General features: G+C 36.0%; 16 protein-coding genes across 29 annotated transcripts; 10 read left to right on the top strand and 6 right to left on the bottom strand.

Moving 5' to 3' along the window:
* The first annotated feature begins 3,861 nt into the window (after positions 1 to 3,861).
* On the top strand, positions 3,862 to 4,524 carry LOC111465146. The gene has a single exon (XM_023109464.1). The coding sequence runs from the start codon at positions 3,970 to 3,972 to the stop codon at positions 4,297 to 4,299; it is 330 nt and encodes a 109-aa protein (XP_022965232.1). The 5' UTR covers positions 3,862 to 3,969; the 3' UTR covers positions 4,300 to 4,524.
* A 4,901-nt stretch (positions 4,525 to 9,425) lies between these two features.
* On the bottom strand, positions 9,426 to 9,922 carry LOC111465151 (arabinogalactan peptide 23-like). Its single transcript, XM_023109471.1, has one exon. It carries the CDS (start codon positions 9,737 to 9,739, stop codon positions 9,554 to 9,556), a length of 186 nt encoding a protein of 61 aa, XP_022965239.1. The 5' UTR covers positions 9,740 to 9,922; the 3' UTR covers positions 9,426 to 9,553.
* A 3,711-nt stretch (positions 9,923 to 13,633) lies between these two features.
* Positions 13,634 to 22,312, top strand: LOC111500254 (glutamic acid-rich protein-like). Of its 5 annotated transcripts, none has more exons than XR_002721062.1 (13): positions 13,634 to 13,803; positions 15,358 to 16,327; positions 16,411 to 16,444; positions 17,022 to 17,101; positions 17,308 to 17,367; positions 17,989 to 18,099; positions 18,719 to 18,796; positions 18,904 to 18,987; positions 20,449 to 20,896; positions 21,097 to 21,209; positions 21,512 to 21,542; positions 21,823 to 22,083; positions 22,135 to 22,312. XR_002721062.1 is itself a non-coding variant. In XM_023151957.1 (12 exons), exons 2-12 carry the CDS (start codon positions 15,422 to 15,424, stop codon positions 21,984 to 21,986), a joined length of 2,109 nt encoding a protein of 702 aa, XP_023007725.1. In that variant the 5' UTR covers positions 13,634 to 13,803; positions 15,358 to 15,421; the 3' UTR covers positions 21,987 to 22,312. The 5 variants fall into 5 exon arrangements, 3 of the variants coding, with proteins under 3 accessions (XP_023007725.1, XP_023007727.1, XP_023007726.1); XR_002721061.1 differs by having other exon boundaries at positions 21,823 to 22,089; XM_023151957.1 differs by having other exon boundaries at positions 21,823 to 22,312.
* A 608-nt stretch (positions 22,313 to 22,920) lies between these two features.
* LOC111465124 (nuclear transcription factor Y subunit B-3-like) lies at positions 22,921 to 23,847 on the top strand. The gene has a single exon (XM_023109426.1). It carries the CDS (start codon positions 23,074 to 23,076, stop codon positions 23,620 to 23,622), a length of 549 nt encoding a protein of 182 aa, XP_022965194.1. The 5' UTR covers positions 22,921 to 23,073; the 3' UTR covers positions 23,623 to 23,847.
* A 2,406-nt stretch (positions 23,848 to 26,253) lies between these two features.
* LOC111500173 (gibberellin-regulated protein 14-like) lies at positions 26,254 to 26,859 on the top strand. The gene has a single exon (XM_023151833.1). The coding sequence runs from the start codon at positions 26,254 to 26,256 to the stop codon at positions 26,857 to 26,859; it is 606 nt and encodes a 201-aa protein (XP_023007601.1).
* Positions 26,860 to 27,391: 532 nt separating this feature from the next.
* On the top strand, positions 27,392 to 30,412 carry LOC111465112 (protein TIC 20-v, chloroplastic). Its single transcript, XM_023109410.1, has 3 exons — positions 27,392 to 27,451; positions 28,493 to 28,648; positions 29,504 to 30,412. Exon 3 carries the CDS (start codon positions 29,579 to 29,581, stop codon positions 30,236 to 30,238), a length of 660 nt encoding a protein of 219 aa, XP_022965178.1. The 5' UTR covers positions 27,392 to 27,451; positions 28,493 to 28,648; positions 29,504 to 29,578; the 3' UTR covers positions 30,239 to 30,412.
* Positions 30,413 to 32,707: 2,295 nt separating this feature from the next.
* Positions 32,708 to 35,371, bottom strand: LOC111465094 (nuclear transcription factor Y subunit B-9-like). Its single transcript, XM_023109383.1, has 2 exons — positions 35,065 to 35,371; positions 32,708 to 33,410 (listed from the first exon to the last, which is right to left on the bottom strand). Exons 1-2 carry the CDS (start codon positions 35,246 to 35,248, stop codon positions 32,830 to 32,832), a joined length of 765 nt encoding a protein of 254 aa, XP_022965151.1. The 5' UTR covers positions 35,249 to 35,371; the 3' UTR covers positions 32,708 to 32,829.
* Positions 35,372 to 36,152: 781 nt separating this feature from the next.
* Positions 36,153 to 39,403, bottom strand: LOC111465089 (nicotinamide/nicotinic acid mononucleotide adenylyltransferase). 6 transcript variants are annotated; one of them, XR_002714129.1, is made up of 11 exons: positions 39,132 to 39,400; positions 38,649 to 38,796; positions 38,499 to 38,572; positions 38,237 to 38,322; positions 37,415 to 37,498; positions 37,239 to 37,323; positions 36,957 to 37,036; positions 36,766 to 36,867; positions 36,612 to 36,670; positions 36,310 to 36,523; positions 36,153 to 36,269 (listed from the first exon to the last, which is right to left on the bottom strand). XR_002714129.1 is itself a non-coding variant. In XM_023109376.1 (10 exons), the coding sequence occupies exons 2-10, from the start codon at positions 38,774 to 38,776 to the stop codon at positions 36,430 to 36,432; spliced, it is 792 nt and encodes a 263-aa protein (XP_022965144.1). In that variant the 5' UTR covers positions 38,777 to 38,784; positions 39,132 to 39,401; the 3' UTR covers positions 36,194 to 36,429. The 6 variants fall into 6 exon arrangements, 5 of the variants coding, with proteins under 5 accessions (XP_022965144.1, XP_022965143.1, XP_022965145.1 ...); XM_023109376.1 differs by having other exon boundaries at positions 36,194 to 36,523; positions 38,649 to 38,784; positions 39,132 to 39,401; XM_023109375.1 differs by having other exon boundaries at positions 36,194 to 36,523.
* Positions 39,404 to 41,963: 2,560 nt separating this feature from the next.
* Positions 41,964 to 44,200, top strand: LOC111500261 (probable L-type lectin-domain containing receptor kinase S.7). Its single transcript, XM_023151971.1, has one exon. It carries the CDS (start codon positions 42,055 to 42,057, stop codon positions 44,062 to 44,064), a length of 2,010 nt encoding a protein of 669 aa, XP_023007739.1. The 5' UTR covers positions 41,964 to 42,054; the 3' UTR covers positions 44,065 to 44,200.
* Positions 44,201 to 44,234: 34 nt separating this feature from the next.
* On the bottom strand, positions 44,235 to 48,034 carry LOC111500250 (poly(A)-specific ribonuclease PARN). Of its 2 annotated transcripts, XM_023151953.1 has the most exons (7): positions 47,618 to 48,034; positions 47,342 to 47,472; positions 46,817 to 47,145; positions 46,318 to 46,431; positions 45,828 to 45,954; positions 45,479 to 45,746; positions 44,235 to 45,171 (listed from the first exon to the last, which is right to left on the bottom strand). In XM_023151953.1, the coding sequence occupies exons 1-7, from the start codon at positions 47,989 to 47,991 to the stop codon at positions 44,382 to 44,384; spliced, it is 2,133 nt and encodes a 710-aa protein (XP_023007721.1). In that variant the 5' UTR covers positions 47,992 to 48,034; the 3' UTR covers positions 44,235 to 44,381. The 2 variants fall into 2 exon arrangements, with proteins under 2 accessions (XP_023007721.1, XP_023007722.1); XM_023151954.1 differs by lacking the exon at positions 47,618 to 48,034 and having other exon boundaries at positions 46,817 to 47,126.
* A 1,987-nt stretch (positions 48,035 to 50,021) lies between these two features.
* On the top strand, positions 50,022 to 66,714 carry LOC111500218 (E3 ubiquitin-protein ligase UPL1-like). Of its 2 annotated transcripts, none has more exons than XM_023151885.1 (17): positions 50,022 to 50,122; positions 50,269 to 50,370; positions 51,866 to 51,961; positions 52,047 to 52,253; positions 52,491 to 60,425; positions 60,510 to 60,830; positions 61,385 to 61,583; positions 61,657 to 61,937; positions 62,107 to 62,387; positions 62,795 to 63,914; positions 64,001 to 64,147; positions 64,817 to 64,897; positions 65,019 to 65,244; positions 65,331 to 65,470; positions 65,759 to 65,865; positions 66,005 to 66,387; positions 66,476 to 66,714. In XM_023151885.1, exons 2-16 carry the CDS (start codon positions 50,338 to 50,340, stop codon positions 66,105 to 66,107), a joined length of 11,277 nt encoding a protein of 3,758 aa, XP_023007653.1. In that variant the 5' UTR covers positions 50,022 to 50,122; positions 50,269 to 50,337; the 3' UTR covers positions 66,108 to 66,387; positions 66,476 to 66,714. The 2 variants fall into 2 exon arrangements, with proteins under 2 accessions (XP_023007653.1, XP_023007651.1); XM_023151883.1 differs by having other exon boundaries at positions 52,488 to 60,425.
* Positions 66,715 to 67,703: 989 nt separating this feature from the next.
* On the top strand, positions 67,704 to 69,809 carry LOC111465150 (RPM1-interacting protein 4-like). Of its 2 annotated transcripts, none has more exons than XM_023109469.1 (3): positions 67,704 to 67,869; positions 68,783 to 68,959; positions 69,487 to 69,809. In XM_023109469.1, the coding sequence occupies exons 1-3, from the start codon at positions 67,864 to 67,866 to the stop codon at positions 69,526 to 69,528; spliced, it is 225 nt and encodes a 74-aa protein (XP_022965237.1). In that variant the 5' UTR covers positions 67,704 to 67,863; the 3' UTR covers positions 69,529 to 69,809. The 2 variants fall into 2 exon arrangements, with proteins under 2 accessions (XP_022965237.1, XP_022965236.1); XM_023109468.1 differs by lacking the exon at positions 69,487 to 69,809 and adding an exon at positions 69,330 to 69,424.
* Positions 69,810 to 70,212: 403 nt separating this feature from the next.
* On the bottom strand, positions 70,213 to 71,595 carry LOC111465130 (transmembrane emp24 domain-containing protein p24beta2-like). Its single transcript, XM_023109435.1, has 4 exons — positions 71,432 to 71,595; positions 71,093 to 71,225; positions 70,590 to 70,697; positions 70,213 to 70,510 (listed from the first exon to the last, which is right to left on the bottom strand). Exons 1-4 carry the CDS (start codon positions 71,540 to 71,542, stop codon positions 70,383 to 70,385), a joined length of 480 nt encoding a protein of 159 aa, XP_022965203.1. The 5' UTR covers positions 71,543 to 71,595; the 3' UTR covers positions 70,213 to 70,382.
* Positions 71,596 to 73,896: 2,301 nt separating this feature from the next.
* LOC111500263 (WEB family protein At5g55860) lies at positions 73,897 to 77,359 on the top strand. 2 transcript variants are annotated; one of them, XM_023151975.1, is made up of 3 exons: positions 73,897 to 74,587; positions 75,072 to 75,256; positions 75,362 to 77,359. In XM_023151975.1, exons 2-3 carry the CDS (start codon positions 75,077 to 75,079, stop codon positions 77,126 to 77,128), a joined length of 1,947 nt encoding a protein of 648 aa, XP_023007743.1. In that variant the 5' UTR covers positions 73,897 to 74,587; positions 75,072 to 75,076; the 3' UTR covers positions 77,129 to 77,359. The 2 variants fall into 2 exon arrangements, with proteins under 2 accessions (XP_023007743.1, XP_023007742.1); XM_023151974.1 differs by having other exon boundaries at positions 73,899 to 74,587; positions 75,041 to 75,256.
* A 21-nt stretch (positions 77,360 to 77,380) lies between these two features.
* On the bottom strand, positions 77,381 to 83,075 carry LOC111465062 (phosphatidylinositol/phosphatidylcholine transfer protein SFH2). The gene is made up of 11 exons (XM_023109329.1): positions 82,709 to 83,075; positions 82,586 to 82,614; positions 81,656 to 81,739; positions 81,507 to 81,560; positions 80,091 to 80,168; positions 79,910 to 79,963; positions 79,596 to 79,655; positions 78,917 to 79,012; positions 78,721 to 78,822; positions 78,552 to 78,632; positions 77,381 to 77,864 (listed from the first exon to the last, which is right to left on the bottom strand). Exons 1-11 carry the CDS (start codon positions 82,761 to 82,763, stop codon positions 77,544 to 77,546), a joined length of 1,014 nt encoding a protein of 337 aa, XP_022965097.1. The 5' UTR covers positions 82,764 to 83,075; the 3' UTR covers positions 77,381 to 77,543.
* Positions 83,076 to 87,417: 4,342 nt separating this feature from the next.
* Positions 87,418 to 90,923, top strand: LOC111500247 (oligopeptide transporter 1-like). The gene is made up of 6 exons (XM_023151950.1): positions 87,418 to 88,151; positions 88,584 to 88,681; positions 88,763 to 89,335; positions 89,412 to 89,673; positions 89,973 to 90,155; positions 90,220 to 90,923. The coding sequence occupies exons 1-6, from the start codon at positions 87,654 to 87,656 to the stop codon at positions 90,838 to 90,840; spliced, it is 2,235 nt and encodes a 744-aa protein (XP_023007718.1). The 5' UTR covers positions 87,418 to 87,653; the 3' UTR covers positions 90,841 to 90,923.
* The last annotated feature ends 13,205 nt before the right edge of the window (positions 90,924 to 104,128 follow it).

Here is a 104,128-nt window from a genome sequence, read left to right as displayed (position 1 = left end):
GTTAAATATGTTTCGTTGACATCTAATGTTTTTATGGTTTTTTTAAGAAAAATCCTAAAGTTTACCTAAATTATTTACAAAAACATCTATATGTTTGGACCAATTTGAACATAACTCAAAAGATTAAAGTACATATTCTCGACCATTAAATTAAAAGTTTTGAATGATGTTGAGTTCGAACAAAAATAGACTTGGTGTTGGGGCATTTTGAGCTTTAAGGCAATATTTGGACTCTCAAATAAGCTACAAGTTTAAGGCTAAGAGCTAAAAACTAAAGCCCAGCCCATCACAATGATTGCGTAGTGAAAAACGTTTGAAAGCTACAAACACTCTTTGGTAGTAATTATTCGTGTGTATCCAGGTGTTCCTTGGCTCGTTAGTCCTCTCTTCCATGGCGTTGTAATACCTTATCTACTTGCAAAAACATGAGATTTTTCGACATTATCGTTTTTCTTAAACCCATCCTTGTCGGTGTTGTTATTACACATTCTGAAACCATACTAAACCCATTGAGCTCGCCTTCATCTTCCCAGAACAATGATCGTGTTAATCTTTTACATGTTTGCTCGTCTGTCGTTTGTTAGATCGAAGATCTCTGTTTCACCGGCGTTTATGTCCAACAAGACAAAACCATTCATCTTCCATCCTTTTCCCTCGACATTTCGTGTTTCCTTTTTCTACAAGTGAGGTCTGAGGGTTTTTAAAGTACAAGACTTCAGGTATAGTTGTGGGTTCGTTGGAGACGCGAGTTTGATATATATTAAAGCACAACAATGTAAAATCTAGGCAGTGACAAAAACAAAAAAAATATAATCATTGTTCCTCGTCTCATTTAGCTAAAAAGCAGAAAAAATTTCCGTTCTCCTTCTCCTATGCCCCGTTTAAATGAAGATTTCGTGCCTTATTCAAACGTCTCTATAAACATAAAAAAAAATTCCCTCCCTCTCTCCTATTCCTCGTTTAAACGAGGATTTCGTGCCTTATTCAGATATCTTTGTTAAACGTATAATATCATACCTATAAAACTACACAAAAAAGAACTTAACAAAACAAGATTCTTAAACTTCATGTTCAACATCAAAACAAACACATCAAAGTTCCTAAAAAAAGACAACAAACAAACAAAAACAAAGCACATCAAATGCACACAACTTTCCTTTTTCCTCTCTCTTTTTCTATTATCTCTCCCCCTCCTCCTCCTTCCATTTTAGGCCTAAAACCTTTGGCTACAAGAAAAATGCTTCATTATCACGTAACTAAAATGTCATAAATAATAATAGAAATATTTCTCGTTACTAATACAATCTATTTTGTTCTTGAAAGACGGGTTTGTATATTCTATGCTAAAAATTAAAAGTGTTATTAAAAAAAATCTTTAATTGAACTTTGAGTTTGATATGAACAATGATATGAACCAAGAGACATTAATCATACAATATGAAAAAAAATGCTCTTGAAATTATCAAAAAAAAATATTTCAATTCATACTTCATTCTAAATTTTGGGTGGATTACCATTTAGAGTTTAATATATTTTAAGACTTTTTATTAACTTTATGTAAATGATTAATTATGATCATAGAGTAGAAATGTTACTAACTCTTGAACTGTCTTTAATAGTTTAATTTTAAGACTATATAAAGTCATGTATGTTGTATTTGTAAGTAGACATGAAAATGTAGTAAAAGAAGCACTTGTGCTTTTCTTTAGCCAATGACTAAGTTTCTTTGCAATTCTATGTTGTTTACGTTGCAGGTAGAATCATTCGAGCTCAACATGATCAATCTTGCTTATGAAGTGATTCGAATCTCAAACAAATGTTCTTGTCTTAAGATATTTGATCAAGAAGAATCATTTAAGCTAGACATGATCGATCTTGTTTATGGAGTGATTCGAATCTCAAACAAATGTTCTAGTTGTCAAATTATAACTGAATAATTTGTGATTTCAAAACCGAATGAATTTTAAATAAATTTTACTATTTATTATATTATATTCTTATATAAGAAAAATTACGATGGGACAATTATGTTTTGTTATGTAACATTGGTATTAAAATACCAACGATAGAAAAAAATATTGAAGTTTCGATTTTATGAAAATGTCGACAAATCTTTTAGAAAATATTATAAAATATAAAAATTAGAATTAAATATGCTAAATATTTATTATTAATGTGAGAGCGGGAGAAAAATTTTGGAGAGAGAAAAAAAGAAGTCTAGAAACTTCGCCATGTGCACCATTGAATTGAAGTCGGTAAGATCCAATTGGATTATAAACTTATTCGAATTAAATTAAGTTCGCTTATTATTTCCACAAAGATAATTTTATGTTTTTTTTTTAATTATTTATTTTCTAACCCATCTTAAAAATAAATTTAAGGAATGTAATTTTTTAAATATATATTTAAATTGGATGGCAAACTTAATTAAATATTTAAAAATAAATAAATACATATTTTATAAATTAAAATTTTACTTTTATTAGAAATAAAATTCATAGAGCAGAGAGATTTCGAATGAGAGTTTTGAAAGCAAGATTGAAATGGGTGTTATATGTGATGCAAGCAAAAAGGCGACAACAACGACTTACAACATATAACTATTGGGTAGGGAGAAGTTGACAACTAGTCATATCCCCTATAGTACATTTTGGGGCATTTTTGCCGAAACGAGTCTACATGTGATTCTCGTGAATGGTCGTATACCCCCGTATTGAGCCAATATGAAATGGTAAATGGTTATCTAAGATGAAAGTATGAAAAAAGGGGTTTGGAACGGGCATGCAACCATAGACAACACGCCTTGGACAAGCATGACCGTGACATTCTCCCCCACTCAATTGGTTGACGTCCCTGTCAACCGACTTGAACAAGCAAGACTGGGACATATGTCATGCAGCCTTAAGCAAAATGCTTTGGACAAGCATGACTGCGACATTCTCCCTATCAACCGACTTAGACAAGCAAGATTGGGACATATGTCATGCGGCCATAGGCAACATGCTTTGGACAAGCATGACCGTGACATCCTCCCCCACTCAATTGGTTGACGTCTCTGTCAACCGACTCGAACAAGCAAAACTGCAACATCTGTCATGCTGCCATAAGCAAAATGCTTTGGACAAGCATGACCGTGACATTCTCCCTGTCAACCGACTTAGACAAGCAAGATTGAGACATATGTCATGTGGCCATACGCAATATGCTTTGGACAAGCATGACCGTGACATCCTCCCTCACTCAATTGGTTGACATCTCTGTCAACCGACTCTTTACAACTATGTGTTGTAGGCTGAGGTTGACTTTTAGGTCTCTTCAATGTGCTTCCAGTTGACTTCAATGTTGCGGAGTCTCGTTAAATCTGTAAGGAGCAGTTGAAAACTGTTTCTTGGTTCGTTGGCTCTTGACGTCTCCTCCATCAAAAAAAATTTGAATAATTGAATTTGATCTAAAAAATATTTCAACCCGACTCATCCCAACTTAACTCACGAACACTCTACCCTTAACAAATATGCTAATTTACGAAACAACGTGTTGGACGTTATTCAAGGTCACCCGATTCAAGTGGGTGGATCGAACGCTCTCTAAGATATTTTGAAATGGGAATATTATTACTTTTATTGGAAGATTCATGAAACATTTGGTGGCATAAATGAGCGTTGAAACCGGAAATAAATATCAGTGTATATCAATGGGCCGATGGGATAGTTTCATAAGGTAGCACAAAACAATGGGCTAACGTGGCTTCTCTAATACCCACTCCAAGAAAGTTCTAGCACCAAATGGCATTTAACCCACTCAATTGGTAACGATTGTTTGCCTTTTTCCGCAAGAAAATTCCATGTATTCCCATGATTCCAACGCCCTATATATATACTTGGAATTGCTCTGTTTTCTGCACAGCCAAGCCAGGTGAAACAAGAACCAAGAAGAACAAAAAGCTTTCATCTCCTTATTCTTCCCTCGAAAATGGGGTTGAAGTGGATTCTGAATTCCGCTTTCACTCAAGTTCTAGGGCTGACAGAGAAGCAACATCGCAATCAGAACGAGGCGGGAGAAGGAATCAAGAACGTGGAGCAAGTGAAGGAGGCGGAAGATTGTTTTTATGGAGGTTTGAATTTTGAAAGTGGGTTTCAAATGCCTCTCCATTATCCCAGGTACACGAAGGCGGATTATGAGAAAATGGAAGAAGGTAAATTGGATTTGCTTCTCAAACAATATGGACTCCGTTTTGAAGGTACCCTTGAGGAGAAAAGGGCATTCGCTATTGGCACGTTCTTGTGGCCTGACCAACTTTGAGTTTGCCCACCAGGTGTTTGATGAAAGTCCCCAATGAAAAAAATAGCTAACTTTTGATGTTTGCTGTTTGTATAGCTCTTTATGGATGTGATGTTTGTTTAAGATGCAGAGATATTAGTAGCTGTGTCTTTGTTTGGCTGTATGTACTGATCTTGGTGGGATTTTAGTGCATCTTGTAAAAAACTAGTTACATATAATGGTATATTAAACACCCTTTTCTACTGAGTCCATGATTTTTCTTTGCAAAACAAGTATAATCTAGTAAAAGAAACAGGGAGAATTTGGTGTGTTCTTCAACAAAACAAGGAAGAGAAGCTATGAATGTAGTGTCCATTCATAGTCTCTCACATAATTGAACAACATCTCTGATTGTTGTTATTATCTTGGCTGGGTTCCTCAGGGGCTGGATTACCAGGAGGCCCGCCCGGCCCTATCATTGGCCATGGGACAGGCTGCGGCTGTGGCTGTGGCAGCATGAACTGCCAAGGTATGGCTGCGGCGGCAGCGGTGGTTGGTGGGGGTAAGCTGTGTCAAACCAGCGAGATTGTTCATGGGAATTCTGATAAAGATGATGAATTGGATCATCTCCGTAAGGGTAATATCTTCTATCTCCAGCTTCACCATCAAATCTTATACTTTTAACCTCTGCATGTTTGCCTGACTTTTCAATCGCTTTCAGGAATGTTCTTGGATTCACTCTTCCACAGGTTCTGACTGACCCATCATCTGAATCCATTGTGATGGTGTAAATACCTGGGAATCAAAAACAATGAAGAACAATGAAGAACAATGAAGAACATGAAGAACAATGAGGTAAAGAGAGAAACCATAGATGTTCTGTAGAATCTCTTGGACTTTTGCTGTGCAACAAAGTGAAAATGTTTAGGTTTAGAAGAACAAGAAAGGCAAGGAAAAGGGTGTCTGTTTATGGAGTGAACCATTTCTGCAATTGAGTGATCCATTGAAGCTGATCAATGGAGATTGTTGAAGGGTTCTGGTCATGGAGGGGAATAAAGAGAGGGCTGTGTACTCTGTTTATCTTCCTCAAGTTGACCTGTTCACTTCAATTTCTCCTGATTTTTCTCTCTTTTCAAATATTCTTATTTGGAAACTCAAATAGAAGGATCTCGTGATCGATTGATTATGTAATTATTAGAGATGTCAGATCAGATGGGCTTTTTTCTAGAATTATAATTCAACATTTTCTAGGACTATCAGTGTGATAGTCACTGGGTCAGCTCGTTGTCGATAGCAATAGTTGAGTGACCGTTCGAGAAAACTTAAGAATTGTGTTCAACATGATCTAATTCTTTAATCAGTGTTTAGTCTCGAGTTAAATTAGAATAGTATTACATATCTCTCGACTGACATAGATATATGTTTATACATTTTTTAAGTGTCCGATGATTATTATCATTACCTAACATGACAACATGACTTCGAGTTAGAGGAGTAAATAGAGGAAGGATACCTAGCTTGATAAGTAATGTTCATTGACTGATCCTCCTCGATTTAGCTCTCAAATAGGTCAGAGATATAATAGCTCAAGCAAATATTGTCCGTTTTGGTTCATTACATATTGTTATCAGTCTCACGATTTTTAAACTCGTCTGCTATTGAGAGGGTTTACCTCTACTCCGATCATAGTTAGATACTGTTTGTAATTGCTGCTCAAGTCTACTGCTTATAGATAAGATATTGTTCGCTTTAGTTTGTTACGTATCGCCGTCAGTCTCATGATTTTAAAAACGAGGGAGAGGTTTCCAAACCCTTATAAGGAATGTTTCGTTTCCCTCTTTAATCGACGTGGGATTTCACAATCCACTCCTTTGAGGGTCTAATGTTTTTGCTGATACACTGCTCAATGTTTGACTCTGATATCATTTATAATAGCCGAAGTTTATTGTTATTTTTGGCTCATTACATATTATTGTCAAACTCACGGTTTAAAAAAATTATATACTCAAATTTAATGAAAACATTGATCTATTTACTTTTCTCTATGATTTCCATTGATCTCCTATATAGGCTCTAAAATGTTTTAAATAGGTATAATTATTTTTTTTTTCATCCATTAAAAATAATAATAATAATAAAAAAAGCCAACTTTCTTAAATTTCTCCCTTACATTTAGGCAAAATTAAAGAAATAATCTTAATAATATAATACAGATAATAAATGCAACATTATTATGGACCCATGAATTTGAACATTTTTTATAACTTGAATTTGAATACCATTAAATCTGACAATTTTTTTTATTTAATATAATTTTAGAATAGTAAAATAATCCTAACTTTAATTCATTAAAAAGGTTAAAATTTGAATTTATAATTTATATTATTAAATTTGTATCGAATTTTATAAGATTATTTATAGTTAAAATGAGTGATTGAAATGAAAATTTGGAGTATAAAATTCAAACATTTTATTATTTATTTTATTATTTTTGTTTCTTGCAAAATTAAATATCTACATATTTTATTAACGGTGCATTAAATAATGAATGGTTTTTGGACCCCACAAAAACCCCAACATAATAACGTCCAAAAGAAATCTTGTCTATTCGATTCAAACATTAAATTATAAAACACTCATAATTTTCTTTTTAAATTCTTTAAAAAAATACAATATTTATTTATAAATGCTTTACGATTATTTACAATTAATCAATTGAATAACCTATCAGTAGCAAACACGTGTTTTAGTTTTTAAAAAGAAATTAAAAAAAAAAAAAAAACAGATAAAAACCCTTTCACTCTCCCACTCGATTCAGTCGATCTTAGCCAAAAAGATATTTCCAGATTCAAGCTCAAATCCATGAGATCAACAACTGAAATTCATAAGCAGCAGAAACAAGAAACACATAGCGATTTCATCTACATACTACCAGTAATCGATCCAAAGAAAGGGGAAAAAAACAGTAGAAATGAGAAGCATGTTCATGACATTCAGATCGGCGTGAAAACGGGGGGAATCGAGTAGAAAAGCGGTATAGTAATAACCGTGTGATTAATCGGCGTCGAGGTGGTGGTCGGGGTGGCCGGCGACATAGTTGAGGAGGCCTTCGGCGGCTTTATCGGGCAGAGGAAGGGAGGTGTTGGTGAAGAGGAGGACGGCGAGGAGGAAGAGGGCGGTGGAGAGGAGGAGAGGCCAGAAGAAGGCGAGGAGGGAGAGGAATTTAGGGGCGAGGAGGAGGAGGGAGAAGAGAATTAGGCATACGATTAGGGCTGCTACAATGTGGAATCTGAACTTCGCTACATTCCTGGGAATCTCCATGGATCAAAATCAATGAACACGATGAACACCAACTCGATTTTTGCTTCTAATTCGGTTTTTTCTGATTCCCGATCAATTCTCCTTTTCTCTCTGCACAGATTCTCTGAACCTCACCCTCAAATCGCGTTTTCTTCTTTGAAATGGGAAAAAAATGGGTATCTCTCTCTCTCTCTTCTCTTTAGTCTTTATAAACTCATAATTTACAACCACGCCCCTTTTCTTTCCACTACCCACGCTACCTGAACCATTCATAATTGTATCTATTTAGTTTTTGGACTTGGCCCAAGCAGAGCCAAAGTCGAGCACAATGATTTAACTAGAGACAAGTTAGATGTGTCGCAGACGAACATGCACACGCAGACAATATGTGTGGTTGAACAATCTTGAATTTTGCGAGCGATGTTCAATTGCACGTTTAAAGGCAGGCAGCGGACTAGCGATTGTGCGGCACTCACTTTCCAACGACAAGTGAGCTAAGCCAATTTGTACTTGCGTCGCCTACGGCCAAGCGACGTATGATCAAGCCTCTAGCCTCGGTTTTAAAAGAAGGTTTTTGGAAAACGAGGGTAGAGAGAGATTTTAGAAAGAGAGATTTTTGAAAGAGACGTTATATAAGCAAACAAGAGAGAGATAACAACGGCTTAGCATATATAACCTTGGATGTATATGGTAAATTATATACATGAGACTTAATCATGCTTGCTTTTATAATCAAATAAATTAAAATAACAAGGTAAAAAATAAATATCTAAATATTTACATTATAATATGATATATATGGTAAATTGTTAAGGATATTTAGTATTGTAAAATCTGATTTTTACCATTTTAAACCCAATTTTTTTTTTTTAAATTCACATATCTAAGATTATATAAAATTTTGAATTTATAAAGTTCATTAGTTTTACGAATTTATTAGACATATTTAAATATTTAAATATTTAAATAATTTAGACATATTCTTGGTGCATGATTTTTACGCTACAAAATCCTTCAATATTCTTTTTCTTTTCTTTTTCCTTATGAAAACAAAAACAAATAAATAAATAAATAAATAAAATTATGAATGAAAGTTGGATGTCCTCGTTTGGTTCAATCATAGGAACTTCATACGGTCTTTCCTTAGCCAGCCCACACGTAGCAAGCTCAATTTTAACCCAGTAGACCTCCAGCTCATGCACCAACCTGCTAGTGACCCGCATGTTGACCCAAGCTATGACCTGCATTTTAACCCAGTGCATGTGCCCAAGCCACCTCTAATTGTTGGACCTAATGCTTAGCAATTTCAAGCATTTTGAGCTTTGATGAGTTGACATCATTATGTGAATTTAAGCGACTTAAGCCAACAAAGTAAGTAAACTTATTATTAGAATACTTTTGAGTTTGGTTGGATGACTTGAGTGATGTATGAACGACACATGCTCTATAACCAATTTGTGTCATTATCTGATGTTATTATGCATGTATTTCCAGTATGTTACGTCATGTATGTTATGATATCATGTTCAATTATGCCTATGAGACACCGTTGAACCATGTATGATAATCATGAAAGAAGTGTCATGTATATGTATCATATCTCATAGAGGAGTTATGTCATGAAAAGAATGGAAGTATGATGGGAATCATAACCATGTATTATAAGACCTCATGCATATTAGAAGTCACGAACATGGGATAATTTCTCCCTATGTTTGGTACAGACATGTACACCATGATATAACTCCTCTTTCTATTAGTTTTCGAGACCATGTGAGCATGTAAATAATATAAGGTAATAATTTATTATTATTATTATTATTATTTAATCCTAAAAAACGAGTTGAGATATGCTTCAAATAAAAAAAATGGCTGTTCATTTATGTCTCAATAAGAATTGATATCGATGGCGTTTAACAAAGAAAAATTTAAAGATTTATTAAACCATTGTCACCATCGTTATATGAAGTTTTCGTTTTGCAAATCATCCCATCCATCATTGCAAGTAGTAGGCAGCAACGGAGAGCAACGAAGCGCCGATGAGAGAGCCGATTGCTGGAAGGCCGACAGTGGCGGCGCTGGTTGGTCCAGGTGCAGGAGCCGACGCCTCGTTCTGAGCCACGGCGGCGGTGACGGTTGCGGCAGCGAAGAGGACGGCGCAGGTGATCTTCTTCATCTCCATTGCGATTTTGAGATTTGTTTTTTGTTTTCGGTTATGGATTTGTGTTGTGGCGGTATCCGGTGAAGAACTCGAGAAACACCGAGAAACACCGAGAAACACCTTCGCTTTGGAAATTGCTGCCTGATGAAATGGAGATGGAATGAATGTGATTTATAGGTGCAAATCCCAGCGATTTTCGGTGGAAGGTACGTTTCTATGGTGCTTTGATCTTGAATTGCAAAGCTATATTTAGATGAAACTTCCTGATTTGCATCGAAATCGATGACGGCGATTCGCAGGTCGGGAAATTAGGGCTGAATTTGATCGATTCTTTCGGAAATCGTTTTTGTTTTATTTGTTATTTGAAAGAAAAAACAAATTCTTTTTTTTTTAGGATTAAAAATAATAATTATATATATATATATGTATATCTATCTATATAACCCAGATTTCTCCTTAACCACTCGGACATACAAAGTCTGTCTCCTTAACCACTCAGACATATCGGCCTCGATGCTATAACTCCTTATCCTCTCAGACATATCGACCTCGATGCTATAACTCCTTATCCTCTCAGACATATCGGCCTCGATGCTATAGCTAATTTTTGAAGTCAATAGATAGATTCAAATAAAAGTTGAATTGTTTTAAAATTTATTGAATTGCGGGTTTGATCGAGCTAAAATAAATCAAACTTTGATACCACTCGAACATATCGATCTCAATGCTACCGAAAATTTTTGAAGAAATTTTTGAAGTCAATAAATAGATTCGGGTTTGATCGAGCTAAAATAAATCAAACAACGACAGCAGGGTTCGAATCTGCGCAAAGCCCAACAGATTTCACGTCTGTCTCCAGGGTTCGAATCTGCGCAAAGCCCAACAGATTTCACGTCTGTCTCCAGGGTTCGAATCTGCGCAAAGCCCAACAGATTTCACGTCTGTCTCCAGGGTTCGAATCTGCGCCAGCAAAGCCCAACAGATTTCAAGTCTGTCTCCAGGGTTCGAATCTGCGCAAGCAAAGCCCAACAGATTTCAAGTCTGTGTCCTTAACCACTCAAACATATTGACATATCGACCTCGATTGTAGGAAAATTTTGAAGTTAATAGATAGATTCGAATAAAAGTTGAATTGTTTACATTGACAACAAGGTTCGAACCTGCGGCGAACCCCAATAGATTTCAAGTTTGTCTCCTTTACCACTTGGACATATCGACCTTGATGTTGTTGGAAATTTTTGAACTCAATAGATAGATTCGAATAAAAGTTGAATTGTTTTAAAATTTATTGAATTGTGGGTTTGATTAAGCTAAAATAAATCAAACGTCGTTCAAACCTATCTGTCTCCTTAACCAGACATATCAACCTCGATGTTGTAGGGAATTTTTGAAGTCAATAGATAGATTCAAATAAAAGAGTTCGAACCAGCGCAGCAAAACTCAACAGATTTCATGTTGGTCTCTTTAACCACTTGGACATACCGACCTTGATGCTGTTGGTAATTTTTAAGTCAATAGATAGATTCATATAAAAATTGAATTGTTTTAAAATTTATTGAATTGCGAGTTTGATCGAGCTCAAATAAATCACGTTTTAAATGTTTTTGATGTTTTGTTTTTAAATTTTTACATCAAATTTAAAGTCAATAGATAGAGATTCATTAACCACTCATACCTATTAATCTTCATGTTTAGTGAACACAAAGAGATAGATTCATATAAAAGTTGAACGGTTTTAAAATTTATTGTGGGTTAATCAAATAAAAAAAAACGTAAGAGTTCAAACCTGTGTGGGCGAAACCCGACAGATTTCAAGTTTATCTCCTTAACCACACGAATCGACCTTGATGCTATAAATTTTTTTTTGTAGTCAATAGATTAGATTCATATAAAAGTTGAATTATTTTAAAATTTATTGAATGGTGTTTTGTTTTTCAATTTTAAATTCAATTTAAAAAACATCAACAAAGTTCGAACCTGGTAAGTTGAATAGATTTGAAGCGGCCCAACAAATTTCAAGTTTGTCTCTATAACCATTCACAATATCGACCTTCATGCTTCTATAAGTTTAACATTGATAGCAAGGTTCAAACCTACTACGAACCCCTACAGATTTCAAATCTATCTCTTTAATCACTCGGACATATCAATCTTTGATGTTGTAAAATAATGTTATAGTTAATGGATCATAGAAATGAAATCGTTTTTTAACTTATTGTCGAAATTGAATGTAAATTTACCTGAATGACTAGATTAAAATGGTCATAATGAAAAACGACTAAATATTAGAATACGAAGAGAAATTTATTTGTGAGTTTGATCTTTCGAATCCAAATTTCGGTTGCTTTATTATTTCGTTTGTTATTCAGCAATCTCAAAGTTTTTTTTTTCCTTGTAGCTGACTAATGAATTCCATTGTGGAGTCGTTGCATACAAGTACCATGCATGAATACCCTCCATGAGCCCGTCATTTGCTTAGGTAAGGGAGGCAAAACGAGATATCCTAAAATAACCCCACAGTACAAAGTCATAACGGAATATGATATGAACCAAGACATCTTGATCATATAACATGAATTTGATGTTGGATATATAACCCACGATCGAAATATATCGAAACAAATAAATGAAATAGAAAGAACAATTTGAAGGGGAGTTTCTTAGAACAGAAGAATCGTAAGCACTATGCTTTTCAATTCACTTTGTTGTGTGAATAAAAAGTACGTCTTGAAGCCTACTAACAATTATTGCTTAAAAATCTATGTCAAGAATCTTCAAATTTCGAACAATTTTTCTAAACTTACTCAAGTTTTCACAATCTCATCTTGTTCATGATCGTATAATACACGAGATCCCACAGTTTAGATAGCATAGGTTATAACTCGTGATGCATTATAATAAACATTCACATCATCCACATAGCTAGCATTTATTCATTATTTAAAATCATAGCTACAATTCTTTCCCCTTATCGTATCATGATTGACATACATACATCATACGCAAATTCTCGAGATAGATCTCATAGCATAATAAGCCTTGTAACATACACACACCCCTGTTACTCATGAATCCTACTACACATGCTTAAAGTAATCACAAAATCTAAGGGCCGAAAATCCCAAGTCCATCTAAATCAGAGGAAATTTGATGTGATTCAGACCCAAATCATCTTTTGACATGTCAAAAATCCTCGAATTGTTGATCGTTAACCATTCGACATTTTGATCCTTGAATCGATTTGAACCCAAGTAGAATTAGGATCGCACCAGACCGAAGCTTTAGCCGTTGGGTTGAGAATGAACATTTTATTCACGTCGAGGAAACATTAGAAATCAACTTTTAACTTATTTAAGATTAATCGAAACTAGCCAAGAAGTTTATGAATAAAGTTTTATTGGATCTTTAATCTATTTGCTCTAATTCTTCCGCTCACAAAATGCCAACTCATATATTTGTTAAATAATATATTTAAATATATAATATTTTATTTAAATTATATCATAAGACATCTTTCATTTAAATTTTAAATATATATTGTTTAAATACTTCAAATTAAATATATATATTTTTTTTGTATTTTATGTTAAATATATTAAATATTAATTTGAACCAGTATTACCGGAAGATTATATAAAATTAATTAATTAATCTATTTGAAAAAAACAAAAACAAAAAATGACCTATGTTGTGTGTGGGCCCTCTGATCCCCGAAGGAATAAACGAATTTCAGATCCAAACCGTCCAATATCCAGATTCCATTTGAACTCCATCTCAACCGCCAATTCCCTCCTCCCAAAAAAACTGGTTACACGTCAGCTGACAAAAGTCTCCTACGTGGCATTAACTGCTTCTAAATTCCGGAGTTGACGTCCGAAGGATAAATAATCTGAGCAGGAGACTTGCCATATATTTATTGCAAAAAAAAAAAAAAAAAAAAAAAAAAAAAAAAAAAAAAAGAAATACGAAAAGAAGCCGAAAAATAAGAAAAATGTCTACGGAGCTGAGAGAGGGACAGTGAGACAGTAGAAATCCGACGACTTTCTGTTCGATGCTCGAATCGATTACAGAAGCTTTGTAATTCAGTGAGTTTCAGCGTCTTACGCTTGTTCTCTTCTCTTTATGGCCTTTTATATTGCTTGAAACTTCACAATTTTGGGGGTTTGTTGCTGTGTAATGTTCTGGATGTGTAGGATTAGGGTTTCAAATGTTCCTGTGCTGATCTTGTCTTTTCATTTTGGATTTTGAGTGATTTGAGTGTGTTTTTTTTTTATTCCGAAGCTGTTTTTGTTCGTGGCTTTCAATTCTCTGTGTTGATTTTGTTTTACTTTTCTCAGGCCCAAGTGGAGAGTTTCTTTTGTGGAATGAATTTAATGCATGATTCATCTTATTTACTCCCACTGTTGAAATTTCTTGGTTGATTTGGGATCTTAGGTTGAATTACCAATAGGGTCTTCTAAGAGTGTGGCCGTGTTTAGTTTGTGATGATCCAGAAACAGTAATTTGAAAACAAGGGGTTTAATTGAAAATATTGTTGTTTTACATATCTCTAATGTTTTTTTAATGTTCTTTGATAGGAGATTGAGAGCCTGAAGACATTGAAAATATGTAATTGCTATTTTCAAATTTTCACTTTATAAGTCACAGAATACAAATATAATCAAAATACTAATTTTTCATAAATAACCCCCTCTAAATATAAATCCATTGAACTCAAGTGAATCTAGAAACAAGAAATTGAATCTGGATAAGATACCAAACAAACACTTTTATGGCTTGGCTGTATCTTACAAGTCATCCTTAAACCATATTTATCCCTATATGTAAACTCACCATTGGCTTATTGTCATATAAACAGAAATTAGAGAACTTGTCACAGTTCCATTATGATAACGACTTGTAATGATATTAGCGATTTACTAGATTCGATCCACTTATAATGGCCATATCGAAACCTATAAGTGTTGAAGCTAAAAAAGAGTCGGGACCAAATTGGCAATTTAACAATTTTTCCCCAATATAGTTGGATTGAACTCGATCAAAATAGAATCAATTGTTGCATCAAACCTTATGATGTTCTCATTTATAATTGGAGCATTATAGTAAAATGCTCATTCTTTTTTTATTTCTAGTTCACACTTGAACAAAAAGTTAGCTCCATCCATAGCAAACCTATCTCATACCGAATGAAATTTAAGTCTTGAATTATTCATAGCTTAAAATCTATGGGCATCATAACTTAGCTGCCTCTTCCACCTCTAGCATTCCCACAAGAAAATGTTGATTAGCAGATCAGTATGTTCAGATTGATGCATTAGGTACCTTAAAGATTGTGATGTTCTCTTACAGAAGCACAATAGTTTAAAACACTTTCTTGAAGTAGTCTACACCTACTAAGCAAACTACTAATCTAGTATTGAATCTATTGGTACTCCTAATTACAGACTTTTACCTGCTCTTTTGTCTCTCTGTTTGGATTACTGATGTAAATAGTTGGGCATCATTAGAGTAGTAGCATTAGATTCAAAAAGAGGAATTATATCTTTTTTTTACTTTCCATCGTCCATGTTCTTTTACATGTATTTACTCTTTCTTGTTGAACACATGTTCTTTTACATGTGTTTTATTCATTTGAGTAGGTGAAGGATGTGCAAGTGAAGAGATTGTGGTTTTCTGTAGATTTAAATTTGAGCTAAATTGATCATGGGTGAAGAAGATACAACGAAAAATACCATTGAGAATACAAAAAATGAAGCCAGTGGAGAAGATTTGAAAACAAATACCAGTGAGACCATGGAAAATGGAAACAATAAAGAAGATAAAATGAAAAGTATTGTTGAGACCATGGAAAATGGAACCACTGAAGATGATAAAATGACAAATACCGTTGAGACTGTGACAAAGGGAACCAGTGAACTGGAAAAAACCAACGAGACTTTGCCTAAGAGGGAGGAAAATGGAGTGAAAGAACCGGAAATTGAGCGGGGTGCTGGTGTGAAGGCAGAGGTCATGAAAATGGAAGAAGAGCCCAAGATCAAGGATGATGAGGAAATCAATGGAGAAAAGGCGAAGGATAAAAAGGAGGAAGCTAAAGTTCAGGCAATGGAGGAAGATGTGAATCCAAATGATAAGAAGAGTGAACAAAGTATAGATATAGAAAATGAAGGGAATGAGGATGTCAAAGATGGAGAGAATGAGGATGTCAAAGATGAAGTAACTGAGGATGCCAATGATGAAAGAACTGAGGATGCCAAAGATGAAGGACCTGAGAATGCCATGGATGAAAACACTGAGGATGCCAAAGATGAAAAAACTGAGGATGCCAAAGCTGAAACTGAGGATACCAAAGATAAGGTAGAGAAGGTTGATAGCCAAATGGAAGAGGATGACAAGGAATTGAAGGATAAAGATCCCGATGAGGGGAAACCAAATAAAAGAAGAAAGAGAACGGGTGTGGTTAAATCAAAGGGAAAGAACGAAGAGGATGAAAAGGAGGAGGTAGAAATAAGGACTCCCATTATTGATCGCCCTGTACGTGAGCGCAAATCAGTTGAAAGGTTGGTGGCATCAATTGAAAGAAATGCTGTGAAGGAATTCCAGATTGAAAAGGTATTATATTTTATTTGGCCTTTCTGGAATGTTTGGTATGTTTTTAGAGGATTGATTCTATTTCTTTTTGTTGGAAACTGTAGGGCCGTGGTACTCCACTTAAGGATATACCCAATGGTATGCTATGCATTTTAAAACAATCTTCCACTATGTTGTTATGCATCCCATTTTGCTTTTATATAGTTCTCTCCAACATGTTTATGACGGTGTATTGTTTACTGTGGTTTAATGTTTACTTTGTTTCTTGCCCAGATTTCTTTGAAGCATAAATTGTTAAATCATTATCCTTTCCTTTCTATCAATCAAAAGAGAAAAGTTATCATTTTTAATGTAACAACCCAAGCCTACCACTAGTAGATATTGTCTTCTTTGGGCTTTCCTTTTTGGGGCTTCCCCTCAAGGTTTTTAAAACGCGTCTGCTAGGGAGAGGTTTCCAAACCTTATTAAGAATGCTTCGTTCTCCTCTCAACCGATGTGGGATCTCAAATTTAAAGTATGAGCATAATTTATTTTCCCATGCCTTGGATTGTTTTCTGACATAACAACTGAAGTAATGAAGCCTTAAAAAGTTTTCTGACCCAAGTCATCTTTTATTTTGCTTCCTGCGTATGCTACTTTTTTTTTATTGACATGATGAACTATATATATATATATATGATAAATGAACTCTGAAAAAGAAGCCTTTCTGTTTTAGTGGCATTCAAATTGTCAAGGAAAAAGGCTGATGACACCTTCAGGCTGCTTCATTCAATTATATTTGGAAGAAGAGGAAAGGTAACTTATGATTAAGTGGTTTTCTCATAGGTTAATCGTTTAGTTCTGTGGTGAGTGATTCCTGAAGGTGCACATGCATACTGTTAAGTGCTAATGCGCAGTACCTTTTTGTGTTTCCAATGTCTGGTTTATGCCTTCTTGGGAATGTACTTATGGAGTATTTGCATCTAATATCTGTTGCTTTCTTTATTCCCCCTTTCCTCCAGGCATTTCAGATTAAGAGCAACATATCCAGGTTTTCAGGTTTTGTGTGGCATGGAGATGAGGTAAACTATTGTATTTGCTACCAGTATGAGATGTATGTATCTGGGAGTAATCAGTCATCTATCAGGCCTACAAATCTTTAGCAGAAGTTTCGATTTTTCGAACTTTGGGTCTGTTTAGAACCTTATAGATTAAGCACATTTTCAAAAATATTTTCAATAAAAATGTTTTTATTGCTTACATTTTCTTATAGATGATTTCATCAATAAATATTTGCTTCACTATATTCGAAAGTGTTTGTATTCATTCTAACTATGTCCTTTTTTTCTTTCAGCATGTTTTGAAGATTCTCAGTTAGAATATAAGTCATTTTTGGATAATCTATCGCTCTCTCAAGAGTTTCTTCACAAATAGCTTTTATACTAATCCATGTTTTTTGAAGTGTTATTATTTTTTAAGATTTTTTTAAAGAACACTTTTGATCATCTATAAACATTCAACAAGCTATGCTGAGATTTTATTCAATTATTCAAGGAAAATTGATTTTGTTTAAAAAGCATTTTTTCCCCAAAAGTTATTCCGCACACACTATTTGTTGTTTCACATGTTACCTGTACAATCATCAGGTGGTGAAGGCACTATCTTGCTGAGATTTTATCATGCAAGTTCCATTTTCTTTGCAGGAAAAGCAAAAGACCAAAGTCAAAGAAAAAATTGACAAGTGTAATAAAGAGAAATTATTGGAATTGTGTGATGTGCTTGACATTCCTGTTGTGAAGGCTTCCACAAGGAAGGTCTGTTCGGTAATCTTTGTTGCTGTACTTGCATTCCTAGGTCTGCATTTGGGATAGTTTTCTCTACACAGTTCATAGAATGAGTATGAAAAGTTCAGATCTAATACATGGTCAAATCCTAATAATCAAACAACAGCATTTTCATTAAAATTTGCATCCTAATAATGAGGATTTATTTCAAATTGGATCATTCTTTGCCAATATCATATGCAATCATCACTTATTGTTCGTGTACTGAACTTTCGTTCTATAATGTGCCTTGGATAATTTATCTGCTATGAGGCCATCCATGGTAACAACTTTTAGCAAACCTAACAATGCTTGCATTGATTTAGTAAATAATTGCAACTTTCAAATAGCACCTAAACTCACAAAGTTAAAAAAATGTAGACAAATGAATACTCTAGAACAAATCAAAGTAAAATTGTTTCTTGTTTTGTTGCTAGAAGGAAATATTGTGTTGGCATTGTTCTTATAAATGGTATTTGGGGGAGAAGGTTTTTGTTGGGGAGATTTTTAACGTTGAAACTCAAAGGTTTGGTTCTCTTTTTCAAATATAGAATGCATATATATTCTTTCCGTTGCATTAGTCTGATGTTAATTTTCTAAGTTGATTCAGGAAGATATTGTTGGCAAGCTTATAGAATTTTTAATAGCTCCTCATGCTACAACTACTGTTCTCACAGAAAAAGAAAAGGTGATTTTTTCCCTTCCTGATTGCGAAAGAAAGTTTTCCCAATCGTATGTTTCCTTATATTTACTAAAATCTGGATCTAGTTTCTTAAATTATCTTGTGCATTACAGTCGAGCAATGGTAAAAAGCGTAAACGGGCGGTAAAAGGAGGAATGTCAACTCCTGGAGACAATAGTTCTGAACATTCACCAAAGGTGACATTCTTATCTCAATGAGAGTATAATTGGTGATTTACTCTAGGCCCTGTTTTTATCCATCTTGACTCTTATATAATATCATACGTGCAACATCCATTTCTGGAACTAGTTTTTGTCTTTGCATTTTCCTGTTGTGTCTTTATCTTCAGTAGAAGGTAGACGGTGTCTTTGCATTTTCCTCTGATTCTGAGGAAGTTGCCGAGCTATGTTGTTCTTCATGAAAAGATATTTTCTTGATTTCTCTTTTATTTTCCGTATTTCTTATTTTTAAAGCAAATTATTTGTTTTAATACTTACTCTCCTTGCATTTCATAAGTTTGGAAAATGATTGCCGGTAATTTAGTGTCTGGCCATAAATCCTTGAAATTGTTGCTTAAGTTTGATTCTTGTAAATTGGGGGGCCCTTTGTCATTGTAGGGTCATTTTTTTTTTTTTTTTTTTTTTTTTGTTATTGTTGTTAATGCCCTTCTTCCAAAGGAAAACTGAAAGCTTGAAAAACTGAATGAAGGAAATGCTGGATGCATTCAAGTTTGCAGAATCGTTTACCTCATTTTTCTTTGATTTGCAAAGAAGTAAATGATAAGATTCATTTTAAAGCATTTGAATTGAGCCCTCTTTATCACATGTTGTCATTGACACCTTTGTCTTCAGGATTCTGAGAAAATAATTTAATTAGGTGTGTTTGGTCTGCTTTTTAAAATACTTATGGAAGACTAAAGTGTATTTTTAAAAATTAGTAGTGCATGGTTAAAATTTCAATGAATGCATTTACCTAATTAAAAATTTTCAATAACCACAATAGTTTGAGAAATTCTAAGAATAGATAAAAAGATTTATATCGAAAGTGCTTTTAGATGAAGTTTTTAATTAGTTTTCTTCCAAAATTGCTTAGAGTAAATGATTCCCTACTAGAATCCTAAAGTCATCCTTAGTTTACTCATGGGAGTTTTAACTGTCTCATGATTATTTGACCTCCTATGCGGTAGTTCTGTAGTTTATGATTTAAAGAACATTCAAGCTTGTTTAGATGCTGCTGGTTCCTAGGTGCGTTTGAGTCAATCTAATGACCATTCCTCCAGCCCTGATCAATGGTCCTTGTGGTTGGCCTAGATTTGAAGCAATTATCCCACATATTGCTTCCTCATTTCTCGTGTTGTGTGTGCGACTATGAGTCTCCCTTTATTGGCATACATAATAGAAGTCCACTAGGCATTTATTGTTTCTAAAAAAAGACATAGATGTCTGTTAGAAGGGCAGACCTCTAAGGAAAGATAGGGAAGAGTACTTGGCCTCTTGTAGTGTGCTTGGAATGCTGTATTATTTTCCTTTGTTTATATTAATACAAGAGGTCTCCCGAGACCGCACTTTGCTAATCACAACTGAAAATCTTTAGTTTGTGATAGTTTATCTAAACGTATAGGTTTTTTTACTTTATTTTATTTCCTGGGTCGAGTGTAGAGTCGTAGAAAAAGGGGAAATACTGCGAGATCTGAGCTGACAAAAAATTCAAGTGATGAAGATGATGAGTTAGAAGAAAAGGAAGCAGAAGAAGAAAATGACAAGGAAAATGAGAATGAAATCACGGAAAAATCCGATGATGAAATGTCCGAGCAGCCAAAAAGTGAAGATATCAATGACCCAACTGATGAATCTGAGGAAGAAAAACCCAGATCAAGTTCAAGAAGTTCATCCAGAAAGAGGGGATCTGTAAGAAAAGCAACAAGCAAGAAAGCTATAGGCTCCAACAAATCTGATTCAGCAAAATTGACAGCAAAGAGGACATCGTCAAGTCTTGCTAAGGTTGATGATAGTGATGCTAGTCCAAAGGTATTCTCTAGGAAGAAGAATAGTGAAAAAGTAAGCAAGGCCTCAACTCCATCAAAATCTGCTGCCAAGGAGAAGCCTGGTATCTTTCATATCTCATTCAATTCTTATCTTCTTTTGTTCCATTTTTTTTCTTGTCTGGGATATTAAAATATGGTGCTTTTCATTATTATTCTTCTGAACTCCAAATTTTCTGGTATTATATTAATCTGTTTGGGACCGAAAGAGATGATGGAAGCTGCGATCTAAATTTCATTATTTAAACCGTTGTTGTATGTTTAGGGAAAAAGATTATAAAAAGGAAAGACAAAACCAAGGAGGAGAAAACAAGGCCCAGTGACGATGAACTCAGGGAAGCAATATGTGAAATTCTTAAAGTAGTTGACTTCACTACAGTAAGTGTCATTATAATCATACTGACTACTGTATTGATATTTGTTCTCAACTGCTATCATTTTCATGTTTTTACAAGAATTAACAATCACTCGATCGTCTCTTCTCAAACGATGCATAGATGAGCTATTAGATTCTTTTTTGTGCTATGCAACATATTATGACTTTTAAAGCTGTAATAGTACATGCATATTCACTTGTTTGTATTGAATTTTCTGCAATTGAAGAACCAAAAAGCCTTTACAAAAGCAAGCTGGTTAGGCGATAGTTGTGGTTCTAAATAGCTTATTTTTGTCTCACGCAGGCCACCTTCACCGACATTCTGAAGCAACTTGGTACATTTCTTGTCTATTGGGATATTTCTGTGGTTTGTTGAGTTTACAATTTACAAGTGCTGCATTTAATTCTTACAATAAATAGTAGAAATCATTATACCTTCTGTGAGAATATTGAATCAAGAAATCTGGTTGGTTTTGAAGTTTGTTTCAGGTTTTCTTTTGTGAGTAGCCATTTTAAACGTAGCTAGCTATGTGTTTCTATGGACTACTTTTAAATTTTTAGTTCTTTTATAAGTATTGAAAAATGGCAGCCTCTAATCTGCCTGTGATTTCTCAGCTCGGCAATTCAAGACAGATCTCACGTCCCAAAAGTCGTCGATAAAACTTATGATCCAAGAAGAGCTTACGAAACTGGCAGACGAAGCAGAAGAAGAAGATGGCAACGCCGAAGCCGACGCCGAGAAGGATGGAAAACAGGTAGCTCAAGAGGTGGAAACTTGAGACTAAGAGTTGGCCCTGGGATTTGTCTTAACATACAAGAAAGCTCTGAAAATCAGTCCTTGTTGTAAAGGTGGGTGTAATTTATAGGTTGGTGCATCATCATCATCATCAGCATCATCATCATCATCAGCATCATCATCATCATCAGCATCATCATCATGTTTACTGCTAATGAAAGGTTAGTGTTTCTATTAGAAACAAGGCTTGTTGTTATAAATATTGCAGCTCTTTTTTCCTTTTTTTTTATACTGACATATAATTCTGTTAGAAATAATAATTTCCATGAATATATATACTGACCATTAAGAAGGGGTTGTTTAGCCCTTTGGAGTTTTTTTTTTTTTTTTTTTTTTTTTAATCTATTGAATTCTCTTTATTTGGCCCATTTTTGTTATTTTTTTAGTTAGGCAAAAGACAAAACATGTCCACTTAAAAAGTAATGGAGCACTTCATTGGTAGTGACCAATCAAAGAAGAGAAAACAAGAATTATTCAAAGTGGTGGGGGCACGTGATATGCACGCATGCTTTCCAAATCTGTCAAAAAAGTATTTTTGAGAAGGAAAAATAAATTTCCATATTATTATAACCTCTTTTGAAAAATAAAATGTAATATATTATTATTTTTAATTACATAAAAATAAATATGTTTTTTTTTTTTTAGACTAAAATAAATGTATATGATTATTCATTTTTTTTAGAAGTTTTATTTTTAAAAAATAATATTTAAAGTTTGGTACAATGGATAGTATTTAATTTTATAAATTATAAAATTTTAAGTAGGTGTTAAACAAATTCTTAATAAATATATAAAAATTTTAATTTTGTATCTAATTGTGAGAATTAAAGAGCGGGATTTGTATATTTAAAAAAAAAAAAAAAAAAAAAAAATCGTTAAAATATGTAAAAATTAGAGTTTTGAATATATAGATATTGCAGCGTAATTTGGATACCTTTTGTTCTCCATTGGCAGCAACTTGATTACTATCCCATCCCCATCCTCTACAAGAAGAATCTCTCTCACACCCAATTTATTTCCATTTCAGAAACCCTAATTCCTCTTCCTTCCTTCCTTCCTTCCTTCCTTCCATGGCGGACTCCGACAACGACTCCGGTGGAGGCTACCAGAAATCGCCGTCTCCGCGGGAGCACGACAGACTTCTCCCGATCGCCAACGTTGGCCGGATCATGAAGAAAGCTCTCCCTGGGAACGCCAAGATCTCAAAGGACGCCAAAGAGATCGTCCAAGAGTGCGTCTCCGAGTTCATCAGCTTCGTCACTGGTGAGGCCTCCGACAAGTGCCACAACGAGAAGCGCAAGACTATCAACGGCGATGATTTACTTTGGGCCATGGCTACCTTAGGGTTCGAAGACTATGTCGATCCTCTCAAGCTTTATCTCCAGCGCTTTCGAGAAATTGAAGGCGAAAGGACCGCGCTAGCCTCGCGTGACTCCTCCTCCTCCGCCGCCGCCACCGCCACCGCCGCCGCCGGGGCTGCGAATAGTGCTTTCTTTGACGGCGGCGGGGAGTTCGGGGGTGGGATGGGGATGACGATGACGATGCCTCCGAATGTTTACGGGTCGAATGGGCCGCGTTGGGATGGGCCTGGGTTTACTACTACGGGTCGGCCCAGGTAGATGGGTGAGCCTAGCCCAGCCCAGCCCAGCCCAGCCCATTGCTTTTGATTGGGCCCGGCTCTGTACACTACATTCATAACCGTTACCACGACGGCGACGGCATCTGCGAAATCTCCATTTTATCCTCCATAAAATGAAGATGGGTAGCTGAGGGAGGTGAAGCCTTAATTTTATAAAAATATATTGACGTAGATAAATAATATGAATTAATGTATTTTGATTATATAAATATGCATTTAATGATTTTTAAATTTATTATTATGATTATGTTGAATTGTTACTTTGCTTCCTAATATTTTTAATTAGTTTGTTTACTTATTTACTCTAAAAAGGTTCTAATAATTTCATAAGCTCCTCTATCTTGAGACTAATTAAGTTCATTTTGTTAACTCTAGTTTAATGCTTATCAATGGATGCCCTTAAACATTAGCCTAAAAGTACGCTCCGATGTATTGTAATTTTCGCCTTTGGTTCATTTTGATTTATGAGTTATCAATTTTTGGTTCATGTAATTTCAATTTTATATATTTTCTAAACCAACCTAAATTTTCGAAGTCATTGGTTAGTGAAAATGCGACAAATGGTTAAAGTGGTTCTTGATGAACAATCGAGGACTATGTATTCGATACGTGAATAAAGGAGGGCACATGAATAAATCGAGACTACATTTGAATGAGAGCGATTATGAGAATAGAAAAACTAAGAAAGAATGGAAAATCACTCCCTTTTACCCCATATGTTTTACTTAAAACAATTTTATGTTGAGTGAACTCTTAAGAATTTTCCTCTGATGCAGGTGAATAAGGACAAAACGTGTTGATCTGTGTAATATTCACTCTTAGGAAATGAAGGGTAACGTGACCCTGTCATAGAAGATATAGGGGAATGTTGGATCACATGCGCCTAATCTAGATTCTGAATCTTAGGCATGGGTCCTTATCACACAAGCGCCTAATCTAGATTCTGAATTTTAGGCATGGGTCCTTATCACACAAGCGCCTAATCTAGATTCTGAATTTTAGGCATGGGTCCTTATCACACACGCCTAATCTAGATTCTGAATCTTAAGCATGGGTCCTTATCAAACCGGCACCTAATCTAGATTCTGAATCTTAGGCATGGGTCCTTACAATTATTTGAGGTAATTGAAAAAAAAAATCCACTACTATTGTATATAATAATTGAAAATTAGTCTTTTATGCTTTTCACTGGTGGACTATTATTTCCATAATTGCAATTATTGTACAACTGCTTTTTGAAAAGGGACTCAATTATCATCCATTCAATTGTATTTCTTTTATAAACAAACATTAATATTTATTTAATTATATGATTTCTCATAATTTCATATTCAATTTTCCATTTTTAAAAAATGCTTAATATTTTTTTAATTAAGAAAAAATATCCACGGTTTGATTTTTTATGTTTTAAAATATAAATTTTTATTTATCTCTAAATTTCGAACATTTTACCCTTTAATTAATTATTATAAAGGAATATTTTAAATAATATTAAATAATGATTTAGCTATTTTAAATTAATTAGTGACATTAACCTCAGACCACCGAATACAATATTTGAAAAGGGTAAAAGGGTAAAACATGAAATATCTAGACCCAAAATTTAGAAACCAAAAATGTAATTTTTCGGGTGGGGGACCACAATCACATGCATAGCACAAAACACCAAACATTCCTTGGTTTAAATACATCTTACCAACATATTACTAGAACTTTTGTTTATCTTTTTAACAAATCACATGGAAAGCACACATCACCGACCATTTCGAAAACGTTATACTATTTTATTCCATTTAGTGGTAAAAATGCACGTTTCGGGTCAAGATTTAAAATCTGAATTAGGCACTTAATCGACATTCACTGTGATATAGTCACGTTACTTACTCCTTTATTCTAACCGTAAATACTATTTTCTTTCTTTTAAGACTGAAAGCTATCATAACAACTCAACATAAGTCTTTCCAACATGGTTTTGTCACTACTCACACGCATCCTAGAAAAATTCACTAGAAAACACAAAGCACGTTTAGGTGCACCTTATTGATATAGATAATAAGTTTCACTTTTTAAAGCCGTTCTTAGGTATCTTATCTTCAAGATCACTTCATCCGAATATTGTTTTTAGTTCATTGTATACTACACCTATATCACAAAAATTACTTTTAATCTCCCTTTAAAAAATAAAAAAGTATTAATAAATTTTTTAAAAATTAGAGAAATATTTTAAAAAAAATTAAAAGAAATAATTTTTAAAAAAGTTTTAGGATTCATGCTTTTTAAAATGAGGTGTACTTTTCAAATAATTTTAAAAAAAAGATAATTTATATAATTTAGCGAAATAATTATTGAACTTCACGAGATAACAGACACGTCAGTCTCAATTGTACGAAAAGCCAGTAATCTTCTGCCATGTAACGACTAGTTTACCCGTGATAGCCGGTCCCCTGTCCCCAACGGTCACTTTTTTCGTTTCCGTCGTCTTCTGTAATGTTTTTGTAAACTACTAATAACGTTCAGTTTCTTTCCCTCAAACCTTCCCTTTATATATAAATTTCACCATTCACCGTTCTTCTTCATTCCGATCACATTTTTTTGCTTTAAATTTCCGACCATGGAGAATTTTGCTCTGTTTACTGTTCTGATTTTGTTTTCGGCCTTCACCGCCGTCGTTCTCGCTTACGATTCGACGGCCGCCGCCCCCAAACCCACTAAAACGGCATATTCTCCGTCTCCGGCGCATTCACCGGTGTTTTCGCCGCCGAGTCACTCAGCATCTCCGTTGACTTCTCCGACTTCTTCTCCACCGGCGAAAACTCCGGCTATTTCTCCGTCCTTGGTGACCCCACCGCCGGTATCTCCCCCGAAGACTCCGGCTGCTGCGCCTGTTTCTTCGCCGGCGGCTAGTCCGGTAGTGAGTGGAGTTTCTCCGGTTTTATCTCCGCCATCTCCTCTGCCTTCAGATGCTTCTCCGGTGACTGCACCGGTCGGAGCTCCAGTGGAACCAGAAATCCCTGCAAACCCAATCACTGGAGGGACTCCTGTGGAGACCCCGTCGATATTTCCGTCGAGCAGCAGCCCGCCAATGTCGACACCGGCAAGCCTAGCACCGGAAACGGCAGAGCTGCCTGGAAAGGACGCGTCGACGTCAGGGAAGTACAGAATCGGGGCGGAGGTTATTTTGAGTGGGCTGTCTATATGGGCCGTTTGGGCCTTTTGAAATTAGGCCCAATTACCGAATTTGTGTGTGAGAGCTGTTTTTGAACAATTATTTGAGTTTATTGTATTATTTTTGACAGAATGTATGTGGGGTTCTTATTTTTATTCAGATTAGTATATGAATATATTTTATTTTTGGAAATTAAAAAAAGCAAAAAAAGTTTTATTAATATCAATTTTTTTAAAAAGTCGTTATAATTAATACTTTATTAAAAAAAATACCAACATCCTTATTATTAAAAAAAGTTAAAATAAATTATTACCGTCAATATATGAAAAAAATCGTCTATCTCTAATCCACATATATTGTACCAAACATGTTTTATCTATTTGGAATTATTTTTTAAAATTTAAAGATAATTAAATTTTTAAAATTTTAATAAAAGTTTAAAATATTATTTAAATTTGTAAAAATTTAAAATCATTTTTGTTTCAAAATTAATTGTAAAAGTGTTTTTTTAAGATTTTTTTTAATTTATTTATTAATTTAGCATAAAAATAAAACGAATGAAAGGGAGTATTAGTGGCTCCCCCTTGGAGTTGGATGGGCGGCGAGGCGAAAACTAGAAGGTTGTTGCTGCTACTGTAATGAGGTGAGGGGAGAAATGCTTGAAGTTCTTCTGTGAATTCGATTACTGTTCTTGGTTGCTACTGTTTGCCTCTGTTTCATTACAGATGTAGAATTTGTGCTTCATTTTGTGTTTTTTTCAAGAGAGGGATTGAAGTTAGGTTAGAGTGTTCTTTACTTAATTCAAAGTTCTTTTCAAACTTTTATAGGTTTTAGGTTTGATAAAATCCAGATTCTCTCTTACTTTTTCTATGATTCGCTTCATAATTCAACTAGGTTTGGGTTAGAATGAGCAATAAGTTTGAAGGTTTTATGATCCCATTGAAGCCGACAACATGATGATCAGCTGTATAAGTAATTTTTAGTTATTCTCTCAATTTATTCAATGTTCATAAGATGTCTTATTATCGATGGTGTTTTATTAGTCCAGTAATTGGCCTTGGCCTTTGGAGATTTGATAGAGGAAATAAGCATTGGCCTTGGCCCTTGTGGAGATGCTTGGTAATTTTATTGATATCTGAACTACAACTTAGGAGGTTTTGTTGGAGGACTTATGGACGAACCTTTTACTGATATTCTGCATATCCTTCTTATGATGATGATGATGGAAGATGGAGATTTCTTAGGATGGATAAGTTTCTGTGAGATCCCACGTCGGTTCCACTAGTAGACGCGTTTTAAAATCCTTGAGGGGAAGTCCGAAAGGGATAACTCAAAGAAAACAATATCTACTAGCGGTGGGCTTGAGACTATTACAAATGGTATAGAGCCAGACACCGTGCGGTGTGCTAGCGAGGATATGATAACGTGGGATTACTACTTTCAATAATCCTCAACGGAAGGCAGGGCCAGAAATGGTTATGATTCTGTTACTTCGATGGGACACGTTCTGTCGTTGGGCTGTTTCAAATTCCATAATATTCTGTGTTTGAAGTTCATGCCAGCATATATCTTGTCTGTGTACAGTCCTTTTGAACTTATATATTTGTTTCTCTTGGATGTTCATCTGTTTGAAGTTGCTTAGGAATGATGGACGCTGAAACACCGACATATCCTGTTTCTACAGCCACAGGGATTGCACAAACTGGTTGCTGTCTCTTCTGATCATCATCAAAGTTGGATTAGATGTTCTTTTTTCTCTTTTCCTACTTAGATTTTGGAAGCTTCACTACAGAACTTTGTTCAATTGATTGGGAGGAACACGAACGAACGGTTTGACAAGGTAAAATGCTGTTTTTCTTGCATACCGGATTTGGGAGAGCTAGTTTTTGATGAATTTGGTTGCAGGCTGGATTCTAGCATATTCATGCCAATTGTTGTCACCCATTAGCTTAAAAGCTGTTAAATCGTTCACATTTTTCGGAATGATCGACAAATTTTGATTAGAGAACTAGGATTTCACCTCTTAAGGACAATGAGCATTAAGAGTGTTCATATGACTCGATAATCTGACCAAGTTGGACATCTCAATGTTTTATGAGATCCCACGTTAGTTAGAGAGGGGAACGAATCATTCTTTATAATTCTTTATAAAAAAGTGAGCTTTGCCCCTTTAGCTAGCGGTGGGCTTGGGGTTGTTACATATGGTATTAGAGCTAGACATCGGGCGATATGCCAACGAGGACCCTGGCTCCCAAGGGAGTAGATTGTGAGGTCTCATATCAGTTGGAGAAGGAACGAAACATTGTTTATAAGGGTGTGGAAATCTCTCCCCATATACGAGTTTTAAAATCGTGAGGGGCCAACGATGATATGTAACGGGCCAAAGCAGATAGACAATATTTACTAGTGGTTTGGCTTGGGCTGTTACACGTTTTTTCTTTGTTTGGGTTGGGTTGAATTTTTGCAATACTCACAATTTTATTCGACTTGTAGATTGATATTTTATTTGGTCGGGTCCTGAAAATAGGGTTACAACCCGTTTCGGTTCAACCCAATTTGTGTACTCAGCTCAAAAATATTAAATATTAAAAAAAAAATTGTATCTTATAAGACAATAGGGAGTAAAAAGGATAATTTTACTAAAATGAGTTTATTTTGACTGATAATTTAAAGAGATATTTATTTGTGTTTGAAGAAATGAAATGGTATAAAAACGATGATGGGGGAGCCTCCAAAATCCACACGAGTCAATTCCGTTTAGCTCTCATCCATGGCGACGCTTATCTTAAATCTCTCCCCCAAAACCCTCCGTTCTTCCTTCTTCCCCTCGCCATTTCCCTCTCTCTCAAACCCTAGAACTACGGCAACAACAACCCTCACTAACCAAATCAATTTCACCACTCTACGACGACGGCGACGACGACGCATCCTCACCGTCCGATCCTCCGGCGACCGCGACAACAACACCGCCGACGGCCCCGACCGCCTCATCTCCGCCATCTGCTACTTCTACCCGTTCTTCGACGGCGTCCAGTACGGCAAGTACGTTATCACTCAGTACGCTCCCTTTCAGGTTCTGATTCAGCCTTTGGTTCCCGCGATTCGAGTTTTCAAGAGCTTTCCATTCAACGGATTTCTGGTGTTTTTGACTCTATACTTCGTCGTGGTTAGAAACCCTAATTTCAGTCGATATGTTAGGTTCAATATTATGCAAGCCATTGTTCTTGATGTGCTTTTGATTTTCCCCGATCTTCTGGAGAGGAGCTTCAATCCGAGAGGGGGATTGGGGTTGGATTTGGTGATGAGCTTGGATAGCACTGTGTTTCTGTTTCTTTTGATTTGTTTGATTTATGGCTCATCTTCTTGCTTGTTGGGGCAGGTCCCTAGATTGCCCATTGTTGCTGATGCTGCTGATAGGCAAGTTATGTGAATTCTTCTGAATTATCATTATCATTATTATTATTATTATTATTATTATATTAAGCTTCATTCCTTTGGGATTATTTGTAGTTTAGATTACTGTTTCAATATCTGAACACACCCTGATGAGGATGAAATGATTCAAGAAGAACAAGTTAGAAATGATATTCAGTGATTCTGGTTTTCTTCCTGCTCCTGAAAATGCTATGTTTTTTCCTTTGGGACTTTCCCTCAAGGCTTTAAAATGAAGTAAGGCTTCTCCTCAAAGCTTTAGAACTCGTTTGGTAGGAAACGGGCTTCGCCTCAAGGCTTTAAAACGTGTTTGGTAGGGAAAGGTTTCCACACCCTTACAAAGGAGTTTCGTTCTTCTCCCCAACCGATGTGGGATATCACAATCCACCCCCTTCAGAGCCCAGCGTCCTTGCTGGCACTCGTTCCTTTCTCCCATCTGTGTGGGATCCCACCAAATCCACCCCCTTTGAGGCACAACGTCCTTACTGGCACACCGTCTCGTGTCTATCCCCTTCGGAGAACAGCCTCCTTGCTAGCACATCTCCCAGTGTTTGGCTCTGACACCATTTGTAACGGTTCAGGCCCACTGTTAGCAGACATTGTCTTTTTTGGGTTCTCCCTCAAGGCTTTAAAATGCGTATGCTAGAAAAAGGTTTCACACCCTTATAAAAGATGTTTCATTCTCCTTCTCAATTGATCGATCTTAAGTCTAAGGGTTGAGACAAGGATTCCTATTGATTGGGTTGGGGATCAAAACAGCTCGAATAAAGTTCACAATCCAATTGGATTGATAGAGTTTTTTTTTTTTTTTTTTTTTTTTTTTTTTTTTTTTTTTTTTTTTTTTTTTTTTTTTTTTTTTTTTTTTTTAATTATTTATAAAAATTCTACTTATCCATTTGAGGTGGAGAAAGAAGGGTTGGTTTATGATTTGGAGAGGAATGAATGGGAGGGGATGGTTGGAGGGTGGAGAGGGCCGATGGTGGCCATGGATGCGGAAGAGATATATGTGTTGGATGAAAGTCCCACGTCGACTAATTTAGGGAATGATCATGAGTTTATAATTAAGGAATACTATGTCCGATGGTATGAGTTCTTTTGGAGAAGCCCAAGGCAAAGCCATGAGTGTTGATGTTCAAAGTGGAAAATATTATACCATTGTGGTAGATCCATATTCATCTAACAGTATGTGGTTGATGAAGTCAGTCGATGTTCGAGAAGGGTATAAACTGGAAGAAGGGAATAAGTCGGTTGATGTTCGAGAAGGATATAAGTCGGTCAATCTTCTCATAGTTTATTATTAATTTTTTAATTAATTGAGTTGTTGAATTCTTCTTTCAATTATTTATAAGAATTCTACTTATTCACGTTATGTTAAGAACTAAAATATCATAAAGTTTAAATATTAGATACTTACAAGACAATGCATCACTAATATCCTATCACAAATATGAAATATTATTAATCTTTTTAAAAGTAGAGCAATGTTAGATTAGAGTGTAACTCTATTTTCGATCGGAGCTGACTAAAAATATGTCAAATCAACAAATTAAATCAAATTTTCTTTTCCAAAAATTTATCTTACTCAAACTTAAAAAACAAAATTCAACCCAACTTAATTTTTATAATTTGGGTCGGATAATCCGTACAAAAAGACAGTTAAGTCGGATAATCTGTACAAAAAGACCCATACTAAATAAAGCGGTAAAATCACATTGGTTAATTATTATTATTATTTTGTTTTCAAAGATTAGGTTTGTTTTCTTGTAATTTCTTAATCTTAATTTTTTTTTTTTTTAGATAACCATTATTTGTAAGAATAAAAACAAGTTTTAAAATTTTATTTTCTTTAATTTTTCTTTGATTTAAAAACACTTTAAAACAACTATGGTTGAAGTAATTTTTATTTCACCTCCTCCTATGGTGGTAAATATAAAAGAATAATATTTATATAATATTTATGTCATAAAGTTAAATTGTAGCCAACTTTATAATAATCATAATTTTATGAAATTAAAATGAACTAATATTTTTAAAACATAAATAAAATGAATCACATTTAATGTACTTATATGTGTTCATTTCTTAAATTGGCTAGGCTTTAAAAATTAAATCCAAAACATAATATAAAATAATGATGTTTTGAATTTAAATAATTCTATAATTAAATAAAAAGTATTATTATTAAAGCAAATACAAATATTTAAAATATATATATCATTATTATATTATTTTCTGAGGTTGAAAATTTAAATCTCATCAAAAGGCCACGTGGCATAGTTTGGGCTTAATTTAAGTTATGTCGGCCCAATGAATTGGGCCACATTTGATTCGCTCAAGCCCACGAGTATAATATATATTATATTTCAAAAATGAATTATTATTATTATTAATTATATTCTATGTATCAATGGACTTTTTAAGTATATTTAAGTTTTAAAATGATATTTTAACACACTTAAAAAAAAAAAAACGACGATTTTATCATAAATTTACATATTCTCATCATGCAAATGGGTCACGTTCACTTCTTACTTCTTATATTTATTCATTAGCCTTGATTTCAAATTGCTATTCTACTTCAAACTCATATCAAAGCTGATTACCGTTTCCGGAGCTCGTCCCGCCACTCCTACCTCCACCATAGTATCCGCCCATTGCATCGAACATCCCTGTCGAGGTGTGCCCTAGCGGAAACGCTTGCCCGTACGGTGGCATCATCCCCACTTGTGGCACATAATCCACATTGCGCCTCAAGATCGGCTCAGTACGAACTCGATCACTCTCCGACTCACGGTATCGGTTGAGGAACATAGTTAGTGGCTCGATGTAGTCATCAAAGCCAAGCTTCCCCATAGCCCAAAGGACATCCTCTGCTGTCACTGTCTTGCGTTGTTCCCGTTGGCATCGCTCGTTAGCCTCTCCAGTGATGAAGCTGATGTACTCCGATACACATTCTTGGATGGTCTCCTTGGCATCGTCGGATATCTTTGCATGAGAGGGTAAGATTCGTCGCATGATGCGTATCACATTAGCAATCGGCATGTATTGGTCTTGCTCTCGCACCATGCATTGTTGGCTCTGCTCATTGTTGGCACCAGTGACCGGCACATGGCAGGTAGCAGGAGAGTTGCCGGTGGCCGTTGCACCGCTTGAGAGGTGGTGGTTCAACCCTAAAACCAAATGGTTAAACTTTTTAACAGTCACAAACAAATATAATTAAAAATAATTTTTTTTCAAAACAGGACTAAAATTAAAATTTAAAAAACCAAAAAATTAAGCCCTTAAATAAATACATAAATGATAGTTAAATTTTTTTTAATAATATCGGTTAGTTTTAGAGGAAAATAATTTATTTTATTAAATTTAAAATAGTGTTTAAAAATAAATCTTTTACAAAAATTCATTAATACGCTATCTTTTTTACCATAAGAGTATTTTTTTTTTAATTTTAAAAAAAAATTTAAATATGTTTTTTTAAAATTAAAAAATGTAAGGAAATTGATAAAAAAAATTAAAATGGGAGGATGATTGTATTTTAAATTATTTTTTAATTTAAAAGGTATTTAAAATTTTTTAAGAATAACACTAAAATTTTGGAAAGTTTAAAAATATTTTTAAAAATGGAAGTAAAAACTATTTTTATTAATTTTGTTAATAAATAAAGAAAAATAATTAGGAGAACAGAAAAACAGCCAGCGAATAGAAAGGGTGGCCAGTTGGTAGGCGGTAAGATAACGGCGACAGAGTTAGTCACGCGCGCACGCGTCGCATAAGGCGAGTGAGGAAAGGCAAGAGATACAGGTAGTTAGTTCAGTTCTGGAAAATGAAAAGGGCTGAAAATAAACACTTTTTAATCTCCTTACGAATTAGCCACGTCATCAACTGCCAACTCACTCATCTGATTAAATAAAAAAATTAAAAGATTTAAAACGAAAAAAAAAACCCTCCCTCTTCCCGTATATTTTAATTTAATAAATTTATAAAATGCATTAAATTAAAAAAAATCAAGTCTTCTAAGTTAGACTGTGACAGTCTCATCTAATAATTTTTCCAGTCTCTCTCATTCTCTTCTCTCTCTAAAATTAAAAAAAAAAAACCTTGAATCTAAAACTATGGGTATGACTCCTTCTCTCTCTCTATTCTAAAGACTTCACCTTTTTACATATACATGCAAACATACACCTCTAAACACACTCAAAAATAAATTAAAAAAAAAAAACCTTGAATCTAAAACTATGGGTATGACTCCTTCTCTCTCTCTATTCTAAAGACTTCACCTTTTTACATATACATGCAAACATACACCTCTAAACACACTCAAAAATAAATTAAAAAAAAAAAACCTTGAATCTAAAACTATGGGTATGACTCCTTCTCTCTCTCTATTCTAAAGACTTCACCTTTTTACATATACATGCAAACATACACCTCTAAACACACTCAAAAATAAATTAAAAAAAAAAAACCTTGAATCTAAAACTATGGGTATGACTCCTTCTCTCTCTCTATTCTAAAGACTTCACCTTTTTACATATACATGCAAACATACACCTCTAAACACACTCAAAAATAAATTAAAAAAAAAAAAAAAAAAACTCTTTCCACCGCTAGTAGATGTTGTTTTCTTTAGGTTTTTTCTTTCAGATCTTTCCTTCAAGGGTTTTAAAACACGTCGACACCCTTATAAAAAATGCATTGTCCTCTCTCCAACTGAGATAGGATTTTAGCATTTTAGTACAAGCATGCAACAAAATGGCATGCAAGAACAAGATAGGAAGAAAAAGAAGAGGAGGGGCAAAAGGGGGGATAGAGAGTTGAAAATACCAGAGGTTGGCTTAGAGTGTTGCCTTCTGTAGCTATGGAACCCATCTCCACCGCCGCCGCCTCCTCCTCCTGCGGCGGCGGCTGAACTTCCTCCACATTCCATAATTGCCCTTCTAGTTTCTCTCTCTAGAAGTGAGAAGGATAGCAGAGGGTGAATGAAAGAAGTGTCTTTGATGGGAAGCATGCAGCGGAGAGATTTATACAGAAAACAGAGGTCCCATTTGCCTTGTATTCCTTTTTAGCCGGTTGCATTCCGGTGTCCGGTCAAATCCCTCTCTCTCTTTCTCACATTGGTAATCACGACCGCCAATTCAATTGCCCTCTCTCTCTCTTTCTTCTAATTTTATATTATTTTTTTATATTTATTATAATAAATTATTATTATTTCTTTTTCCTTTTACTTTACATGCACAATGGAGCCTCCATTTCCTTCCAACCAATCATATTTTTTCCTTTTTTTTTTTTTTATCATTTTTTATTAGAAACAAAATTAAGAAAAACTTGTAATATATACGTTAATTGAGAATAAAAAAAGGGATGAATGTGTGAAATATTTTGAAAATTCTCTCTTTTTCTTGAGATTTCATAAATAGAAAGAGAGTGAAGAATTTATTAACTAAGATTTGATGCACTTTATAACACATAATTATGGTATTGGCCAACCTCCCAAATTTAGCTTCTTTTTTATTTATCATTTATTATTATTTTTTTAATTTTATGTTAATGAAATTACAATGAAATATATGATTTTCAAATATAAAGAAATGGTTTAGGGTTTATAATTATAATTCGAAAAGTTGTTTTCAAATATAATTATGAATTTCATTGCCAATAATTATTTTTAAAGGTATTTATAATAATAATAATAAGAATAATAGTGGTATTATCTATATATATATATAAATTTCAAACCATGATATAAAATAATATAATTGAATTTTAAAATCGGTCTAATATTAATTCATTTATTAAACATAAAATTTTAATTTTAATTAATCAAATAACGGGTCAAAGTTAGTTATATTTCTACCTTGAAAATAGGGCTAAAATTAAAGGCAATTAAAGGCTTATTAAAATTTGTATGGTCCGTTCATAAATGTTTTCATAGTTCAACTAATGTAAGCATGTATTGATCAAAAAGTCTATCATTTGAATACCCGTTTTTAACTTATGGCCCCGATTTAAAGTATGATTGTTCTTAAAACATTCAGAAAGTTACTTCAAACATCGTGAAAATTTAAAAACTAATATGAAGTAGACCCGAGTACGCACCAGAGCAATTGACAGACACTCCAAGACCCACCAACGCTCATAAAAATCCAGGTCGATTGATCCTCTATTCATCTGACCGAACATAAAGCATCATCAAGGATTCAAGTACAAATGTTGCCCTCTTATATACTCGATAACTTCATCAGGAGTAAGATATTTGATTGACAGTCCTTTTGAAATGCAATCCCTATAAATGGATAGATATGATTATGCGAACTAATACCGAAAAAGATTGATTTAACGTTTCCAACTTTACCCTTCGTCTGTAAGCTTACCTTAATCTGGTGGAGCTTATTATGTTGGGTATAATTTGATCTACAATTTTGATATTGCTCTGTAGAAAAGGATTTTTTTCAATATTAGAACTTGCAAAAGAACTCACAAAAAGAGTCATGTTGTCTTGTGACAGCATTGCATTGCATTGCTTACCCTGTTCTCGTACAGAATTTCATTATCCGATATGATTTTCTCGATATCTTGTTCTTCTCGACTAACGCAAATGAGACCGTAATCTCGGCATATGGTTTTAACCTATGAAGGGACATGAAAAGCAGTGTCACAAGCTTGAATCTAACTAGAGTGATTGCCATAGGTACATGAATTATGAATAATATGCATACTTGATCAGGTATCCAAACTCCAGGTGTTGCAAAAGATTCAATCAAATCAGAACCACAAGCAAGCATCACCTTCAGGGATTCTTACAAAATCAGAGAAACACGATCATTATTCTAGTAACCTTTTGAAACATCTAATGCAATTATACTCGGGGTAGGTTCGATATGTAGAATGCATTCTTTCAACGTTTCCAGATAAGTGGAGGTAGGAGATCAAATCTTTGATGAAACCTTTAAACCAACCGGAATTAACCAGTAGTGTCATCGTCCCAAGAGAAACCATACCTTTGGGAAACAATCCAATGGCACACAGTGAAGTCTTGATTCGAGACAGAACAGTTAATGTGCGTTGGTAGCTATTTTGACTGGCCTAAATCAGAAGTCAAATTCCAACCTATCCGACATAAGAACAATGAAGTAATCGAGTGATGGCACACCAAGAGGGAAAAGAAGAGAAATACCTCCCATGGATCGACCATGATGTATTCTGAACTTCGGCATGCTAGTTCGCAGAGCTTTATTCGATGTTCCGAAGAAATGAGGCCCTAAATAATTATCAGAAGCTCTGCTCTGTTAGGCCATGCAACAAAACATAAGAAATAGCCAGTATGAGCCAATTATCATATATAACTATCACTTCATATGTGATCAAAACCACTCAGCCATCTAAAACTTTTGCAAGTTCCAGAGATTAAAGGAAGTTCATATTTCTAAAGGAGTGGATTTCTTTCAGGCCTCTCTAACATCCTTTTCTACCTTCTATCTCATTCCAAGATGGATAAAAAAGATGAACGTATTTTACATGAAGCACACTAATGAAAAACACGTGGAGCACGTTTTTGCGCAGGCATGCACCTCAAAGGGTGCTTGATTATGAAGCAAAGTGCCCCAAAGGGCATACTTTCTTAGAACACTATGACCAAAAAAACAAATTGGATATACTGTTTTTTGTTTTTCATTTATTGGAAGTTTCTTTGTCTAGAGTGGTGTTCGAGATTTTGTTTGAAGTACATGTCAGATAACGTTAGGAGCCTCTTGTATGATATTTTCATCGAAAAGAAACCGAAGGAAATAGTGATTAATAAAAGAAAGCATAAACTACAAACATTTCCAAACTTACTCCCTTTGTTTATTTATGCCAATCAATTAACTCCTTTCTAATCTCAATTGATATTGAGCGTAGGTTCATTCCTTATCCCTCATTCTTGTAATTGCATCATGAATTTTATGTATCATTTTAGCTACAGAAGGTTTGAAAATGTCAATAAAGTTGCATACCTTACCTTTTTCTTGTATGCATCGTTAACTGGAGACATATAGCCTCCAATAACACAAAGGCCCTCTGATTCCAGTGCATCCTTCGCCATTTCTATGCACAAAATGAAAATCTAAGTTTGAACAAATATGAACTTCAAATGTCATATTGTTATGTCTATCATAAAATTCACTGTTTCATTGAGATATTTCTGATACTCCAGCAATGAAATTCATTGACCTTTTCCAAATTCTCAAGCAACTATATGAAGGAAATTATTAGCAACTCACCAAACATGCGTAAATGCATATAAGTGGGAGGATTGAAGCTTCCAGTAGCTACAAGAACCGCGAGCGTTTTAGGCCTAGATTTAAGACAGAATGTTTGAGTTAAAACAGCAAATTCACCTACAAATGAAGAAACTGTAATGAAGAACTAACTTGATCGAGGAGCCAGAGGAGGAGCCATGGCCAACCAATTCCAACGCTAACTTATCAACCGGCAAAGGGATCTCCACGGAACTTATTATGTCTGATCTTTGATCATGTGAAGAGATATTTTCCGCCATTGGAATTTCTTAAGATGAAGCTAAAGACAATGAGAAGATAGAATCGTGGGGGAGTTAACACAAGAACTGAATTTATAGCCAATTTCCTCAGCAACTCACTCTATTAGGTCAATTACCTCAGCAACCCACTCGATTTGGGGCTCCAACAATTAATAACCGAAAATAATTTTCAAATCACAAGAACAATAGCGAACAACAATCAATGACAGTAACAAGAAATCCATAAAAAAAAAAAAACAACAATCGGTGACTGTAACGTCAATAAACTCAGTTCAAACCAGCCAACAATTTCCATCACAAGAACATAAAATTCAATTGAATATAACATTTTAAAGCGCGTCGTAAGTGAGATTACCTGATATAACAGAAACAAAACCCAGAAGTTGCTTTGGATCTTTGCTATTGTTCCAGATGCTTGATTTAGCAAATAAATCAGATGATCAGTTCTTCCAGAGAAATTTCAGATAGGGATCACGGCGACTGTGGCGGAAGGACGATAACGTCAGTTCACCGGCGGTGACTGAACGAAGGCCGGCGACAAACGCTGCTCAAGGAACGCAGAGAACAATCGATGCTGTAGTTGCTGGACTAAATTGGATAAACCTAAAAACCAAGGTCATTTTGGTGGCATAACCTAATCCAATATTATTATTAAATTATTTAAATTTAAAATATAATATCATTTATATGTACAAAATAAATTACTAATCTCTACACGAGCATTCGGGACCTTTACACCATGTCCCGTTGGTGACAAGAATTAATTCAATTAGATTGTGTCGTGTCGTGTCGTGTCGTGTGTATTTGATGACATATAATAGTCTTTTCAAAGGACGACCATTTCTATTGTACATCTGGGCTCTCGACCACTCACTCATCCGACCTCTTACGAATTCAACACATCATCCTTCATTTTAGAGAGGAGAAGATTCAAAGGTCGATCTAAACCTCTAGACGCCATCTAAATCGATCCATAAGTTAGATGTTGATCTAAGACCTACAAACGGGAGGTTGACCCAAGTTGATCAACCAGTGATAAAAAAACAATAAGTCATAAGACCAATCCAAGACAATCAACATGTCAAAGTTCGATCTAAGCCCATCATTAAGTCAAAGGTTGATTGATATGAACTACGACTAAGGAATTTTCATATCTCAAGGTCTAATTATAAGGACGAGAGCTAAAAAGCTACAACAAACCTTGTATACTTATTCAAGTTATGGTGAGCTCATCAAAGAAAATTCTAGAAGACGTTGGAGACATCTCTTATATGTTGGGCAACAAATTATATTAAATGTATTTTAAGTTTCATTTAATAGACCAAACTAAATTTACTTTACGGAACTAGTCCAAAGTCATATCCCCCTACCCAAGGTTATATATGCTAAGCCGTTGTTATCTCTCTCTTGCTTGCTTATATAACGTCTCTTTCAAAAATCTCTCTTTCTAAAATCTCTCTCTACCCTCGTTTTCCAAAACCTTCTTTTAAAACCGAGGCTAGAGGCTCGATCATACGTCGCTTGGCCGTAGGCGACGCAAGTACAAATTGGCTCAGCTCACTTGTCGTTGGAAAGTGAGTGCCGCACAATCGCTAGTCCGCTGCCTTTAAGAATACTAATAAACACCTTCCATTTACACTATTTAATTATAATTTAAATATTTATTTGTCATATTTAAGTTAGTTTTTAATGGAAGAGGTAAGGTTATAACCCAAAGTTACCTATGGTAGAGTTAACGAGTCCTTTTAATATAGAGGTTATGAGTATTTCTCATTTATTTTTTTTAGTTTTATTGATGTTGAGGATTATTGGGAATGAGTCCTACCTTGGTTAATTTAGTGAAAACTCATGGGTTCAAATACTATCTCCATTGGTATGAGGCATTTTGAGGAAGCTCAAAGCGAAGCCATGAGACTTTATGCTCAAAGTGGACAATATCATATCATTGTGGAGAGTCGTAATTCCTTAACATGGTATCATAGCCATGCCATAAAATCTTCAAATGTCGAACAAATGGTGTATTTTGTCGGAGGGGAGGATTGTTGGGAGTGAGTGATCATGGGCCCTAAACTTAACCATATCGAACAAAGAATTGTGGGCCTAAGAGGGGAATACTATCTTCATTGGTATGAGACTTTTTGGGGTTATTGAAGTGGTATTAATTTTTATTTAATTTCATTTAAACTCAGCTTAAAATTAGATATATCAGATTTTTCATATGCAAAAATGAATGGAAATTATTATAAAAAAAAATGCATATAATTATATATAAAAGAAATAGTTGGATTCAGTGAAGGAAATAAAGGCATTGGAAAGTGGGGAAAAGGGCGGTGGGTCATATTCCATCAATTTTTTGCTTCAGAACGGTTATAAAATCGTAAAACTGGGATTTTGCATTTTGGTCCCTGGGGTTATATAATTGTAAAACTGGGATTTTGCATTCTGGTCCCTGGTGGTCACATGGGGATGAATTTTATAAAAACTCCCCATTCTTTTAGTATCCTTTTTACACCTAAATTTCTCTGTTATTCCCTTTTTGCCCTCACACAAATTTATATTTGCAAACCCCTTTAATAAGTCCAATTACGTCCGTTCATTCACTTTCGTTCATCGTGCTCGAAAATGAAGGAGCAAGAAAGACCTAACTATGTGATCCCTTATTCTATAACGGTACACAATCATACGACATGCTCAAAATGTAATAATACTTGATCATATCTCTATCGAATTCTTCTTCCCCGCTCCTGCTGTACTTTTTTTTTCATTATATTCTTAATCTCGTTCTTTCCCTTTCGTCCCAGATTCATTTTGATTTCTTCATCAAAATTACGAATCCGACGCTACAAACTTGAAAAAGAATTTTTTTTTTTTTGGGCGATTTTTCTAATTTTTTAATTTAATTAATCCAAGTGAAAATACTAAAATACCCTGGCTACATTTTTCTGATTTTCTTTTCATTTTATTTCTTCTTAATTTTTAATATATTCGGTCGAATCAGAATATCTTTTACTGACAAAAAGGCAATTTAAAAACTAAAAACATTATCGTGTCACTACTTTGACGTAAACGTCGTCGTTTTCCTTACTCATTTATCATTACCGTTGGGATACTCTGTTTGTTTCCATTATTTTCAAACCCCATACCCCACACTGACCCATTTCTTACCGTTTAAACTCCATTTTCTTTGACTCAAGAACATCGACCATCATCATCAATCCAATCCTCTCAGTTCTTGAATACCCATCTCCAGATCCTTAACTCAGCCATTCTCCGCCCCAATGACCCCAAGAAATCTCCTCGCCGTCGCCCTTTTCCTCCTCCTCTTCACTCCGCCAAGAACACAGAGTATCGGCTTCGATTTCAATTCTTTCAACATCAGAAACCTCACTCTCCTCGGCGATTCCCACTTCCGCGACGGCGTTATCGGCCTCACCAAAGAGCTCGGAGTCCCTTCCTCCAGCGCCGGCGCTGTAATTTACAATCAACCCATCGGATTATACGACGCCGATACCAACATTACTGCCTCTTTCTCCACAAGATTCTCTTTCTCCATTACTAATACTAACCCCACTTTCTCCGGCGACGGTCTTTCCTTTTTCCTCTCCCCTGATAATCGGACCCTCGGTAGTCCCGGTGGGTATTTAGGCCTCGTCAATTCCTCCCGTTTGGTTAACAAGTTTGTCGCGGTTGAATTCGACACTCGGCTTGATTCTGTCTTCAATGATCCTAATGATCACCATGTTGGCTTCGACATTGAAAGCTTGGTTTCAATCAAGACGGCCGATCCTGCTTCTCAAGAGCTCAATCTCAAGAGTGGGGAGTCCATTACGGCTTGGATTGAGTACAAGAATGAGGAGTGTAGGTTGAGGCTTTTCTTGAGTAATTCTAGTTTGAAGCCTTCTGAGGCGCTTCTCGACGTTAGTGTCGATCTTTCGAGCTATCTTAAGGAGGTTATGTATGTCGGGTTTTCGGGTTCGACTGAAGGGAGTACTGATCTTTATTTGATTGAGAGTTGGAGCTTTCATACTTCTGGGTTTGTTCCTGCTCGACGTCGATTTAAGCCTCATAATGTTTCTGATAGCTCTGTGATTGATTCTCCTAATATTTCTATATCTGATTCTGGAAATGGTCATCACAGTCGGCTCGGGCTGGGTCTCGGGATCGCCGGACCGGCCTTCTTTTGTGCCGTGATTGCTGTGTTTGGTTTCTTTTCACTTAGGAAATGGAGGAAGATTAGGACTCAAAAGAGCTTCAAGGCAGAGCTTTTGACAGGTCCTAGGGAGTTTTGTTACAGAGAACTAAAGAGAGCCACAAAAGGATTTCACTCCAGTAGGATCATTGGCAATGGGGCTTTTGGGACTGTCTATAAGGCTTTTTGCACCTCATCAGGAGGCATTTCGGCTGTTAAAAGATCGAAGCATTCCCACGAAGGAAAGACCGAGTTTCTGGCCGAGTTGACAATCATAGCTCGGTTGAGGCACAAAAATTTAGTTCAGCTCCAAGGTTGGTGCGTCGAGAAAGGTGAACTGCTTCTCGTTTACGACTTTATGCTGAATGGGAGCCTTGATAAGCTGCTCTACCAGGAATCTGTAGAAGCTAGCTTGTTAAACTGGTCTCACAGATACAACATTGCTGTTGGATTAGCCTCTGTGCTGACATATCTACATCAGGAATGTGAGCAGCAGGTGATTCATAGAGATATAAAGACTGGTAATGTACTGCTGGATGCGAACTTCAATGCCAGACTGGGCGATTTTGGATTGGCAAAGCTCATGGATCACGACAAGAGCCCGGTTTCAACTCTAACTGCAGGAACAATGGGATACCTCGCACCTGAGTATCTACAATACGGGAAAGCAACTGAGAAAACCGATGTCTTCAGCTACGGTGTGGTTATCCTTGAAGTGGCCTGTGGGAGGAGGCCGATCGAAAGAGAAGCAGGTACTCAAAAGATGGTCAATCTGGTAGATTGGGTTTGGGGATTACATTCTCAGGGAAAGATCATCGAAGCAGCCGATAAAAGGTTGAATGGCGAGTTCAAGGAAGAAGAAATGAGGAAACTGCTACTTGTTGGATTGAGCTGTGCAAACCCGGATAGCTCGGTGAGGCCTTCGATGAGGAAGGTCCTACAGATTCTCAACAATGAGACTGAGCCGGTGTTCGTGCCAAAACTGAAGCCTAGTCTTACCTTTTCTTGTGGCTTTTCACTGACCGTGGATGACATTATAGTAGAGGAAGGAGGAGGAGAGTGGGAATCTGCAAAGGCAACCACTATCCAAATAGACTGAAAGTAACTTCTGTGTTTTTCTTGCACCCTGATTGTTAAGATTCATTCTTTTATAACCATCACACTGGTAAATGCCATCATGTACTTCTCAAGTGTCTAGAAACTGAAGGGGAGTTCAATACAATCTATTTGAACTCTGTCCATGGTTTCAGTTTAAGTACACCCCACATATAAAGAAGCCAATTCTCCACTGCCATAACTTAGGCTTTCATTTCCTTAACTCATAACTGTTGCAGCATTCTCCATAAATATGGAATGAACAATACCAATTTGCAAAAAACAGAAATATATAGTACATTTTCGGTGTTCGGAGTGAGTTTACATCGAAGAAGATCGTAAAATATGGTAGTTAGTGTTTCTAAGATCATTTGCTCCCACTTCCATCCCCTGTACTTCAGTAGTTTCCTTCAACATATCAGCAGTTAAACTGCTGTTGGCAGCTTCATGCATCTGGCCCTTTACTGACTTGAGTTTTATCGACATCGTCTTCTGATTAATCCCAACTGCCTCTGCCTGATCAGCAAACAAGACTTTAAACATGGGAGAGCTGCAAATTTCCTTGTATGCTTCATAGCCTGCAGCGTGAGTACTTTTAGCTCCAAAAAGCTCAGTGAGAGGATGCAAAACTGATATTGGATCATCGTGCCGCTCCAAGTTTTCCTTTAGGTCGAGAAATTCGGAAACCATTTCTGGCTTTGCAAACTGCACAAACACAGCACTTTCATCTATATGGTAGACACTAACGATATTTGCCAGGCCGAACACTTTAGAGATGCACTCTTTGATTTTCCTTGCATTAAGGTTGGCAGGAAATCCCCATATTAGAACAATGTTCTCGAACGATATTTTTACTTGATGCCTTTTAGATCTATTAGACCTCAAAGGCTCGGTCATTCGATTACCGGTGCTCAGATCGATAATATCGCCACTGGCCCAACTCAAATACAGATGGTTTATGTGCTTCTGCAATTTCTCATTGTCAGCCAAATTTTCAGAAGGAAGAACAAAATCAATTCCCATAAGATTGCACGCTTGTGCAAATACACATCCTGTCATAAAAGCATCGTACCCAGCTTCATGCTTATCTCCAGAATTCCAGTTGGAGGAACTGCATAGAGGTTGAAATTAAAACATAGATGCAGTTAGATTTTACTTAATTTTAATCAATTAAGTACCTTCAAATCCTAAGTACTGCCAGGATCAAGAATACAACACTAGTGATCAAAACATCAATGCTAAATCGACACACACGTGCACTTGTATTTATACAAAAATGATGAGAAATTCAACAATTTCACCCATAAGTTTTCTATTGGTAGCACTCGATATAGAAAATTTGGATAACGAATAGAAACTTATATTCAGCATACGATATAGAAAATCCTAGCCGTCCAAATATGCCGAGGAAAACGTACCTTAGATCGTCTACTTGAACCTCCACTTGCACACCAGAGTTGAAGGCAGGATTGCTCTGAGAGCTAAAGGCAATATGCGGGCATAATAAGGCAAATGCAGAGGATAGAGATGTGCTGGACTTCTTCATCCGTTGCTGAAGAATGCCATTTCCGTTTAATAGAATTTTGGTGTCCATGATTAATGGAAAGCGCTTTCCAATAGAAGAGACAAATTCTTCAGCCGTTAAAGGAAGAGAACCTATAAACTTTTTGTGTATGTGGGCAATATCTGGTACAGAAAACAGTTGTGTCAGCTGAAAATAGAATTGTTAACAATTATTGTCTATGAAACTAAGGCTGAATGCCTTACCGAGGAAGCAATTATGACCGATAATCAACTTCTTTTCCGATGAAAGGAGATCGATAACATGACGAAACCCAATTGCTGATTGGATCTTCATTTCAGCTGCTTCCTGCCGATCGCAGTTGACCTCTTGCTGCATTAATATGACAATTCATTATAAGCAATTCGGGGCTGTAACTTTGTAAATGCATTTTTACTTCCATATCTCTCTCCCAAAAGCATGAAGTGATAAGCAAGAATAAGGCCTCATGTACTGTTTTCCATTACTGCTGATCCAATACACAACAACATATAGATTTTCACAACGAATTTCAGAAAGATTACCACTTTCAGCGCTTAGTTTTACGAACTAAAACATCTAATAAGCACAGATTTAAACGTAAATTGAAAAGTTCGAAATAAAAGTAACCAAGTCAAGATATTTGTCTTCATTTCGACTTTTTCAGTTGCTAGTTTGTAGTCAAGGTTTTGTGAGCACAAAAGGAAAGTGTCTAACCATGAGCAGCTCTTTATCGTCCCTAGAATCCACGTACACGACTAATTGTTGTAGATTGGCATTGCCATCATCCACGACAACGAAACAAAGATCTTCAAAATGCTTCTTAATGACCTGCATGTGTTCACCTCCACATGATCAACATTTCAAATGAAATAAGATCATGTTATCCCAAACAAACGACATTGCATGATTAATATTCAGACAGTTAAGTTAACTAACACGCAGCCAAGCATAGACATACTTGATGAGAAAGTAGGCAAATATTGCATCAGAAAATTATTTTATGCCACAGATAGTTTCTTCACAGAACAAACAAAAGAAACAAGAACAAAGCCTCTAGCAACTTCAGAAAATGGCATCTTCTTAGAATAATAAAATCATATTTCCCTGTACTCTAATTCCCATTATGTTTCATGCTCCGTATAAAGCAAGCAAACAAACTTGTGCATTTAAGTTTAAAATTGATGTAAAATATGCAAATGAAAATCTATCTCACCAGCTGAATCAATTTTGTCTGATGAGAGGTGAAATCGCTCAAAGTAAGAGCGGGGCGCATCTTGAAGAAAATGGTTTCAAATTGTCGTTGGTAATCATTTGCGCCTTCCTGGCCTTGACACTCCATGTTTCTTTCAGATAGTAATCTGTCCCGCCATTCATGTAATCTGTTTTTCATTCTTTCCTTGAATAAAACATCAGCAATGCCGATCCTCTTCTGATTCCGAATATTAGTCACATTAGAAGATGCATCTAACGTTTCGTCCCCATGTGCAAAATTCAGGCGTTTGCGTGCCGCATCTTCATGTGCTCTGGACAAATAAGATATTCCTGAGATTAATTACAATTCAAATTCTCAAAATCCGAGAGGACCAAAAGAGTCAATCAATGAAATGACTAAAAGTTTACAATTATGCTTGTCAAATCTGACTGAATAACCGTATAAAATGAATTCGACGCAGTCTCTGTATCCTGAAGATAAATTTTATGTCCATAAATTGAAGGAGAAACATGAAAACAAAACTACCTTCATGTATACAAGCGTTGAAATCAAACTGGTATTTAGCCAAGAATTCGATGGAGGTAGTCTGACAGAGGAACTCGGAAGAAGGGCCATCGACTTGGATTTCATGGCGCGGGAAAACAAAAAAGTTATGCCTGCAACTCAAACAACGAGACAATGTCAAATTCCACAAAAGAAACCATCTCTCCATCACGGTAAGCTGGCTATACTGCCTGGTTCACACGAAATTTCGCAGTAACCAAATGAAATCCAAATCCAACGAAGAAGAAAAGAAATTACGGATGAGCGACGAATGAGTTCTTGGCAGAGTCCCAACGGAACGGGCAGACGCCGAATTGAACAACGGCAAACTTCTCAGCAGAGTCCTTGACCTTGAGGTAGCGAACATCAAAGCGATCAAACTCGAACGATTCGCGCCAAGGCGCGCTAGTGATGCCGGTCATTTCAAGGTCGATGGCAACGAAGTCCGCAGCTCGGACATGGCTCCGAAGTTCCGATAGCACAGCTTCAAAGTTCGACTTGGTCACATTCTTGAGGGGAAAGCTAGAGTTTGAGGCGGTGGCCGGAGCAGTAACAGCGGCGGAGGAGTACGTTGCAGTTCTGATGAAGCAAAGCAGCCGCGTGGGAGCCCAAAGAGGGCGAGACAGATTCATCGCTGAGTCTTACGGGGGATTTCCATCTCAGAGGTTTAAGGGTAAAGAAACGAGGAAATAGGGCCAATGCCGAATTGTCGTTTCAGCCTACAGGCTACAATTGAAAAACGACGTGTCGAACTTTCTCTTTCTTTTTCCCCTGTTTTTGGAGCAAATTTCCATTTTGACCTTTATATCAATTTTTACCCTAAATATTTAATTTTAACAAATTTAACCTTAAATAAATATTTGTAATTTCTACATCCAACACTATTATATTATATATATATATATATATATATATATATTATTATTATTATTATATAGTACGAAATTAGACTCGACTAAATAGGATAAAATGTGACATATGAATTGTGTGAATAATTTACTGTGTATATTAATTATACTTTTCTCTATTACCCTTAAAAACTATGATTAGTGTTGCATTGAAAATATTATCATAATTTCATATAAATAAATTACTTTCAGCATTTTATTACATTATTTAATTTTTAATTTTTGATAATTAACTATTGTAAAATAATTTTTTATTATTTATTATAATTAAATAATTAATATTAATAATTTTGTAAACTAAAATTAAAAACTTTTTTAAGAGGTCTAAAAGATGCTAATAATTATGTTTGGTATTAATAATTATTACAATATTTATTTTGTTATTTTTGATAATTAATTATTGCAAAACAAATTTTTATTATTTATTATAATTAAATAATTAATATTAATAATTTTGTTATCTAAAATTAATTAATTAATTGAGTTTATTCAACCATTCTGGCTCTCGATTTTTGCTATGTTTTTTTTAAAATAATTCAATTATTTATTTATTTATTATTTTTTAATTCGACGGTTACTACATGCATGTCGTGATGGACGTTTCCAACCCAACATATGCAAAAAAAATAATCACAATTCAAAGCCTTAAAAAAAAACATTTCGAACATATCATTAAAATTCACGAAAGCTAATGGACACATAAAACATGCTATTTGAAATTAATGAAAAACAAAATCAAATCACAAACCATATAAACTATTACGTGTGTCTAAGGTAACATAAAACATTATTGAGTGCATAAAGAAGATATCATTCGACCCGTGATCTTTTGTCTTTACTTAAAAAATATTAGAAAAATAATAAACATCTAAAAATACACGGTAAGTGATTCCACTGCAGACTAGCACATGCTTACGCTGCCAATTCTGACATAAGAGAAAGCAACATAAATATATCGTGAGAATATGCATCCGTACAATATATAACTATTGAAGTGTCCCATGACTACATGACGATACGACATGAAGACTTATATTTTAAAATATACATAATAATTCAATTTAATAGCACAAAATTTTAAACAATGAGCACGTAGTATTCATGCATTAAACAATTTATCCAACCAAGCCTTTATGTAACATTCCAACGGTCGGTCCACTAACCTTAATAAGCTTAATTTGACATTTCTCTACTTTCTCGAGTTAAGTCAACTCTAATAAAGTTTGGTTACACAGCCAATAGTCTAACTCGACTTTAACTATTGGTCTTACCCCATTACGACTTCTATCTATAATAATGGGTTGGACAAAAATGATTATTAACCTACTATTTACACATTTTTTTTAAAATTATAATATTTATAATAATAATAATTATTATAATAACTCAGCCATAATTAATATATACTTTTTGGTTTACATATATGCTTACTTAAAAATATAATTTTGCATTTTTTAATAATTCCTTAAAAAAAATATAAAAAATACTATTGCTTTGATATCAACGGTTATTAAAAATATAATAGCATCAATATTTATTTAATTAATTTAACTTCGTAATTATTTTTTAAAATTTATTTATTTTCTAACCATTATTATTTTAATTAAATATTTGATAATAAATAAATAAATATTTTAGTTTTAATAAAAACTTGAATAAATGCGATTAATTGAGTTTAATTTTTCTTTTTGATGCAAAATTATTCTCTACCGCTTACTTGTTTACCCATATATATATATCAACACTAAACTCTATTCGTCTTCTTCTCTATATCACCCTTTCTTCCTTTGATCTCCGTTCTTCTTGATCCTGATCGTACAAGCTTGAAATTCTTCACTTTGCCGGTTCAGATTACGTAAATTTCTTCCTCTCTATTGGAAAATGATTGTTTTTACAATCTGATCATTGCGGAATTAGATTCAAGCTTCTCGTTTTACTCCAGTATTTTATTCTATTCACTTCGATTATCAAGCCTAATTCCATTTCTTGTTGTTCGATCAGTTCTCGGTTACTGGGAAGTGGTCGTCATCTTGAGCGTTTTTCAATTTCTGCAATGCTCTCAGTACCAAGATGAAGATGAAGAGGAGGAGGGCGCTAGAAGTGGTATCCGGCACTATCGTTTCCTTGTGCATATGGCTTTGTTATATACTTTTTATTCTTTTCATGAACACGAAGCTTCTTTCATTATTGTATTTGTTTTAATTGTTTCTTGGTAGATTCTAAATTCTTATTCTGTTTATTGGTTTTATGCTTCTTTAAGTTGGTAAGAGGACTTTTCCATGGTAGGAATGCCAAGAAGAAACGTGATTAGGATTGAGTTTGCTGAGTAGTGTCTTTTTGGTCATTATTATGATCATTTGAATTGCTCTTACCCCACGCGAATTTCTATTTTCTTGATATGTTTTTCAGTTTTTCTTCAGCAGTGTCATAATTTAGGATGGATTAAGGATACGGCATATGCCTCTCATGTAATTGTCTGTGTCACCCTGCTTACGAGTTTACTTTTGGTCATGATTCCTAATGGATATCCCGCTACCTTTATAATGCCTGTATGTATGCGTGCTACTTTAAAGGACTTCTCAAGATCAACACTTAAGGAAAATAAAGGAAAAATATTTACAAAATGATGAAAGAATCATGATGGAGGATTCCATAACATAAGGAAGAAAAAATAACTCTGGTAATAACAGATGTCTTCAATGGTATAAGGATGTCGCATTCAGCTTAATTTTGAATGTCTATCTCATGTTAGTTTTTGTGTTGTCATGCTGAATGTGAGTATATACGGTAACATGATTCTTAATGGATTCATATCTTTTTTTCTTTTCTTTTTTTCTGTTGTTGGTTTTTTCTGAGGCTCAAGAAGAGAAGGGAAAGGAAAAACAAAAAATATATTATGAATGACTATGGTGTTTTGACATGAAACAACTGCTGAAATTTTATGAGCATGTCTATAGGAGATTAGATGGATACTGTCTAAGAACTGTTTGACAATGATTATTGGAGTTATTCGTCTATTGACAATTAATATCTATGCCTTCAAAGTTTCCGAATGAAGTATCGATTGGTCTTGCTTCCCAATCCATATAGTACTGCCATTTTTTTAACAATTGGCTGAACAAATCATGAAATTTCTTGTTAAAAATTTTTAGCATGGGATTTATTGTGAAAATCTATTAATCCAATTCTTATAAGTTTCGTAGTCAGTACTTACCTGGAGAACCCTTTGATTTTTTGTATATTAAAGATTTAGGTGTCTATAGTCTGTTATGGATATAAGCTCATTCTTATTAATGACTTTGTGTGTCAAATTCTTCCAACTGATATGTAACCCTTGGCCCAGAACTGATTTTGTGCTGTTATTAGTTGCTTACTAAGACGAGTTTTAGTTCTTTGGGTGTCTACTATGCATTTAGATTCTAATGTTCGTTTATGTAAAGCTTACTTGTTCTGATTTATTTTGAACATTTTTTTTAATTATATACTGTTTGATTGTTTTTGGATTAATTTTTTGTTTGTTAACTTTGTATAAGAATTGTTACGCACACATTTTCCTTCTTTTAATTTTTTTCTTATTATTTATTTTTTTCTTTGTTAGCCTCCAAAAATTAGATCGTTCATCAATAATGTTACATCCGTTCCGCTTGAGGATATTGAAGAACCTCTGAAGGGTTTCGTTTGGGAATTTGATAAGGTGGCTCTGAAACTGGATCATCATTTTTCTCTATAGTTACCAAACAGAATATTCAGACTTGATTCATTTATTTTTTAACGTGCAGGGAGATTTCCATCATTGGGCTGACCTCTTCAATCATTTTGATTCATTTTTTGAGAAGCACATAAAGTTCAGGAAGGATTTGCAGGTTGAGGATAATTTTTTGGGCTCCGATTCTCCATTTCCAAGAGAAGCTGTTCTTCAGATTCTGCGTGTCATAAGAAAAATTTTAGAGAATTGCACTAATAAACACTTTTATAGCTCTTATGAGGTTTGTTTTTATGTGCAGTAGTATTTTCCCATATTTCACTCTTCCTAGTACATACTGACCATTGATGATAATTGCTTATTATTTTGGATTTACGTTTGTAATTTCATCCTTCAGGCATGGCACGCCATGTTCATCTGTAGTGCAAGTGATAAATACTCCCATTTAGCTTCACCATTGCACTATCATCCACTAGCATTTCACAAATTAATGTTTTTGGTTCATGTATTATTGCAGCAGCATCTATCATGTCTTCTAGCTTCAACTGATGCCGATATAGTTGAGGCCTGCTTGCAGACTTTGGCTGTTTTTTTGAAGAAATCTATTGGGAAGTACACCATTAGGGATGCTTCTTTGAACTCAAAGTTATTTTCTCTTGCACAAGGATGGGGAGGAAAGGAAGAAGGTCTTGGACTGATTGCATGTGCTTTGCAGAATGGTTGCAGCCAGGTTACTCATGAGTTGGGTTGCACACTTCATTTTGAGTTCTATGCGATAAATGAATCTGGAAGTGAAATAGAACAGTTGGCCAAAGGTCTGCAAATCATTCATTTATCTAATGTCAGCTTCTGCCTAGAAACTGATTTAGAACTTCTTAGTAAGTTAATTGCAAGATTCAATGTGCCAACTAGTTTGAGATTTTCTCTTCTGACAAGGATGCGGTTTGCAAGAGCATTTCATTCTCTATCTGCTCGGCAGCAGTATACCTGTATTCGCTTGTATGCTTTCATCGTTCTTGTTCAAGCAAGTGGTGATGCTGATGATCTAGTTACTTTCTTTAATTCTGAGCCCGAGTTTGTAAATGAGTTAGTGGGCTTATTAAACTATGAGGATGAAGTTCCTGTGAAAATACGAATCCTTTGTCTATTATCTTTGGTTGCACTTTGTCAAGACCGGTCACGCCAACCAGCTGTGTTGTCTGCAGTGACTTCTGGTGGGCACCGGGGCATCTTGTCCAGCCTCATGCAGAAAGCTGTTGATTCTGTGATTACTGATACTACAAAGTGTTCAATTCTTTTTGCTGAGGCCTTATTATCAGTCGTAACTGTTTTGGTCTCGTCATCATCAGGTTGCTCAGCCTTGCGTGAAGCTGGCTTTATCCCTACTCTTCTACCTCTCCTTAAAGATACAAATCCACAACATTTGCATTTAGTCAGCACTGCTGTACATATTTTAGAAGTTTTTATGGACTATAGCAATCCAGCTGTTGCATTATTTAGAGACTTGGGTGGATTGGATGATACTATTTCTCGCCTGAAGGTTGAGGTGTCGCATTTTGAGAATGGTTCAAAGCAACAGGGGGATCATCTTGAATATGATCGGAGGAATTGGCAAATTGGCATTGCTGCTTCCTCAGATTTGGATGACTTGCAGCCTTCCTACTCTGAAGCTTTGCTATCATACCGTCGACGATTGCTGATGAAAGCTTTACTGCGTGCTATATCCCTTGGAACTTATGCCCCAGGAAATACTGCCCGCTTTTATGGTTCTGAAGAGAACTTGTTGCCTCATTGTTTGTGCATAATATTTAGAAGGGCCAAAGATTTTGGTGGAGGGGTTTTTTCACTTGCAGCTACTGTTATGAGTGATTTAATTCACAAAGACCCTACTTGTTTTTCTGTCTTAGATGCTGCTGGTCTTCCTGCTGCCTTTCTTGATGCTGTAATGGATGGTGTTGTCTGCTCTGCAGAAGCAATAACATGCATTCCTCAGTGTCTGGATGCTTTATGTCTAAACAACAATGGCCTTCAGGCCGTCAAAGACCGCAATGCTTTAAGGTGCTTTGTGAAAATATTTACTTCGAGGACTTATTTGTGTTCCCTTGCTAGTGATGCTTCAGGATCATTATCTAGTGGGCTTGATGAACTTATGCGTCATGCATCTTCTCTCCGTGGGCCTGGAGTGGATATGCTGTTAGAAATCTTGACTTCCATTGTAAAAATAGGATCTCCGGTTGATGCTTCTTGTATGTCAATTGATCCGTCATGCTCTTCTACTGCAGTTCCCATGGAGACTAATGTTGAAGAAAGGAAATCTGTCCTTTCAGATGATAAGGCAACTGCCAAGACGGGAAACTTGGAGCAAAGTGGTGATGAGCTATTTCTTGATCAATCTATTACAAATCCAGAGTCATTTCTTCCTGATTGTGTGAGCAACGCTGCCCGTCTTCTTGAAACAGTTCTTCAAAATGCTGATGCATGTCGCATATTTGTTGAGAAGAAGGGTATTGAAGCTGTATTGCAGTTAATTTCTTTGCCCTTGATGCCCCCATCTGTGTCAGTTGGTCAGAGCATCTCTATAGCCTTCAAAAGCTTCTCACCTCAGCATTATGCTTCTCTTGCTCGTGTAGTATGTACATTTTTGAAAGAGCATCTGAAATCAACAAATGAGTTCTTGATATCCATTAAGGGGTTACATCTTTCTCTAGTTGAATCTTCGAAGCAAACTAGGGGTTTGAAACATCTTTCATGTCTAGAAAGTATACTGTGTTTGTGCAACTTTTTGTTGAAGGGGACTACAACTTTGGTTTCTGAACTGGGAATTTCCGATGCTGATATATTGAAAGATATTGGATGCACTTACAGGGAAATAATTTGGCAAATTTCTTTGGATAATCATTCAAAAACAGATGACAAGAAAAGTGCGGATCAAGAATCAGAAAGTTCAGATGCAACTCCTTCAAATTCTCCTGGAAGAGAGAGTGATGATGATGCAAACATGCCAGTGGTGAGATACATGAATCCAGTTTCCCTTAGAAATGGTTCTCATTTGTGGGGTGGGGAGCGTGAGTTTCTCTCTGTTGTTCACTCTAGTGAAAGTCTCCATCGCCGTAGTCGACATGGGTTGCGCTTACGAGGTGGAAGAAGTGGACGATATCTAGAGCCTTTTAATATTGTTTCTGAAGCTTCTGCTGGAATTCCAGAGGCATCATCTACTCCAGAGTTGAAAAAGAAAAGTCCTGAGGTTCTTGTCTCTGAAATTTTGAACAAGCTTGCTTCAACATTGCATGCTTTCTTCACAGCTCTTGTCAAGGGATTTACATCATCCAACCGTCGTAGAGTTGACTCTGGATCATTGAATTCTGCCTCAAAAGCTCTTGGAACTGCTGTATCCAAAATATTTCTTGATGCTCTTAGTTTCTCGGGGCATTCTAGTTCATCAGGACTTGATATTTCCTTGCCAGTGAAGTGTCAATATCTTGGAAAGGTTGTAGATGATATGGCAGCACTTACATTTGATGGCAGAAAGCGTACTTGTTATTCAGCTATGATTAATAACTTCTATGTACATGGTACCTTCAAGGAGCTAATTACAACATTTCAGGCTACAAGTCAATTGCTATGGTCACTACCATATTCTGTTCAAAATTCAGCAGTTGACCATGAGACGACAAATGAAGAAAGCAACTTGTCTCATAGTCCATGGCTATTTGATACGATACAGGGTTACTGTCGTGTGCTTGAGTATTTTGTTAGTTCTACGCTACTTTTGTCTCCAAATTCGGCATCCCAAGTGCAACAGCTCATTCAACCTGTGGCTGTTGGTCTGTCCATTGGATTGTTTCCTGTGCCAAGGGACCCTGAAGTTTTTGTTCGAATGCTGCAGGCCCAAGTTCTTGATGTGTTACTACCTATCTGGAATCATCCCAATTTTCCAAACTGTAATCCGTCATTCATTGCTTCCATTGTTTCTCTTGTTACACACATATATTCTGGTGTTAGTGATGTTAAACGAAATCACAATAGAATTGCTGGGACCACTAACCCACGGTTCATTCCCCCACCACCCAATGAAGCTACTATTGATACAATGGTTGAGATGGGTTTTACAAGGGAAAGAGCAGAGGAGGCATTGAGAAGGGTGGGAATAAATAGCGTGGAGATGGCAATGGAGTGGCTATTTACTCATGCTGAGGATCCTGTGCAGGAAGACGATGAACTTGCTCGTGCCCTTGCACTATCAATGGGGAATTCATCAGAATCATCTAAAGTAGATAATGGTGACAAATCTATGGATGTATTGACTGATGAGGGGCATGCAAAGGCACCTCCCATTGATGATATTCTGGCTGCATCGTTGAGATTATTCCAGAGTAGTGACAAAATGGCATTCACATTAACAGATTTGCTTGTGACTCTCTGCAACCAGAACAAGGGTGAAGATCGTCCCAGAGTGATGTCTTATCTTATTCATCAGTTAAAGCTTTGCCCCTTGGATTTGACAAAGGATAATGGAGCTTTAAGTATGTTATTGCATATTATTGCGTTGCTTCTTTTTGAGGATTGGAATGCTCGTAAAATTGCTGCACAAGAGGGCATTGTATCTGTTGTTATAGATATTCTGACAAATTTCAAGTCTAGAAATGCTGCTGCTCCTGCGGCTTCATTACCAAAATGTGTAAGTGCTTTATTGCTAATCTTGGACAGCATGTTACAGTGTCGACCCAAAATTATTTCTGAAAATACTGTTGGTTCTCCAGTGGGTTCTCCACCTGATTTGTCTGGTGGTGGGCAACTACCCATGTTAGCACCTATGTCCATTGGAGATGATAAAACTGATAAAACTACTCTAAATGCTGATAATAAAGAATCTGGGTCAGTATTTGAGAATGTACTGGGAAAGCCTACAGGTTATTTAACTGCTGATGAGTGTATTCAGATGATGCTGTTTGCATGTGACTTGATAAAACAACGTGTTCCTGGAGTAATCATGCAAGCAGTCCTACAGCTATGTGCACGGTTGACAAAAATTCATGCTCTTGCTTTGCAGTTTCTTGAAAATGGAGGTCTGGTTGAACTCTTTAATCTTCCAAGAACTTGTTTCTTTCCTGGTTATGACACTCTGGCTTCTGCTATTGTTCGACATCTTCTTGAAGACCCTCAGACTCTTCAAACAGCAATGGAAATGGAAATACGGCAAATTTTGGGTGGAAGGCGGCATGCTGAGCGTACAACTGCCTGTAATTTCTTGGCTTCAATGTCAGCTGTTATTTCCAGAGATCCCATGGTTTTCATGAAAGCCTCAGCTGCAGTTTGTCAGTTGGAGACATCAGGTGGCCATACTTTTGTTGTTTTATCAAAGGAAAGGGAGAAAGAAAAGGAGAAAGAAAATGAGGAGAGATCAAAAGTATCTGGAACGGAAGTTGGATTGTCTTCAAATGAAAGTGTCAAGATATCTGAAAATAAGATTTATGATGGATCAGGGAAATACTCCAAAAATCACAAGAAGATTCCTGCAAATCTCACTCAAGTAATCAACCAACTTATTGAAATTGTTGTCAAGTACCCGTTGGCACAAAACCGGGCGGATTCTGTTAGTAATTTCTGTTCTATGGAGGTAGATGAACCTGATACCAAGGTAAAGGGTAAATCAAAAGCTGTGGATAAAAACAATTTAGAGGATGAATCTGAAAAATCTACTGGACTGGCTAAAGTGACTTTTGTTCTTAAATTGTTGAGTGACATCCTTCTGATGTATGTGCATGCTGTAGGGGTCATTCTTAGACGTGATTCTGAAATGTGTCAACTTCGAGACTGTAATCATTTGGATAGTGCTGGACAAGGTGGGATTATTTACCATATTTTGCAACGATTACTTCCTCTTTCAGTCGATAAATCTGCAGGACCTGATGAATGGAGAGACAAGCTATCTGAAAAAGCTTCTTATTATCTCGTGGTTCTTTGTGGTCGTTCTAGTGAAGGTCGTAAACGAGTAATTAATGAGCTTGTGAAAGCATTATCTTTTTTTTCCAGCTCTGAAAGCAGCTCGAATAAGAACTCTGTCTTGCCGGATAAAAGAATTTTTGCCTTTTCTAATTTGGCATATTCTATATTGTCCAAAAATTCTTCTTCCAGTAACTTGCCAGGTTCAGGCTGCTCACCTGACATTGCTAAAAGCATGATTGATGGAGGAATGGTTCAATGTCTGACTAATATTTTACAAGTGGTTGATCTGGACCACCCTGATGCTCCTAAAATTGTGAACCTTATATTGAAGGCTCTGGAAAGCCTGACGAGAGCTGCCAATGCCAGTGAGCAAATAATGAAGTCTGATGGAATGGTGAAAAAAAAATCTTCAGGGTTAAATGAGAGGCTTGGTGACCAGATAAATACAGTCTCAACTGATGACACTATTGGGCAAAACCAAAATGCTGGCAGTCAACAGTTGGTCAGAGAGGCAGCTGAAAATAATCAGCAAGAATTTGCTACTGCTCAAAATGATGGCAATGTACACACTCAATCAAATTGGTCCCTTGAGCGGGAAATGAGATTAGAAGTGGAAGGGACAATGGCTGCAAACCTGCATATGGACCTTGGAACGGAGTTTATGCGTGAGGAGATGGGAGAAGCTGGCGTCTTGCACAATTTGGACCAAATTGAGATGAGCTTTCATGTAGAGAACAGGGCAGATGAGGAGATGGGTGATGAAGATGATGATGCAGAAGATGATGATGACGACGATGATGGGGAGGATGTGGATGAGGATATAGCTGAAGATGATGGTGGAATGATGTCCCTGCCAGATACTGATGATACCAGACTGGCAGATGACTACAATGATGAAATGGTAGATGAAGAGGATGATGATTTTCATGAGAATAGAGTCATTGAGAACAGGTGGAGGGAGGCACTTGATGGATTGGATCATCTACAGGTACTTGGGCAGCCTGGAGGTGCTAGTGGGCTTGTTGACGTTGCTACTGAACCTTTTGAAAATGTTGATGACCTTTTTCGTTTCCGGAGGCCTCTATACTTTGAACGCCGCCATCAGACTGGTAGGTCCTCCTTTGAGCGATCTGTTGTTGAAGTGAATGGTTTCCAGCATCCTCTATTACTTAGGCCATCCCAGTCAGGAGATATGGTGTCGATGCGGTCATCTACTGGGAATTTATCTCGTGACTTGGATACTTTATCATCTGGGAGTTATGATGCATCCAACTTTTATGTGTTCGATGCTCCCGTTTTTCCATACAACCATGTGGAAAATAATTTATTTGGTGGTGCGGCTCCACCTCCCTTGGCTGACTATCCTATCGGTATACATTCATTGCCTTTTGCAGGAAGAAGAGGGCTGGGTAATGGTCGTTGGACTGATGATGGTCAACCTCAAGGAAGTACTCAGGCTATTACAGTTGCTCAGGCTGTTGAGGAATTGTTTGTATCTTATATGCATAGCATTATGCCTGCAGAAAGACTGCCTCAAAATTTAGGAGTTCAGGATAAACAACTGGATACCCTTCCGTCCATTAATAATCGAGTAGTAGCAGAATCTGGTAATGCTAGAAGTCAACAAAACGACGACCAGAATCCAGATAACTCTGTTGAAGCCTCACATCATGAAACAAATGTAACTGTTGAGAGTGCTATTTCCCATCACGTCAATTCAGAATCTATAATTGAAGAAGCTGTGGAAAATGTGCAGGAGCATGAACCTATGTCTATTCAACCTCATGCACCGGATATTACATTGAGTGAACATGACAGGATGGATATGGGAGAACAAAATGGTGCTTCTGATCAGCAGATTGAGACATTACCTCAGTTCGACAACCTGGATTGTGATGGAACTTTTGAACTGCCTACAGATCTTCATGAAATGCCATCTCAGGCCATATACCGTCCTGGTTCTTCTGAAATGGATGCCGTTGATGGGAATCATGTAGTATCGAACTTTGGATTAGAGACGCCTAATCCTGGTGATTGCCAGGTCTCTTCTGCTGGTGCAAGTGTTAATGTTGACATGAATGATAATGATGCTGAAGAAATTCTTACTGAGCAACATATTCCAACATCTGAGAACGGTAGAGGTGGGTCAACTTCAGAGCAAAATGTGCAGGTTGCTCCGGATGTTAACCAGGCAGATCAAAGTAGAATGAGTAATGAAGCCTCTGGTGCTAATGCTTTAGATCCTACTTTTTTAGAGGCATTACCTGAGGACTTGCGAGCAGAAGTTCTTGCATCACAGCAAGCTCAGCCCATTCAACCTCCTACTTATGCTCTACCCTCAGCGAATGATATTGATCCTGAATTCTTAGCGGCACTTCCTCCTGGTATCCAAGCAGAAGTCTTGGCCCAGCAGAGAGCACAGAGTGTTGCTCAGCAGGCAGAGGGACAACCAGTTGATATGGATAATGTTTCTATCATTGCTACACTTCCTGCTAATTTGCGGCAAGAAGTTCGAATCTTGGACTTTATCTGTGTCCATTTCTCAATATGTTTTTGTTTCTTAGTTTAACCATTTTTCCTTCTTGTTTTGCAGGTTCTGTTAAACTCCTCGGAGGCAGTTTTGTCAGCACTCCCTTCTTCATTGCTAGCTGAAGCTCAGATGCTTAGAGATCGAGCAATGAGTCACTATCAGGCTGGCACTCTCTTCAGTAACACCCAAAGACTGGGCAATCGAAGGAATGGCCGCCTCGGTTTCAATAGGCAGACAGTGATGGACAGGGGTGTTGGAGTTACAATTGGTGGTAGAACAGCTTCTGCCATTGCAGATAGCCTGACGATGAAAGAAATTGAAGGCGAACCACTTCTGGATGGAAAATCGTTAAAATCTTTAATACGACTTCTAAGATTAGCCCAGGTAATGTAATATCATATGTTATAATGATTTGAGTGATTTTTACCCATTGGATGATTTTTGAACTAAATTTACATTTTATAGTTACTGGACAGTTTATGCAGTTTAGAGTGTATTTTTAACACAGGCCATACTGATATCTGCAAATAGATTTATTATTTTTGTGTATACTTGAGTCTGATCCTAGGATTTAAGTATTTAATGCTTTCTTTTGATGAACTGAGGGTTAAATACAAGTTGAGGTTGAATTGTTATGGAATTATGAATGTAGTTTTGATCTGCTGTTACGTGAATAATTAATTAGATATTTGTTCTTACCATTCGGTTCTTTTTATATAATAAAATAGTTTGATTTCCATATTTTTCATAAAACAATAATTGGTTTTGTTTCGTGTTCTATTGGAAAAGTTCTTTCAATTGATGAAAGGAGATTTTTTACCTTTTAATGAGGTAGCCATGTTTAAAAATTGTACTGTCTGGAAAATTAAAATTTAGGTGTTCTGCTGCAGGTATTCTCCACCTAATGTGGTATTTTATTTTTTTCTTATGTTGTCCAGCCGCTTGGAAAAGGTCTATTGCAGAGACTTTTGTTTAACCTTTGTGCTCATAGTGTTACAAGGACAATTCTAGTTTACCTTTTACTAGATATGATCAATTCCGAGGCTGAAGGTTTTGTGGGTGGAGTTGCAACAATCAATTCTCAGAGGCTTTATGGTTGTCAGTCGAATGTTGTTTATGGTCAATCACAGTCGGATGGTAGTACATTCTTCCCTTAATTTTTGTCTCATTTTTTCATTACTATATTTATACTTTTTATGTATCGTAACAGGTCTTCCTCCTTTGGTGTTGCGTCGTATTCTTGAGATTTTAACTTATTTGGCTACAAATCATTCTTCTGTTGCCAATATGTTATTCTACTTCGACCTGGAGGCTTTCCCTGAGGATTTGAGTTCTACATTCATGGAAACTAAGAAGGGGAAGGAGAAAGTTGTGGCAGGACTTCTATCAAGTAATGTAAAAAAGTGTCGAGCTGGAATTGTTCCTTTGGTTCTATTCCTGAAGCTTTTGAATCGACCACTTTTCTTGCGTAGTGTTGTGCGTCTTGAACAGGTATGATGGATTGAAAAGAGAAGAGCATTGGTTGAAATGACTTGAGCTCAATTTTTCCCTTGGGCGCAAATGCTGCATGCTTCTTTGCAGATTTTGGATATTATTATGCTTTAACATTTATGCTTTTCCCTCTCCCCATTTTCTAATTAAAAAAATCCATATGTTGCAGGTTATGTGCCTCCTTCAAGTAGTTGTTCATATTGCATCATCAAAACTAGAGCATCAGTCCCGGTCTGAACATGGAACAGGAAATCCCCCTATTTTGCCTGTTAATGAAGCTAGTGTTGTTTCAAAGTATCCTGCTTTGCCTGAGGGAGAATCAAAGCAAGAAAGAAGTGATGCTGCTGGGTCAACTTCAGGTGGAAAAAGGAGTAATGACATACATAATATCTTCTTGCTACTGCCGCAGTCTGTTTTGTGCAATTTATGCGCACTTCTTGGCCGCGAGGGGTATTCATCTTCCAATTTATAATGTCTTTTGAGTTGTCTACCTTAATTCTATTGGCGTGTGATGATAACCAATTAGTTATTGGTTTCCATTTAGCTTTTATATTGACTTTGGGGGAATGACTTTTGAGAAAGTGTTTTTAAGTAAGACAGTTATTCTGCAAGCACACTCGGAAGAAGAGTTTAAAAGCATTTGAAGTGTTTTTTAGTGTTTTGGAGAATACTTTATTTATGCAACGAAAGTTCATACACATTTTAAAAAGGGGTTTTAATTAGTTAAAAGCACATATTCACTGTGTCATGACAAACTCACATTTAACCTAATCTTTTAAAGATTTTTTTGTCCTGCAAATGTTTTGTTTTTTTATTTCACTTGAAGAAACTAATTTTGTGTGGTAACTGGTGTTTAGGCTTTCTGATAAAGTATATGCGCTAGCTGGTGAGATACTGAAAAAGTTGTCCTCAGTTGTGGCACCCCATCGAAAATTCTTCATGTCAGAACTCTCAGAACTTGCTAATGGCTTGAGCAGCTCTGCTATCAGCGAGCTTGTTACCTTGAAGAATACGAACATGTTAGGTTTAAGTGCTAGTTCAATGGCTGGGGCAGCAATTGTACGTGTTTTGCAGGTTCTAAGTTCACTTACTTCCCCTTGTGCGAGGGAGACCATAAATTCAGTGTGTGACATTGAATTAGAGGAGCAAGCCATCATGTGGAGGTTGAATGTGGAACTAGAGCCATTGTGGCAAACATTAAGTGATTGTATAAGTGTGATTGAGACACAACTGTCTCAGAGCTCCTCTTTCACTACGCCAATTAATGTTGGGGGGCTACTCCAGGGCACTATCTCTTCCTCTCCTCTACCTCCTGGAGGTCAGAGACTCCTGCCATTCATTGAGGCTTTCTTTGTTTTGTCTGAAAAGCTTCAAGCAAATCTATCCATTTTGCAACAAGATCATGCCAATATTACTGCAAGAGAGGTCAAAGAGTCTGCTGGCAGTTCAGACACATTAAGCATGAAGGGTGCTGATTATCAGAAAAAGTCTGATGGTGCTGTTACATTTACAAGATTTTCTGAGAGGCATCGCCGTCTTTTGAATGCTTTTATTAGACAAAACCCAGGCTTATTAGAGAAGTCACTTTCAATATTGTTGAAGGCTCCTAGGCTGATTGATTTTGATAATAAGAGAGCCTATTTCCGTTCAAGAATTAGGCAACAGAATAAGCAACATATTTCTGGTCCATTGCAGATCAGTGTTCGTCGGGCCTATATTTTGGAGGATTCATATAATCAGTTGCGTAAGCGTCCAACTCAAGATTTGAGAGGACGGTTGACTGTGCAGTTTCAAGGTGAAGAGGGTGTTGATGCGGGTGGCCTGACAAGAGAATGGTATCAGTTACTTTCAAGGGTTATTTTTGACAAGGGAGCCTTGCTATTCACTACAGTTGGAAATAATGTAACTTTCCAGCCAAATCCAAATTCTGTCTACCAAACAGAACATCTTTCCTACTTTAAATTCGTTGGCCGTGTGGTAATTGACTAAAACTGGGATTCTGATATTTGCTAGGATTATTTTGCTGTTTCAATTTGACTTATTATATTTTCAATTTTATGCAGGTTGCAAAGGCCCTGTTTGATGGGCAACTTTTGGATGTTTATTTCACAAGATCTTTCTACATGCACATTCTTGGGGTTAAGGTGACTTACCATGATATAGAAGCAGTCGATCCTGATTATTATAAGAACTTGAAGTGGATGCTGGAGGTGGGTTGATTTTCTGTGTTAATTAAAGTTAAATTTGATTTTAGGTGATATTGTCCATGCTCTCGGCTTTGCTTTTGGGCTTTCCCAAAAGGCCCTATACCAATGAAGATGTATTCCTTACTTATAAACCCAGGATCATCCTCTAATAAATTAGTCATTGTGGGACTCCCTCCCAACAATCCTCCCCTCAAACAAAGTACATCATAGAGCCTCCCTTGAGGTCTATGTAGCCCTCGAACAGTCTCCCCTTAATTGAGGCTCGGCTTCTTTCTCTGGAGCCTTAGAACAAAGTACACCTTTTGTTCAACACATGAGTCACTTTTTTACAATACCTTTGAGCCTAGCCATTTCTTTGTTTGACACTTGAGGATTCTATTGATATGGCTAAATTAAGGGTATAACTCAGATACCATGTTAGGAACCACAACCCTCCACTATGGTATGATATTGTTCACTTTGAGCCTAAGCTCTCATGGTTTTGCTTTAGGTTTTCCCAAAATACCTCATACCAATGGAGATGTATTCCTTACTTCTAAACCCAGGATTATCCTCTAAATTAGCCGATGTAGGACTCCCTTTCCAAGAATGCTCAACAAAACTTGGGTTTTATTTTTTTATTTTTTTATTTTTTTTACATTTTATTTCCTAACTCTTGAATCTCTCTGTCAGAACGATGTGAGTGACATTCCTGATCTTACATTTAGCATGGATGCAGACGAGGAGAAGCACATTCTTTATGAGAAAAATGAGGTCATAATCCAAAAATTTGGACACCTGTCAATCCTGTTTTTGTGTGTGTGGTAAATGCTTTTCTTTTTCGAATGAATTCTGGTACTACTTAGTCTTTTTAATATTCTTTTCAAATTTTTAGGTCACTGATTACGAGCTTAAGCCAGGAGGAAGAAATATAAGGGTTACTGAAGAAACAAAGCATGAATATGTAGACCTTGTCGCAGATCATATTTTAACCAATGCTATCCGCCCTCAGATTAACTCATTTCTAGATGGTTTTAACGAGCTCGTGCCTCGAGAACTTATTTCTATTTTTAACGACAAAGAGCTTGAGTTACTCATCAGTGGGCTTCCAGAAATTGATTGTGAGTTCTCTTACACAAAATAATTTTGTGGTCTGGTGTTTCGGGTTACTATATGAGGTTTTAATCTTTTTTATATTGTCTTTCAGTGGATGATTTGAAGGCAAACACAGAGTATACTGTCTACACAGCTGCATCAAGTGTTGTGCAGTGGTTTTGGGAGGTAGTTAAATCCTTTAGTAAGGAAGACATGGCAAGATTGCTGCAGTTTGTGACTGGAACATCAAAGGTAATGGCAAAATAAAATGTTGTTCAAGTCTGTTTGATTATCTTTTCTATAAGATTTCATCAACATTTTTAATGTTTCCCTCATGGTTGGTCCCAATCTGATGCTTGAAATATTGCCCTTTCTGGGGATGTTTGAAATGGTTGGTATATGTTTAGTCTTTTTAGTCTCGAGCATCGTGCACTCGTAACATCTTGGTTCGCAAGTAAAGAGATCTTGTCACACAAACACTAATATTTTCGTAGCATAATGATTTTTTCTTGAAGTCATCATTTATTTGTGATTTTTCAGGTTCCACTGGAGGGTTTTAAAGCTTTGCAAGGTATCTCTGGGCCTCAAAGGTTTCACATTCACAAGACATATGGAGCTCCTGATAGGTTACCATCAGCCCATACATGGTGGGAATCTAAATGCCGTTCTATCCGTATTCTTATTTATGCATTTGTTCCTATTCTATTGTTTTTTGGGCATTCAATCTTCTGAGAAATATTCTGTCTTCCAGCCTTAACGAACAAGTTCTCACATCCTTTCTTTCAGCTTTAATCAACTAGATCTTCCCGAGTACTCATCAAAGGAGCAGCTTCAGGAACGCTTGATGCTTGCCATTCACGAAGCCAGTGAAGGATTCGGCTTTGGTTGAGCCATGGTTCGATTTGCATTTGGAGACCAATGTTATCTGAAATTGCCATGTACATGTTAGTGAAATACAAAATTGATGGGCAGCCCCGGCATTGGAAAACTTGCAAGGATCGATCGAGTTCTCTGGAAGATAAATAAAAAGCTTGCAACCGAGCAGACAGATTACTGTGGGTTCGTTTGAAGACTTTGACGTGCAGATCACTCGCTCCTCTTGCAGCCAACAAACTAAACTACGTCTGAGGAGTAGTCGGCCTTGTTATGTTTCTGTATATAAACGTCAGGTTGGTAATAAAAACACTGAATGTATATCTTTTTCTGAATGGATGGCTTAAACTTCGTCCTCAATCATTTTGGTTTTTTGTTTTACAGGTGGTCAGATTTGGTGGAAAACAACAGAAACAAGCATAGCCATAGCCAGCTTGAGCTTGTTCCTAGGGATAATTTGTTGAGCTTTTTGTCCTTATTTCAAGGGGCCATTGTTCTTAGTTTCTTTCTTTTAAATGATTGGTGAGAGGTAAGGGGATTTTGTTTCTAATATTTCTACTAACTTTGTATATTGGTATTGGTAATTCTTTCTTATTGGTTTAATAAGAAAAAAAAAAAAAAAATGGACTGAAAAAGAAGGTATTGTACTCAATGTGTCGATGGGTCTTTCAAGTCTCTTTTTTATCGAAGTCACTCCCATTATTTGCTCATTTAGGGTTTAGAATTTAGGGTTTGGACCATTGGCAGTAAGCCTAGCCCCCGTGGGCTATTCGAGAGTGAAACCCAAAATTGAGACTTGATGGTTCGTCTTCACTTAAAATTGTAGAATGAACCCTCGACCTTCTCCTTCGTTTCACAACTCCAAAGTACTACTATGCTCCTAAAGTACTACTATGCTCCTAAATCTCCAACAACTTCATTGAAAACTCGAGAGTTCTTCCTTTATAAGTGTGTGAGAGTATTTCACCACGTTGGAAATCTCGGAATTTGCTAAAAGGTCTAAATATATTTCTTTTTATTCCATTTCAATTTGTTTTCTTATGATTTTAAAAGTTTCTACCGAAAATTGATTAAATATCTAAATTGTTTTAAAGTTAGGTAAGAAAAATAAAAACATTTTAAGCTATTAAAAATATTTTAGAAGACATAACTGTTAAGTGCGAAAATATTCATTTAAAATATCTAAAAAATGAGAATGTTCGTAACAAAAATCTTAAAACAAAATTACGATGAATAATAAAATGACGAATCCATTGAGAAGCTGATCTAGAACTGACGAACTTCAACTGGGTCTAAATAGCTCAAGTAGTATGAAAGGGAGCCACTGTTACAACTTAATAAGCCAAAAGATCGACTTTAAAACAAATCCAACTCCTACTCAGACTAGACAACTCTTATTTTTAATTTTAATTTTGAGTTTTTACCACTTTTAAAATTTCATAGGTATTTTTATTTATTTATTTACGATATTAATATTATTAATAGAAAAAATATATTAATTTTTTTTAAAAAAGAGTTTTAAGATTATTATGGAAAATTTGTTATTTTTAGCTTTTTAATTAATTTAGCCGATATTTATTATTATTATTATAATTATTTAGAATCGAAATAAAAGGCAGCAGTTGGAGGCCGATTTGGCATAAACAAAATCTCTTCTTCTTGTCTCTCTCGCTCGCTCCTCTTCTTCTCCTGGTGTCGCCATTCTCTTCCTTCCCTTCTTCCGTTCTTCGTTTTGGCCGATAATCTTCTCCTTTTTCCCAATTTCTGCAATCATGGCGGTATGTCATTCCTCAATTGATTCCATTTACTTCCCAGAATTCGGTTTTGTTCTTTTGCTTGATTGTGTCGATTTCCCCATTTCGTCATCTCCTTTATTTCTTCCTTTTAGATTCACTGCCTCGATTGTTCCCCCTTTTTTCTTGGAGATTTTCTTAATGCTTGTAATGCCTGGATTTTCTTCTCCATTATCATTATTATTATATGTTTTATTTCTTCCTCTTCGTTAAATTCAAATTATTTATTTATAATTTTTGTGATATGTTGTGAATCTACATCTGTATTGTTTGAATTTTTTGAAATGTTTCCTCTCCAGTCTGATCTTATCATCTAGTGTGTTAGTCACTGTGACTCGACAAAGGATATTTAAAATTTCAATCAGCTGTAGAGAAACATTTTTAGCCTTTCCCATCACCTTCTCATCTTTTTATCTCGCAATTCCTTCGTCTAATTTATGATTTCTGCTATTAATTATCAATCATCCTATTTTTATATCATTAATGGAAGAAAAAGCAGTAAGTCCTTCAACTTTTTACTTCGAAATCCATGATCTATATTTTAAGAGACTAAACGTTCAAAATTTAAATCCTTATTTTCATTATTCATTGTATGACTGCTTTTGATCGACAAATCTGAACACTTTTGTTGGGTTAAATTATAAATTTAATCGATGTACTTTGGCTCTGTCTAGTCCTTTGAGCTGTTGAACTTTTCAATTTGGTCTTAAAATTTGGATTACGCTTTTCTCTAATGCTTTCCATTGCATTATTAATAGAAACTGATGTAGAAGATATATTGCATAAATTTTCGTTGGACATTTCATTAATATTGTTAATTGTTAATGATAGGGACGAGATATAAGCATAATGTATGCTTTTAATGTTTAGAATCAGATAAATGTATGTATTTTAACAGGAGAAGGGTCAGCCACTACCGAAGTTTGGTGAATGGGATGTTAATAACCCTGCTTCTGCAGAGGGCTTCACTGTGATCTTTAATAAGGCAAGATGTGAGAAGAAATCCGGTGGCCAAATCGAATCACCTGGAAAGGCACTAAGGCCTGCAGCAGCAGGCTCTGGCAAACCTCAGGCTGTAAGATCCTATGAACACAATGTTTTTTCCTAGCCTCTTCTATAATGCCTGCTATATGTATATATCCCTCCTCTTCATTGTGATATTTACTGCTCGTTCGTGCGCCTAAATATGTTTGGAATACCATTAGGATAAAAGGGCTGGTTGTGTAACTTGAGGGAATGGGATTGAAAGAGATGAAGGTAGATCGTTTGTTGGTTTTGGATGAGTATGAATATTCTTGAAGGCTGATCCCTGCCAATCACTACCTTTTTATATTTCGATATTATTTCAGTTATTTGGTTTCTATGAAAATATTAACTTTCTTCTAAGCGTTATCTTATAATGGACTTCTGTGCTTGTTTGATCATTCTTCATTGAAATGAAATAGATGTTTTTGGACTTTGGAATGATGCTCAAGCACTGTTTTTTGCTTCTTTTGGTTTAATCAACAATCAGTGAGGAGAAATGAAATAGATGCTTGTTTGATCATTCTTTATGAGCTGTTACACCTTTCCTTGATGGGATTATGTTTTTTGCTGTTCCAGAAATGGTTCTGCTGCATTCAAAGCCCACCTACAGAATCTTGATGGTACTACCTGTCTGTAGATAACCACCGAAACGGCCTAAGATGTCCACTGGTCTTCGAAGAAGATGAGATTTTCAAAGCTGTGATCATCAGCCTGCTATACTATTTGCTTCATAATCTGGGTCATGGAGGAAAAAGGTAGAACAATTTTACCTTCTTTGTTTGTGATACTGATGTGATGAATTGTCACTAGAAGCTGAGCTATTCCATCTCATTTGTCTCTACCTCCTTTTTGCCCCTTTTTGCCCTTTATATCTTATATTCAATCTCTATTATTGTTTCTGAAATGGCTTCTCTCTCTCTCTCTCTCTCTCTCTTTTGTTTCATTTTCCTGTGTAGAATATTCTAGCCTACTCTGAAACTCCGTATCAAAGTGAAAAATGGGGTTGGGGTTGCTCCCTCAGCAAAACTAGGATAAAGTTGCCCCAAAAGATCCCAATTCAAGATAAATTCATGAGGAAGTGGAATCTCTTTAGGATTTACTCCAGCATTTAGAAATTGGTTAATCGGTAAAGATACGTGTACTTGATGAAAAAACCCCTTAGAAAAACTCCATGCCTCAGCCCATGAATCTCGAGAATCGAGCGTAGACCACATTTTCATGCTTCCTAAACCATGGAGTATGATTTTTATGTTGAAATTATTGACAAACGTTAGAAGTGAGGACTTTAAATGGTTTATGAGCCATTTAGAAAGTAATTATCGAACCACTCACAAACCAAACATGATGTGCTCTATAGTTACGGAAAGAAAAAAACAGAAAAAACAATGGATAACTCTTCAGCCTTTGCATCACTTGTTCTGCCATCCTCCTCATACCACTAGCCAGAGTTTGAATCTGCCATAGGAGTTTGATTATAGGTTCCCGACCTTCTTCTCGAATAGGCGTCGTAAGAGGAAAACTTGTAGACTGCTCGCACCGACGAGTACTGCTGATTCGAATATGGCCTTCTGAATTGCCCTTATGCTAATTGCTTCAATCACTGCAAGAATTTCTTCACTTTATTGAAAACACTCTCAAGAAAACTATAGGGTTTATAAAGCCTTGTGGTTATATAATACCTTTGGCCTGTTGCTTTGTCTGTGCCTCAAACCATTCTTGCTCAAACTCAACAATCTCCAGTTTGTCTCTCAGCCTCTGTATTTGCTCAAGCAAATGGCTCAAATCTTCTGAAAATGTCATTTGAAATAGAAGATCAATAACGGCCCATGCCACCACTAGCAAATATTATCCTCAAGGCTTTAAAATGCGTATGCCAGGGAAAGTTTTCCACACCCTTATAAAAGGTGTTTCGTTCTCCTCCCCAACCAATTTGGGATATCACAATGCACCTCCTTTAGGGCCTAGCGTCCTTACTAGCACACCGCCTTGTTGGCACATTGTTCGGTGTCTGACTCTGATACCATTTATATTGTTCTCTTTGGGCTTCCCCTCAAGGCTAACGCGTATGTTAGGGAAAGTATTCCACACCCTTATAAAGGTGTTTTGTTTTCCTCTCCAACTAATGTGGGATATCAAATAATCAAATAGGGAAAAAAATGTCTTTAAGGTTAAAAATCAATACCGTTTTCCGAGGGTAGTTCATAGAATTGATTATTGTCAAAATCTATGGTCTCTTGGTCAGCAGATTTGTTTGTGAAGCATAAGCTATGTAGTCCTTTTCTTCCTTCAATCCTCTCCTCTGGAGATCCATTCACCTGTACAATGATCTATAAATAATCAAAAACCTCACCTCGAAACGTGAATCAATAACCATGGCTCGAACCCTAATTTGAGATGAGCCAAAACACATATGGAATAAGGTTTTGATTTCTTAACCATAACTACGACGTATATAACCCTAACGCATGAGTCGAAGTAAGCTGTTACTAGAAGATCAATTGGTATCGCTAACGAATCCAACCTGGTGAGAAAAGCAATCTTCTTGGTCGATCATTAACTTAATCTCGAACTTAGCCTCTGATGAAACCAACAAAGTCACCATTACGATCGTTAACCAAACTCTTAGCATCATATGTTCTTCTTATTTGACGCTCTTTTCCTATCTCTTGTGGAAGGATTTTTTTGAGATACCAACAAAATTGCAAAAATGGTTTAGATATATATAATTTAAATTTGTGATTCAAAAAGATTTGGGATCAAGAAGATAGACCAATGATTTACGAAATTAATCTTTTGTTGAAAATTAATATGGATTAATTAAAAAATATTTATTTCCATTCATTTTAAAATTGAGATTTTAAATTATTTTGATTTTTATGTATACCTTACCGTTTTGTTTAATATAAATAAAATAATTTAGATTTATAAACATTTTTTTAAAAATTTGTGCATTCGAAAATATTTGAGTTCCAAGATTTTTTTATCCTATATTTTTTTTTTAAATTTCTTTTACGATAATGTATATTCAATCCATGTTTCAAAATTTAATTAATAAGTATTTGTTTCTATCAAGATCTTAAGTTATATTATTTTATGGGTAAACGAAATAATTTATATTTATAATATTAAAACTATAAGATAAATAATATACAATTGATTTGGACCGAGTTTAGGATTCAAAATGTATATTTAAAGAGGACTAAATCCATATTAACAAAAAAAATTATATATATTTTGAATGACCCAATTCATTAATTCCATAATTCTAAAATGACTACAAAGACGACTACGAAGAGACTGGGTGAAGATAGGACAACCTTTCATGTGAGATTATGTTCTCTTTTGTTTGAGAGTTTGCTTAAACCAAAGTTATTTAGTCGATGTTTAAATACATAAGTGTTAACGTAAAGTTTAACTTTATATCAATTTTCTATAATATCATCGTATTGTTGGATGAGCATTAATTATAAATTTTTGCATATGTGATTAAACCCGGCATGAGGTGAATTAGCGAAGAAAATTATGACCATGAGTTGATGTACATAAAAATAAAAATATCAAACAATTACCTAAATACTAGAGAAGCATGAGAATTGAGTACGATATCAAATAAAAATATCAAATAAACGGAGGCTCGATGGTGCTTTGTTCAAGAATATAATTGTTCAAAATATGACTAAAGTCCCGTATTAGTTAGAAAAGAGGAAGAAAATGGACAATATCGTACTATTAAAAAACAAATGAAAACTATAAAAAATGGATAATGATCGTATAAATATGAAAATAAATAAATTTTAAAAAAAGAAAAACTTTCAAATTAAGTTCCGATGGGCTAAAGGGAGTAGCGATGAAATAGGTAAAAAGGAAGAGACTCATAGAGCTTATGCACATTTTCGTTAATCCATGAATATGATTTATATAGACACATAGACCCATGGATCTATACATCTCGACTGGAAAAGAAACAATAGAAAAAGAAAGAATCGGAATTGATCAATATATTTCTCGAATTTTTTTTTTGGTATAAAATAAACCAGAAGTGTAAGCCGATCTCGTGTGAGGTAGAGTTTCGAAAAAAAAAAAAAAAAGGTTTATTACTTAAATTTCCTTCCCATACTAAAAAGGGGACAAATTTGTTGTTTAATTGTTCATTAATTAGGTGATCGATAAGAGAAGATGAACGGTCCAATTAATACATTTATTTTGAGAACGATTCAATATAAACATCTTAATATGGTATTCTCGAAACTTTTAGTACACTAACCTAATAACCTAAATTTGAATCCGACTTAATTTAAAATTATTGCAATTATAAATTATTTGTTGTTAACATAAATTTGATGGAGGCTTAGGTTTAGAATGATGGAGGCTTAGGTTTTAAAAGTTAAGCGTAACAAAATAAACATCAAATCAACTTCTTAGAGACAAAAATCAACTCGACCATAACAAAATCTCATTTCATTTGATTGACATGTTCAACGGGTCCAAATATGCTAATAAAATAATAATTCAAGGACACGTGAATTTTTCATTACCGAGTTTCAACTTATTTTTTTTACGATAGGTCTTTATAACTTTTAGGGTAAAATTAAAAAAAAAAAAAAAACTCAAAAATATCGGAAACCTTAACGATCTTTACCTCAACATTCATTGAGCTCGAGAAGCAAATAATACAAAACATATCAGATTCAAAGTTTCTCGTAAAAAATAATTGGAGACTATAAGTTACACAACAACAATAAAAGTTAGGGAGGAAAAGATTGAAACAAGCGATGAAGGGCAAAATCGGAATACGAAAATTTTTCTCTTTCCTACTCTTACTTTTTCTTAGGTTATTATATAAAGTAAACATCATAAATAATGCCAACCCATATGAAGACCAAGCAAGGAGAAGAGAATATGATAGCTCCATGTAATAAAGAAACAAGAGCTTTGTCCCATGTCCATGTTGGTCTCACAAAACAAACCCTTTCACCCTCCCACCTTTTTCCCTATACATTTCAATTATAATCTTCAAAAGGAGGGAAAGATTTCAATACAAAATGATTGAAATAAAACCAGAATTCATATATTTCTTGTTTTTTCAACTATAAAGTGAAGTGGAGCCATGATCCTCTGAAAGGGACTCCACCCCATTCTCTCTGAGGCCTTGCTCTCTAAATCCTTCAAAGGGTCAATTGGATCCATGATGTGGGTCATGATTGTCCACTATTAGGTGAAAAAGATGAAAAAAATTTGGAAAAATCACAGCGAAGATCACGCGCCAGCATGGAGGACATTGTAGAGGATGATCCCTCTTCTTCTGACTCTTCTCTGATATAAAATTTGTCTGAATCAGCCATTTTTGATTTGGCGCTCCATCGAAAAACACTCCCCCTTCTCGATTCGATACTGGGTCTCACGTATTGTATCGTTTTAGGGATACCCTTTTGCGATACGATTGTTTGGCACTTGTTTTTGGTTGAAGAACTACCGAAGGAATCCCTTGTTTTCTGTTTTTTAGGGTTCTTTTTTTAAGATCCTTTGTGGGGTTTGGATTTTGGGATGTGGGTTTGTGTGTTTGATGGAGCTTCTTCGTGGACATGGTGGAGTGACTCTTCTTTTGCTGGTTTCGTGTGGCTTTTTGATCGTTTCTAGGGTTTGATATCCTCTTGGCTTTTGGCTGAGTAATTTTGAGGTTTGTTTCTAGTTCTTCTTTTGATTTCTTACCTGTTCTTATGGGTTTTCTTTCGTTTGCATGATTGTTCATCAAATATCTCTCAAATTGTTGAGTATCCATGGTGGTTTTGGACTGGCATGGGTTCGTACTTAACTCTGATTGATTGGTACTTCTCTGGATAGTTCATCTTGATCTTGATGTTAGTTTCATGATATTGTTGTGCATCACTGACTATAATCTGGATTTTAGTTTCATGATCTTCTGATCTTTTGTTGATTGTTGTGTTTGGTGGGAGTTTGGTAAGTTTTTCGTGCTTCGTTGAAATGAATGATGGCCTTATGAACATGTGCAGCCATCTTTCTATGTTCTTAGAGATGATATAATTCAGGATTTGAGTGGATTGGATGTCTCTGTAGCTGTGAGTTGTTCGAGTGAAGTTCGTTTGAACATGATGTTGATTGTTTCTAACAGGTGTAATTAAGTAATACTTCGAAACTGAAAGGTATAATGGGTGTGAAGGATCGTCAAATTGCGACGAACTCGCCTAATGCGAAAGTAGAAGTAGGAGAGATCGACACTAGTGCACCGTTCCAGTCTGTTAAGGATGCTGTCAATTTGTTTGGTGAAGGTTCTTTCTCGGGGGAACGAGTGATTATGAGGAAGGCGAAACAACCTCATTCTGCAGAGGTGGTTATTTTCATGCATTTTAAGTCGTTTGTCTAGTAACTTTTTGTTTGAGATTTTATTATCTTCCGGAACTTTGATGATTTTTCGGGTTCTTGTTGGCTACAGAGAGTGTTTGCAAAAGAGACTCAACTTCACTTGGCCGAAAAAGAACTGAACAAACTAAAGAATCAGCTAAAGAATGCTGAAACGACCAAATCTGAAGCGCTCGTCGAGCTCGAAAATGCTGAAAGAGCTGTTGAGGACTTGACCAAGAAGCTACAATTGCTGAGGGAATCGAAAGAATCTGCCGTGAAGGATTCGGAAGCTGCCAAGGCTCGAGCGAAGCAGTTTGAGGAGACGAATGGAAACAATAGTTCGGGAAATGATTGTGGTTGGAAACAAGACTTGGAAACTACCCGAGATCGGTACATGGTAGTGATCGGAGAACTGGATGCTGCGAAGCAAGAATTGAGAAAAATCCATCAAGATTCTGATGCGTCGTTGGAAGCAAAAGTAGCTGCTTTGAAACAGGTGACGGAGGCTGAGGAATCGGTTGAAACACACAAGCTGAAAGCAAATGAACTCTCTAAGGAAATTTTAGCTGCACAGGAATCCATTGAAAAGCTCAAGCTAGCATCCCTGCAAGCGCATAAAGAGCAAGAACAGATATTTGTTGAGAAAGGTATCCAGAGAAAGTCTTATAAAGCAGCTCTTGAAGAGTCGGCAAAAAAATTGTTTTCGTTACAGAAGGAGATCGACCCTGATGTCACGAGGAATCTTGAATTGCAGTTGAGTGAGACGATGAACGAAATTGGGGAACTGCAGAAACAAATGGACGATAAAAAGGCGTCCGATTTAGATTCAGTGAAGAACGTCACATCGGAGCTTGATGATGCAAAAGAGTCCTTACAAAAAGTAGCTGAAGAGGAAAGATCTCTCCATAGCTTGGTTGAAGCTTTGAAGTTGGAACTCGAGAATGTGAAGAAAGAGCATTCCGAACTCAAGGAGAGAGAAGCGGAGGCCGAATCTACTGCTGGGAATTTGCACGTCGAGCTTCGTATGAGAAAATCTGAACTCGAAGCGTACCTCGCAGAAGAATCTAAAGCAAGAGGTGCTTGTGAAGATATGCTTTCAACTCTCAACCAGCTATCGTCGGAAACCGAAAATGCGAGACGGGAAGTGGTAGAGATGAAAAATAAAGCCGAAGAGTTGAGGAAGGAAGCAGAATCCACCAAAATAGCATTGGAAGCTGCTGGGAAGCAGCTGAGAGTTGCACTGGAAGAAGCTGAAGAAGCAAAAGCAGCCGAAGCTAGGGCCCTTGAGCAGATAAAGGTACTCTCAGAGAGAACGAATGCTGCCCGAGCTTCGACTTCCGAGTCGGGGGCTAACATCACTATCTCCAGGGAAGAGTTTGAGTCATTAAGCCGGAAAGTCGAGGAGTCTGACACATTAACTGAAATGAAAGTAGCTGCTGCATTAGCTCAGGTTGAAGCAGTGAAGGCTAGCGAAAATGAAATTCTACAAAGGTTAGAAGCATCCCAGAAGGAAATTGAGGATATGAAGACAGCAACTGAGGAAGCTTCAAAGAAAGCAAAGATGGCTGAAGCAGCTAAGAAGGCCGTGGAAGGAGAGCTAAGACGGTGGCGCGAACGAGAGCAGAAGAAAGCAATCGAAGCTGCATCAAGAATTTTGGCTCAAACGTCGGTGCCTTTGGAATCACCTCCAAGCCACAACATGATTCAAAAGCAGAGCACATCAATGAAAATGGTGTCGAAAGACAAAACATTCTCAAAGAAGGTACTCTTACCAAACCTTAGCGGCTTATTTGTTAGGAAAAAGAACCAGGTCGACGGTGGATCGCCGTCCTACCTGCCCGGCGAGAAGTCTATGTGACATTTTCTTGAAGTATTCAGGTGAGTAACATATAATCATTGTGTGTACATTTGTTGCCTGCAAATTTGTGTTCAGGTAACCAGAAACGATGGGTGATTTTGTATATGGGATGGTTTGTTAGATCTTCGATCGAAGCATATCGTATCGAGATTGTCTATCAGCTATCATTCGCTTGGTTTGTTGTAAAAAATCTTATCCTCTTGGACCTTATGCACTTGGATGTTCGATTCATGAATCTTTTAGTTTGAGAAATCAAAATAAGAACATCGAATATCATTTCATTATATGGCCATCTCGAACAAGACCGTTTAAGCGTTAGAGATGTGTTGGGGAACCAATGGCAGGAGATAGTGTAAATAAACTTTACATTAGATATGTAGCAATAGCACAGTAAGTAGGGTTGTAGTTGCCATATTCATAATTCTCCGTTGACTTGATGAAGGCCATTCGTGGAATAGCTGAGTTCATTGTGATTTTCGAGCTTATGGAACTCTGTTTCTATGGTTTTGGCAATTTCTAGATCTCTTGGATCTGGTTCAGGGAAATCCACATGAAATGATCCTTGTTTGATTGGTACAATCGGCTCCCTAACTGCACCTTGCTGCTGAATGTAATTGTAGAGCTGCTGATGAAATGCACTGTCTAAGGAGAAACAGTTTTCTGTATTTCCGTTCTTGGCGTGTCGAGATGATCCCGACCTTTCTTTACGACAAAACTGTGGTAGTGAATCCATTACCTGCAGAGAAGTTGCAAACATTAAACGAAAAAACATTGATGTAAGGATGAAATTGCAAGCTGAATCAGGTTGGTTGAGACTGTGGCGGTGTGGCTGCATATGGACTGAACCACACAGCTGCTTGGGGTGGGGTAGTATAAGTCCTTTACAGGACTTCTGTAAAGGAGTGAGCTGTTCTTGAGGAACGAAACAACTTGAATGGTATTGATGCAAAGATCATCCAGCCTCAATGGTGGGATAGCCGTTTCTCTAGGCTTCCCTTCCATGTTGATGGGCATCCCCACAACAACTTGGGGTGGGATAGTATAAGTTCTTTTATGTGAAGGAGTGAGCTGATCTCGAGGAACAAAGTAACTTGAAAGGCATTCGAGATCAAAGTAACTTGAAAGGCATTGATGCAAAGATCATCAAGCCTCAAATGGAATGAGTCTAGCCAAGTATGTGATATATTTGTTCTGCTAGGCTTCCCCATAATGTTGATGGGCGCTACCACAACTACTTGAAGTGGGGTATCGTAAGTCCTTTTCTGTGAAGGAGTGAGCAGTTCTCGAGAAACAAACCAACTTTTAACTTGTAGTTTATGAGGGGATATCCACAGTTGATGATCGAGAATATATCATGGAGTAAGAAATACAATGACGATCATATCATATGGGGGAAAAGTAAGAACGGAGAAAGCAAGCTTGCCTTTAGTAGTTCATCTCGCCCACAATTCTGTAGCACTTTTATTTTCCTTCTTGTTCTCTCTTGCAAAAGAGGTTTTACGACCTGTCAGCAACGACAATAAATCATATTCATATTCCCTGCAAAAGCCATTGCAAGTACTTCTCCAATATGAATTAAAATAGGCACACACCCTCCAGCACGCAGAAAATACATATGGAACGTTTACGATGTAGTAAGCATCGGTCTTCTCGGGATAGTTTAAGTCATCAATGGTCGATATGACAGTTAGAATCTGCAGTTACCAAGAATAAAAAGAAACAGGTGCCTATATGTCAAACTTGTGAGCATTTGATTCCAAAAACAGTGCCGAAGGACCTAAGAAGTACCTTTACTTGATTTAATGCTGAAAGCTTTAACCCAGTCATATCCAAAACCTTGAGACAGGTGCCTATATGTCGTCCATGCTTCTTTGTCGCAGCAGGCTACAATAATCAGATTATGTTAGATTCTCTGTTCCAATCTTGCCGGAATTCTTTTAAAGGGGGTAACGGCCCAAACCCATCGCTAGCAGACATTGTCTTTTTTGGGCTTTCCTTAAAGGTTTTTAAAATGCGTCAGTTAGGGAGAAGTTTTCACACCCTTATAAAGAATGCTTCGTTCTTCTCCCCAACCAATGTGAGATCTCACAATCCACCCCATTTGAGACTCAGCGTCCTTGTTGACACTCGTTTCCTTCTCTAATCGACGTGAGATCCTCCCAATCTAACCCCTTTCGGATCTCAGCCTCCTTGTTGGTACATCGTTTGGTGTTTAGCTCTGATGTCATTTGTAACAGCCCAAGTCCACCATTAGCATATATTGTCCTCTTTGGGATTTCCCTTTCGAGTTTCCCCTCAAGGTTTTTAAAACGAGTCTACTAGGGAGAGGTTTCACACCCTTATAAATAATGTTTCGTTCTCCTTCCCAACTGATGTGAGATTTCACAAATGGACACCGAGCATGTGATATTAAAGAACATTTGTAAGTCACAAGAACAAGAATGATTAAACGGTCTTAAATACTCACCAACACAACGCGATCCCTATATTCATTCATTTGGATGTGTGACTGCACATAATAATGAACCTAGAACAAAAGAACCCATGTAAATATCTTCCGCACATAATAACAGATGTTTAGATTATATGCACATCGCACAATGTAATGAATTTTGTCATGGATGAACACAGTTACAAAAAGCTTCAAACCTGCAATCTGATGCATTTCATGTGTGCATATTATTTGATCATGTCTAAGAAGTTCAAGACTAGGATTTGTATTCTCTAAGCTTTAAGAAAAGGGCAGATAGAGATGGTACACAAAGAAAAGAAATTCCTTACAGATGCCTTGTCAAATGTGCTTTGACCAACACCAACGGCTATCACAGGAAGACCCTGGAATCAATATGTATATCAATGAGGAAGAAACAAGATAGCAGCTTGATCTAATTTTTGGAAGCAAAATATAATTGATGTTAGGAGTTGGGTAACTGGAAATGCATTAAAGATTCTATTTATGAACCTCTTTTGAGTATCCACACAGTCCCACCAGCTGAGAGTCTCGCACTGATCTGTACAACTCGGGGGGAACTATCGGTTTCTGCAATAATACGAAATATAAATTAAACGTTGTAGTAAGTACGAAAAACCAAGAGTAATCTTCAGATTTCAATACATAGTAGTGATGAGACATATTGTACCACCTCTGCTTGCTGTTGTCAGTATGGTTAATTAAAAAAGACTCGAGTTTAGATACTATTACTCGTCCATGGTTTATAAAGAGATATAGCTGCAGTACGAGCCTAGAGCATCAGAATTATCAAAAGATAATTGCATTCTTGCGTTGTAAATCTAACGACCTAAGTCCACCGCTAGAAGATATTGTTCTCTTTGAGTTTTCCCTTCCAAGTTTCCTATTTTTAAAATGCGTTCTGCTATGGAGAGAGGTTTCCACATCCTTATAAAAAATGTTTCGTTTCCCTCTTCAACCAATGTGACATCTCACAATCCACTCCCTTTCGGGACCCAGCATCCTCACGGCACACTGCCCGATGTCTACCCCCTTCGGGAATCAACATCCTTCCTGGCACATCGTCTGGTATTTGGCTCTGATACCATTTGTAACAACCCAAGTCTACCATTAGCAAATATTGTCTTCTTTGGGCTTTCCCTTCTGGGCTTCCCCTCAAGATTTTTAAAATGCACGTGCTACGGAGAGAGGTTTCCACACCTTTATAAAGAAAGTTTTGTTCCCCTCTCCAGTCGATGTGGGATCTCACAATCCACTCCCCTTTGGGGCCAACGTCCTCGTTGGCACACCGCCCGGTATCCTCCTTCGGGGATCAACGTCCTTGCTGGCACACCGCCTGGTGTCTGGCTCTGATACCATTTGTAATGACCCAAGTCCACCATTAGCAAATATTGTCCTCTTTGGACTTTCCCTTCTGGGCTTCCCCTCAAGGTTCTTAAAACGCGTCTACTAGGGAGAAATTTCTATATCCTTATAAAGAATGCTTCGTTCGCCTCTCCAACCAATGTAGGATCTCACAATCCACTCCCCTATGGAGTCCAGCATCTTCGTTGGCATTCGTATCTCTTCAATCAACGTGGAATCTCACTGTAAATGTAGATTTGTAAGTAAATGTAGGAATATGTAGGAATGAAACAGACAGACTATCACCAGTGCTAGCTTTTCCATTTAAACAAGATGTAAGACACCTCTCCTCCACCTTCCTGGCTTGTTTTTTATTCTATTTGTAATGATAATTTCCAGAAAAATGACCTTTTAGCTCTTCATACGTAGTTTATCATTGCAATATGAAGCTATAGAGGCATAACTTGTAATGATTGTCTCTACATTTATATTTTTCAATGTTCATTTAGTTACAATAGAAGGAAAAGGAAAGAAGCAGCAGAAGAAGAAGAAGAAGAAACTCACTGCCAATATGTTGTCAATCTCATTTTGTATCCTCCAATTTAGACAATCCATTAACTGAAGATTCCAGAGCAAAACAAACAATAGTGAGACAGAGACACAAAATGTTAAGGGAATTTAACCAAAATTCGAAACTAATACACTGATCTAACCATTTTATGTGCTTTAGATACATTCCAGTCCCTCGCCTTCAGAAAGCGTTCCAAAGTTTCAGCTGGATGACCTTGATGCATATTCTGGAGATCACAAGACACTCAATTTAGTAAGTTGTTAAGTTCACCGTTAGCAGATATTGTTCTCTTTGAGATTTTCCTTTCGGGATTCCCCTCAAGGTTTTTAAAACATGTATGTTAGGGAGAGGTCTCCACACTCTTATAAAGAGTGTTCCGTTCTCACAATCACCCCCTTCGGGTGGGACCCCCACCAAATCCACCCGCCTTCAGAGCCCAGCGTCCTTTCTGGCACATCGCCTCCTGTCCACTCCTTTTGGGGCTCAGCCTCCTCACTGACACATCAACCGGTGTCTGCCTCTGATACCATTTGTAACGGTCTAAGCCCACCGCTAGCAGATATTGCCTTCTTTAGGCTTTCCTTTTTGGGCTTCCCCTCAAAGTTTTTAAAGCGCGTTTGATAGGGAGAGGTTTCCACTTATGAAGGGTGTTTCGTTCTCCTACCCTACCCAACCAATGTGGGGATGTCACAAAATGCGGAGAAATTAGCTTGTAAACCCATCCAGGAATCAACAAAACTTCATTCGTCCAGGCATTAAAACTAACAACAATTTGATTTTCAACCCAACTCATAAGACTCGATCTGAGATGGGAAGTTAATGACAGAGCAAATAAGTGAACATCCCATATCAAACGAATCATGATGATCTTGATTCAATAAAAGAAAAATGAAAAACAATCAAACTTCAACTCCAAGGCAGCCCCATTTCCAACCAACAATGATAATAAAATGTTACGAAATCTCAGTCTCCACAGCCAGAGAAAATAGATTCAAAACAGTGGCACCACAGAAACAGATCTATTCAATCGAAAAACAGATCCAGCAGTAACGATCAAAATCGAAGAACAAACCTCAAATGAGTTCATCAGTGATCCATCGACTGTTGAGCATCACAACGGAATCAGAGAAATAAAAATGTTAGCAAGCAAATACACATCATAGAACAAGACGAAATCGCAAGTAAGTGAGATCACCATCCTCCATTAGCAGCTGAAACTGCTTCAACGCCTCCCGATTGGCAATACCCATTTTCGATGAACACAAAATCAAGTTTACGAACACAGAAAAGAAATTGAAATATGAATCTCACTCCAAGTAATATTGAGATTCAGAGTTCACCCAAATGTGGGGCTGTGAAGGGAGGGAGAATAGGCGATGGAGGATCAAAGTAAGGGCAACATTTCTTGAATTGAAGATGAAGAAGAGTGAGAATAATGAGAGGGGAAATCAGTTTGAGTGAAAAGCTCTACAATTGGGTCTCCGTTCTAAGCTTAAAATTGAAATTTCAACAGCGGCGTTGGTTCAAGAATCTAAAATTAAACACCTAAATCCTCTGTCCACCAATGCTGGATTGCTCAAAGCGGAAGCTGCTGAGAGATTTAAACAAATAATAGTAATTATTTAAACAATAAAATATTTAAACAAATATATTTTCAATAGGAAAGAGTTGTAATTTTATAATTTTTTTAAAAAATATTTATGGACATTAATATTTTCATGACTCTCTTTATTTGATAATAATTTAAAAAATAATGATAAAAATAAATTTGAAAAATTAAAGTTTTAATTTTTATATGATTTTTTTGTTTTAAAATAATATAATTTCTAAACCATATAAAAGAGGCACTCTAATCTTTTCGAAAGACCCTTTCGTTTCTTTTTGACTATGAATTTACGTAACAAGATGTTGACGTAAGTTTGTTGAATTCTAATGACATATAACAAATTTCTTTACGGGATTTTCGACGTTTCTTCCCGTCCTCTCTATTCCTCACTTTTTCTCTAGCAAACTTTGTCGCCACCGTCATGTCTTAAGCTTAATGATTTGATTCTAAATTTGGAACGAACAAACATACATTTCGTTTCAAACTTGAAACCTCGAGACAGTGACACAATGGTGAGAGACATGGTCTATCTAAGTAGGAGAAAGCCATATTCACGTAGTTCAGTATCAGCGGGATTAATATTTATTTTGAGTTTTAAGATTTAAAATTATATAAATATAAACTTTGTTTGTAAGCATGTCCTTTATTCTTTCACCAAATTCTTGGAATGTGTTTTTTTCTTGAATTACTCTTACGTTGATTTGGTAATGCAATTGGGAATCCAACAAAGAATGTATAAAATAATGATAATAATAACGTTAAAATTACTCTAAAACATGTTTTTAATAATTTTAAATTAATTATAATTGTATAATAATGAGGTGTAACATTTATGGTAAAATAAGAAATACATATTTTTGTTATTTGGTGGTCAGTCTCTTTAGACTCGGAGAACTTTGAAGAAAGTATAGACCGAAAGTTGTTGGAACGTGGGAATTCTTAGCTTGACTTTCCACAAGCTTTTGATTTTAGGATTTTAGGATTTTAGAACTTTGACTCCCAAATTTGGTTTCATTAATTTGGGTCGTAGGGTCTTATACATTTCGTTTAGGGGTAAGATGAGAAACAAATTTGCTGAAGAACTCGAGGATGGAAGAGCTCTGTATCATTCCATCCAAGAGAGAATTGGAATTCGGAAACAGAGTAAGTATCATTATCGAGCAACCTACTTTAACTTATTATATCTTGCTCGATTATGAACTAAATGAGCTGAAACCAATCTTAAGCGATCCATAGTGTGTAAGACTATATAACTTTTGTGGGAGAATCGAGTGGAAAAAGCCCTTGTATCGTGTAAGAGGGCTTGAGTTTCAGAGGGTGAAAATTGCGTTATTGCAAAAGGGAAAGGAGCCGGAGGTTGAAGACAATGACGTGGTGGCCTCTGAACCTGCCACGTTATTCAATTTTAGTTTTCTTGACCTTTGACCATTGTTTTGATTGGTTCTCAACTTAAGCGATGTGGGACAAAATTTCCCTTTGTTTTTTTCTTTTCTAATTTTTTTTGTATGTTTACACGTGTTGTTTATGACTGCATATCGAATGACTCGGTCATGCTTGAGCAGGACGTGTTATCCATGGTCACATGCCTGTTCCAAACCCCTTTTACAAATTTTCATCTTAGATAAGTCTTTACTATTTCAAGTTGTGTCAATACGAGAGTGTATAACCGTTCACCAAAATCATGTCTACACCCTTCAAGGCTAAAATGCACCAAAATGTACTATAGGAGGATATAACTAGTTGCTACTTCTTCCTACCCGAGTTATATGCTATGAAAGTCGTTGTTGCTACCTAATTGCTTTTAGCTTATAACATAACTTTCTTTCAAATTGTTTTCAAACGTATTTTCTCGTTCACGTTTTCTAAAACATATCTTACAAACGTGACTTGAGACTCGATTATATGCCAACGTTGTTCGCTGGATTAGAATAAGTGTCGCACTCAATAGTGGTATTATGACACTTCACACATATGCGAATCATCCCTATTAAATTTAATAAATCAAATCCGATAGAATTTAAAATTTTTACAATTATAAAAACAAAATAATGACATGTAATTAGATATGATTTAATACAGTTGGATAACAAATAAGGGTAAGTAGTAATTAGTTGGGTATAATAATGTTAATGCAAATTAAGCAAAAATGACCCAAAAAAACCCAGAAAATTGAATATTTTTTAAAAAAGTCAAAAAGTATCAATAAATATGTTTTATGGCATTTAACAGTATGTTGGCCTTCTACAAAAATTAAAATAAAAATAGAAAGCGGAAAATAGGCATAAATAAATTAGTTAATAAATTATAACCAATATTTAATTTCAAATGAATTATAGAATTTATATTATATTTATTTATATAATTACTCGATGAATATGATACATTATTAAAGATTTATCTACTAAATATATTTATATTAAGTGACAAATTTAAATAAGGTAACAATATTTGTTTATTTTGTATTATTTAATATGAGGTGTCATTTTTGTGTCTCATTTCCTTACATTCATATAAAACAAAATAATAAATATTGACACGCGTTTTTATTCCCTATTTTTTCAGAACATTTGAAAATGGAAAAATATAAAAAAAAAATTTAAATATGTAATTTTAAGTAAATAATTATGAATATAATATTATTTTAAAAAGAATCGCAAATATAATATTTTTTAAAATCGAGAACTCTTCTTTATGGAACTTGTTCTGAAAAAATGGAAAAATATAAAAAAAAATTTAAATATGTAATTTTAAGTAAATAATTATGAATATAATATTATTTTAAAAAGAATCGCAAATATAATATTTTTTAAAATCGAGAACTCTTCTTTATGGAACTTGTTCTGAAAAAATGGAAAAATATAAAAAAAAATTTAAATATGTAATTTTAAGTAAATAATTATGAATATAATATTATTTTAAAAAGAATCGCAAATATAATATTTTTTAAAATCGAGAACTCTTATTTATCGAACTTTAAATATGATACTCAATATTTTTAATTTTGACCTCTTAATCGAATATATATATATATATATATATATATATATATATATATATATATATATTTATTTATTTATTTATTTATTTAATTAAGTATTTTATAATATTAATTTTGTGTCCATTATTTTGTAATTAAATTTCTAAGTTTTTTTTAATCAAATTTAGTAGTTTAAAAGCTTTATTAATTAATTTTTTTTATATAGTTCGATTAAATCTCACACGTCATTATATATATATATATTTATTTATTGTACTTACCCCTAAATTAGTAGTTAATACATTTCTATATATATATATATATTTATTTATTTATTTATATATTGTACTTACCCCTAAATTAGTTGTTAATACATTTCTAGATATATATATATACATATATTTATTTATTTATTTATTGTATTTACCCCTAAATTAGTAGTTAATACATTTCTAGATATATATATATATATATATATATATATATATATATATTTATTTATTTATTTATTTATTGTACTTACCCCTAAAGTAGTAGTTAATACATTTCTAGATATATATATATACATATATTTATTTATTTATTGTACTTACCCTTAAATTAGTAGTTAATACATTTCTATATATATAAAAAAAAATAAATAAATAAATAAAGAATTATTTTTCTAAAATTTGCTTTATATGGCAACCACTAAAAATACTTTTTTAAGAATAAATGAGTTATTTGGAGGGTAAGACTTATAATCTAAATTATATAAAAAAAAGTATTTTTGAAACTAACTTCTTTCCAAATTTTTATAATAATATAAAAATGACAAAAATACCTTCACTCTCCTTACACTTCTCCACTGAAACTACCATTAAGAATTACAAGAAGTCACTGTTAATGATATTTAGTTATAAATTATAATTTATTATATATATTATATTTAATCTTTTATTATAGAAAAATATTTAGATATTTCCCTTCGATTACAACTTACATAAGTATCATATTTGCAATTTATTATACGCAAATTTATTGTATACATTTTAGTGTACCTTTCTAAATTTTCTTTATGTGGGATGGTTTTAGCAATTATTTCGAGAGAGGCAGGTGGTATTTTAAATACAAATTTAATATTATTGGTTTATAGTTGTTTAATAGTCGTTCTTAATGTACAAGTCGATTGGAAATCAATTACACAAATTTAAACAATAGAATCGGGGAAAAGATTCAAATTTCTTAGCAATCAATTCAACACACAGCTCTTCATTTCCAAAATAGGAGAAGAATGAAAAGAATTATAAAGAGGATGAACTGTAAAACAGGCATTTTGGGTATGATTAGTAGTAACAACAAATGGGTATTCTAAAAATGGAAGAATCTTGGTCAGCCATTACATGAATTTCTCCGAAAAACTCTGGTTTTGTTAGGTACGTACAGAAAAGGAAGAACGGTTCAACATTGGTATAAAAAAGAAGGCTCTGAATGGAACAATTTGGCAGTGAGGGAGATTTTCATTGAGACAAGGTGGAGGAGGGGAAGAGATAGCATTTGGGTTTCAATTTGAGCGTTATGACCGTCGATGGGAAGAACAATTTTTCAAGTTTCTCCATTGGTAGCGGCGGTGCAGAGGAGGAAAACGACTGCCCGATCGAGGAGGTCCGGCTGACGGTTCCAATCACCGATGATCCGACGGAGGCGGCGTTGACGTTTAGAACATGGGTTTTGGGGCTGATGTCGTGTTGTCTTCTGGCGTTTGTGAACCAGTTTTTTGGGTATCGGCAAAATCAGCTGTATATTTCGTCTGTGTCGGCTCAGATTGTGGCGCTGCCTCTTGGCAAGTTGATGGCGGCGACTTTTCCGACCAGGGTTTTTAAAGTTCCGATGTTGAATTGGTCGTTTACTTTGAATCCTGGGCCGTTCACGTTGAAAGAACATGTTCTTATTACCATATTTGCTAGTTGTGGCGCCGGCGGTGTTTATGCTGTTAACATTGTTACCATTGTTAAGGCTTTCTACCGTAGGAAACTCCATCCTGCAGCTGCTTTGATGCTTTCTATGACTACTCAGGTCAGCTCCTAATTCCCCTTTTTATACTCCTTTACTTCCAATTTTTCCTTTCGGTTCGGTATCGTTTACGGGTATAAAATATATTTTTCATTCTTGTCCCTGAGGTAATCTTCTTCTGTCCCATTTAGCTAACTAGGAAAATTTTCTCTCCTCTTCCTAGCTCATTTTTCAGATTGGTTATGTAATAGTCTAATAACATTGCTCTCATCAAGGGTTTTAAAATGCCTTGTAAGAAATTTCTACGATGATTCGTTCTCCCCCTAACCAATGCTAGATCTGGTTAATCCAACTCAACTCTAAATTGGATTCGTTCGAGTTTCGTTAAACCAAATCAACCTCAAAAACTCGATTCGACCCAATCCAACCATGTGTTTTAGATGGTAAACTTTAGAAAGTATTAACCATGTGTTCATAAAAATTTGAATGTGACAGATGCTTGGGTATGGATGGGCTGGAATATTCAGAAAATTCCTAGTTGATTCTCCATACATGTGGTGGCCTGCAAATTTGGTTCAAGTTTCTCTCTTCAGGTACTTCATATTCCATGTTCCACCAAATTTGTACCCAATTGTGTGCTAAAGCTTTGTCAAAAACCATGTCAAATCTTACAGGGCCTTGCATGAGAAAGAGAAGAGGCCAAGAGGAGGACACACAAGGCTACAGTTCTTCCTCCTCATCTTCATCTCAAGCTTTGCTTACTACATCATCCCCAGCTATCTCTTCCCCTCCATAACTTGCATCTCTATTGTCTGTCTCATTTGGAAAAACTCCATCACTGCCCAACAGATCGGTTCCGGTTTCTACGGCCTCGGCATCGGCTCCTTTGGCCTCGACTGGTCCACCGTTGCCAGCTTCTTGGGCAGTCCCTTGGCCACTCCTGGCTTTGCCATTGTCAATATCTTAATTGGCTTCTTCTTGATTGTTTATGTTATGCTCCCTATTTCGTATTGGTCTAATTCCTTCGAGGCCAAGCGTTTTCCGTTCATTTCTTCTCACACTTTCGACTCGTTAGGCAATAATTACAACATTTCTAGAGTTCTTAATAGCAAGACTTTTGATCTTGACCAAGTTGGGTATGATAACTATAGCAAGCTTTACTTGAGTGTCTTCTTTGCCTTTTCTTATGGCTTGAGCTTTGCCACTTTGACTGCCACTATTTCACATGTTGCTCTCTTCCATGGAAGGTAACTAACCATGCTTTCAATTTGATTCCATATAACACGGATTCTCTTCTCTCACTCGACTTCCTTGTTTTTGTAGATCCATATGGCAACTATGGAAGAAGACAACGTCGGCGACCGAGCTCGGAGACGTGCATACGAGGATAATGAAGAGGAACTATAAAGAAGTGCCTCAATGGTGGTTTTCTAGTATCTTGGTAATAATGGTTGCTCTTGCCTTGCTTGCTTGTGAAGGTTTTGATAAACAGCTCCAATTGCCATGGTGGGGGATTATGCTTGCTTGTGGAATTGCACTCTTCTTCACTTTGCCTATTGGGATCATCCAAGCCACTACAAATATGGTATGTATAACGCTCAAGTCCATTGTTAACAAATATTGTTAGGGAGAGGTTTTATAATGGGTCAAATTGATTGTTAGCCCATATTGTCCTATTTGGGTTTTCTCTTTCGGGCTTTCCTTCAAAAATTTTAAAACGTGTCTGAAAAGTTTTTAAAAGTTAGGAGATGCTTTGAAAAGTTTTTAAAAATTAGGGAGATGTTTTTTATTGATGTTTCGTTCTCCTCCTCAACTGATGTAGGATCTCATACTACGAGTTGGGGAGGGATTTGAGCCAACTTTTGAAATGATTCAGTGTTGCAGCAACCAGGATTGAATGTCATAACCGAGCTAATCATAGGGTATATCTACCCTGGGAAGCCCCTAGCAAATGTGGCTTTCAAGACATACGGTTACATCAGCATGTCACAAGCACTAAGCTTTGTTGGTGATTTCAAATTAGGACACTACATGAAGATCCCACCAAGAGCCATGTTCACAGTTCAGGTATTATACTCATATTACTTTTATCGTCTCGAATCGAAAACAACTCACCCCGACCCCGCTTCAGCTCGTAGGAACGATAGTATCATCGAGCGTGTACTTCAGCACAGCATGGTGGCTGCTAACAAGTGTGGACAACATCTGCGACCTAAGTATGTTGCCAGAAGGAAGTCCATGGACATGTCCAGGAGACGACGTGTTCTACAACGCATCGATCATATGGGGAGTCGTCGGACCGCTACGAATGTTCACAAAGTACGGGGTCTACGGAGCAATGAACTGGTTCTTCCTTGTAGGGTTGCTAGCCCCAGTGCCTGTGTGGCTTCTTTCTAGGCAGTTCCCTAATAAGAAATGGATCACACTCATAAACATGCCTATCATAATAGGAGCAACAGGAGGCATGCCACCGGCTAGATCAGTGAACTACATAACATGGGGAGTGGTTGGAATGTTCTTCAACTTCTATGTGTACAAGAAGTACAAGGGGTGGTGGGCGAGGCATAACTATATCTTGTCAGCTGCTTTGGATGCTGGGGTTGCATTTATGGGCATTGTTGTGTATTTCACTTTGCAATCTAAGGATATTATTGGACCAGACTGGTGGGGTTTGGCTAATGATGACCATTGCAGTTTGGCCAAGTGCCCGACAGCTCCAGGCGTCGTGGCTAAGGGATGTCCAGTTCTTTAGGATGAACCGTGCCTAATATGAACCGTCAAGCACAAGTTCGAACTTGTACAGTTTGTTAGGTATCTTATCATAATAACGTACTTTGGTTTTTTGTTTTTTTTTTTGTTGTTTAAGTTGTTAGTTAGATTAATTTGAAACTTTCAAAAAAAAAAAAAAAAATAGTTGCTTATGAATTTAAATTTGTTTCGATTTCATGCGCTCTGTTTAGATTAAATTATATTAATAAAATTTGATTTAAGATATGAAGGTATTCTCATTCTTAACATGGTATCAGAGCATTGATCTTGGTGTTCTTAGATATCAAAATTTCCTTTTTAAACTGGATGCTGATTTAACACGATATCCACTTGTTCCAACTAAATGAGACAAATTATCAATCTTGGAGTAAATCAGGTATGCGTGCTCTTATTGTCAAAAAGCTTTATTGATGGCACAATTGAAGATATATCTCAAGATGCAAATTCAAAAGATTTTGAATTATGGAATTAGTGTAACAATATGATATTATCTTGGTTACCTTTTTAATTGAAGCAGATATCGTTGAAGGTATTACTCACGCCAAGAGTTCAAAAAGTTCAAAATACTTGCCCAAATCGCTATATTAAATAGGAATTGTCTTTATATGATTTCCAATGAGATCATAAAATAAGAAGATTGGAAAGAATCCAGTGGAATGCTTAAAATGGAGTTCTCTCGAGAATGAACTCCGAGAAGGTAAAGTAGAAATTAGTATGATAAAATATGATAAAGTGGTCAAAATGAGCAAATATGTTCAATAAAAAAAAAATTAATTCTTTGTGGGTTGATCTTCACAATCAATTCTCACAAAAGAGTACTCCATCAATTTTTTGGATACATTGTCAGCGTATTCCATCAAATTCAAAGCACCCTGAGATGAATGAGATGAATTGGAATAAGGTAAGTTGATGCAACTACTCATGGGGCTCAATGAGTCTTATAAAATGGGAAGATCTAACATATTGGTGATGGCTCCATTACCTCATGTGAGAAAGCCTATTCATTACTTGTACAAGAAGAGATGCAACGACCTCATGTGAGACAAGCCTATTCATTACTTGTACAAGAAGAGATGCAACGTCAGGTAACTTCTGCGAGAATTTCTCAATTGCAGCAGTAGTGAAGAAGAAGACAGCATATTCAAAATTCACCGAGGACAAATTGTATGAGTGTTGAACTTGTATGAGTGTTGAACCCTTAAGTTTCACTGTAAATTTTGTGATAAAAAGGAACATAAAGAAGAGCGATGTCGATAGAAAAATAATTCTAGAAAGGTAGAGCCACTTGAAATGAATGAAATGAATGAAATTGGGATATGGATGAAATATAATGAAATAGAGCCACTTTAAGGTTCTCTATGAAATGAGGCATGGAACGGAGCCACTACGAAGAAGTTCCGGGAGTTACGAAGGAAACCTCGAGCTCATATTGGTCATGAGTTGAGAACGGGAATTGAATTCTCTGAAACCTAATTTATAGTAGCTTAGTGGTAGAGCGGTCGCCTGTTAACTGATTGGTCGTAAGTTCGAATCCTACTTGGGGTTTACAGTCAACTCTAGTTACCTTGTGTTTGAGTTCCCGAGTGTTTCGTCTGGACTTCTGCATTACCTTGTTTGAGTTCAATCTGTCTCATTCATCTTTCTTACTTACAGGAGCCGGAGAGGTTAATGAGCGCGAGCAAATCCTTTCTTTCATTAGTTTTCATTAGTTTCGTCTTTTAGGTTCTTTCAGTAGTTCATGAGTTTACCGTTCATAAATAGGAAAAGGTGAATGAGTAAGTTAAGTAGCTCAAGTAAAAGAGGGAAAGAAACAAAAGTTAAGTAGCTCAACTAACGATTGTGCGACACTCACTTTCCAACTACAAATGAGTTAAGCCAATTTGTTCTTGCGTCACCTACGGCCAAGCGACGTATGATCGAGCCTCTAGCCTCGGTTTTAAAAGAAAGTTTTAGAAAACGAAGGTAGAGAGAGATTTTTGAAAGAGACGTTATATAAGCAAGCAAGAGAGAGATAACACGGCTTAGCATATATAACCTTGGGTAGGGAGAAGTTGACAAATGATTTCCTTCGGAATTATGCTCAGTTTCTGGGATGGTCATAAGTTTTTTCTTATATTTTCTTATCGGGCTTTCTTGTTTTTAAATATTTGTCTATTTTGCTTTTTTATTTGACTTCCCCTTTTGTTCTTTTATCCACTCATTGCTTTTCAAGTGTACACCTCCACCAAACGTATCCATACCCTTTTGGAGCTTTTTCCATATAAAAGACTTTTCTGGCTTTTCCTGCTATTACTGCGGTTCGTTTTTGCTGTTTACCCATTCCCAAAATCCTTCAAAATAGCTGATGGCTAAATCACGTACGAATTAAGATTTTTTTACTACTTCTTGAATTAGATTTACAAGTTCAATTGCAGAACAGTTGATGATGGTGATATAAGTGGCCCTTCCTTATAAAATGAAACTTCAATCGCAGCCCCATCATATGAAGTGCTGATTTCTACCCCTTTTCTCTGGGTCAACCACTTTTGATATATGCGCCATCTGGAGCACCTTTTCCGTACACACCAAAATACATAGTGATTATTGATTTTCCTTTAATAATTGTTTTCTGTTGACTCCTTTATAAAAAAAGAAAAAGGTACAGATTCTCGTGTAAAGAAAAAAGATATACATTTTTTAGTTAACTAACGTCTGTTTATATCACATACTACCTCATATCATCTCAAGTCTCACGACGGAAAACTTGATCTACCTGAGATTGAACAAGCACCAGAGTAAGCCTATGTGGATTGATGTCTCTCCAAAGGCAATTAGGCTCAATGAGGATTTGAATAGGAAAGAAAGACGAGTGTCGTTAGTTGGGGAAGTGGGAAGGAAGAACACCGCATCTGAGCTTTGAAGGACATAGAGAAAGCCGATGTAAATAAAGGTGATATTGGCGGATACATTGAAAAAATCTTTCCCACGAAGAGAATTGCTGAGCCTATTTCTTCTCTTCTCTATTCTTTTTGGCGGAGATTTGGGCGTAGATTTATTAAAGAACGAAGGCTTGGAGTTGGGAATAAGAATTGATGGAGGGCTATATGATAGAAGGTATTGATTACGAATTATATAATTATATGAAGTTGACTATTTCTATGAAAGAACTTTGGAAAATGTTAAGCCTCTATGAGAGGTATGAGAGGCTACGAGGTAAAAAGGAAATGGGTACTGTTTGGGAATTGGAGACTGAAGACAAAGTTGACAGGGTGATTTTGAGAAAGGGGGATAATACAGCTGATTGATTAGGACGTAATAGCGGGAATAGACTTTATGAAGCGATGAAAATGGCGATTGAGAACGAACAACAGGATGCCTAGTAAGGATAATGTTTATGGAAAGACTATATGTTTTGTTTGATTTTGATGGAGAACCTTATCTTGTTTCTAGCCAACATGTTCTTTTGGTTTGGATTTGTGCATGGTCTTTATGGATAGAGAGAGCCCAGAAATCATAGACCATTTATTCTTAGTAACCTCATAAACATCTAATAGGTAAGCCAATGTGAAATTTAGCCTTGAGAGACTATAGGAATGCTATCATCATGAGATTGTTTCTTGGTGTGTATCAACACTGGAAACCAAGGAGATGCCCACGATGCTAGATCGCATTCCCTGAAAAGAGAAAGTTGAGCAACTTTGGTATGCACGCAAAAAAGCGGAAAGTGACTGGACAGAATAAGTGACCTCAAGGGTATAAGCCAGGTCCGTTGATCTCCGTAAATACCACGGCTCAAGCATCCAGATGGGAATTTGCACAGTTTACGGCAAAGATCATTAAAGTTTCACCCCAAAAAACTGACATGAAAGGAATAGAAGCTACGGAAGAAAGAGAAATTTCTTCAAGAAAGAAATGTAAAACCATTCTATTTTGAAAGTCAATCTCTTCGTACCGTTATCGATGATGATGGAGCTTAAGCGCTTATATGGGTTGTGGAAAAAGATGTTGCTGAGGCTTTTGGGTATGACTTGGAATGGAAAGTTTTCTCTGGGTATCAAAATGTATCCGTTCCATCAGAGCAAGGGCTATATTTCTTCCTCGCTCGTTCGAATAAGAATCACAGTGTTTGAACCTACACATGTGAATGTTAATAGATTTCAAGTTTATTTCTTTAGACACTCAAACATATCAACATTTGTTGAAAGATTTTATTGTTTTTTTTGTTTTCATTTTGCAATGGTCAATTGGTCAAAATTGACTTTGTCATTTGTGGAGATTAAAGGGGATCGGGATTGAATCCCGGTCACAAACGTCTTTTGTCGGGAGACTATAAATACCCACAATATGTTATGTAAAAATCAGATTCGTTGATGAATGAAATTCAGATCTCAAATTGAGACGTTTCCCTTAGAAATCCGAGCATCATATTTGTCATTTCTAAGTTTCAAGCAATTCTTGTGGTAGAATTGCACCCAAGCCATTCAATCAAGCATGAAGTTAGATTGTGGAGACTCAATTTAGAATAAGGTTCCAAATCTTGCTTCTAGATCTTCGATCGCCTTATCAGTTAAGACAATCAAGATTTGATTCAAGGGTTGAAGGCAATGAAGATAAGTTAATTATGAAATAACAACAAAATAAAACAAGACATGAAAAAAAAAGGGACACGAAGATATTTTTGGATATAATTGCACACTGAAAAAAAAATTCAAAAAAGAAAGGACGTGAAGATTTTAAGAACGATCTAACTCTCATTTTTACCGAATTCGGAAAATTTAGAAGTTATCTGTAAGCCTAGATTATGAGGAAAAGAAAAAAAAAATATATATCAAACAAGAAAATAAATGGACAAATTTAAAGAAAAATAAACAAGAGCAGAAATGAAAGATAAAATCAATTCGAGAGTCGGCACAAAGATGTAAGCCTATACCAAACTGATAAGTCAACCCTAATTCTCAGCCCAATGATCCAAGCTTTTATTTTAGCAAGAACCCTTGAATCAAAGTAATTAACACATATGCAAAAAGGCTAGAATTAGATTACCTCTTACATCGAAAAACTAGAAGCAAGATTTGAAACCTTGTTCTAAATTGAGTCACTCCACAATCTAACTTCATCAAAGCTGGATTAAAATGGCTCGGGTGCAATTCTACCACAAGAATTGCTCGAAACTTAGAAATGACAAATATGATGCTCAGATTTCTAACGGAAACGTCCCAATTTGAGATCTGAATTTCATTCATCAACGAATCTAATTTTTACATAACATAGTGTGGGTATTTATAGTCTCCCGACAAAAAACGTTTGTGGCCGGAATTCAATCCTGATCTTCTCTAATCTCCACAAATGACGAAGTCAATTTTGACCAATTGACCATTGCAAAATGAAAATAAAAAAAAACAATAAAATTTTCAACAAGTTATGTTTGAGTGGCTAAAGAAATAAACTTCAAATCTATTAGGGTTCACTTGTGTAGTTCAAACCTATTGTTGACATTTTTAATGTTTTCCAACTTCAACAGTGAAAAGACATTTTTAAGAAAATATTCAATTGTCCTTCGTCAATTGTATCAGCTTCTAATTCTACAAATGATGGTTGAACCGAGCCGATCCACTTTTGTAGATGAAGAATGAATTTTTGTTGAATCTTCTTCGCCTTGGATCGTGTAATAAGTCCAGTTGGAACATTTGGAACACCGTGATCCTTATCAGAAGGGTCTTCCATCCAGTAATTCCAGTTGGAACATTTGGAACACCTTGATTCTTATCAGAAGGTTCTTCCCTCCATCATAAAGACTTTATACACATACACAAATAAAAAAAAATACCTAAAACATGGGATTGAAGATAGCGTGTGATCTTGGGCTTGATATTAATCAAAACCTAATAATGATGTCTGTTATTGCCTAAAAGATATTGGAAGAAAATGAAACCCTCCTCTTAGCGCAAGGACAATGAATGATTACCTTGGTCTTACGGGGCATTTATTGAAGAGTAGGGATGCAAAGGGACGCATTATATATATGAGCTTACCTTTCTCGGTAAGCGCACAATGGAGGAAGACTTTATGATACAGGAAAGAAAGATGGAAACTGAGCCCCTGTCCCGCAAATAAAGTGGGAAAGACGCATATACTAATACTAAAGAAAGAGCTGCAGGAGGAATTATGACAAATGCTATGACAAATGCATTCCCAAACTCAATCTCCTCATATGAGATTGCGCGCAATATATATCAACGTAACTTCCTTCTTTTACTAAGCTCGAGATTACTCCGAAGAGGATTGTTAGTGTCATCCACTCTTAATGAGGCAAAGACTAACTTGAAAATCACTCAATCACTACGGACAGCAAAAAAATGTCTTGGCGTAAAACGAAGTCGTCTCCTGAAGCATCTACTGCTGGCTCCACTCTAGCGCTCTGGCTTTCAGAAACGTAAACACAGCTACAACGAAAGCTTCTACCCTTTCAATAAACTCTTCTTTTTCTTCTTGAGATTTGGCCATCTTTTTTCCCACCAGCATGTACCCATTTGTTGATTTTTGTAGCTGCATTCTTCCTGTTCATCAACATTTTGTTTTTCAAGGTGCTTTTTCTATAATTCCCTATACCAAGATGAAAGAGAAAATCAGCTACCAATAGGTTTTCTTCAAAAGTCTTGAGAATGGGGGAGGACTCTTTGGCTCCTTCAAGAGCTTTGCCAGCCTCTTGTGTAAGTAGATTTTCAGCTGCTTGTAGTGTAATTTTCATCCCCTCATGCACATCAGAGCCAATATGGCCATAGCCGATTGCCCATACGCCACGCCGCCACTATCTTTATACTTTTATAGGGGATAGGCAAAGGAGACACAAAGCCTCAAATTTCTCATATCTATAAGTCTTTCTTTGCGGTATCATCCTGACCTTTAAGAACGAAAAAATCAAAGGCTAGTTCTTTATTCTCTTTATTCGTGATATAGTCATAAGGCAGATATTGATACCCTTTGTCTACGACAGCATCTCCCCATAAATTATAGAATTTGAACAATTTTGTAGAATCATCCATAACCAACAAGAGCATGACCACATATTTAACCTGCCCCTTTTTCATTGCATTTATCCAGCTTAAGATTAAGGAGGATCCACCTTAGAATACTGGACTAATACGTGGGGGCTGCTAGATGAAGGAGAACGGACTCTGATGGTATTATATGCAGGATGATTTCTATTGGTGGTTGAAATGACTGGTCCTTGTTGAAGATCATGTATTTGTTTAGATTACTGTATCTGATTAAATCTCCTCATAGTTAGGAGTTAGATTAGTTTTGATTTGATTTAGTGGTTTGTTATCATCTGCAAATTTTTAGTAGAGTTTTTAAATATCTTTTTTGTATTCTCGGTAGATATAAAGAGCATTCTTACTCTTCATAATACTTCTCATCTACCATCCAACCACTCACTATTTCACTAACAATTGGTATTAGAGCCATCTTCTTAAGGGACATGTGAGATCAAAATGGAAAGAGAATCAAGTTTTTCAGCGGTTGCACCACCAGTCTTCAATGGAGACAATTATCAAATGTGGACAGTTCGTATGGAGACTTATTTGGAGGTCTTGGATCTTTGGGAAGCAATAAAAGAGGATTACGAGGTCAAATTACAGAAGGAAAAGAAGACAAGGAAATCAAAGGCGAAAGCTTGCCTATTTGCCGCTGTATCTCAAATGATCTTCATGCTAATAATATCCCTCAAAACAGCAAAGGAAATCTGGGATTATCTCAAGGCCGAATATGAAGAAGATGAGAGCATTCGTGGAATGAAAGTCCTGAATTTGATTAGGGATTTCGAGTTGCAAAAGATGAAGGAGTCAGAGTCGGTGAAAGAGTACTCTGACAGACTTCTCAACATCGCTAACAAGGTGAGATTGCTTTGTTATGTATTAAATGATTCCAGGATCTTGAAAAGCTGCTAGTCACTATTCCAGAGAAGTTTGAAGCCACCATTACTACTCTGGAGAGCACCAAAGACCTATCAAAGATTTCTCTTATAGAACTCTTGAATGCTTTACAAGCACAAGAGCAAAGGAGGTCTATGAGGCAAAAAGGGGTGATTGAAGGTGTCTTACTTGTTAAGCATCAAGACAACAACAGGTATAAAAACAACAAAAATTTCAAAAATCAATTGACGTATGGAGATTCAACTGTGAATTATCAGAAGACAAAAGGAGGAGGTTTCAAAAAATCCTATCCACCTTGTCGCCATTGTGAGAAGAAATGTCATCCACCATACAAGTGTTGGAGATGACCTGATGCCAAATGCTCCAAATGCAATCAACTTGGACATGAAGTTGTGATCTGCAAAGCCAAAAATCAGGTGAAAGAAGTAGATGCACAGGTAGTTGATCAAGAAGAAGAAGATCAATTGTTTATGGTCACTTCTTCCTCAGGCAAAGAATCAAGCGAGAGCTGGTTGATTGATAGTGGGTGCACAAATCCCATGACATATGACAAGGAGTTTTTTTGAGGAATTAAGAGACATTGAAGTCAAGAGAGTGAGGATTGACAATGGTGAACACTTGGAAGTCAAGGGAAAAGGCACAGTAGCTATAACAAGCTATGAATGTACAAAATTTATTCTAGATGTTTTATTTGTACCTAAAATTGATCAAAATCTGTTAAGTGTTGGTCAATTACTTGATAAAGACTATAAAGTGGATGTTTTATTTGTACCTAAAATTGATCAAAATCTGTTAAGTGTTGGTCAATTACTTGATAAAGACTATAAAGTGTTGTTTGAGAATAAGCAGTGCTTGATCAAAGATGCTATAGTGACAAAGACTTATTCAATGTCAAAATGGAAGGAAAAAACTTTGCTCTAAATCCAACGACCTTTATATCCAGAGTTAGTGTCACTTAGATTTGGCACAAAAGACTTAGACACTTTCATCATCGAGGTTTGCTTCAGATGCAATCAAAGAAGCTAGTAGAAGAACTCACCGACATTGATGAGGACATGTCTCCTTGTTGTACTTATAATTTTGGAAAACAACATAGGCAACCCTTTCCTAAACAGGCATGGAGAGGCTTGAAAAAGCTGCAACTGGTTTATACTGATCTTTATGGTCTTCAGCGAACACCATCATTAAATGGTAATCTTTATTACACTGTTTTTATTATTGATGATCTAACAAGAATGTGTTGGATCTTCTCATTTTATCTGCAAATATGGTTTGATGCTTCTCTTCTAAATATAGAAGAACAGTCACCTAGTTTTTCTTCCATTCTCATTTTACTCTTTCAAGTAACTTTATTTTGATGTGCGTCTTCTTCTCACTGTTGTTGATGATTTTACTCAATGTACTTGAGTTTTTCTTATACAACATAAATCAGAAGTACAACATTTGTTAATAAAATTATTAAATTCGTTCAAACCCAATTTCACCTACTATCAAGATAGTATGATTAGACAATGAGACTGAGTTTCTATCGTTACAATCATTTTTTATTTCTTGTGTCATTGAATTTCAGCGTACTTGTGTATTTAGTCCGCAACAAAATGGAATCGTAGAACGTAAGCATCGTCATGTCCTAAATGTAACATCGTCATCCAACAAGTCACCCTTTGAAGCATTTTGCAAACGACCACCAACATTTCATCATCTTAAAGTTTTTAGTTGTAAATGTTATGCAACTGTAGTACATCCTAAACAAAAATTTAAATCTCAAGCAATTTCTTGTGTTTTTGTAAGATATCCTAGTGGACACAAATGTTACAAGTTGTATGACATATATCTCACAAATTCTTTATCAGCTGTGATGTTAAATTTTGTGGGGATGATTTTCTTTTTTATTCCGTTTCACAAATTTTGACATCAACTCCTTCAACTCTAATTTTACCATGCCCTTATTCGTCTTACTCAAACATCTATTTTCCTCCTATTTTGTCAAATTTCTTCACCTTATGTTCTTTCTCCAGATTCACCCATTAATTCTAATCTTATCTCACTTGATACATGAGTTCCACTCCGACATTACTCGAGCAAAGAGTCTCCAGCTTGACATAATGATTAGGAGATGTCTTCTGCAGCCATTTATTTAACCTTTAAGTCCCAACACTGGCACCAAGTCTTCTCTTCATCATTATCTTTTATTCTCTCGCTTTTTCTCCTACTCAACTTGCTTTTCTAGCTCTTATTACAGTCTAGACAAAACCTAAAACAGTATATCGGCTACATAAGTTTCTTTATGGGTTAAAACAGGCTACTCACAATTGATTCTCCATATTCTCTACCACTATACAAAGTGCAGGCTACATTCAATCGAAAGCCGATTGCTCTTTATTTACTAAGAGTAGAGATACTTATTTCACTGCAGTTCTTATCTATGTTGATGATATAAATTCAACATCTCCAGACGATTGATTGACAGATTAATATATTTAACTATTATCATGCTTGACATAGTGTATTCAATTCATATGTTTAGTCAATTTATGTATGAACCAAGAAACCCACATCTGGAGGCAACTTTTCGAGTTCAGGTACTCCTGTTGTTGTGAACACACACAAATTAACTCAAAATGAAACTTTGAAATCAATTGCATTGAAAAATAAAAGAATTTGGTTGACTTTTATAGGCTTTACAAACTAATGAATTTAGCAAATGTTAAACAACAAACCCTAAAAATAAAAATTAACAACCCATAAATGATTTAGTGGTCCTAACATCCCTAAAGAAATGGACATTCCTAAGAAATGGCCTAAGCTAACCATTTCATCAACCCTAAAGAAATGGTCTAATATAACTCTTCACTCATCTCTAGCAGCACACTAAAAACTTTTATCATCTAACTTCTTTCTCTTACCATTTAATACATGAACATGACCAATGCATCCAAAAACTTGAAAATAATCAACATTAGGTCTTACGCCACTCCAAGCCTCCTCGGAGTCATATCTTTCATTACCACTGTAGAACTTCTGTTGAGCACGTGTACTGCCCAGTTTACTGCTTTTGGCCAAAAATTCTTTAAAACTTTCTTCTCTGATAAATACTTGTAACCATGTTCATGATTGTTCTATTCTTGTGCTTGTTCGTTCATGATTGTTTTATTCTTGTGCTCAGCTACACCATTTTGTTGGGGAGGGTAGGCTGCATGAAGTTGACTATTGATACGCAAAAAAATATTGAACTCGTGAAAGGTGAACTCTCTGCCCCTATTTGTGCACAGATCTCCAAGTCTCTTTCTCAAAAAGATTTTTGTAATTCTGGAAGTTAGTAAAGGCTTCAAATTTTTCAGCAAGAAAATATATCCACACCTAGCGACTGTAATCATCAATAAAACTTATGAAATATATATTCTCACAGAGAGAGGTTTGATGGGTCCATAAATGTCTGCATGTACCAATTGCACTCTTGTTTTGCTCTCCATAAACTTCTCTTTGGAATGCATCCTTATGTTGCTTTCCCACCATGCAATCAGAACATATTTTTGACGATGCTTTCAATTGGGGTAACCCTCTCACCATTTGCTTATGTTGCATGTTCTCAAACCCTTGAAACCTAGATACCCATATCTACGGTGCCAAAGACGAGTGTTGTCTTTTATAATTGTTTGGAAACAAGTGGCAGTTTGTGGCATGATTCTTGCAAGTAATATGAACATCTTATTTACAGACATTGCTGTTTGCATAATAAGCCCATTCTTGGGATGATAGATTTTGCATTCTCGATGTTGTATCAAAATAAATACACTTCTTTCTTGCAATTGTCCCAGACTTAATAAGTTGTTTTTCAACTAAGGTATATAGAAAACATCAGATATTACCTAAGTGACTCCAGCAACTTGCAACCTAATGTTACCTTTTCCCAACACTACCATCTTGAAATTAATTCTAAGCTTTGCAAATTGTTGAAATTCCTCATCAAGATTTGAGAACCATTCCTTGTTAAAATGTCATAAGTTATTAGACTCTTAAATCGAACATATATCATAGTCAAATCTTGAGGTCATTGATCTCAAGATTTTTTCAATAATCACCCATTTGTTAAAATATTATGGCCAGCCCAATAATTGTATGAGTAAATTGTATATTTACTATAGGAAAATGATTTAGGTATTTTAGGAATAGAGGTATCTATATATTTTAGGAAAATGATTGAGATATTTTAGGAAAGAGTTGAACAAATTTAGGAATAGATTGCCTAAATACCCCTCCACCCTACTTAGGTTTTCATCACAATAAATACAAAGCAGTAGTATTCTATAAAGTGTCTTGTATTATTTTCTCGATTGGTCATAATAAAGAGTGCGAGTGTTTTCCATAGAGTTGTGTTCAACAATCTGTTATCAGAGCGAAGTTAGTGTAGGTTGTCTGATATCTTGAAATTCTTAAGATGCTCTATGGTTGTAGCTTTGTCTGATCTTCCACATCATAAACGATTTCTTAAGACTATTAGTGAGTGAGTTTCTTTGTGTCGTGAGTAGTTCGTGACTCTGCAAGTTTTATGTCGAAAATACTTGTTTGGTATTACTGAGGTATTGCTAACATGATGGGTGATTTCTAAATCGTTGGAGGAATCAAGAAACTCAATAACAACAGCTACAACACGTGGCCAACATGCATGATGTCTTATTTACAAGGACATGACCTTTGGAGATCGTTGACGGGAGTGAAAGTACGCCGTCAGAGGAGGATTCTAACGGCGCCTTGCGCAAATGGAGAATCAAAGCAGGCAAAACAATGTTTGCCTTGAAGACCACAATCGGAGAAGAGATGTTAGAGCACATTTGGGATGACAAGACATTGAAAGAAGTATGGGATACGTTCATGATGCTATTCTCAAAGAAGAACAATACAAGAGTATGACTTCTGGAGAACGAGTTGTTGTCAATTTCACAACGTGGCATGACAATTGTTCGGTACTTCCACAAGGTCAAATCGATCTGTCGGAAGATTACTGAACTAGACCCGAAGTCCGTCATTAAAGAATCTCGAATGAAGAGAATCATTATCCACGGATTGTGACAAGAATATGGAAGCTTCGTTATTGATGTACAAGATGGTTTGCTCAACCATCACTTGTTTAGTTTGAAAATTTGCTAGCCAGTGAAGAAACCATGGCTAAACAAATGGGAGGAATCACATTAGAGGGTGAAGAAGAAGCACTCTACACAAGTGAAAGTTGGAGCAACAATAAGTCGTCTACCAAATGTGGATACAAAAATGGTGACAAAGAAAGAAGCCACCAAGAAACTACATAACCAGGGAGAGGTCAGAAGAATGACAACAAGAACTCTGAAGGGAAGAGATTTG

This window comes from Cucurbita maxima, unplaced genomic scaffold, assembly GCF_002738345.1.
Source record: "Cucurbita maxima cultivar Rimu unplaced genomic scaffold, Cmax_1.0 Cma_Scf00028, whole genome shotgun sequence".
NCBI classification, from domain to species: domain Eukaryota; kingdom Viridiplantae; phylum Streptophyta; class Magnoliopsida; order Cucurbitales; family Cucurbitaceae; genus Cucurbita; species Cucurbita maxima.
Note: the sequence above shows the minus strand (reverse complement) of the source record. Positions and strands in the feature narration are given on the sequence as shown.

Excerpts from the sequence above, each read along its gene's own strand:
- LOC111500218 (XM_023151883.1), top strand. The coding sequence starts at position 50,338 with ATGAAGATGAAGAGGAGGAGGGCGCTAGAAGTG. Across the intron at positions 61,584-61,656 it reads TGGTCAATCACAGTCGGATG|GTCTTCCTCCTTTGGTGTTG; the intron begins GTAGTACATTCT and ends GTATCGTAACAG. Across the intron at positions 65,866-66,004 it reads TTACCATCAGCCCATACATG|CTTTAATCAACTAGATCTTC; the intron begins GTGGGAATCTAA and ends CCTTTCTTTCAG.
- LOC111500261 (XM_023151971.1), top strand. The coding sequence starts at position 42,055 with ATGACCCCAAGAAATCTCCTCGCCGTCGCCCTTTTCCTCCTCCTCTTC.
- LOC111500173 (XM_023151833.1), top strand. The coding sequence starts at position 26,254 with ATGGAGAATTTTGCTCTGTTTACTGTTCTGATTTTGTTTTCGGCCTTC.
- LOC111500247 (XM_023151950.1), top strand. The coding sequence starts at position 87,654 with ATGACCGTCGATGGGAAGAACAATTTTTCAAGTTTCTCCATTGGTAGC. Across the intron at positions 88,682-88,762 it reads GTTCAAGTTTCTCTCTTCAG|GGCCTTGCATGAGAAAGAGA; the intron begins GTACTTCATATT and ends CAAATCTTACAG. Across the intron at positions 89,336-89,411 it reads GTTGCTCTCTTCCATGGAAG|ATCCATATGGCAACTATGGA; the intron begins GTAACTAACCAT and ends TTGTTTTTGTAG.
- LOC111465089 (XM_023109376.1), bottom strand. The coding sequence starts at position 38,776 with ATGGCGGAAAATATCTCTTCACATGATCAAAGATCAGACATAATAAGT. Across the intron at positions 38,323-38,498 it reads TATGCATTTACGCATGTTTG|AAATGGCGAAGGATGCACTG; the intron begins GTGAGTTGCTAA and ends TTTTGTGCATAG. Across the intron at positions 37,499-38,236 it reads ACGATGCATACAAGAAAAAG|GGCCTCATTTCTTCGGAACA; the intron begins GTAAGGTATGCA and ends ATAATTATTTAG.
- LOC111465151 (XM_023109471.1), bottom strand. The coding sequence starts at position 9,739 with ATGGAGATGAAGAAGATCACCTGCGCCGTCCTCTTCGCTGCCGCAACC.
- LOC111465130 (XM_023109435.1), bottom strand. The coding sequence starts at position 71,542 with ATGATGCTAAGAGTTTGGTTAACGATCGTAATGGTGACTTTGTTGGTT. Across the intron at positions 71,226-71,431 it reads AAGATTGCTTTTCTCACCAG|GTGAATGGATCTCCAGAGGA; the intron begins GTTGGATTCGTT and ends ATCATTGTACAG. Across the intron at positions 70,511-70,589 it reads GACAAAGCAACAGGCCAAAG|TGATTGAAGCAATTAGCATA; the intron begins GTATTATATAAC and ends AAATTCTTGCAG.
- LOC111500250 (XM_023151953.1), bottom strand. The coding sequence starts at position 47,991 with ATGAATCTGTCTCGCCCTCTTTGGGCTCCCACGCGGCTGCTTTGCTTC. Across the intron at positions 47,473-47,617 it reads AACTCATTCGTCGCTCATCC|GCATAACTTTTTTGTTTTCC; the intron begins GTAATTTCTTTT and ends TTTGAGTTGCAG. Across the intron at positions 45,172-45,478 it reads GTTCAAGTAGACGATCTAAG|TTCCTCCAACTGGAATTCTG; the intron begins GTACGTTTTCCT and ends ACCTCTATGCAG.
- LOC111500263 (XM_023151975.1), top strand. The coding sequence starts at position 75,077 with ATGGGTGTGAAGGATCGTCAAATTGCGACGAACTCGCCTAATGCGAAA. Across the intron at positions 75,257-75,361 it reads AACAACCTCATTCTGCAGAG|AGAGTGTTTGCAAAAGAGAC; the intron begins GTGGTTATTTTC and ends TGTTGGCTACAG.
- LOC111465124 (XM_023109426.1), top strand. The coding sequence starts at position 23,074 with ATGGCGGACTCCGACAACGACTCCGGTGGAGGCTACCAGAAATCGCCG.
- LOC111465146 (XM_023109464.1), top strand. The coding sequence starts at position 3,970 with ATGGGGTTGAAGTGGATTCTGAATTCCGCTTTCACTCAAGTTCTAGGG.
- LOC111465112 (XM_023109410.1), top strand. The coding sequence starts at position 29,579 with ATGGCGACGCTTATCTTAAATCTCTCCCCCAAAACCCTCCGTTCTTCC.
- LOC111465150 (XM_023109468.1), top strand. Across the intron at positions 68,960-69,329 it reads GCTCTGGCAAACCTCAGGCT|ATGTTTTTGGACTTTGGAAT; the intron begins GTAAGATCCTAT and ends GAAATGAAATAG.
- LOC111500254 (XM_023151957.1), top strand. The coding sequence starts at position 15,422 with ATGGGTGAAGAAGATACAACGAAAAATACCATTGAGAATACAAAAAAT. Across the intron at positions 16,328-16,410 it reads AGGAATTCCAGATTGAAAAG|GGCCGTGGTACTCCACTTAA; the intron begins GTATTATATTTT and ends TGGAAACTGTAG. Across the intron at positions 20,897-21,096 it reads TGCTGCCAAGGAGAAGCCTG|GGAAAAAGATTATAAAAAGG; the intron begins GTATCTTTCATA and ends TTGTATGTTTAG.
- LOC111465062 (XM_023109329.1), bottom strand. The coding sequence starts at position 82,763 with ATGGGTATTGCCAATCGGGAGGCGTTGAAGCAGTTTCAGCTGCTAATG. Across the intron at positions 79,656-79,909 it reads GCACATTTGACAAGGCATCT|GTTCATTATTATGTGCAGTC; the intron begins GTAAGGAATTTC and ends CTTTTGTTCTAG. Across the intron at positions 79,013-79,595 it reads ATAGGGATCGCGTTGTGTTG|CCTGCTGCGACAAAGAAGCA; the intron begins GTGAGTATTTAA and ends TGATTATTGTAG.
- LOC111465094 (XM_023109383.1), bottom strand. The coding sequence starts at position 35,248 with ATGCTTCCCATCAAAGACACTTCTTTCATTCACCCTCTGCTATCCTTC. Across the intron at positions 33,411-35,064 it reads ACACTCTAAGCCAACCTCTG|GGTTGAACCACCACCTCTCA; the intron begins GTATTTTCAACT and ends ATTTGGTTTTAG.